Source organism: Perca fluviatilis, chromosome 19 (assembly GCF_010015445.1).
Source record: "Perca fluviatilis chromosome 19, GENO_Pfluv_1.0, whole genome shotgun sequence".
Taxonomy (NCBI): Eukaryota; Metazoa; Chordata; class Actinopteri; order Perciformes; family Percidae; genus Perca; species Perca fluviatilis.
In genome coordinates this window covers 14,125,676-14,233,967 of record NC_053130.1, presented here as the reverse complement: position 1 = coordinate 14,233,967, position 108,292 = coordinate 14,125,676, and the positions used below count along the sequence as shown (strand labels likewise).

The window sequence follows — 108,292 nt, the reverse complement described above, 5'->3', positions numbered from 1 at the left end:
GGATTTTTGCTAATTAGTAGTCAATAAATGCATTAATTTACAATATTTACATAGCACACTGACCTTTGTATGTAATGTATATAATATACTTAAAGGGAGGGGAGGATAAGGAATGTTTTAAAAAAAATGTCATAAATGTTTAGTCGGGTTTCCCTATACATTTGTGACGTTAAATCCAGAAACCCCAATTTCAAATATTGTTTTAATACTGTTGCCAAAGGACTTTTTTTTTCTTTTGTATTTTCTGAGATATCCATCCATCCATCCATCTTCATCCGCTTATCCAGTGTCGGGTCGCGGGGGGAGCAGCTCCAGCAGTGGACCCCAAACTTCCCTTTCCCGAGCCACATTAACTGAGATATGATTCTAAAATTTAAAAACTGCAGGCTTTTGAAAGTGTAGTAACACGCTGTAGAGGCTGAAAGTAGAGCAGACATTTGTGCTAACCTCTTCATTTTACAGGCCTTCATTTTCTGCCACAACCATTATCTTAGTTTGTCAACCACTGGGATAATTAATTTCTTAATTACTAAATTAAACCGCAGTTGAATAATGCATCTTACTTTATGTATAGCTTGTGGCCTTTGCACGTGAGCCAATTCTCATTGACAAACAGTCAGACCCCTCTGAGTCTCTGCCCATTTATCTGTGTGTGTGTGTGTGTGTGTGTGTGTGTGTGTGTGTGTGTGTGTGTGTGTGTGTGTGTGTGTGTGTGTGTGTGTGTGTGTGTGTGTGTGTGTGTGTGTGTGTGTGTGTGTGTCATCTGTTGATGACCACACTTCTATGGGATTAGTGGCCACATGACTACACTGGGCTGGCCGCCTAGTGATCCTTTCATTTGGCTTCACTTGCAGAAGGCGGTCTGTGTGCTGTCCAACAGTTTACTGAGAGCGGGAGATTTCCAAACTTCATTTCTTTGGATCTGTAAATGAAGTCTTAACCAGACAGACTGGGAGCTCACTTGGGATGGCGCAGGACATTACCAGTTTAACTGGAGAGGACTGTTTTGAGGCGAATTCACCCTGTTGTTCAGTCACAGGAGCTTTGAGTCAAGGAGACAAGGGATATGATGATATTTTGGAGCTTAATCAGTTTGATGGACTGCCTTATTCCTCCAGGTTTTACAAATTGCTGAGTGAAAGGAAAGAACTGCCAGTGTGGAAAGCAAAATGTGAATTCATGGACACTTTGGCCAAAGGACGGTTTGTCATTGTCAGTGGCTCTGCCAAAACTGGGAGAAGTTCTCAAGTGAGTACTGTAGCTTTGACACTTTAGATTGCACTGCTATGTAAAATATTGTCCATTTTATTCATGCAACAACTTTGTTCCAGGGAGATCCCACATTCAATCCCACTTTACTATCAATTTATAGTGGGGAAGCATCTGTGATGTAAACAGCATATCTTTTGTAACAGATTCCCCAGTGGTGTGCTGAATTCTGCCTGTCAGTCCAGTTCCAGCATGGCATGGTGGTTTGTACCCAGATTCACTCACAGCAGGCAGTAGATCTCGCCTTAAGAGTGGCTGATGAGATGGATGTCAACATCGGTCATGAGGTCGGGTACAGCATCCCTTTGGAAACATGTTCTACTAACGACACAGTCCTCAGGTATGGTGAAGCAGCACTTCCTACTTTTAAACGCAGATGTATCCAATGTTTCTCTATCTGATTCTTTCTCTCCTGTTGCCGGGTTACTACAATAAAGCACCGTCATGACAACACCCCCACCACTCCTTTTCTTATTCACAAGAGAAAAGTGAACAAAAGGCCTGAGGGGGCTCTTTTCAGGGGCTCCTGCACAGCTGCCCCGGCTCCCTGTCTGCCCATATGTCACGCTCCCTCATGTGGTTTGCTCATAAGTCAGCTGGGGAACAAAGAAACCCAGCACATTTGGGGGGAGAAAGATCAGATAAACAGGCAGCCGGCATGGACAAAAAGATCCACTCCTCAGAGTAATTATCAGAGTAAATTACACTAATAGGAGAGTTGAAGTGCAGACAAAGTGCCTTTCATTAAGATGCCATTCTGAGGTTCCTCCCTTTCAGCCTAGAGGCTAACAATTAAAGAAACCTGAGGATTTATTTCAGGCTATTATGAATTTAAATACAGTGTGCGCCAAGTGCAACGTATTTGCTCCCTCCTAATGTCAAGCATCATTTTATTACCCACCGCAGGTACTGCACAGATGACATGCTCCTGAGAGAGATGATGTCAGACCCTTTGCTTGAGCGCTACGGTGTGGTCATCGTGGACCAGGCCCACCAGAGGACCGTAGCCACCGATGTACTCCAGGGTCTGCTGAAGGACATCGCCCTGCAGAGGCCAGAGCTCCGTGTGGTCCTCCTTACAGCCGTTGAACCCGTCCCCAAGCAGCTGGCCCACTTTACCGGGTCAGCAGCGCCTCTGATTGGCCTGGAGAGCCCGGGTGCGGGGGAGGTGGTGCACAGCAGCACAGGTGACAGCTACTTCTGCTCTGCCCTCCGTCTGGTGCTGGAGATCCACCGCTCTGAAGAGGAAGGAGATGTGGTTGTGTTTCTGGTGACGGCGCAGGTAAAAAAAAAATAAAGAAGCACTGCATGATGTAAGCAGCAGTCTGAAAATATGTCTTCCTCTGACTCTCTCTTCTTTGTTTACTCTCCACCAGGAGATAGATCTGGCCCATGAGATCCTGTGTCATGAGGGACACAGCTTATCCCCTGATCTGGGTGAGCTCCTGCCCGTTGCTGTGCACCCTGGCCAGCCTGGGAATCTACCAATCCTGGGGGAGGAGGAGACAGGCCGGCCCCGCAGAGTATTCCTCACATCCAGCCCAAACGAGGACTTCTTCTGGGCTGTTAGCTCAATACGTTTTGTCATTGATCCCGGGCTTGAGAAAAGATATGTAAGTTAAGTAGCATTGTAATTTAGCTAGTCGAGGTGGCATTAGCTTTTTCTACTTGATATACTGTTGGGTTGTTTAATCTAAATCTAAAAAGATAATAATATGTTGAAAATGTAAAATCTCCATCTCCAAAGTAACTAGTAACTGTAGCTGTCACGTGAATGTAGTGTAAGGAAAAAGTTCAACATTTGCCTCTAAAACGTAGCATAGATAAAGTAGTTGAGTAAATGTACTTGGTTACATTCCAACACTGTATATAATCAAGGTCACCACGCTGTGATGCTGTTGCAGGTTTACAACCCCAGGATCAGAACAAACTCAGTCATCATTCAGCCAATCAGCGCGGGTCAAGCCAAGAGTCGCAAACAGCTGGCAGGTCCAACAGGTGAGAAGTTCAACTTTTACAAAACATGTGGGATGTAAATCTCTGGCTGCTTTCCTGTCTAAAAAGGATCTTTCTATTCTGTAGGCAAGTGTTTTTGTCTGTACCCAGAAGACAGACAGCTTCCTATCGAGATACGCCCACATGTTGTGGAGTCTGACATCTCTTCCACTGTGCTCTTCTTGAAGAGGATGGAGATCGCTGGACTGGGCCACTGTGACTTCATCGACAGGCCAGGTAAGATTTAGGCTACATGAAGCAAGTTAGACAGTGTTTCTGTGGCCATTTGTATTGGCTCCTGGTGTTCCACTGAATTTCACATCATCCTCAGTGATAATGAGATGGTTTTTGGGTTCAGTCAGTCCGTTCCCTTTTGTTCCAACCCACGGGAACTTTTTTTTTATTGGGAGGCAGTGAGCCGTGCCTCAGCTGAACTGACAGCTCCTGTTCTGCTAGCATCCTTTTAGAGCTGACCTGCTTCGGTGTGCTTTTGTTTGCCCGGATTAATTCACCCCCACTAACACACACACACACACACACACACACACACACACTGAGCCTCCCATTAGTTGATTAGTGCATACACATAGCGTTGGTCTGTGGATGATAATAGAGAGAATCTAAGGTGGATTTAATTCCTTCCTCTCATTCTTTCTCTGTCTCTGAGTCCACATAAAAAAACAGTTTGTTGCAAAGACGGAATAGAAAATCTCATTTGTACCATGAAAGACTTTTCATTTTTTTCATGGCAGATGTTGGTGAGGATTATAAAATCCTAATCTTCTGCTGCCTTTTTATTCTGAGCGTGCCCACCAGGGTGCCAGAATACTGCAGGGGGATTGTCCCAGTGGGTCACCACTTTGGATTACATATCATGAAAACTGAAAAATAATCCATAACCGTTTTAGTCAAAGTGTATTTGTATGTAATTAATAATCTCTTTAAATTGTAGATGGTCATAAAGACATGAACTGGTTCTCTGCACGATTTGGTTCCCAGTTTAACCAAAGGTTTAATTTAGTAAAATCAAACAAACAATGTATGATCTAAAAACCTTTCCAACCCAGATCCTGAAGGCCTAATGCAGGCTTTGGAGGAGCTAGACTACCTTGCAGCTCTGGATAATGATGGCAACCTGTCTGAGATGGGCATCATCATGTCTGAATTCCCCTTGGAGCCCCAAATGGCCAAAACTCTGCTCGCCTCCTGTGAGTTTGACTGTGTCAGCGAGGTGGTCATCATCGCTGCCATGCTAACAGGTACCATGTGCTGGCCCTGCCATTTGAACAAAAATTATGCTAGTATCTAGTAAACAGTAAGTTCTAAACATTACATGGATTTTTTTAGTACCAACTTGCTTCACGGTTCCCTCTGCGGACCTGAAGCCAGAGGCGACTCAGTGCCACATGAAGTTCCAGAACCCAGAGGGAGACCACTTCACCCTTATCAATATCTACAAGGCCTTCAAAAAGTGCCAGCAGGATCCATGTAAGTTTAAACAGCATCACCACACACACACACACACACACACACACACACACACACACACACACACACACACACACCCACAACAACACACATATGCACACATGCACACATGCTAGATCAGTGAATGAAGAAAAATCATTGTAATTGTTCGCAAAAAAAGTTTATTGACATTAAACAGTAATATCAAAGGGCATATTTGCACGAAATTGTAATGAGAATGATACTTTTTTTTTATATAGTTACATCAATCTAAAGAATTGGGGAAAATATACTTTACGAGTTAGTGGACAGTAGAGCAAAAAAAAAAAACTAAATCAAAACAATTTTTTCACATATAGTTGTGTTGATTATTGTCCCATCCCTATGTCTCCATCACTGACTGTGCCTTCCTGTAATCATCTCCTCGGCTCTGTCCTCTTCCCTTGTTAGACTGTAATGTGGAGAAATGGTGTCAGGATTTCTACCTGAACCACGCTGCTCTGCTGATGGCTGACGCTTTTCGTACTGAACTCACCGACACCCTGAAGAGGATCGAGCTGCCCATCTCAGTGCCGGCCTTTGGTTCCCGAAGCAACACCCTCAACATTAAAAGAGCTCTGTTGGCAGGTTTTTTCATGCAGGTCAGAAAACATAACTTTATTAAACCACTCAACAAAAACATAATGGAATTACAGAAGGGCACTTTTTATGATTATTCCGACAGCACACGACTGCATCACAGAAACACCCAAAGTCATCCTAAAGACTCTTAAAGTGATGGTTCGGAGTAATTCACCCTAGGGTCCTTTGCACCATGACCTCGAGCCAAACACCCCCCCAGAAGCTTTTTTCACCTGGGTCTAACATTGGGCGAGTTAGCGTAGAGTAGCGTTAGCCGCTGAATAGCTTAGCGCGGGGCTAATGGACCCACGTTTGTATCTCTTAAATGACCCCACTAATAATGCCCGAAATGATACCAAACGTCTACACTAGTATATATAGGTTATGCACTCATAAAACGATGGATTGGAAAGTTTGTAAGTACACCAGAAGTTTATGTAAATAACACTTGCCTGCTGGCTTCTGCTCTCTGCTGTTGTTGTTGCTGCTGTGAGACGAGTGCTTAGGGACATCTACAAATTACAACACCGAAAAGAGATGCAACAAAAATATTTTTTTATTTAACTTATTTTTTAAAGTAAGTGCTGTAATATAACTAGCAGGAGACAAGTAATGATTGAGGTAAGTTTGGAGACATTACCTTATTTAATCATTAAATTAATACATATTTTTGTTGTATCTCTTTTCGGTGTAGTAATTTATAGACGGCCCTAAGCACTCGTCTAAGTAAGGGTTAATGCCCGACGAGGTGTCCATTGTCAGGTATTAATGGACGACGGTGAGGCGTGAACTGTCCTCCGCCGAAGTCCACTAATACCTGACAATGGACACCTCGAAGGGCATTAACCCGCTTATACCATGGTCACTTGCCAAATAACACATTTTTAAAACATTAGTTCATATTTTAATTAGTTTTACAATCGAAATCTAAAGTTTATCCAAACAATAACTCCGTTTCCCTGGTTACGCCTGACGGTTTGACTAATACCTGGAACAATCATTCCCATCCATCAGGTTCTTATGCAATGCAAATGTTGTTCTCTCCACCAGGAATTAGGAAGAACCTTAGATACGACTTGCCTCCCTTAGCAACCGGAGATAGTCCACTCAGCTGATAGAACCCTTCAGTTTAGCTACGAGCCAGAAAGCTAACGCTATGCTAGCAAGATCCAAAGTCAATAACATTGTGTACAGTTGGCAATCAGTAAAAATAATTTGACAGTATGTTGAACAACAAGACAAGCTAGCTATCAGCCATGTCATTGTCCCCAAAACAATATAACGACTTTTACGAAGAATTTGATCCGCGATGTGTAACGTTACTGTCGGCTGCAGCGGCGCAGCCTGAAGCAGCGACCTGAACAGTGAACGGGATGTGAGATAACGTTATTCTCTGTGAAACAAAGTCAGTCCAGAGGGCCAGTAGAACTTACTTCTTTCAGCCTGTGTGTTTTAGCGCCATCCTGTGGTGTTCAGAGGACGAGTTGGAAATAATAAATCCACATTTCCTTATTGATTTAATGTAGCGCATTAATTTAGAACAGTAAACAGTCAGTTTCACCGAACTCCTTTAGTAGGTGTCCTCTATCACTTTTTAATGGACACCCTGCAGCCAATCAGAATCGAGTATTCACCCAGACCATGGTATAACTGCAGGTAGCAGCAGCAGCAGCAACAGCAACAGAGAGCAGAAGCCAGCAGGCAAGTGTTCATAAACTTCTGGTGTACTTACAAACTTTCCAATCCATCGTTTTATGAGAGCATAACCTATATATACTAGTGTAGACCTTTGGTATCATTTCGGGCGTTATTAGTGGGGTCATTTAAGAGATACAAACGTGGGTCCATTAGCCCCGCGCTAAGCTACTCAGCGGCTAACGCTACTCTACGCTAACTGGCCCAGTGTTAGACCCAGGTGAAAAAAGCTTCTGGGGGGGTGTTTGGCTCGAGGTCATGGTGCAAAGGACCCTAGGGTAAATTACTCCGAACCATCACTTTAAGGCCATTACGCCCGGGCCACACTGCCTACCTCTACCTGTGTGTGCGGCTACCTCGCTAAACTCTATCTTTCTGCATTATATATAATAGTGAACCTTTTTTTGGAAATCCATCTGACTCTGCCTGGCTGTGATTTCCCTCAGGTGGCACGGGATGTGGATGGATCGGGGAACTACTTCATTCTGACCCACAGGCATGTGGCACAGATCCATCCTCTGTCTGGCTATGGCGCCAAGAGCCCCAAGCTGGGCCTGCCTGAGTGGGTGCTGTTCCACGATCACTCCTTCTCTGAGGACAACTGCCTCCGCACCGCGACCCACATAACACCGGAGGAGTAAGCCTCAGACTTGTTAACATTTGATTTTTTGTATATTTTAAACTGTGCACTTGTTTTGCAATTACATAACTGACCATATACAGTTCTGCTCATGAGTATTGGAACCCCTGCTACAGTTGACTTAAAAAGAGGAATACAAAAAATCATCTTTTGGAAATTTATCTTAATGCCTTCCAAATCCAGCCTTTGAGAACACCAATTTTCTTTTTGAATGAACAATGTATCGTAAATAAATAAATGTTCTTCGATCATCACATAGCCTTCACCATACCTAGATATTGGCATGGGGTACTTTCCATAAGATCATCTCTCAATGCAAATCAAACCAGCTATTAGGCTAACTGAAATAAAACCATGCCAATCTCTAGGTATGGTGAAGGGTATGTGATGATGTGGGGCTATTTTAATTCCAAAGGCCAAGGGAACTTTATCAGGATGCATAGTATCCTGGATCCATGAAATAACTGGCCTTTAAAAATAAAAATCTGCCTGCCTCTATGGGAATTTAACATAGGGTTGTCTATACTTGTGCCCCCTGTATTTTAAGGAAGAACATTTATTTATTTACGATACATTATTCATTCACAAAGAAAACTGGTGTTCTCAAAGGTTGGAGTTTTCCAATTTTTTTCAATTAAGGTATTAAGATCAATTTCCAAAAGATGATTTTTTTATTCCTCTTTTTAGTCAACTGTAGCAGGGGTTCCAATACTCATGAGCAGCACTGTACAGACTGCAGTCTCTTGTTGCTTTAAAAGAACTTAGTAGACACCCCTCGTAGCTTCACATTTAAAGAAGCTTAAAAGTAATCAGACGGACACGTTCTCTTCCCCTTTTTGGTCCAGACATAAAGCCCCAGTTCAGCAGAGACTAGTCATGCTGGTTGTGAGAGGAGGTATCCTAATCCTGTTCTCAAGTATCAGCTGGTTGGAGAGGGGATTATAGATAGCACAGATCCCTGGGAATGTGGAACTGCAGCTTAATTGAGGAAGAGAAAGCTCTGCAGCCTTTGTCATGCTCTATTAGGTTTCCATATCTTAAAATGTGTCAATCCAAATAATGCGAGGAGCAGATATCGTAAGCATCTGTAAGTACTGTAAGTCTTCTCTCTAACAAAAATGAGTCATTCAAACCTAACCCAAATTGAAAGTGTTGAATCAGTACATTCAACACAAAAAATTTTTTTTTGACTGTGCTTTTTTACCAACAATATTGTCCTCTCTCCTACTAGGTTCATTCAGATGGCACCACAGTATTTTTTCTACAATCTACCGCCTAGTGAGAGCAAAGATATCCTCCAAAACATTTTGAACCATGGAGCTTCTCAGTACCGAGATCGGAAACCTCCAACCTCCCAAGAGGAACCCCAGACTTCTGACCGCTGTGTCATACAATGACTGACTAACCCACTGCTCTCAGTAGAACTTAATGCACTATATTGCACAGAAGCACATTGTCTGGATAGTTGAGAAATCGATCATATTATTTGCTTTTTTTTTTTTTGGAGTAATTTCCCTTCATCTGTGCTCCTCATCCCTCATTTTTGTCACAAGATCATGTTCTGTATTGAACAGTTTTACAAAGTGCACTAATATATGATATGAAAACAATAATTGCTGTTGTTATCTTGATTTTCAGTGCCCACTTATATTTGTACTTAATCCTCATATTCAACAGAAACATCTATTTACTTTAGGATATTTTTTTCATACTTTAAAATGTCTAATTTTGTTCTAATCTTGCAAGGTTTATGATGTAGGTTCACAGTCCCCGCTGGCATTTTGAATGAGTCTGTGGCTCCTTTTCACATCTTACCTTCAGTCACTGTCCAGCAGTCAGTCAGTCACCCACAGCACTGAGGGTCCAGCCTGATTAATGAGGTGCAGGGACAGTTTGGCTCCCACCTGCAGCTCCATCTGGTGTTGATACCGTTCAGTAACAGTGGGGTGACCCAGTTCACTGACACAGTATTGAAAACATCATGTCCCCTCTTCAGTGACCCGGGCTGAGCGGTGCAGCCAGGACCAATGCCAGAACCCACACGGTACACTGTCATCTGACCCACTTAAAATCTTTTATGAACTTATCTACGAATGTCTTTTCAAGGTTTTGAGATCATTTAGTAAATGTTTAAATGTCAGGATAAAAAAAAACTCAAATAATAGTCCAGTATGTTAGATCATAATGTATATTTGTTATCCAAAAATATGTTTAACTAAACTAAAAGTTAATTAGATGTGTCCTATTAGCCCAAGAGTACATTAGCATTTTGTGATGCTTTAGGAGTAACATACAGTAGAATATCATGAGGGGGATGGAGCATTTACAGAAATACAGCACATAAAATTGAAAAACCTTTTTTATTTTCACGTCACAGCAAACCAAGCTGATATAAACTCACATGTATACATACATCCATGTGGACAAGAATAGCCTCTGAGTTTGCATTGAATGTTGCCAAACTATTGCACACTGTTGTTTTGGAAAGCAAATAACACTTTTGATCTTATTTTAACTTGTCAGCCTTCAGTCACACTTCAATCTATTTTATTCACAGCATTATTGGTATTGTTGAATATCAAAAATACCAATTGTATCCAGATGAATCACCACTTTTGTGAGCATGTGCTAAATCATTTCTCTCTTTTTAAGCCCCTGTGTGTAGAAGTTATACACGATTATACCATTTTGAAATCTTTCTTATGCCATAGGTTTTTGTTTGTAGAAAAATGAGGCAATCCAGGTGATGTTTGGTACATTCAACAACAAATCCTACACATAGGAGCTTCACATGTGACCCATAACTGCTTAAGCAATAAGAAAATTTAAATAATATCTTCTGAATTTACAACTCTTTTTCACATAAATGTACAATTCAAAACCCGTGATGCAAATGTTAGAAAAAGATGAAATTTGTTTTTAAAAAGGCGCAAGAGGTGAAATTAGCTTTGAAACTGTAATTCAGAGTGGGACGGTGTTGCCTGAGCATGTGCCTATTAATAATGGTGTCTATAAATCATCGTATTCTGTCACAGCATTTTTGAGAAGACAGTTGTTGAGTCTTCCAAGTCTTCCCCAGAGTGGGGCTTGGAGAAGAGTTAAGGTCTTGAGTTTCTTCCTTGCTATGGTTTTTATCATTATCATGAAGGCGTACCCGTGTCGTCACTTCCTGTTTGCGGGGTCAGCTGCTGCAGAAGCTCTATGTGGAGCTCGACACGGCTGTGGAGAGGTGCGCTTTTCTCAGCTCGCAGCAGCTTGGAGTACACATTCTTATAGGTTTTCAACAGATCCTCGTCCTTATTGCTGTAATAAACACAAACAAGTTTGTCAGGAGTGAGCATTGTGAAATGAGATACATAAATAGCTAAACAAACTGTAAAGGGTTTTCAGATCCTTGCTCACCTTGGTTTCCGTTTCATCGTCGTCATCAGTTTGATCAGCTGCAGCAGCAGGAAGGAGAAACTCGGCTCAAACACGGCAATTAACTTCATCACTTCCTGGAGGTTCAGTCCTGAGGAGGGACCAGCAGCCACATCAGGAGACTCTGCTGATTTAGCGGGGTCTGGTTCACTCAACTACAGCACAAGAGGTGAAATGAAAAGATGTTGTAGGATAAGGCGGATTTATGCTTCTGTGTCGAATCGACGGCGTACCCCCGCAGACCCCTCTGCGTCTACGCCGGACCCCACGCCGAAGCCTGATGTGCACCTCTCGAAAAATGTAACTACAAGTCGCGGCGACGCACGTCTCTCAGCCGTTGCTTGGTAGCGTTGCATTTCCCCGACTCATTTCCTGGTTCTCCTTCTCCACAAACAACATGAAATCAAGGAGAGGGTTAACTTTTCCTGCTACAGATGTCTCACCGTGGTCAGAAAGAACAGGGGAGACACTTTGTTTCTCTCACTATGACTCTAGAGTCGCTACTCGCTGCAAAGCTAATCGCCTTCACTCTAGGGCTTTGACTTTTGCCCAAAAATCATATTCGAAGTTTGTTTGTTTATTAATATTCGAATATTTATTTATAATATTTTAACCATTATATGCCTTCAGTAAGACCTATATTGGGATCAACCTTTAGTTGTATATGTTCTGTCCACCAGAGGGCAGTGTATCAGTCAATGTCAATAGGCAGACGATTTTAGAAGAAAAACACACTGCCACGACTGTCAGACCCTGGATTCAACACAAACGGTATGCTTTCGACAGGAAGTTCAGGGCTTTCACTGTAGCCTACATAAGTGGCCTGAAGTTTATACTTGTGCGCTGGTGTGTGCGTCGAGCCGGCGTGTGTGTGTAGTGTGTGTAGAGTGTGTAGAGTGACGGTGATTACCGGTAGCTTCAGAGCGAGTAGCGACTCTAGAGTCATAGTGAGAGGAACAAAGCGTCTCCCCTGTTCTTTCTGACCACGGTGAGACATCTGGAGCAGGAAAAGTTAACCCTCTCCTTGATTTCACGTTGTTTATGGAGAAGGAGAACCAGGAAATGAGTCGGGCCGTGTGACGTGCGTTGCCGCGACGTGTAGTTACAGTTTGAAATGCGTGAAAAAGCCTCGGAATCTTTATTGAAAACGTTTACAAGCAAACACATTTACAAAAAATAATGCCCATAACAGGTTTGAATATTAAGGGCTGCCTAATATTTGTTCGAATGTCATTTTTTTTTTAAATATTCGAATTATATTCAAATAACGAAGTTTGGAGTCAAAGCCCTACTTCACTTTCTCCCTCGCTCTATCACCCACTCCCCACACACACACACACACACATACACGCAAGTATAAACATCAGGCCACTTACGTTGGCTACGGCGAAAGCTCTGCGTGGAGCCTCCGCAGAACCATAAATCAGCCTTTACATCGTGTGATCCAGAAAGCAACTGAACAAAGCTTTGCAAAGATGCATGAGAGAGCATTCCCATCTCCTACTCTGAAACGTACCTCTGTCTGCTCCTCCAGCAGCTCTTTCTGAATCAGCTGGAAAGCATGGCGTGTTTCAGTCATGATCTCTACTGCTCCGGTCAGGCTCTTCAGCTTAGCCGCGTTGCTGCTCTGACCTGTGGAAACACAATATATGAAAACGTTACTCTCAAGAGGCTAATGATTCAAATGCTATTATGTTCTCTTGGCAAAACCAAACACTACCGACAGCAGTTACTCACCTGCCATGGTAAACTCAGCAAAGGCCACCCTCTCCAGGAGCGTGCGGAGCAGCTCACAGGGTGCATCTTTGAGGCTGAGAAACAAACCGACAGCCTTGCTGTAGTGAAGCTCTGCCAAGCTGCGATGCTGCTTCCTCAAGTGTTCATCCCCCACCTGTCACACAATTAGAGCCAGAAACACAGACATCCTTTAGTGTGTATTATACTGCTGTAAGTATGAAACAGACATCCCATCACCAGTGATTCTATTCTAGTGTGTGTGTGTGTGTGTGTGTGTGTGTGTGTGTGTGTGTAGTTCTTTTTTCTTTGTAGGAAATAACCATTTGTCTTTTGGCATAAACTAAAATGGTGAGCTAAGACTATGAATTATTAGCACAAAAACATATTGGAGGGTGATAGCAAAGGTGCAACTCTTATTTGTTTTTGAATTTTGCATATCATGACTTTGCTAGAGGTACCATTGTTCTGTGCATATGATACTGTCATGTAATTTGCTTTCCGGGTTGTTTGTTGTTGTTGTTTTGCTCTTATAGTATAACAGATGTTAGGAGAGAAACTTTAAGAATTTTTTTTTATATATTTTATATTATTGTATAATTTTACATGGTTTCCCACCTGGTTGCGGAAGCAGCTGTGGTACATAGAGGCCAGGCGGTGGTGGATGGTGGCAGCTCTGTACTGGTAGAGCGGCTGACGAGCCGACTCAGTCTGCAGGTCGCAGTACTTCAGGGACTTCATCATCGCCTCGGTCACCTCCCGCTCAATCTGGGAAAACGCACACAGGGATGGATGGTTTCAAGTTTGATCCCATGTCGAGGCATTACTGGTGCAAAACAACTAATCACGCACCCATATATATTCACCATGAATATATTCACCATGATTGCCTTTTGGCATCAATGATCTTAGACATTTTTTTCTCGACATTTGTAAAAAAGTGGATTTTTTGAGGACATAAAGGTTGCCACACAGCACATGGAAATATGCCGTTCAGCAAGATAATCAAAATGTGTGTACGTTTTTTTTCTTCTAAAAAACACTTAATTTAGAATATTTGTGAAACACTCCTACCTGCTCCTGGGCCTTCCTGGACAGTGGGGCGTAGTCCTGTAGCAGTGTAGCCAGGGTAAAATAGGTAGTGGACAGCTCCCAGATTACACTGTCCCACACTGCTGAATGGTTCTCTCGGCTTGCCAGAGACTTCATAGCCCGCAAGTAGTAATCTATGGCCTAGGGTAAAAAATGTATTATGAAGAGCATGCTAGTGAAGGGTTAATATGTAGTGACATATATATATATTAAAAAAAAGACAGAGATTGTTGCTTCAGTGTGAATGCTCAATGCAGAGTTTAAGACAAAGGGTTTGACATTGCACCTTGTTGTAGTAGAGGGCCTCTTCAGGTGAGAACTCCCCTCTGCTCTGGTCGGAAGACAGGGCACAGTGGGCTTGAGCACAGATTCTCATCAGCCTGCCAGTATTACACAGCAGCAAGGCTGTGTTGGTGCTGTCCCCAATGTCCCCAAAGTCCTTCATGCCTTTCTCAAAGAAGGCAAAACTCTTTTTCCACATCTCCTGCTCTACTACGGACACCGACTTCTTCACTAGAAGGTGTGTGGGAGGCCAGTTAGATACAGCAACATGGACAATGGAGCACTACATTTTTATGAATTGTTTATTGGCTGATCCAGGTGCGAAAAGATTGTTTTCTGGACATTATAATTTCCAGTGCGAAGTATCTAAATTTCAACTGACTCATGCATGTTCAAAGGAATAACTGTTATTGTACTCTTTTATGTCCACTTAGTATATTGGTTCCATCTGTTTTTATTCAACATACCTTCTTTCTCAGTCTGCATGGCTGCAGCCTGGTTCATATAGTAGACTCCCATCTCGTTGCGGATGTTTCCCAGCCTTTTGAGCACCTGAGCCAGCTGATCTGAGGCGTGATCTTTTAGAGCCTCAGAGACAAGCAGTTCATATGCTGCCTCATAGCACTTACTGCTAACAAACAGCTGGTACTCCGGGTCCATGGCCAGGTCTGCTGCCATGTTGAAGGCTAGTGGGGTAGAGAGCAGAAGCATTGACAAATGGAATGAACAATAACTGAACAGAACAACAATGGTGGGTAAAGCAAGCGCTGAAATGTTATTATGAATGATGTTGGTGGAACTGATACGGACAAGAAGACGCTGTACACCAGTTATGGATCTGGTGTTTGCAAACACCCCTAATTTCAATACATCAGGCAAGAAAGCCAAACACTGTGTGCTGTAATGATTGTATGATTGTCTGTCTTTAGTGACCGACCCTGGCAGCTGCTCTCTCTGTGCAGGCTGTGCAGGATCTCCTGGTCCTCTTTGGTCTGGTAGCTGTATTCCTCCAGGTAAGCTGCTCTGTTGTTGGCATTCTGTGCCAACATCAGCTGGATGTCCCCACACAGAGACAGGCACTGGCTGTGAAACAGCAGCACCTGCGGGTGCAGTGTACCGCTCACTGAACAATAGGCATCTGAAGGCAACGATAGAAGAAGGGGAAAGAGATATAAATGTTAAGTTATTATATTGCCTCATGAAATATCGAAGGAGCTGTTTGTAATCAGGACTATACGAGCAGTCAAATGTGAATGTTTAATGGAAGTTTTAAAACCGTTTCACTGTTGGGTACTGTTGCATAATTTGCTGTTATATTTGACATGGTATTATGCAATGGGGCAGTGTGCAATATAGAAGTTATTCACCACAGCATGAGTTAACGGGAAATGTGCAATCATTATCTAAACATTTGTGTAATTCAAGGGGGAGGCTGTGTTGTTGGGGGTTGTTTGTTCGTGTGTTATTCGTTGTTTATTGAAGCATGAGGAAATGTGTGACTATGTTGTAAGTTGGTTAACTGTATGTTTATTGTGTGTTATGCGTGATGTGTCGCCATCTTGTTCTCTCGAGTGCCCAAGACAAATTTCTCCTATGGGAGACAATAAAGGCTTATCTTATCTTATCTTATCTCTTCAGACTCAATCAGATGTAAGGACCTAAAGTTTTTTTAAACACAAAATGTAGGCTGGTATAAATTACAAAACTACAAATTTTCAGCAACTTATGAACAAAAAACATGAAAATACTGAAAATCCATAACTATCATAACAACATTTCCAATTGTTTCTGGTGTATTACAGAGTTAAATAAACTTACCGTAACACTGCAGCGATAGCTTGATGTAGCGCAGGGCTCGGCCGTACTTCAGCAAGTTAGTGGCAGCATCAGACAGGACGTAGTAGGCCTTGGAGGCTTTGAGGAAGAGCTGCAGCTTCATGCGGTGCTGCCACGAGCCGGGGATCATCCCTGAGCGTGTCGGGTGGTCTGCCTGCAACAGCCTCGCTGGTGACACACACACACACACACACACACACACACACACACACACACACACACACACACACACACACACACACACACACACACACACACACACACACACACACACACACACACACACACACACACACACACACACACACACACACACACACACGTTGGAAGACCAGGAGAAAGACAGGGTTGAGAGATGAAGAATGTCCTGGCAGTCATTTAGCAACAGTGTGTGTACTTGCAACTAAATAGATTTGACCCACCGTGTAATGCCATATGCTTACCAATTTCCTGTTTTATTATGCAGTATCATATCTTTGAAGTAAGGACTGTAGACTGACCTCTTTCAAGAAGAAGAGAGATGCCTTGCTCAGCAGCGCAGGCCCCGATTGCACTTCTGTCCTCATATTTAAGAGGAATGGGTGTATTAGGGTCTGCAGCTGGGAGATCACTCTCCCTCTTGATGGTGCCATCCACTGCCTTCAGCCCCTTTGTAGTGTATTACAGCGATTATTAACCCAGCAGAGGACACATCACATTATTAGCATTGTATGCACACTAAATAAAAAACTAAATATCACGCAGAGACTCACCTTTAGCACGTAGCTCAGGACGTGTCTGCATCTCTCCTCCTTGTCTTGAGAAACAGGGAACGCACTGCTCGGCTGCAGGAATCACAAAAGGGAAGAGTATGCCTTGGTGTTTACATACAACATGTTTATCTGTATATTCCACACTCTTCCCTTAGGTCTTAGGTGTAGAGAGAAAAGACTTTAGAGAGTCACTCACTCTGATCTGGTGAGTGGATTTGTATTTCTCGGGGACCGACAGCTCCCAAACAGAGCGGATCACAGCCACAGCTTTACTATCATCATGTGGGCTGCAGCAAGAGCTGTAGGAGCCGTTCTCGTCACTGTCCTCCGTCAGCTCCTCCTCCTCCCTGTCCTCGTCGCTGTAGCTGTCCTCTGAGCCGCCGCCCCGAGGGGACTCCCCTCCATCTTCTCCTGGGGGCTCGTCGAGCTGGAACAGCTCTGACAGCATGTAGTGGGCGGAGGCGATGATCTGTACAGACAGGGACAGGAGATGGAGGAGATCACGACTGGAGCCAGGTTTCTATCTATGGCATTCTCAGATTTGTCAAGTGGTTTCACTTTTTACTTTCCCGCTGTCTAAATATGTATTCAAAATACTGCTCTCATCTAATCAGGACGCGTGATGACTAAAGAAGGACTCTGCATGTGAGTTTTCTACCCATCTAACATTTAACCTGGCAGCTCATCCTTTAATTAAATATAGGGTCTGGGTTTGAAACCGGTCCAGGACTTTTCTTGCACATCATCTCCTCCACCGAGTCTGTCCTACTTCCATCAAACTGTAACTCTGAAATAAGGGTGGAATTTCTTTTTAGATTCAAGCTTACCTGGGGGTGCCTTTCCTGATCCAGAAGTCTGACGCAGTTTAAAAGCAGAGTTCTGATTGTGCCATAGTGCTTTCGGTTTTGCCTTGCCTTCAGCATCAAGTTGCTGGCAACTCTGCACCACAAAACAAAAAATAGACAGAACTCATTACAGTTTGCACACTTGCATTGTTAATTGGGTCTGTTTTTAAGGCATAACTGACTGAATATTTTATATAAACAAGGCTGAGTGTAATTTAATCTCTTACTATTTAAATGATTAGAAATGTTGTTAACTTATCTGACTACAATTTATAGATTTGGACAGCTTAACCTTATACTGTAAGCTAATAAAAATACACATAGGTAAAATATTGAATACATTTGCCATGACATGTCAAAAGCTCTTTTTGAATATGAAGTCTTTTCAGCCCTGGAATCTAATCCTTCAAACTTATTGACTTTCTCAGTTTTGCACAAATCCTGACGCACAAAGTCGCTATCCTGGGACTTACCTGTATAGTAACACAGCCACAGGAAGAGTGAAGGGATTCTGACATTTCTCTTCTTCCGCCTCCTCACACAGAGTAGTAAGATCATAAAGCTTCACAATGTCACTCCCACTCGCTGTGGATTCAAGAAATAACATTAAAAAAAAAAACACACAAAATAGACAAGTGCATAGCACGCACAGAACAGTACAGACTTAATACAAAGACTTAACACTTCCTGTTCACTTATATCCCACCTTTGAAAAGCCAGTAGGTGTGACCCTCTTTGGTGCAGTTGGACTTGAGGAAGGAGAGGATATTTTGGGCGATGTCTTTCACCACCCTCGTGGAGAAAGTCGAGTTCTCCAAATGAGGGATTTCCTCTGTCTTTATCATCTCATATTTCTGCAAAAACAATGTTGACATTTATTACCACTTTTTCAAAAGGCTGAAAATCAGTGATGTTAAAAACAATGTTACTGCCATTAAAAGACTAACATAACATCACAACATCTGTGAACATCAACTATGGCAATCATCAAACGGATAATAATAATACTTAATACTTAGTAATAATAAAATACTGGACAAACCTGAACGATGCCATTGACGTGAAAGCACATGACAAGCTCTGGGACATTACACATCAGATTGTCGAGCCAGTAGTCAATACCTGTCAGAATGTTGATTGGTTTATTGTTGTCCCTGATAAACACAGTAAAACAGTTACAGGTTAGATGTTAGATTAATGCCTGGTGCACACCAGAGGATTTTTCAAATCTTAACCGATTTAAAAAAAAAAAAAAAACGTGAGAGACAACAGACCTAACGACAGATTTAAATTTTTTTTAATAATTTAATCATAAGAATGCAGACACCAGACAATTTGGTCAAGACGCAGCACCACACACTAAACTGAAAGAATCTAATCTGACAGAAACTGCCGTGATTGAACATTACTTTAGAAAACAAACAAACGTAAAGGCAGACTGTCCTCGTCAGATGGTTGTCCAAAATGACATTACTGGTTCACCTTCTGAGGTCAGATAAACTAATTTAAAAACTGTGCCACTATGTGTATAGGTTCATTTGCATTATCTTGCTGATACAGACATCTAACAGAAGGCCCCAACAGAAGGTAACACAAATAAAATACAATTAAAATGACATCATAACATTAGCATTTTCCCTCTGAATGAGTTTTAATTGCAGATCCTTAATGAGAGCATAAGGTTTAAAATTCCAACCTGAGTCTCAGACTGACGGCAGGATAGCGACCACCTCCGAAAATAGGCATGTTGGACCCAACCAACATGTGGATATCCTCAAATGTCCACATAATGTTCCGCACAAAGTCGTTTCTTAAACCCTGTCAAACAAGTGACATCAAAGAGTATGCAGACATTAGACGTAAGCTACCAGCTGTAGTAACATACAACTAAGGAAGGGTAAGAGGTTGTATTACCTGACTGTTCTCCCCTTCGTTGAAGAGCATAGGGAGGTTTTGCTCTTTGTGTACCGACGTCACCTGGCCCAGAGCAAACTTGCTGTCCATAGAAACACTTTCCTGCACATTTAAGAGTAGCTATACTGTCAGTGCAAACCAAAACCCTCACGCACATAAGCTTAGCAGTCACCCAAGAGCCAATCTGATAAAAAAAAAACTTATTTATACCCATATACATTTATTCTGGATAAATAATGAACGTTTTGAATGGCTATGGCACACAGCATTGACTCCTAATCAAGAAGAAATTCACCTAATTTCAAAGTAACACTTCCCCATTGGAGACTCATAAAAAAACTGTCCAACAGCTAAGATGCTGTACCTGCTTGGGAGCATCTGATTCTTCTGTATCAGACGCTGTGCTGGTGAAAGCGGTGGGCCATGAAGAACTGAACTCCTCTCCTTCATTCTCCTCCTCCTCCTCCTCCCTTTCATTTGGGTTGTTTGGTACAGGCTCTGCAGCCCCATCACCATTTATACTGGAGGAAACACAGCAGTTGTTATCAAATAAGACTGGAAAAGATGCACCTAACTCCCATAATAAACCCATCCCATAATTTGAGTAACGCCAAGCACTCACCTGTAGTAGAGAAACTTGGACAAGATTGCTTTCTGATACCAGTGCTCTTTACTCTTCTTTTTCCTCTGCCACTTCTGATCTATTAGCCGCTGATAAAACTCTTTTAGCCAGGTCCAATCTCCTGTCTACAACACACACATAACAGGGAGGATACAATCACTTAAACCAAAAACTTAAAAGATACAGTCATAGTATTTATGTCGTATCTATGTCATAATATCTATATCTAACTTTGACTTGAAAAAGTCTGGAATAAGTCCCTGCTGTACCTGAGAGGATCGCATGAAGAGCTCCTGAATGTCCAGCTCATCCAAAAGCAACGTTCTCCCAACGCGGTGAACGGCCATACTGACGTGGGACTTGCTGTAGGGAATTTTCAAAAGCTTCTTGATGTTCTAAATGTGACAGAAAACAAAGTTAACATCAGCTGTATGTGCATGTTTCAGAAACTAAGAAAGATATGTAAGCTTTGCAACAGCTTCACGAACCTCAGAGTCTGATACCACGTCGACATCATCCCCGATGCAATCAATGAATTCATAAGCCATCCCAAAACTACAAAGAATGAAAAGAAACTCAATCACTACAGAGGGTTTGTGAATGGTGATATGGAGTAGGGTCAGACTATCAATCAATGTTTCACATGAAATTGTACGAGGTACAATTCCAGTAAAATGTTACCCTATAACTTGTGCATGATTCATCATGTACTAATTAATGACTTAAGACATTTGCTGATGAATCATGAGCCGTTATTTATCCACTGACAAACCCAGGCAAGAAGTTATCCACTGCTTCTGTATTATGTATACTTCTGTTTCAAATATAGTTTTGTAACATCAATGACAAAAGGGCAGAATTCATTACAGAAGTCCATTATGCGCCTAAGATGGATAAACCAGTGAGTACTAATCAGTCTTTATGAGTGCAATCAGAGCAACAACAGAGGCCATCTGCCCAGCAGGTTTCCGCAGTTAAGCAGAGCATAGAGTATGATGCTTTTTAGCCTCTAATACAAACTAAAGAGTTGCATCTTCTATCTCAGCAAAACATATTCACAAGATCTTAAACTGGCATCACACACTGTCATTTATCCCACACAAACAATAACAGATAAGTGTGTTTCAAATCATTTCAAACATTACTCAATGCATGATCATTTACAGTCTCATCTTAAAATACTAACCTACCAAGAAGTATTTATAATATTTAGTTTACCCTTCCTAACATAAATAAATGGGGTGGACAAATACCTCTCAGTATAATGCAATACCATTCAACAGCATCACAATCTCTAAAATTGCTATTTGGTTGAATTAAAGCATATCTGAAACTATTTTAACACTGCTCTGCAATAAATATGATGACTATATGTTCAGTTTTTGTTGCATTAGACTCACTTATTAAGCAAAAACTACATTTTTCCACAGAGACCGGCACAGTTTCATAATAGGACAATAAACATCAGTTGAAGTAAAAGTATTTCTCATGACGTTATACCTAGAAAAAGGCTTGCTCTTGCTGCTGGATCCTAATACAGTGGTGCCAGCACTGCCCAGCTGGGGGTTTTCTCTGAGCCAGTTGGCAGGAGGCAGCTTCAGGTCTGTCTGCTCCTGCAGCAGGGCATAGCTGGTAGGAGGCGGGGCGGCAGAGTACTTGACAACGGCACGGCTCTTTATTTCACTGTTGCCTGCGCATACTGCAGAGTCCTTCAGGATAACAAAGTAAAACATCATATATTAAGTTACTATCATCATCAACTTTTTATTCCAGACTCAAGGTCCATTCAAAAGACACAGACATGACATAACATACCTTAAAAAGAAATAGAAACATATACAAAGAAATAAAAACCAGAAGAAAGAACAATACTACATTTCTATAAAAGACACTTCCATAGTGATGATTGGTATGGCACTAAACCTAGGATTTACTAATAGCATAACAATGCTATTTTGGGAGACGTTCAGGCGACAAATGAATTTGTAGATGAGACTCCTCAACAATGCCTGGAAGGTGCTGACCGTTGCATTACAGAACAGGACTCACTGATTGATGGTGGAGTTGGCTTCAGAGTCTTCTACATAAAACCTTTCTAGTCTAGATACTTACATGTTTGCTGCTCTCTCCTGTGCAGGTAGGGCCACTGACTTCTTCCTTTGCATTATCCAGGGGGATCCCAGGCTCTCTGTCCCCAGCTGATGCGCTCATACTGGACACACGACAGATCAACCCAGCCAACACTGGCAACTTTTTTGTTTTAACAATGAGACAACCTATCCATGGCCTGGACAAAACATCTATGCATTGGCTAGATAACGAGCGAGATACGTCAATTATTTCAATAAAGTTGTTTCTAGTTTGCTAGCTTGACAGGCTAGCTCCGCGAAAGAGTAACGCTGACTCAATAAGTTGTAACAAATAAGCGTAGTTACACAACAAGGTTGTTAAATTAAAGCCAAATGAAACTCACACGAGAGGCTGCTGTTACTTTGTTAACCTTAGTAATGTTTAGCCCTTACTTAACTAGCTAGGTCAATAAGCCTGAAGCTTATTCTCCTTCCAACAGCAGCCAGTCACTCTGTTGTTGTCAGAGCACACGTTCATGCGAGAAGAAACAACTTCCGGTTTCACGGTAAGACAAACTCCAAAAATCAATCTTTTTCTTATTTCGACAATAGGAATTACTCCGAATAAAAAAAAGCATTAACAGTTTGTAACGTATATATTATCTCATATCACGGAACATATTTCAGTTACCGTAAATTATTGAGAAAAATGAATGAACCGGAAGTACTTCCAGAGCCTCTTTCTAGAAAAGTTGAGCACGTTCCACATTCTATTTTATTTTATTCAGAAATGTACTCACTTGCCTTAACTGTTTAGTTTAATATGTTGTGTTTATGTTAATAAGTTCTATATTACAGCCAAATGGTATAAATAAAAACGATTGTGCTATTTCTGCTCTGTTGTTCTGGGGCTTATTAATTTACAGAGTTTTATTATTTGGAAAATTGTATAAATTAAATCAAATGATTTAGTAGTGCCTACCTACAGATTTAATTAATTGAAATTAATTGAATTGAAATGAATTTGATGTAATGTTCTATGTCATATTATATGATATCATATATTACACAATGATATTACATAATAATTTATTTAATGTAATAGGCTATGTATTACATTATAACAATTTATATTATATTATATTACATTACATTCAGTGGTGTGTCTTTCATTCAGGTAGAGTATGTAAAAATACTCTTTAATCTGCTTTCATGGTTGTACTCACATTTTCTCTAGTGAAACATTAGCTGCATAAAGTAAAGAATAAAAATACTCTCTATAGGTGGCAGAGTGTTCTTCGTTATAAAGTTTTTGTTGTTTTGTATACATACAAATCATACAAAGTATTAAGATTTAATAAAATCTTAAGTTACAAAGTCAGTAGCCTGGTATATTTCAAATACATTTGTTGGAGTGCTAAAGTAAAGTGCAGCTACCTCAACATTGTTCAATTACTGTATTTGAGTAATGTAGGACCTACTTTGAGTTAGGCTACTTTCCACATATAGTCTATTATATCATATTATATTAGGCCCATACGATAAATGATAGGCTATGGCAAGGGGCAGGATCATGTCAGAAGTTATAGGCCAAATGCAGAGCTCAGCTGACTGACTGAACAGGGAGGAGCCGTGAAACTTTGCTTCAGGCAGTTCATTCCTGTGCTGACGGCTACGTTTTAATAATAATTTCGTCTTCGACAAACATCAAGTGGGAGCGGAAGGACATTTTGGGGGCAGTGTGAAAAAATAGTTTTTGTTACAATGGGAAGCTGGAAGAATCACGCGCGAGCTCGACTACAACACAGAGACCAAACTGAGAAACTCCCATTTGTTGGCGTCTTCACAAGCTGTAAGATTAATATTTTTTCTAAAGCAGCCTAAATTGTAGTGATGATGTTCTCACTGTCTTAGCCTGAGGATATCTGTTTTCTTTTAGTGTCTCAGCTGGAGGAACGTTTTGAAATTCGCAAACAAATTTTGGATGATGTTCAGTATAAGAGGTCAGAAATGTGGAATTTCACTAGCCTTTCTGATGCCCAATTCTTTTTTTTCTTTTCTTTTTTAAATCTGTACACTGCTTTTTGTTTTCAGTTTAGAACGAGGCGGACTTGAAGTTGGGGAAAACACCAGACTTCTTCAACTCCAACTGAGAGAGAGTGAACACCTGAAAGAAAAGGTGGGTTAAATAAGGAGAACCCCAGTGATAAACGTCATATTATCAGCCCCCGACTATAGCACAGGAAAGACATTTCAGCTATCAATCTATACTATGCTATAGGCAGGAGCAGTTTGCACAAATATTTGTTAAATGCTAAACCACAGGCATGCAGCTGATGATCAGAAAATACATAAATACTTTAGGTGTAAAAGTATCATTACATAATTTCATCCTTTGTTTTTTGTCTCCCCAGCTGTCTCAGACTGTCTCCGACCTGACCACTGTTCTGTATCTGAAAGAGGCTGAACTGCAGTACTGGCAGTCACGGTAATTTCAAGTTTTAACTACAGCCATCACAGTCTACTCCCTGCTTTCTCTTAACAAAACTGAGGATCCTATAATCCGAAGAGACAAATGAACACTGTGCTAGGCCTATTGGTTGTTTGGTCACATTAAGGCACTGTATGAAAGTTGTTGGGGATTTATTATTTAGCAGCTCTTTTCTCAAAACATTGCTATTTTCTTTTCAATTATAGTGCCTTGAGAAATGATAGGGAGAGTACTGCAGTTTTCTATAAGATTCAACCTCCCTTCCCAACCCAATCATTTTCATTCAGTCCCTTATATTACATCCACCTATTAAACATTGTGGGACAAGTTGAAGAAATGCTGAATTCCCAGTAGATTTTGTGATCTAGCAAAAAAGAAAACCTTCCCATAATCACTATGTATGTTACAAAGTAAATAAAAATATGATTATTTTGGGCCTATTGAAGGAACGACAGGACTTTATAAAGTGACACACCCATGGTGCAGCTGTATTTCACCTTGATAAAGAAGCAGAAATCCAGTTTATGCCACATGTCGTTCTTCACTAGCAGATAAACTTGTGACCTACAATCCAACATCTAAATGTTTGAAGTAACAGTGCCACAAGGTGATCAAAAGTACAGTAAATTATTTACTTGGCTCTTTCAGTGTGTCCCACTACCATCAAGAGGCACTTACTCTGGCTAAAGGGAGTAACACCCTGAAGGCGACGCTTACAGAATTTGAGTTCACCATAGAGTGTCAATCCAAAGAGTTGACAGCCCTTCGTACAGAGCAGAAAGGACTAAATGAGGCGTTGGCACAGGCCTGGAGAGAGAAAGAAGAACTTGTGCAACGATGGATGGAGGAGAAGAGGGGGGATGCAGACAGGTTAAATAAGTACAATGACACACAGGAAAGGTAAGAGGGTGTGATCTCTGTGTGACTTTAAAAGCTCAAATATAAGAATTTACTCCCTCTGACTGATAACATAACCACAGTTTTGGAGATTTTCAGTTGTTGCCTGATTACTGCTTTTCACCAGGTGGCAACGTTTGGCCAAACAGCTAAAGAAGCACCTCCATAGGGAGATGAGAAAAGAGTATGTTCCCATAGTGACGAGCTCTCGGAGTAGTGAAACAGAAGCGCCTACATCAGTCATTCTGAGTAAGCATCAGCGTTCTCTTTAAAATATTAATGCATAATGTAGTGGGTGCAAACAAATGGCTGCCTCTTCATTTGAAACCATTATTTCACCTCAGTGCTGCACACACACAAACCCTCGTAGGAACCAAGAGCCTTCATCAAGAGCATCCTTATGACCTTTTTAATTAAGGAGGTCTAGTTGATGAGCTCTAGACAATGCTATGGCGATAAAGAAAGCAATGATAAGGGCCCATTTAGCCTTCATCAAATAACTCATTGAGCTTGTAGGGAATAATACCATTAAGTGCCTCATATTGACACAGTATACTCACATTCAAGTACCTTAAGTTTATCGTGACGTTTATATTGGTACTGGACCTGGACACAGACTATAAAACCCTGTCACTTCAAGAGGCGGCCATTTTTATGCATCTTGTGTGCTTCAACCTGATTGTCAGGATCAGGCCTGTAGCTACCTTTTTGATGTCAGGACACATTGATGTTGTCATGTCTTTGGTATTTTCTCTGAGAATTTGACAGTTGCCACCCTGGAGAGGAGGGTACTGTTAGTTCTACAATTAGAAACTTAGACATGGTTGTTTTACAGGTGGATTTACAGGCGGATTCCAGTATGTTTAGACTTGATATACTTACATTTTATACAAATATAATAAATAAAGAACTAGGGTTGGATATCAATGTGGGTGCCTACACAATTGCTTACTTAGAAGAATATGGACCCTGGATGGTAACCTAAAACAACAACTTTTTTGTTTTGCTCATTTGTTGTCAGGGATCAATAATACAACAGATATGCACCAGGGACAATCAAACCACAGCCATGTCTCAGCGGTGGCAAAAGTCTAATTTCCCATGGGATCCTGGAGACGACAGATCTCAGCATGAGGATTAGGTCATTTCCCCATTTCTCCATTCTACATTTACCTGTAGTTGGAAAAAAAAATTAGTCATACGTATATGTACATGTATGTGACGCCAGAACGATGACCAAGGAGTGTTTGTATTTTTGTTTAATTTACCTACTTAAAAAATCCTTCTAGTTTCACCATTTGAGTGGATAAACCATTGAAACAACCTCTGCTCATCTAGTTCACATAATTTAAATCACAGGAGCGGGTGTTGTACAGTCAGGGCTTGGTATTTAGTGACGATGTGTCTATTTTAACTTTTAACTATTTTTTATTTGCAAAGAAAATCATGTAAATGTTTTACTTCCTAGGTCAAAAAGTGTATTTGAAAATAATTGATTAAAGTTTACTTTTATTACTTATTTTAAAATTAACTGAATAATTAACATTTCTTACTAAAATGAAGGGGAAAAAATCTATCCCAGATAAATATGTTATTGTGTATTGTTGTTTTCCTAAATCCAGTGTTGTGTAAAATAAAGCCACATATGTTATCCATCAGAGAAACCTTTCCTTTGTCCTTAGTTGCTGAATTGTAGAGTTCCTCAACAAAGACGGTCTGTCTAGTTTCTCCACATTTTAAAAGAAGACAGGATAATTCCACATACATTTAATTACTTAATTGGCTATAATTTAATATTCCACAAAACATGCTTTTTTTTGTATTCTCTTTTACGACCAGAATTCCAGTTCCACATCTCCATGGCAAATTGAGATCACATTTCAGTTTGTGCATGCAGCAGCATGTTTCCATAGTCACCAGTGTGTTTGCATTAGTTGTTAAGTTAAACAGTGTGTGTGTGTGTGTGTGTGGGGGTGTATTTTTGAAACTGCTCAGTGGACTCTCAAACTGTGTTAAAATGGTAAAAGGTGGAAAGCGATATTCTTCAATGAGCAATGATGGCAAATGGGTAAGAAATTCTTCATTTCAACACATATAATCAGATCATTACAAATCACAACATTCAAACCTGGCTGTGTAATTAGCCTTCCTTTCATTTTATTCTCAGTTTGCTCATCCAGTTTCACCAGAAAATGAAACGAGGAGTCGTGAGGGTTGTACAAGCACTGGGATCATGCTGACTAAGGTTAAATCGTTGTTGCCTCAGGCTTTGAACTTGGAGCGCTATCCTAAATGGAAAACTCAGCAGGTGTGTATGCACAGTAGATAATAAAGTGTATGGCATAACTGTTCTTTTTTTTCACAGTAGCCTACAGTCATGGCCCAGGGCTTTAAAATTGTTCATTGCACTGCCTATCCAAAGCACTTTAGCCTCCTCATTTATCCCAATTCCACTGTATTCAGTTGTATAGACTATAACCTGTCCTCTCAATATGAGTGTCTTCATGAGTTTCTTTACAGAAATCCAGAGAATATCCATTCTCAGACCACGACAACAAGCACGCCTTAAAAGACAACATATCTGTCTTCACTCGTGTGAGTATAACGAAAAATTCAGGCCATTATGAAATGTAAGAAAGGAAACCATATATTTTCCATGTTGGTATACTTCAGGGTGTAGGACGCAGAAAGTGTCTTGATGATCACAGACAGCACAACTCCCATTTCTGCCTGTGCAAAGATGGAGCTTACAGCAGCCCTGAAGAGACCGGGGGGAACATCACGGTCCAGCAGACTGACTTGACGGTGAAGCAGGCTGTAAATGTTCCAACCAGCACCAGGCGGTTTCCCCGCAACCACAAGCAGAAGTCGGCAGAGGCAGCTTTTGCGCAGGCAGGAGAGCAAGTCATGTGGTTCGGACGACACAACTCCGACCTCTCAGAGACCCTGCAAGTGCTGGCAGCTACTAACTGCTCAGCACAATCCAAGTTCTAAGATACATACTGTACATACATACATTGAGGGGACAGCATAGAGGGGGCCAGGGGAACTTTCTAGGCGGGGTCCAGCTGTCAAATAAAAAAACGGAATTATAAACATCAGATTTTCTTGTTTCAAGAGCTCTAAGGTATTTTGAAAGCTGTATTGCAGACAAGACAAATAGGAAAGCTTACAAACGTAAAGTTTTATTCCACCCATCCCAATTAGACTGGAAAGTAAATAGTTAATCATTTTGATGTACTAACAATATTAATGCATCTTATCATATTCCTGACTATATTTAAGTACACTTGACAAAGCTATTTTGAGACATCAAGTTGTATTTGATTATATTTAAATGTTCTTTTTTACGCACAGAATTTATACATACTTGAAATAAATATAAAATCTGTTTACTGAAATAACTCTTTCATGTATGTTTAAGGTCCCATGACATGGTGCTCTTTGGATGCTTTTATATAGACCTTAGTGGTCCCCTAATACTGTATCTGAAGTCTCTTTCCCGAAATTCAGCCTTGGTGCAGAATTACAGCCACTATAGCCAGTTCCACAATGAGCTTTCCTTAGTATGTGCCATTTCTGTGTCTGTAGCTATTGAGGAGGAGAGTGGGAGTGGCAAGGTGGAGGGTGGGGGTGTGGCCTTGACCAACTGCCACTTTGCTCGTTTGAAAGCCATGATGTCTCTCTCTCATGGGTGGGCCAAATTCTCTGGGCGGGCAAAGCAGAGAAAAGGGGAGGTAACCTTCCAAGATTCCAGATCGGCCCATCAGAGCTTTCATTTTCTCAAAGGCAGAGCAGGATACCCAGGGCTCGGTTTACACCTATCACCATTTCTGGCCACTGGGGGACCATAGGCAGGCTGGGGGAACTCATATTAATGTTAAAAAACCTCAAAGTGAAATTTTCATGCTTTAACATATTTGAAGGTGCAATCCAGTAATTTGGCATAACACATTTATTAAATTGGGGGATTTACAAAAAACAGATTAAAAAAGTGATAAAAAATGAAGCAGCAGAGGCCGAGATATCCTGACTTTCTGTCACTAGTGTGGGTTGAGCTCCAAAAATACTTACATTTCTCATAATGCAACTTAATAGCGTCTTTTGTTAGACCTTTCCTGTCTGGTAACTCCATGTCCAAAATTAATAACACAGCCTTCTGTTGAAAAATTTAACCCTCAAACTAAATCTGAGATGACCCCAATGACATAGTCTTCGAAAACTTCAAAATTATATATATATATATATATATATATATATATATATATATATATATATATATATAGACTTTCACACCTGTGAAGTGAAAACCATTTTAGGTGACTATCTCATGAAGCTCAGTGAGAGAACACCAAGGGTTTGCAGTGCTATCAAAAAAGCAAAGGGTGGCTACTTTGAGGAATCTAAAATATAAGACATGTTTTCAGTTATTTCACACTTTTTTGTTAAGTACATAATTCCATATGTGTTCATTCATAGTTTTGATGCCTTCAGTGAGAATCTACAATGTAAATAGTCATGAAAATAAAGAAAACGCATTGAATGAGAAGGCGTGTCCAAACTTTTGGCCTGTACTGTATATATATATATATATATATATAGTAAAAGTATATTAATAGTTGTCCTAAAAGGATTCCATTATACACAAAGTACATAACTAAAAGACTAGCATTAGTGCAAAATAGGTAACTTGAATACACTTAATTATTACTTAAAGAGCGATCCACCGAATTAGCATTGCACTTGTATAAAATTATCAGAGTCACAATAAACAATTAAAAAAATCTGAATTGATGCAGCAAAACCAGAGATATCATCTTTTTTATTCCACAATTTCTTTCTTATTTATTAAAACCTGGTGTCAACATTACCCGCAATGCAGCTCGACTACGTCAGCTCAGTCAGAGATTTGGGTGAGTCGTGCTAGTATAGCAGCTAATGCAACCTGGAGCTGCTAGCCTCAAGCACACTTCTTATTTAACCCCACACCCCCAGATTTCTTTGTTTCATGTTTAGTACATGCTAATCATGAGTGCATATGGAAGCACACTTAGTACTAAGTACTTAGTACTGCTTAGTATACTAACTAGTATAATTTAGTCATTCATTTACATGGTTCACCTACATGGAACTTTTCTTAAGCAAGAAAATAGAAGCATGATTTCATTTATATCAGGGGCCACTGTAGAGCCATGTGAAGACTGTTAGTAGTTCAGAGTTTTGCCAGCAGAGGGCACCATGTCTGCATGAGTCAGTTGGCTTGATGATCCACTAAGTTGTTGAACAGCCAGTTGTGTGAGAAATATAATAACCAAAAACCCTGTGCAATGTACATGCTCTGGATACAATGTGGTGGGGAAATAATTAAAAAAATAATCCAGCTATTTTTATTCTATGCATATCAACATTAAGAATAAATAAATGTTGCTTGATTTGGGTCGTATAATGCATGAGTTTGTTTCACCCCTGGGGATAAAAGGGATGGATATGTGTGTGTCACCCCTACAAGAGAGGAGAAAGCGTGGGAGAATAACAGAACACTGCTCAGAGAAAGGCAATTAAGTGAAGAGTATCCCAAACCACTTTCTCGATGATGTTTTCTCCAGAGTATGTTCTGACCAGCTGCTTTCTTTCATTAAGTACCCACCGGGGATATGGGTTTTTCTCACAACCTTTCTTTTAGCTGTCATTAACTGATCCACATACAGCGCCGACCTTAGGAGTTTGTTTCACTTTTAAAAGGGGACACATCTCACCCTTTTTTATATAGCAAGACAAGAAAGCTCTGAGACACCCATCTGGAGCTGCTACTCTTTGTGATTTCACTTTGAGATTATCTCACATGTTGCTGCCAAAGAACTGATTCCGTGATGCAGGTGCACAACTGACACAGAGCTGCAGGGCGAGGGGTTTGTAAAGACCCCCCATCTTTGATGAAACAGGAAAAGAAAACAGGTGCACAGATGGAAAAAAAAGGGTTACCAGCTCAATTTTAACCCTATCTTTGCCATGTCACTGACACAGAAACCTACAGTATATAGCTGTTAAACAGTTTTGGGTATCAGATCATACTTAAATTAATCTAAAAAAGAGGTGCTGATGAGAGGGAAATGTTTATTATGTGTTTGACAGCTGGTACCTTCTGGTCTCAAATGGTTGTCTGCCACCTCTGTCCCTGTGGGTGCAGTTTGCAGACTTCACTTTGCTTTGGACTTGCCGCAACTTGAACAACTCCTCCGCACGGAAGCCACCAACACTTCATAATCAGAAACTCTCATTAGCTCTGTCAGAACAGCGGTAAGGCTTTTGATATTTCACAGTGGAGAGGAGAGCAAACTGAAATTGTGTCAATCATTAGTCAGTATTTGGTTGTGTGTAATGTATGTGCTACGTTAGGCAAGATATATATATATATATATATATATATATATATATATATATATATATATATATATATATGTAGAGGCAAAACCGCAAGTAGGCCTATATGTAAATACAGCTGCTTGGTGGAATATCAAACCTTCTCCCAAGGACAAAAGACACATCTCAGTAAACAAGCATTCAACCACCAAAGCCTTGCACTTCATGAATATTAAATCAGACACTTTGAATCCTACCTCTTTGGTGTTAGGAGGCCCTAGTCTGGATTCTTACCATTCGCTGTGATTTATTTGCAGGTGCATGTGTCTCTTTGATGTGTTGAGTTGAGAGGTTTTGCACCTGTTAGAGAAAAAAATGCTTTGAAAACAAGAGGTGGATTTGCCAGACAGTCAAAATGACAGCAACAGAAGGAAGATTTGTGTTGCTCTGGTATATATATATATATATATATCTATATATATATATATAGATATATATATTGTGTGTGTGTGTTTTCTATTCAAAAAAGGCTGCTGTGCTGTTTTGACAGCTCTGTTGTGCGCACCGCAAAATCGCTTTTTGTCAAACATTATCTACCTCTATTTTTTTTCTCGTGTCAGTTTTGGCATCTGTTCTGACACTATGAAGTTGTGTTTTGCATTTTGTCCATTATCTATTCATTAAAGATGTGACTTGAAAATAGAGTTGCCGTAGAGATGTTTCGGTTAAATCTCATATCTCAAATGTTTGTTTTTTTCTGGTTTATTCTTTTGCCAATTATAACTAAACTCTAGCTTTCCCTATTTCTTTAGATTTTTTTCTTCTCTTCTTATATTCTTCTAATAACATGTCAAAACTCACAGTATGACTCTTCCTTAACATTTCATCTTGTGTAGCAAGAACCAACCGTTAAATCCAAAACTGCCTCCAAGACTTAGTTGACTCCCTTGGCTGGGCTAAACTACCTAACCCTAAGAGTCCTTCCAATCTCCGGTCAGTCATTACACTTGCGGTACTTACAATTCCCTGGCAGTCTCTTTTTTCAGGCAGCCAGTTGGTTAGTGTCCCTTGACAGCCTAGTGGTCCTTCTTCCAGTAATGGTCAGGGGCCCTCCAGAGTCTGAGGGTGGTGATAAAGGTGGCTAGCTATCTTATTTCTACAGAGGACGAGATAACATCCTGAGAACATTCCCATCACTCGAGGAGTTTGTTCAGTAGAGATAAGAGCTCCCCAACTAAGGAGCTCTGTGGGTGTGTATTTGTGTGTGTCTGCACTGTACATGTGTGTTTAAATGGAGTAATTTGGAGCTTGTTAGCTGCAGTCCTGCTTCCCATGTTGCAGCTGGGAGGTCTGCCGACCTGACATCATAGCATCGAGCAGTGCTGCAGAAACACTGCCTTAGAAGATCAGACCTCTCCTTGCACTAAATCACAGTCCTCCATGTATTTTTCAAACCTCCGACACAGTTTGCATGCTAATTTGTGTGTAGGTGGTGAGCATAATTACATTAGGCTGGTTGTAAACAAAGACCTACAAGCAGCAGTCTGTTCAAGTACCCCACCCACAAGAGAACAAGAAAATAGTTTATACAAGCATGGATTAATTTATCATGCTTATATGAAGGAAATTGCATTCAAGACTGTGTCAGTTTCTAAGCATAGCTGTCATAGCCGTAACAGCAAAATTGTGCTACATAAGAGTGAAAAAGATTAATTGGTTTCATTTAAGTGCTATGTGAAATTAGACATTTGCTAAATGTTTTTTATTAAACCCGAATCAGTCTTTTGGATTCCTGATCTTGTGTTATGTTATATATTTAGATTAAGGGGCAACAATGCAGGGACAGGCGACAGGAATGGACACTTCTATGCTCCACTCGGGAAAAACACATTTTTAGCTCAACTAAACAGTGGTTTGGTTTTGCTTGCCACATTTGTACAATATTACCAAGTATTTCATCACTACTTAAGAGGCTCCACCTCTTAGTTTAAGCTAGTCTGCTCTTTCATAACCTCAGCATTACAGTATTTTATTATCATTAGGTAAAATGGATAAATCGGACCACACACACCCCACAGAATCCGCTTCTTTACACTGTCTTTCATACTTGACCAAAAGGAGGTTGATGAAAAATATGGCAACATATGAAGTTAGTCACATTTGACATGGTCTTGTAATTGGAGGCAAGCTTAAATTCTGTTTCCTTCAGTTCTCACAGTATATAGACTGCTGTTGTTTTCATGACTGTATAACTTCCTGCATTCAGCTTCATTACATACCCATCTAGTTTATATAGTCAGCCTTGGAAACTGCTGTAGGAGGAAGCAAAAACATCCATAGACCTCACAACAAGTCTAATTAACTGCTTTCACACTTATTCTCCAGTCAAAGAGGGTAAATCTGCTTCATTTGCATTCTATTGGAGGCATAAATATAAGCCAATGACATCATCCCTGTGTCTTTTAAAGGCTGCTATGAATGTGTCAGAGGCATTAATGTGGTGAAATATAATTAGATGTGAGTGCGGTCAGAGTGGTATTGTGCGGCTTTGTTTAAATCATATTATGCCATCCTCAAAAGTGGTGTTAAAAGACTGATGCACTGTATGCACACTTAGTGGAGGAGGTACATGCAGTACAATGGAACACTCTTAACAATCTGACATCATTATCAAATGTAAATTACACTCCTGTGAGCTTCTTATTACAATATCCCATATGTAGCATGTGTCATAAATTGTTAAATTCTCAATTTAACATGATCTCCACTTTTTATCATCATAAGTGCTCTGGTAGTGATGTTGAAGTTCAATTAGCTGCCCTTCCCTTTCTCAAGAAAGAGGAAAACTGTGAAATTATGTGAAATGTTTATCTAAAATTATAAGTAAGTGTGAGGGTGATTGTTATTCACAGTGGCATATACAAGGTTTTTTGAGTAGTAACAGATTATTTGATATAATAAAAGATGGGTGAATGGTTGGACTGAATAAATAAAGATCTTCATTGTTTATTTTGATATTAAAGACCAAAGCAAAAGACAAACGTTACAGTACTGTACACATGCAGGACCACGTAAAAGGAAATGCTATGCAATAAGGTGATTTAAGCATGAGACTGATTCAAGGTTGCAGTGAAATATTCATTCAAATGAGGTAAAGAGTAGAGCAGCATAAGAATAACCCGTCTTTAAAGATTAACATAACCCTTGGAGGTGTTATTGTATCCCTGTAACCAAGTCAAGACTTCAGCAGGTGCAGAACAGCTCTCCCTCTCTGTGAGTTACTGCATTAAGTCCCTCAAATTTAGTAGCACAATCATGAGCCTCCCGTTCACTCTCTGGAGTAGAAGAATCGCTTTGCATTTTAAAAAGGTCAAACACTCAGATCTCTGCCAGGAGAAATTGAGGGAAGAAATAATGTCTTTCTGCAGAAATATGCAGTCACACACTACTGATCCTCTCAAATACCCACTGTACAGTGAAGAGATTAGAGAGGTGTGTGTGTGTGTGTGTGTGTGTGTGTGTGTGTGTGTGTGTGTGTGTGTGTGTGTGTGTGTGTGTGTGTGTGTGTGACAAATCATAATATCAAAATGCTTGTGTAGGGACCCTTTTGTGGTGCACATTTTTATAATTTTCTAACTTATTGTTATTTAGTACATCAGACAAACAGATTATTATGCTAGTGACTGGAGTATAATAAAAAGGGGAACATAAGTCATTACTATTTGAAATTTGCAGTGAGAAATAAAGCACAAGAAGGTGATTCACGAAGTGACCTATAGTAAACACAACAGAGGATAAGCTTATAATTAGCAAACACAGCCTTTGTAGGATTAAAGCAGATTTTGAAACAACTCATATTCAAAATGTCAACAAGAGGGGAAATCTGCCACATATGGCTATGAGTTTAGGATACCAACATACAGTATATGAAAAAAACCCAAAACTGTTGGGTTTTTTTTATTTTTTTTTTTTTTTTTTTTTTTTTTTTTATATATTTTTTTTTTTTTTTTTTTTTTTTTTTTGGTTTTGGGAAAAGGGAAGCCTTCATCTAAATCAAATGTTGACTTACAAATAAAACCAAACTGTTTCCTCGGTCTCTTTCTCCTCCTGTCATCCATCCCCTCTGCTGCCATTGCAAACATATGCTTCAGTTGGTGTCCCACGTTGGCTGATGTTGGTCTTTGGAGTGTTTGGGTTCATGCCCAGTAGTTACATTGTGCTGGAGACAAAATGACCACAGGGAAAGATGCACTCAGGACAGGGCCAAGAGCCCCCAGGCCTGGGACCACACACACAGGGCACATGGTACAGAAGCTACAACAAGATACAGAATAGAAGGTATGTTAATGATTCATCCATTGCTAACGCTGATTTTCTTTGCCTTTGTGGAAAGCTCCATTCAAAGACTATGAGTTGCTGGAAGTGTTGGAAAAGTAGGCAGAGACTTAAGTGACCAGGAAATCAAAAAATGCTCTCTGCCATCTGTGTCGTTGTTAATATGGCCGGCACTGCTGTTTGAATAAATGGAGGGTCCACAATGATTCTACTGCTGAGACTGTAGCTAAAAAAAAAGAAAAGGGGGACAATTGGGAGAGAAACAGATTGCATGTTTTAAGCATGACATGAAGGCACAGCTGCAGTTGCTGCTATCTGCACCTGTAGCATGAAGAGGAGGAGTGAACAGAGTAAACATGAGAGCGCCAAATCTATCTACAGTATGTACTTACAATCTGTCTGTCCATCTGTACAACAGATATAATTCCAGCCAGGCAGGATTTTAGACATACAGAGGTCGACCAAAACAGCCATACCCCACTTCAGAAAATATTAACCAGAAGATTGATTTACACATTGCAAAGTTAAAAATGGATTGCACCACTAGCTAGTTTAGCAGATTGTTTTTATGCAGAGATTAGTTATTGTTACATATTTGCCCTGAGTAGACCTAACTGCCAGGTGTGTAATGTTAGCTAACTGAACCAATTGATGAAACGTTAGCTTGCCAATATATGACCAGTTTAGATTAAAGAGTAAAATAAGTTATTATGGAATATGGTCAACACATCGACCTGACGCTTGATCAAAATGTTGTTTGATCAAAATGTGTTTAATTTAGCTATAATTACAAAATATCATGCTAATAACGTTAGCCAAATTACCAAATAGCATCTTAAATTTAGGTTAACGTAGCTAGCTAGCGGAATTCTAGCTAGCGACATTTCTCCTTCGCTCTAAACTGCTTTAATACTAGCTAGCTAACTCTGAAATACAAATATTTCTCCTTGTAAGCAGACAGTATATAAATAAATACAAAGTCATACTTCCATTAAGCAAAAGTGACCGCATGTTTAGGATTAAAGTTACCTTAGCTAGCTAGTTGACCTTTTTTGATTCAAGTGCATAGCTATGTTTTGTGGCCACCAATTTTCACATTATTAAAACCTTAACTAACTGGCTAAAAACGGTGACTTAGCTAGCTTTAAGTTTTAAAGGTGCAGCTCATTTTAGTAATTTAGAATTTGGTTAATAAGTCTAAACAAATATAGCAACTGCAAATTAAACAAAATAATAAAATAGCCTACAAAAACTCAACTCAGCAGCTAAAGTTATGTTTCTATAGCAACCAATAACAACAAATTGAACAAATATGTGTATGAGTATTGCATTAGATATCAATCAAAAATCGCTTTTCCCGAAATTCCCCTCTGTTCCATCTCCATCAACTGCAACTGTCTTATATATGTGCTGTCTGTGTGCGCGCGCGAGTTCGCGCGTGTGTATGTCAGGGAGAAGTGGGCAAAGGCTCCGCCTCACTAAAAAAGCGACAGAAAAAAAGGAAAAGCAAACTGATACACACCTCTCAATTCTGGCAGGAGGAAAAGAATAGGAGTGTTTATGAACCGTATAAGTAAACAGCAGGATAACCAGACACACCGAGAGCCGACGCTACTTCCCCCCGTAAAAACCGACACAGGCACCGTTTCCCAGCGCCGGAGATTGTCCCGTTGCGGTCAGGATTAAGTTTTTATGTCATCTAAAGGTGGATCATTATCTAAATCCGAGATAACAAGCGAATTTGAAATGCGTAGCCTGCGATTCTATTTCTGGAGCCCCCAAAGCCGACGTTTGAACTCTCAGTAAACATCCAGTCGAGGTAGGATTCAAGATTATTGCTAAAGGTGGTGTAAAATATTTCAGTGTGTGCTCCACCGGGGTATAGTTTTGAAAGCGACACTCGCGTCGCTGTCCATGTGTCCCTGCGCCATCAGCAAGGAGGGACATGAGAGGGTGGGAGTAGACATTATAGCCGATACACTTCATAGTGATGTGGGAATAGGCTTTATTAAGTTTGTATGAGCTGGGCCGTTACAAGGTAATGGTGAACATATAAAAGATCCAATTAGGCTTACGTTTTTTGTAAATATCCTTTTCAAAAATACATTAAAGACTTAAAGAGTTTGATGAAAAGTTTGGTACAAGTGTATTTTGGTGCAACATTTTTTGCTAGCATGTGCATAATCAAACAAATCCAGTTTAAACTTCACTTGTCATCCGTGGACTACTAATCAATGAGGGCTTAATTAGTGACCCAATCAGGCATCCATATATGAGCACCTGCACATTTTGAAACAGGAGGTTAATCCTTCCATTTCACAGTTTTGACAGGCAGAGTGCATTGGTTCTCAACTCTCCCCACTCTCCCAATCTTCTTTTTTCTTTTTTTTTTACTGCATTTGGAGGCTCCAGTGGAAGAAAGATTCAAGTGGAGGAGGAGGAGGAGGGCGGCTCCATTGTCTGGCCAGTGAAGGGGTGGGGATTGAGGCTGTATGCAGATGTGCTGCTGGCAACGGACATCTGCTCCCACCCTGTGGGCATTGTCACAACAGACACGGGAACTTAGAGTGGAGCCTTATGACCACAGAGAAAAAAAGGCCTTTGTTAATGATATGCAGGCCGTGGCCTGCACCCTTCCAAAGGCATTGAAAACCTTTATTTGAACATTTGATCAACTCAAGACATTATGGAGTGTCTTTGCATCAAAGGTATATCAGTTGCTGATGATGCAACAGATACAGTACTAATAAGACTGTCAGTACGTACTGGGATTTCCTTTTTCATACCTGCAACACCACCCTCCCTGTTCGCCTCTCCCTATCCCTCCTCTCATCCGCAGCCTTCAACTCCTCTGGGGGTTGAACTTCCCCTCTCGTCTTTGTGGCCTGCATGTGTTAAGATATGAAAGCTGGCCTCCAAAGGCAAACGCATCACAAGCAGCATCGCAATGTACATGGCAGCTCCTATCAGGCCTTTTGATTTATCGCAGAGGAGGAAAATGTCAAGAAAATGCAAAACCTACTCTTTAATATTTATGATATCATGCATACAGATTGTGCTTGATGGTAGCTGTGTGTGTGTGTGTGTGTGTGTGTGTGTGTGTGTGTGTGTGTGTGTGTGTGTGTGTGTGTGTGTGTGTGTACACACGTGCGCGCGTGCATGAGTGCATGTGCAAATGTTTGTATTGAAAATCAGGAGTCTCATTTGCCTCAACAGATATTCCCTGGTGGCTGGTGGAGTTGGTGTACTGTGATTACGAACATGATTTGTGCTGTTGTACATGGCTGATCTGCTGTACAACATGCTTACAGGGACTCATTTGTGTTTCTCTGCCGTATTATAACACGCTGGAAAGTGAAGAGGCAAGCTGGGGGAGCAAGTGCACCGATGCAGGAATAGATGATGGTTTTTTGAAAGCACAGGTGCTGTCTCTCACTTCCGCTCACCACTTGCTCATTTGGCATGTGGTTTTTTCTTTGGACAGAGAATGCATGTTATGTTCATTTTGTGAGACTGTCTTGCATTGCTGCAATGCCCTATTGTTTGTTGACATTATTACTTTATAGAGAGGAAGAGCACAGCAACAGAATAAAATGTGAATCATGCATTGACTGCCTGTTTTGAAGTCACAGAAGCAAAGCAATTACATTTGGTTAATCATATTCTCAGAGCCTAATACTCCATTTAACATAGTAATTTGGACGCTGCTGAAATAGCTCTTGTGAACTCTTCGGAGAATTCCCATAATGGCCAGGCCACTAACGGCTTCTAAAAGTTCCCATAGGAGTTGGTTTGAGAGGATGTTACTGTCATGGGATTGTTCTATGCATTGTGGAGAGGAGGTAATGGGTGTGAAATTACACTGTGCCATCTGCAAGGGGCCACAAATGCACAGCCTGATGTCACTCAGACAAACTGCTTTGAAAAATCACAGAGCAAGGAGGATTTGGGATTTATACCACAGGTTTGGACATGACTGCGATTAATCTGTCCTTAAGTGATTCTTAGTTTTAGCTTTTCTTCATTTCAAGAGTTTTGTTACATGCATTTACCTATAACCAATTACCCAGTTTAGCTTTTTTCATAGTTTCACGATATAATATTTGAATGTGAAACATTCTTTGTTGTTTCCTGCTGAATTTCTGTCACACAGATCTTTAGACATCTTAAAGTGTTATTATCAGATAGCCTTAAGGCCTTGATGTTAAAAACAAAGATTGTTCTGTGAAGAAGTGCTTTTTGCAAATTGAGAACTGTGTGCTTCAGAGGCATTTACAATAAGGGAAGTTGTACTTCAGTTATTTTTTTAGCAAAAATCTACTGTGTATGAAGTGTAAGTGGTGCACTCTACACATTTTCAACACCTGTTCTTTGCTTGTTATAACGTGCTTTGTTGTCTCTCAGTTGCTTCTGATTCAGTTTTAGTTTGTGGTTATGAAGGATAGTTTTGGGACTGCACCAAACGCCAACATGATGTCTGAATCTATTTACTGATACCAGTGTGCTTAAAAAATAGTGTGCATGCACTCTTGTCTGCCCATCACAGTATGAATAAATAGAAATATCTTTGGTAGTTTTCTCTTAAGTGCAGCTTAAATCATTTTTCATTTTCTCACAGCCTCCCTGTAGCTTTCTCCTGCCACATTGGCATCGTAAAAGCTTGTTTGTAACCTTTGCCAATCCAAAATGATGTATTTAATAGTCTTTCCCAGTTCACCTGGCATAGTGGCCAGAAAACAAGCAAATTGTAGTCCACTTCTTGTATTTGAAAGCATTAAGGTTTCTAATCGAGACAATCAAACAAAACTGCAAAATCATATCCACACATTGTGGCCAAATCTTAAATCTTGAATCCCAAGTGAATAACTGAATAAGTTTCACTGTTGCTTGTATTAGATTTTCATTATTGTGTCTGATCGCTGCTGCATCATTGTCTTGCACATCGTGTCTCTGAGTGTTTACATGCAAATGAGTCTTGTAGTAGTCTATATCGACGACGTGTCATTTACGAGATTGTTCCGTTGCAGCCGGATGTCCCTCATTTCGGCCGGATGTCCCTCACCTTCCGCTTTCTTTGTGTTGGCATTTTAAACTCTGGTGGATTTATGAGGACCATGGTTAACTGCTCCTCAGATCTCTGCAGGGTAAAGCTAGCAGACTATCTGTACAATCTGAGTTTTCTGTTGCACGACTAAAACAACTTTTGAACGTACACGTTTCACCAAAACAAGTTCCTTCCCGAGGCTATTTTGCAGAGGGACCGTTGCTCCGTCCGGGCTTAGTGCCGCCCAAGACGATTGTGATTGGTTTAAAGAAATGCCAATAAACCACAGCAACCACAGTTTTTCTCCTATCCCAGAATGTTGTGTGGACTAGCCAGACCTTCCTCCGCACTGCTGTGGAGATGCAGTAGGTCTGTCAATGCGAGACTAGTCTTTTAGTGTTGTAGCTTGCGTGGAAAATTAATATCAAGCTTTGATCATAATTTCTTTAGGATCTTTGATCTTTGAAGATTTTTCTCTTTGAGTTAAACCTCACATTTGCGTGTCATTAAAGAATGCAAATAATGATTTTTTTCTCTATAATTGATTCAGTATGTTTTGATTAATCAATTAGTCTTTTAACCAGAATCAGAAGTTCCAAGAGCATAGGGTGACATCTGCAAATTGCTTGTTTTGTCTACCCAGTTATCCAAAACCAAAAGATATTCACTTTACAATTATTTATATAACAGAGTAAAGCAGAGAACATTTGAAATTGTGAAACCAGTGAATGTTTCACATGTTTGATTATCAAATCGATTAATCAAATAATCGTATCAGCTATATAATGTCATTGTTCAGATGAAACAATAAAAAGTACAGTAAAAGTTGTGTTTTTGTATGTAAAGAAATTTTAACATGGTAGAGTAGGAAATGCATGTGTAAATAATAAAATTGATGATGGATGAATATTTTACATGCTGGCTTACATCATGGCTTACTGAGACACTCAAATAGAGGAGAGCCATCTTTAGTGTTACTAGTAACACCTGTGCTAAAAGGGCTGTTGTGAAAAGGGTCAGTCTTTAAATGATTGTAGCCTACAGTAAAGTGAGATTGTGGGTACAGTGTTTTTGAATGCATATATGAGCATTTCTCTAAATTATCATCTCATTATGTTATTGGAGGAAAGCGCTCGTCGGCAGTGGACAATGTTTACTGTTTCCTTCCTGTATTTATGACCATGGGAGTTTGCTCACACCACTTGGCTGTTGAATCGCCTCCCACCTGGCGTAAACCATCACACTGTGGAGTCCCTGCTCCTCCTTAATGACTGGCTATTTTCCTCCAAAGAAGTCCTAATTGCTCTCAACTGCATGCATGGACGTTATGCCAGAGATAGATGGAGCACGGAGGGGGAGGATGAGGATGGGGGTGGGTGTTGCAGATCTAATAGGCTTCTAATACACTGTCTTTCCAACATGGAAAAGCGTGTGTGTGTTTGCCAGCAGGGGGAAAAAAAGAGTTGGTCTTCTCCCACTCAACTCCCCTTCCTTCTCTTGGCATAGCCATTGCTTTAAACACCTGCCATTAACTTTCATGCAAACCACAGAGGATTAGGAATGAATAGTGGTACCGTCTTCCAACTATGTGTGCATGTACATGTGTGCTTCGATTTGTGTCTGCATTTCACTTTTGCAGGAACTAGCAGAGACAAAGCACCATCTGCACGCAGCAGGCTGTCCTGACTGCCTGCTCTTCTCGCTGGGGCAGAGAAGAGGCTTTCTGTGAGCATTGTTATGAAACCGACTCTGCTGCTGCTGCTGCTGTTGCTGTTACGCTGGTTGTTAATGCTGACAGCTAATAATGTCCTCCTGGATGACTGTGCCTTGCTGGAGCCAGAGAAGGGAGCCAGAGACTAATGAAGAGAGGCAGGAAGTGAAGGAGAGAGAAAGACAGAAACCGATAGAGAGGAAGATACCAGTGGGGCGTGCAGTTCTCTCCCTGTCCAAGCTGGTGAAGTTTCCTGAAGAGGATTACACACAAACTGAAAGTACAGGCATATGTATTGTGTTTTAGTTCCTCTTTTTTTTTTTCTTCCTTCCTACTGTACTTGCTCACTCCTGTCTCAGCGTCTCAGGAGGGAGGTGGGCATGAGGAGGAGGAAGAGGGGGAGGAAGGGGTCCATTGTGGCTCAGCACAGCCCCTATTCCAGTCCAGCTGACATAGACTTGTGTCAGGAGGATCCATCCTGCTGATGTGAGGCAAGCTGTAAACTGAAAGAGATGAATAAAATGCTGAAGTGGGCCCTGGCTAGTGGAGAGATAGCTCTGTTTGTTTGCCATTCTGCTGAGCACCACTTCACAGAGAAAACTTTTCTGCCTAAATTTGCTGACTGGGAGAAAGGGGGGTAGGGGGGAGTGGGTGGAGAGTTGGGGTTTTGGGAGTCACTTGTGGGCACACAGAGCTTTGCCCATTGTGGGTCTTTGACATTGACATTTGGACATGGTGAGGGGGAGAAAAGATTTAAAAGCTTACTTTTTTTTTCAGCTGTCTCTTACCACACAAACTATTTGCCACTCCTCACAATTCTCAGAGACAGCAGTCATTGAACCTTCCAACCACATGAATATGCATGATAGTCCGCTTTTCTTCTCTGCCCTCTGAGCTGTGTTTTTTTTTCTGCCCAGAGACCTGTCGTGTTGTGTTTGATTGGCCCTGACATTTGAAAAGGTCCTTGAATAATAATAAAAAAGTTGTTTATGACAACAGGAGAATTCTCCTTGCAGCAGAGAAAAAAAATGCATTTTGAAAGCAGCACAGCTCCTGCATATTTAAATGTTAATGGATCTGTAAATGTGCAGGCTAATAGGATGTTTCAATCTGGAGTAGTGCAGTGTACACTTTCAGTATGCACGCACACTGCCGGAGTGCTACTTCTAATAGCTCTGGAAGGTGCATCAGCTCATTTCATTAACTGATTATGTGGAGTCTGAAGTTTTTTAAAATAAATGATCGCTTTCTTTTTTATGGCAGCATGGAGATTATCTTAACACAGAGGCACAAATAATAGATTTATATCCAGAATAACCCTCAGGGAAATCTTTTTTGATTTTTTTATTCTGGCATCTGTGGTGTATTATCGCAATGGTTATGATGCAGATAAAGTTTAACAGCTTGTTTTACAAGCTTGCTGATGCTGTGTAGCAGAGTTAGGCTGCTAGTCTTAGACATGGCCCCTGGGGTTCTGGCTGGGCAGCCCTGTAGTGAGGCGTCGAGTCCTTGGGTCTTTATGAGCTGTTTTGTTAGCAGTAGCCAGCCACAAGCGCCATGGATCTCCCTGGACTTTGACCTGCTTGTGGAGTATTTGGTCTCATAGTCCTGCTTGCTCTGTAGCTTTTACATTGTATGGACACAGGACAATTGATGATTGTGCTTGATGCTTGTTATCCCACATTTGACTTAAAACATAGATGTGTTAGGCTCTGTATCAAAATTATCACTATTATTATTGTTATAGGCCAACCCCAACATTTATTTTTTAATGTCATGTGCTTATCCTTTGCAGTCCAGGTTAAAACAGTACCACACTTTCATGTATCGAACAGCCTCTTTGCTTGCATAAATACTGGTTGGAGTCCAAAAAGGGGAAATCTGGCATATGTCCATGAAACCATTTGACTCCTAAACCACACTGTCAAGTGAGAGTCTGCACTTCCCATTGATTTAAATAAGCAGTGGACATCAGCATGGTAGCTGCTACAGAGCATCATGCACACTAACACATGCTTACACAATGTCACACAAAAACAGTCATCTACTTGTTGTTGTATAGAAAGCTAAACAGGATGAGCTGCCATCCTGCTTCTCATCACTCATCAGTGATGGCATATTATCTATTCGTTGGTAGCAGTTATGGAAGTGTTGACAAAGTGAGTGACGGAGCTGAGCGATGCAGTCTTTATCGCCTCAGCTATCTCCACTATGAATATGAATATTACCAATGTTTGGCGAGCCCGAGGCTAATTCTTTGATTCTTGGCTGCTGAGAAGCTCAATAGGATGGTTGGCTTTTCAACTCGTCAGCTTGTTCGCACAAAGACATGTTTGATTTTCACCCGTATAGAGATGTTTGATTCCTGATCCTGAACAAAAAGGATTTACTGTGGGTTAATGTTTTACTCAGCCAGAGAGAAGCCCCACACTCTCAGTCCCTCCTACTCAGTCCTCTGTGAATACTCCCCTCGGGACTCTTTGTGAGGTTAGAAATAGGTGTCCCTGAGGTTTTCAGACAGCTTTAGTAAATGCTATTTTAAGGCATTATACATGTGTATGCTGCAATTTTTCCATATATTTTTATAAGGCTACTGCATATCTGACATATCAAGCAGAGACATAACCCTATAATAAATATATAACATTTTACTGAACAGGGTTTTGTTCCCAGTCTGAAAGTACATGCTACTTTTTATTTATAGCTCCCAAAATCTTTTGACCTAAGGTAAACATTTTTCCAATAATGAAGTTTTGTGCCATCAGGAGATAGGGGAGTGCATTAGTACGATAACAGACCTACAGTTCATTGGTATTGCCTTGATTTTTGCTGATACATGAGGTCTATGTTTTACCTACAGCCATACTGAACTCACTGTTTAAAAAAGCAGCATAGCCAAATGTGAACATGAAGAAAGAAAGAAGTCCTCTTATCCCATTCAGACATGCAGTCAATGCAGCAATGCTGGTAAGATTTATTTTATTTATTTTTTTTGTTGTAAAATTGATGTACCACTGGAAATGCATAAATGAATTGCACCACTCACTTTATGCTGCCGTTATTAATATTCCACATTTCTTCTCTTGTTATGGGGTTTGTTTTTGTTTTAATCTTGTCTAGAAAGTGCCCTGAGAAAAGTTTTTCATTTCACTGCACACTGCAAGCTGAAATGATGATAATATTGAACAGAGGTTATATGTCTTGCGGTCTTTTGAGCCTCAGGGGAAGTTCAGACTACTAAAATATATCAAGTAATTCAAAGAACATAGCTTTTCGTTCCACATTTCACTCACTTGTCTGTGTCTTTTCTCCCTTGGTTAAGCCTCATCCCTGACCTTTCTCTTCTCTCCTTTTTTGTCTACTGCTAAGCTCTCTTTCCCTTATTTTCCTCTGAATATCAGTTGTGCATACTAATCCGTCTTTGCCCTTATCTTATCTCCTTTTTCCTCAGTTTCATCTCTGTGTGCTCACAGGTGGCTGAGGGGTGTGCTGACTGTCTATGTTTCTTCTATTTGGTATCCATTGAACACCAACTGCTGTCCTTGGTCAAGGAAGCATGCCAGTGTAATAAACCTACCTAATACACGCGTACATATACGTAAAAGCAGACAAACACACACATACCTGCACAAAGACATAGACAGAAACACATGCATGTATGCAGTGATATATTTGCCTGATTTTAAGCAAGCTAGTAACCTAATAAGGAGTCTGAAAAAAAGACTACCACAAGTACGGTACTCATTAAAGGTGGAGTAGAGAGACAAAACCTGCTGTCATTGAAAACTGACGTTTCATACTTTCGCTTCATATGATGGTTTGCCGTGCACCATCAAGACCACAGTCACTATCTAATGTCTCGCTCCCTATCCTCGAGCCTTTCATGCTGGGCAGAGTTTTTCAGAGCCCTCCCTCCCTTGAGGCTGGATGCAGCCAGACACCCACCTTGGCCCCGGTTCCCAGCCGACACGTCTGTGTTTTTTGGTTATATATGTGTCTGTGTGTACGTGTGTGTGGGCAGCAGCGTTCAGTGGTGTTCTCACAGCCCAGCTGAGACTGACAGATGGAATCATTTCACACACAGACAGAAAGACAGGATACAGGAAACCGGGGTGTGTTTAATAGTCCTGGCGCTGCTGTGGTTGGTATTAATCTAGGTCAGAGTCGTTTAGTTCACGGCGAGTCGGCCTCTCCGGCAAGCTTGGCCTTTCCGTAACCCCATTTACTCAACTAACTTACAGTCTACTTACCTTATACGTAGTTTGCTGTCAATCTGACAAGATGTTTACGCTGTGTCGTGTTGGGCAAATTATTACTGTACCTGGTTCAGCTGCTATCGGAGCACAGACGATCCTTCTAGCAGCCCAGATGGCTCACACCATTGAAGCCCCTGGACCTTCATAACACACTTCAAGATGTTCAGCTCACAGCTTACTAAGCTAAAATGTTTCATTTTGTGGTAGTAATTGCCATATATGTAAGAAAGGTTAGAAATGGGCTAGCTGAGCTAGGCTAACCTGACTAGCACAGTTTAACTGTTTAGTTTACCACAGACACACTACCAGTAGGGCTAGGTATCGAACATCAAAACCTTGAGAATTGAAAGCTGTCATGTAATTCAAAGTTTTCTTAACATGCTTTGCAAGATTCCTAGTGTTGTTTACTTATTCTTTCATCAAATATTACCTTTTCTGAGTTTAGAATGTTTTATTGAGACTAAGTTCTTGTTTGGCTGCTAAGGTGTGGGTGTGTGTGTGTGTGTGTATATATATATATATATATATATATATATATATATAGTCAGAAATACCATTGGTATCAGTACTGAAACAAAGTTGTAATGGAACCAGTGTTATATATTTTTTAAATGTTACAAAGAGTCATCCAGGTAGACCTCACACTTTCATTCTGACTTCTCATTAGACAGTTTAAGATGAAACGGACAGATTCATAGTGTCGCAAACCGAAAGAAGCCGTGTAACAAACCATTAATTTATGCCTGAACCAAAATGGGACAGTTCATAAGTCAAATACCTTCAAGTTTTCGTGAGGGAGGACCCCCAAGTTAGCCTCCACAAACATGAAAAAGCTTAATATTGAGCCAGCTATGTGTGGTGCTAGAGAAGTAGAATGAAAGCTTCTTGCCCGTTTCACCACTTAAACACACAAGAAGCAATATAATATATGATGGTGGTATATGCTCAGGTCTTGGTGGTATTTTGTGCGTGGCTGAGTAAATGCATACACTCTACTGTATATTTCCTACTTTTTGGACCTTTGCCAGTCACTTGCCTGACTGTTACACCCCTACACAACTAACTACTAATTGCGTTGTTTGAAATGCTTGCCACAGCAAAATTAGTTTTTGCTTTGTGTAAGCTACAGTGTTCTTTATGAAAAGTGAAAACCAATTTAATAATCCATTATTCCATGTCACAAATATAAGCTACATGTCTAAAATTGGATTTTAATTGATTTAAATTATGGTTAGGCTTAATATGACTAAGGGTTCAGTAAGGCAAGGCAAGGCAGCTTTATTTGTATAGCACATTTCAGCAACAGGGCAATTCAAAGTGCTTTACATAAAACATTAAAGAGCAGTAAGAAAACAATTAAAAACAATTTAAAAACATTAATAAACAAATTCAAAACATTAAAAGACAAGAATAAAATAATAATGTGCAGTAAGCATTCTTGTAGTGAGGGTTACATTTCTTTATCATAATTTACCTCCTCTAGAAATATGAAATTGGGAACCAAAGCTCATTCAAAATATGGTTGTTGCACTCACATCGTGAACTCATCTCTACAGTTAATTTGCAGTTTAATTGTTTTTACAGTTGTTGCATATGCATCAGGTACTCAGTCGTTAATTGGTAGGAAAAGACAGATCATCAAGTTCAACAATTACAACTTGCACTTGGCTTGCCAACCTCAATTCACAAAAATGTGTGTGTATGTAATTAGGCTTAAACTATTCTGAGGAGATTTCATGTAAATGATTTATAGTTATGTATTACGTGGAGACTACATTTTCTAAGTAATGTCGTACCTGATGAGCAGTATTCAATAACTGTTGACAGTTATCATGAAACAGAAGGTATTTGTGGTTATCTGTCTTCCTTCTTCTTATGTTTGCCTTAGCAAACCCTCACTTTGCTCTTTTGACCCAGAAGCAGTTTTAATAGTCTCTCTCTCTTAACTCATGCTCTGCATTTGTTAGAAAATCCTAAATTTACTCCTTAAATGGGACTCTGGCATCTTCATTCTTCAATCATCCATTGGTTGAGGGTTTTTTTAAGACATTGGCTCTATTACAACACATATTCTTTATTTAATTTCTGTTTTTTTTTTAAGGAATAATTTGAAGGTCAATTTCCCAGAGGCATAATTATTCCATAGCCCTAAAATATATTTGCATTTTTGTCGCTTGTCTTTGCTCTTTCCTTGGGGTTTCTAGCATGTTGCAGCTAAATGGTTTTAAACATTTCACTCTGGAGGGGTGTAAGAAATCAGTGAGCATAAGGTTAGATTTTTTTAGTAAATGGAGTAAGATTTTTTGACTTGTGCTAAATGATAAGGTGTCTGTCTTTTGCTCTGGCCTTGTGTTAATGAGCTGTGAGCTGAGGAATGGGGAAGTGCTGAGAAAGACAAGGTGAGATGGCGAGGACACCAGCTGATTACAGTTTCACACAGGCTGTAGACTACAATGTGTCGCTGGCAAGACTTGAATTCATCTCCCCTTCAATTGTTTTTTGCTGGCTGATACATTGTTTACCTTTTGGAGGAAGTCGTGCCACTGACCTCAGAATTTTCTCAGTGACAGGTCGCCACAGATGGATTCAATAGTATTGGAGCTGCAACCATTATTTTCATTATCAATTGATATGCTAATTATTTTATTTATCAAACAATAATTTTGTCTATAAAGAAAATTGTGAAAAGTGGCCATTAGATTGTGCCTCAAATGTCTTTTTTTTGTTTGACCAACTGTCCATAACTCAAACATATTCAGTTTACAATTATATAAAACCTTATAAAGAGAAGCTGGGACCAGAGAATATTTGGTATTTTTGCCTCAACTACAACTATTAATTCTCAAAATAGTTGATTAATTTTCTAGCAATTTAATAATTTATTGGTCGACTCATTGTTTTAGATCTAATTAAAGGTTTAGCTGTTGAATTCCTTCTAAACTCACATATCTACTATCATAACATTTCCAAACCAATCAAACAAGTGCATCTGTAAGTGTGCTGAGACCCTTCTTTTGAATCTTTAGTCCCCACAAGAGCTTGATTTTACAGCTTTCACATGATCCTAAACGAACAAAACCTACCGGGAAAACGCACCCGTGAAAGCACCCTGAGTTTCTAGAACATGGTAAAATGTTAAGGTAAGAATCAAATGGGCCCTCAGTTTTAAAGATTAGTTCGGGGGAAGAGACAACTGTTGTCGCCTCATGTCTGCGCTATTTTTGCTGTATCCATGACACATATCAGTTAACCATCCTAGCGTACCAAAGTGTCTGAGGTAATTTTCTTTTTTTCTTCTTTTTTCTTTCTTTATTACCACAGCAAAGCATCTTGGACACAGCCCTACTTTTACCTGTCAGGTTAAGGTGTGTGTGTGTGTGTGTGTGTGTGTGTGTGTGTGTGTGTGTGTGTGTGTGTGTGTGTGTGTGTGTGTGTGTGTGTGTGTGTGTGTGTGTGTGTGTGTGTGTGTGTGTGTGTGTGTGTGGGGGGGGGGGGGGGTGGGGGGGTTGTGTGTGTGTGTTTAAATGCATGTGTGAGTTGAGATGGGTAAATTCAGTATTTAGTCGATCCATAAAGGATAAAAAAGTACCAGCATAATATTTAAAGACATGCTTTTAATTTAATTCAAATGTGGACTCTGTATTGTTCTAAGTCTTCTGTGGCCTTTGTTGTGAAAAAATAAATAGCCAATTATTCCAGTGGAGATTTTATGCCAGACTTTGTTTTACTTCATTGGATGTCGGGAGCTGGAGAGACGAGGAATGCAGGCCATGCCGAAAGCCATGCTGGGTTAGGCTAACAGGCTGCAGTGCACAATAATGTCACCATTATGCGTTTCCTGGGTGACTTAAACGAATAGGCATTATTACAAAATTGTGCATTAGCCCAAGTCAGCAGTTAGTGCTGCTGCAGTCTCATTTCATTTGGAGTTGAGAGGAGAGAAAGATGGCGAGAATGTGAGAGGAGGAGGAGGGAGGGAGAGGGAAGGGGGAGGATGGGAAAATGGTTCAGAGAAAAGGCGAAATGGGGAATGAAAAGGACACTATGTGCCACAAGGCTGACAGGACATGCAAAAGGAGGTAAAATTGATACATGAAGAGGCACAGATGGACTGACAGACTCTGGGGATAGTGATGATGATGGAGAGGTAGAAAGAGGAAAGCTGTAATTGTCAGTAACTGGGGTATTTAGACAGGGAGGGTTGGAGGAAGAAAGAGGCTGGCAGGGAGAAGGAAAGTGTAAATCAGCGGTCTGAGCGACAGCTTTACGTGCACCTCGGAGCCCCAACTATCCGATTAATGAGAGAAGAGAAACCTTAACCACCTTCCCCTCTCTGCCTCTTCTTTTTCTGCTGTCTTGCACTTTCAAGGACATAAATCATAGACTCTTAAGCAGTCACTTTGGGTAGCTGCTACACAATTCTTCCTCAAAATGTTGACTGTAAGGTACCCCCGTGCTATGACAAGCTGCATTAATGAGATTTTACTGTAGCTAGTTGAACCATTGAACCACATTCATTCCAGTTGTTAAAGGAATAAGTCGACTTTATGGGAAATGCGCTTATTGGCTTTCTTGCCAAGAGTTAGATGAGATGATTGATACCACTCTCATGTTTGTTCAGTAACTACAAAGCTGGGGCTAGCAGCTGGTTAGCTCAGCATTAAAACTGGAAACAACTAGCCTGGCTCTGTCCAAAGTAAAACAGCCACATTTCAGAACCTAAGCTTATTAACAGAAGACAGAAGTGCAAAACAACAATATGCAGTTTTACAGGAAGTTAACTGCCAGCCTATTCATTGGCCAGGCTTTCCAAAACTTCAATTTATTTTCCTTTTTTTTTACAAATTAAAACAAATAATTAATTGTCTGTTTCCCCCGTTTCCAGGCTTTACGCTAAGCTAAGCTAAGCTAAGCTAAGCTAAGCTAAACCAACCGACTGCTGGTTTGAGCTTCATATTGATTGTACAAACGTGAGAGTGGTATCAATCATCTAAGTCTAAGCAAAAAATGGAATAATTGTATAATATAGTAGTAGTAATAGTTTGTCAAACTATTCCCAAAGGGGCAATGTGTAAAACGCATGGTGGTCACATGTAAAGACATGACTGCAGTTAAAGGTGCAGTAATGATAGTAATGAACATAAATTACATCAGAGATATTACTCTGCCAACTTGGTATAAACCTATGTATTTGTTTGGGTGTTGAGTTCAAATATCAACAACCTTTCTCCAGAATCGCTGACTGAAACAAAGAGATGCATTAATAAAAGATGGAAAAGAGTAAAAAGGTTATTTCCAGTTGATCTAAAGGGAGCCAGGTTTCCCTTCAGTTTGATTTGTTGACCACAAACCCATAGTTGCTTGGTCTCTTGTGTGTGTATGGGCTGGTGGTCATTAAGTTCACATAGTTAAACTAGTTCACTGAGGTCAAGGGTTGGAAGCTTGGCTTATCTAAAAATAGATAGAGCAAGATGTTCTTTATTCAAAATAAAATCTCCCCCTTGTAGTGAACGCCTCCACAGATATTTCAATCAAACACATTTTATGACCAAGTCAAAGCTGGAGCTTTACTTCATTCTGTGCCTTTTCCCCTTAGCCAAACCCACAGGTTTCTTAATCTGGCGAGAGGGCTCCTCTGAGAGATGGCCTTAGTCAGAAAAAGACCTCTTTCACTTTTTCTTCCCTCCCTCTGTGTCTTCTGTGCTATTACCAACCTAAACAAGATTTCCTGGGCTGCCTGCCTTGTTATGTGCTTTTCACAGAAGGAGTAGAAAAGAATGAGTGTGAGTGAAAGAGATGTAACACAAAGAGCTGAAAGAGAGATATGTTTCTGAAGTGTAAAACTGGCTTTTTCTGCTTGTGAAATTTCTTGATGTGCACGGTGTCAGATGGAGAAGCACTATGAATTCATAACCTCTTGGAGTGATGCAACAGCTGCAACAATGCAATGTAACGCCTGGTGCTGGCACTCAGAATTTCTTTGTGGCATTTTGATGAAAATTGTACTTCTGTTTGTAAGACACATTGGAGAAGCTGTGGTAGCACATCTGCGGTGGACATCTGCCATAGTATTAAAAGCTCTTAACTTACAAACACCACTCAACTCTGTAGCAATAAGCTAACCACTGTTAAAGTGCATTAAAATGCCTATTTTTTAGGTATATCATGTGAGCAATTAAATCATTTGTTAAGTTTTTCAGGGCAACTTCTGCAGCCGAAACATGCTGTGTGAAAACAGTGTGAATTTCTATTAAATGTCAAAATGTCAAATGTCTTGTTTTGACCAACAGTACACAACCCAAAGATATTCAGTTTACAATGATATAAAACAGCTAGAATAGCTGCAAATTGATTATCAAAATGTTAATTAATAATTTGCCACTTAATCGAGTAATTGTTTCAGCTCTAGACGTCTGTAGTTAATTTGAGTAAATAGGATTTTATAGTGGATATAATCTTTTTTTTCTACATAATGGGTGTTAAGATAGTGATAAGTACATTTTTAATTGTTACTCTTAAGAAGAGAAGGGAAATTTGTTTAAGTGAAATTGAAATAGTTAAAAATACAGGCATTAAGAACTTAACTGGTGTATGTAGTGCAAGAACAACTGGTACTGCAGGACAAACTGATAAACATGTACTGTAGTACATTACTCTACATACACAGTATATACTGTATAATGGTCTCATTGTGGCATTACGGCACGCTGCAGGTTGCGGTCACGGAGGAGAGTCCCAACAGTGCATGAAATGCATCAAAGCAAAATAACAATTGCAGATTGGCTATATTGTAGAAATGGTGTGAACTGATTTTCAGATGTCTTGTATAGCATGAAAAAGTCAGACTTTTATTTATTGTTATGATACATGTTTTTCTCAGCCCACAAAGTAAAAAATCTGGTTAATCAAAGACAAGACAAAAACTTTTATTACCAAGAATATTGTGAGGTTTGCAACATCCATCAGTTTCTGACTTGGTAACATTCACAGACTTGTCAGTGAACCTGTGAACACGACTTTCCCCAGATACATGTAACATAGTGCTGTGTGTGTGTTGAGCAGAGGGCATGCCCTCTCTCTACACTTAGGCGTGTGTGTGTGTGTGTGTGTGTGTGTGTGTGTGTGTGTGTGTGTGTGTGTGTGTGTGTGTGTGTGTGTGTGTGTGTGTGTGTGTGTGTGTGTGTGTGTGTGTGTGTGTGTGTGTGTGTGTGTGTGTGTGTGTGTGTGTGTGTGTGTGTGTGTGTGTGTGTGTGTGTGTCACACTTTCTCTTCATCTCCTCTAGCACTGAGCACGTATTTTCTCTCAGGTCAATCCCCTTATTGTTAAGTTACATAACAGCACTTAGTCAAGAAACAATCCAGCAGCGATGGTGCTAAGGGCTGCAGGATAACTGTACTTCCTCTCTGGCACTCCTCCGCCTAAGAGCTCTTCTCCAAGTTGCTGTTGACTTTTCAATCCGCTTAGTGGAGTCAACTTTTTTTTTTTTCTTTTGGAAATGGAGTGAATCTCCTTTATTGCACGAGTCAAATATCTGGAATTAATTCATGGAAATAAAGTCATGTATACCACAGATTTGGGTTTTTGGTCAAATGTAGCTTTCAAACAGCTGAGCAGGCCATTCTTCTAGGCCGGCGGGTTTGGCCATCCCTTCAGTTGAGACCACCAGTGAGAACAGAAGTTATGGAATGTCATGTTCTAAATTATCCCAGGTGTAGCTGAGCATAGATCTGATCCTCTACATTTGTACTGATATATTCACTATGCTTAATCAGTTAATGAATCAATACTAAACACATAGACCTAGATTATATGTGGCCGACAAAAAGTGTGCACTCCGTAATAGGGCTCGGTGATAAGGTCAAAATCCTCATCCTAATATTAACCACACTATATATCCTAATATGTCAAATGAAATATAAATTATCAAATTGATGTGCATTGGAATTAATTAGTGTTTTCTGCATGATACCATATGGTAAACAAACACTTTGCAATAAATCATGTTAATTTTGAACACCAGATAACATGTTATGATCCTGTCATCACAATAAAGCTCCACAAAGTGTTCATAAAAAGATAAATGAATTAGAGACTGAATTATTGCCTAGCCCTGCCGTATAATAACTTATTATTACATTAGGATTAACTTAACTTGTAAAAATGACCAGAGAGCTGATCTTAGATGCAGTTTCTACAAACAGTGATGACTTAAGAAATCTAGTTTTACTGGATTGCACATGTGTTGTGATAGCATTATTTTATTCCCATCTTGATATTGTATATCCACCACGTTATTGCACATTATGATTTTAAATCCCTGTTCGCTCAAGCAGCCTATACCACTGTTACTCCACTGAGGTAGCTGTCGGTGAAGTGAAGTCTATATCAGAAGAGTTCATAGTGTCTAAATGGGCAGATGCACCCATGACGTGTAGTGCCGCCGCTCATGCAGCACAGAGTAGGAAATGCCCATGCATGTCTCCTCCAGTCTATTCATAGCCAAGGCGGTGTGACTCCCCCGCCTCTGACTGACTGTTTCCTGCTTTCCCTCTTGCTCAATTACTTCTCCTCTGACTCCCACATGTGGGTCTTCAGCTCTTTGGCAGGAAGGCTTACCTTGTGGAGGAGGCAAGCTGAAGCACAGCTGACTGGTGAAGCGAGCTGAAATGTGTTTGGTTAAAGAAAGACGTGTGTTTGTCATTGTCAAGAAAAAGACAGGAGCTCATACAGCAGTGTGTGTTGAATGCAGGAGATATTTTAACACCTACATCTATAAACTTTTAAATTCACTCAGCTGTAATTGTACACTGCAAATATCAATACATCATCATATAAATACTCAAGTGAGAGCTGTTCTCAAAGTGCAGCACTCCAGGATTTGGCCCAGAGGCGAATATGGAAATAAACAGAGGTAGGGTTATAAATGCGAAAGTGCTGAAAAAGATACAGTTAAAATGTAGGAGGAGGATAGTGTCACACTGTACTCATCCTGTTAGTCGATGTTTTTCTAGTACTTTCCTCTCCCTCCCACCAACCCCCTTTTATGTCTTTATTCTGCTGATACAACCTCCTCCCGTCTGCTGACTAACTGACCCACATTCCTCTGTGTGACTAGCTGCCCTTAGAGTGTGTGTGTGTGTGTGTGTGTGTGTGTGTGTGTGTGTGTGTGTGTGTGTGTGTGTGTGTGTGTGTGTGTGTGTGTGTGTGTGTGTGTGTGTGTGTGTGTGTGTGTGTGTGTGTTCGCGTGCGGCGGATTCTTGCACACACAAAAAATATAAATAAACTGTGCCGTGTCCCTCAGGCTTCAGCAGGAACCAATTAGAAAATTGCTCTTTAGAGAAGCATCAGTCACTGAACATAAATGATTGGTAAAACGCCTCATTTACTCACTCACTCTGTGTTTGTCTGCTTTTTCGCTGTGTTCCACTCAGTTTGGGGACTCTGGTTGCAGAAGTGACATTTCTTCATTAAATTAGATAAATAGTGCTCGCTGAGATGAGACTCCCTCTAGTGGAGGGTCAAGTTTTTGCAAGGTATTTTTGCAAGGCATGTCAGGGATTCTACTGAGGTTTTTCAGACAAGACAACTCTGCGTCATCACTGTCAGCTGACAATTCTTTGTTTTTCTTGTGATGCACTTTCAGGAAGCGATCGAAGTCCTGATTAGTATGTGTTAGGTGACTGAACGTTATCAAACTAACCTCAGCTTTGTAATGAGCAAGTTAAAGCCAAAACCTATTGGACTATTCTACCACATGAGAAAAACTGTTCTATCAGTAGCTTTAAAGCCACATTAAAATGTAGCTAAATGTTACCAAACCCAGTAACCAATGACTGCATTATTTTGTTTTTGCATTGCACACACTTTCCCTTGATTTTAATTTGCAGAACGTGCACTTCTTTATATGATCTACTGCTCTGCATACTTAAGTATAATGGGTGGTGATGGCGCACTGGATATGACCCATGCCTTTGGTGTGGGAGATCCAGGTTCGATGCCCACTGCGATACATCAACCAATGTGTCTGATATACAGTACATAGCAATTGTAAGTCGCTTTGGATAAAAGCGTCAGCTAAATGACATGTAATGTAATGTGTCTTGTCCTGTTTGTTGTATGTTGTAAGACATTATGTGTACAGTGTATTTTAATTGTACCTTCCCAAGGTGACTGCAGGTGTAAATTAGCTTCTGATTCATACAATAAATCAAATGGCAAAATTTACTGTATGTTAAATACTGTACAGTACAGAGTCCCTTACGAAAGTATGAATAAGTAAATAAATAACCTAAAATCTAAAAGGCTAAACATGAAATTCAAAGTTGTCAGACTGGTTTTCAAGAATAATCTTTGTCCCTGCTTTCTTGAATTTCAGGTTTAAAACATCAGCTAGCTAACCTCTGGAGGATTGGAGCATTTGAAACTTTAAGGAGGAGAGGGGTGGAAACAAAAATCCAGAGAGGAGAAAGAAGTTGAAACTGTGACGGGATGGCTCTGGTCGACAAACATAAAGTGAAACGCCAGCGGCTGGACAAGATCTGTGAGGGTGAGACAGATTCCTTTATTTCTATCTTTTTGCTTTTTTTTATGTACATGTGGATTTGAGACGCTGGCTACACATTCACAGGTCACTGGAAGTTGATTGTTTAGATTGTGGGATACTTATGTCTTTGTGTGTGAGTACTTGTAACTTTGAGTATTAGCTCCACAGGTTTATGTTGAAGCTATAAAAAAGATTCCCTCCACTGTTATATGGAAATTAAGTCCAGTATTTAAGCCTTTCAGCCTGCTGCTACAAATTCAGTGAAAAACCAGTGGGATCGTTTGCATAAGTGTGTTTGTGTGTGTCAAAAGGGAGCCTTGGGACCAGCTGAGGCTCCAAACTTCAGCTTTAAAGGCTGTCTAGAATTTTGTGTGTGTGTGTGTGGGGGGTAAAACAGGTCAGGTTGATGGCTGAATGAGACTTGAGTTTGATGTTTCCAGATTGCTGGAGAGATGAAGTAGGGAGAGTTTGTAATAGAGTGAAGCACTCCTCAGAGCCCTGGGATTGATTATAGGGGGTAGTGGGATGTGTGTGTGTGTGTGTGTGTGTGTGTGTGTGTGTGTGTGTGTGTGTGTGTGTGTGTGTGTGTGTGTGTGTGTGTGTGTGTGTGTGTGTGTGTGTGTGTGTGTGTGTGTGTGTGTGTGTGTGTGAGAGAGAAAGGAAAATCTCTTAGCTTTGCCTTTCGTTTTTCTTCTCTCATTTTTTTTCACTTAACCACCGACTAGAGCCTCTGAATGTTTATTTAGTGTATGTATCCATGTCCAAACTCATACTCACCCTACTGTACTGTAAAGTGCAAGATTATTGTTTTGAATTCTCCTTTTTGTAGTGTAGGGATAACCACTAGCCGCTAGCTGCTGTTACACTAGCTTCTATAACTCTCAAACTCTCATTGAGGGTTTCTTTCATCGGTCTTTATGAAAAAGTACAACACGTTCCTGAGGTTTACTATAATTATCATTATTAATTTGTTAACTCTCATAAAGTTTCACCTGTCAGATAAAGTGTTTGCTGGATGGTCAAACAGCATCTGAAATCCCCTCCCACATCTTTCCAATATTGGAATTGGAGGCGCTGCATCCAAAAACTACTTTTGTCAGATTTTGTGTGTACAAACGAGTTAATGCCTTCTAGCAGAGACTGCCCAAAAGTGACCTGTCCAGCAACTTGGGGTTTGACATGTGGACAGAAGGGGTCAAGGATCAAACCGCCAACCCTGTGATTATTGAACGACAGCTCTTCCTCCTGAGCCACAGCTGCCGCAAAATAATATATAGCTATAAACACTTCTGCCTGCCTTCAGACATCGCCGGATGACACGTTGTATAAACTAGTTTGGTTCAAGCATACCCTGACCCCTTATCTGTTCCCCCCCTAGTCTATGATATCTACCCACGCTCTCTTCTAATGTGATCTTTTCTACCAACGTCTCTGCTATCTAAAAGATGTTTACACTGTTTGTCCCTTTCCAACGATTCTTAATGCCTGTCACTCGACTGGCCTCAGTTTGTCAAACTAGTAATGGAAAATGTTTGTTAAAGACTGCTCCAAACAGAACTATTAAATAAACAATGATGTAATATTTAAGAAAAAAATAACTTTAACATCCGAAATGGAGTGAATCGTGTGAGCAAGGTTTATTACTTTGAATTAGGTCTTCTTACTTATGTAAAAGAACATAGACGTTCCAGGTTTACTTCAGCTCTCTATAAGCGAAACCGAAGGATTTTCTTAGTAACAACTAAGACTACTACAACTACAGAGTATTAAGTGTCAACATTCCTCTTTGTTCATGTCAAAGGAAAATCCCATTGAGATTGAGAAACACAATATAATAGATTCCTAAATGAAGCAGTGATGCCATCTGTTTCCACCCTCAGAATGAGAGCCACATGTAGCATCTCAAACCTCTCCAAACCACCAATCCTGCATGATTGGAAACCCTTTTTCCTTCTTTTTTTGAATACTAAAGAATGACTGTGTCCTGTCTGAGAAGGCAATATGTTAAGCATCATATAACAATATTTTATATTTTCAGTAGTGTCTATGTCTCCTCTGCCTATCAACAATGAAGTCATTCTATACCAAAGACGGGGGGGATTTTTTTTCTTCTGGTGCAGTTAGTCACCACAGCTGCTCTTAGAAATGTGTAGAGGACGGTGATTCACATCGAGGAAGTTAAAAGATCAGAGGGTGGTGAATCACACTGTTTTCACAGTAGCGTTAAATCTGCTCAACCATATAAAAATGGTATTTTAAAACCAGAGGCATGGGGTGTTCTGCACCATATTGTCAAAGCCACCCACTATTATCTATAAAGAGAGTGTTGGGACTGAAGCGTGAAATAGAAATCAAAGTTTGCATCATATGTATTGACAAAACAAGAACGTTATGGAGTGATTGTGATTGCATTGCCGTCATGGGTTGCACATGGTGAGACGGCGAGAGAAGCTTCCTTAATCTCCATTTATCTTAGGATAAGTGTGTCAATCCAATACTTGTTTCACACAGCAGAGTGCATTGATTACATCTTTACTCATTGTGATGAGTGGCTAACTGAGCAGCGCCTGTGGCCTAAATGAAATTCGAAATGGCTGATCAAGTGTAGCTGTTTATTCCCATCAAAAGTAGTCACGGTGCAGGAATCTAGATTTTACCGGAACGGTGGATGTTTTACCATTGAGGATATCTGATGTGATTCACTGTCCTTTGCTTTCATGTTGGATTTTTGTGGTTTTCAAATTAGACATGCAAGGTCAAAACTAGGGCAGTCATTTTTTGGTAATCATTTAGGCTGTAAACCCAAGGTGACATCCTGACGTCTTTGTCCAACCAACATATATTATAGGTATTTATATTACAATGATATAAAACAGAGAAACCACCTAGTTCTGGACACATCATGTCTTGTGATCACTTTAAGGGCTACCTAAACAGCAGCCACTCCTATACTCTTTTTCCATAAAGGTCAATGTTTTACTTTATAAAAACATGGAGCTGAAAAGATGTGTCGGTCGACATAAAATTTATCAGCAACTATTTAATTATCAGTTAATTGTGGTAAGCAAAAATGTCAAACATTAGCTGGTTCCAGCTTCTCACATGTGATTATTTGCTGCCTTTCTCTGTTTCGTATCTTTGAAATTTAAATACCTTTTTGACTGTTGGTTAGACAAAGAACATCAGGATGTCAACTTGGATTTACAGGCTAAACGATTAATAGATTAATAAAATAAATAACTGACAGAGATGAGTTGTAGACCTAGTTTTGACCTTACGTGTCAAACCACAAAAATCCAACATGAAAGCAAAGGACGGTGAATCACATCCACTCTTCCGGTTAAATCTACATTTCATTATAGTTAATCTGATTATTTTTGGGTTTTGGATTTATGACTCTGAATAAAAGAAGCATTTTGAATGGATCACTTTGGACTCTGGGAATTAATAATGGGCATTTTTCACTAGTTACCAACTATTAACGAACATTCGATCAATCTAGAAATAAATTGGCAGATTAATCAATAATGAAAACTATCGTTAGTCCGAGTGAATACATTTTTTTTATGAAGTTAGCAGAGGCAGCTCACCCCTGCTGTATTTTTGTAGTTTATTTGTGTCAACTAATTGATGAATCAACTAATTGTTTCAACACTTGTCAAAACACAGCATGATTTAGTTTGAGTCATCAGTAGAGTCAGTTTTAACTGATTATACAAATTACTACTATTACTACTTTCTCTATGAAGGCAAACAGCATTGTTTGGTTTAGATATCAGCTTTAAAAATATATATGGTTCAACTGCTCCTTCTGTTGTGTGTTTGATAAAGTGCCAAAAAGAGTGTAACTGCAATAAGGGAACCGTGGCAAACATCTGCTGTGAGCATCAGTTCCCATACTCTCTCTCATTCCCCCTTTTTCTCTCGCTCACTCTCTCTTTCTCTCTGTGCCTCCTTCTGTCCGCTCCATCTGTGTACCCAGCATGCATTGGCTTGGGCAGCAGTAAAAGTCGCTGCCATTGCCGTTTAGCCAGGGCTAACTGACTGATCTGGGCAGAGATGGTATGTGAGCGGCGCTGCGACATGAACTAGGTCGCAGTAACAGCATGTTCCTGAATGTTGATTTACAAGTTGTAGATCTGTGCTTGGACACATCACCACAAGGTGGGGTAGTGGAATTTGTCATGGCGAGTCCAAGTGTTGTAGTTGGCAGTTAAGTAAATATTTTAATCCTTGATAATGCCTCTTGTTTTGTCATGTGTACAGCAGGAGGAGATGTTTAAACAGTGAACGGTAAATAATGTAGCCAGTCAAGCTAAAATACCATAAAACGTAGCCTGTGAATTATTCATATTGTCACATTCTTGCAAGCTTATTTTACGCTTCAAATTAAAACGGAGAGGACAACCAGGGAGGCTGTGGAAGAAAAGGGAGGGGGGTGTCCTGATGTCATCCCTTCTTGCGGGGTGTGTGGGGTGTGTGGGGGAGCTTTTGAGCACAAACTCAGGGCTCTGCTGCATTCACCTCTCTGCTTTCATCCCTCCCTCTCACTCGTCCACACTCTGGCATCCAGCTCTGGTATGAAGTCATCGGAGCGGTCTCTGGGTCTGACCCCCCCCCCTTGGGCTTGTTACAGGCTCCACACCAAAACCCACGACCCCTTTATAGGCTTTGTGGAGAGGCAGGGAGGGGCATAGAGAACTGGGGGAAGGAGAAGGAAATAGAGCAGATGAAAAATAGTAGAAAGTGTTGTTTTTGGAATGAAATTCTTGTAATAATTTGTAGCAAACCGGCATGTGCGATCATGTTATTATTCTCAGTAAAGTGCGTCTGTCTCTCTGCACATCTGAGTAAAAAAATTCTGGTACGTTTTTCCTTTTCTTACGTCTAGTGTCTGCATTTCCCTCTGTTTGAGCTGGCATGTAGCTTAGCGGTTATTGATAGTTTGAATCGAGTTCCTGGAAAAAAATCTAGTTTCAAAATGAACTCTTCAGCTATGATACTAAGTATTTTAACGACCTGTACCTTCTCCGGATTGGGCTTGAGATTGGATGAAAAATGGGTCGGAAAGGATGTGCCCAAAAGAGATGGATTATGGGTAGAGGGATCTTTCCATAACATTGGAGAATTTCTAAATAATTTGTTGGCTTTTGCTGCTGTTTTTATGTAGTGCATGTATACTAGCAAAATGGAAAATACTGTAAACTTCAGTCAATTCAGAATTACACTAACCGAGTATGTGATTGTCATTTAGATAAATACTAGCTTCATTGCCATCAACCTCCAATTACAGTCCATTTAGTCCCTATGGAGATGCTTTCAGAGACAAATAATCCCACTGGAATCACATACAAGGCAGCCATGTACATAATGTCTGTTAAGTGTGCATTACAATTCATCTGACAGATTCATTCTTTGCAGCCGTACTGGCATTGTAATTCCATTTCCAGTTAGTGCCTTCTGCCCCACGCTCATGCATAAGTCAATGTGTGTTTAACATTCAAATCATGCCTTCAATATGTGACGTGTCACACTGTAGGAGACAGTGTTTTTATTTCTGTTGCAGTGCAGCATTCACTCTGAGTTGGTGTGTGATTTTTATTCATGTATGCACGTCAGACCAAGGCCAAGGCTTTAGCGGCGCTTTGCATGTGTGAATGAAAAGGGACATTAACGAAGCACCGCGGCCACTGCTGTCTCTGCTGCACGGCAGAAGACAGGGTCAAAAGGCTGAGTGGGGATCCAGGATCATGCAAGCCAAATTTGTTTGTGTTCCATGTGTGTGTCTGAGGATAGATGGATGGCTGATTGACAGCAAATCTTTAAATGGGCTTGTTGCATGTGAACCCTCAGATTGCAACATTTGGTAAAGCATGCAAACATTTTACATGGTTAAAACATGCACCAACAAGCGTGCACATAGTAATCCTCCTCTGGTTCTCCTGCTGGATTAGCTGTAATATTAATTTGGAGGTAGAGACTGAGAGGGCTGAGTGACAGGGAGATGTTTATTAAACAAGCATCTTGTGTGACAGATTAGCCACAGATCTCACTGTTGTACATCATGTCTGTCTTTTTACTTAATGCTGCTTAATGCAATGTTCTCTCATACTTCTAAGATTTAAAAGAAAAAGTAATACCAGGCTAAAGTAGAGTTTTCTGAAATCTATTACCAGTTAAAAGAGCCCTGAACTGCATAATTGCATCCTCACTTGAGGTTCATTTACTCAAGGTTTCTGTAAGTTTTACTCACATTTTTCACCAGTCAAGTCTTATTCAATGTAAGGTCTTTATAAGCTTCTGCTGGGGTGGTATTATATTTGTTCTAAAATCCCTGGCTTAATTCCTAAATCCCTCTGTTACAGTGAATCTGGCATTGTGTGCACAGTCTGGAAAGTATGGCAAATGGAGGAACATTAGAATTTAAAAGTCAAACATTGTTTAGTTTGAGGCAAACAGAACTCTGATTTACTTTTCCTGTCAGGATTAGATTGGCAAACCCTGAGTACACACCTCTGCCCCTGTCTCTCTGTTTGAGGTTGACTTTATGGGGATGAGTGATCTGCTGCACTGAAAGCCAGAGTCTCCTTAGAGCTGGGCTAGCAGAATTAATGAGAGGAGTGTATGAGGTTGGGGAAAGAAGCCAGGGGATCAGATATATTCTATAGGCTATTGCCCTTTACGTGGTTGTGTGCGTGTGTGCGTGTGTGTGTGTGTGTCTGTGTGTTTGTCTGTGTGTGTGTGCGTGCGTATTGGCTCTGAACATTTATTCAATATTGTAAGCAGCTACTTTCATGTCTCAAAATCTGACCTTGCAATGATATTTGTCGATAAGCTTTTAAATTACGAATATGAAGTGTATAAGCTCAGAATAAATAACATGACAGACTGTGTGCCTTTAGGTGATGAATGACACGCGTACTTGAAATGACTGAAAAATGTGATTGACTTTATAACAGCAAAACCCTAATGAATCGAAATGGGCTTCAAAAATGACTCATCTTTGATTTGATAATTTATCTTAACCGTCGGTTTTAGATCTCTGTGAGGGCTCACTCTCGCTTCCTCTCTTTCCCATTTTAATTACCTTTTTACATCAAGCTGACTAATGTTCCTCTGACCTTACCAAAAGAAGAAAAAAATTCTCAGTCATCTGCGCAGTTGGTTTTGGAGCCACTGTCATCAGCTTTTCCTGTCATCTTGTGAAAACAGCAGAATACTCCCATCCCCCTCTGATCTCTTCCTAATCTAATTACACAACTGTGATTAAACTAAATATTAGTGCCGATGATGGACATGCCTACACAGTTTCCACAGGCCCTCTGTAAGATATTCAGGAACTTTTCTCAATATGCTGAGACGGTATTAACAAGACTTTCTTCTCAGTCTAAAATATGTATTACTACCCCACGCTGTGGTTAGCTCTGAGATTAGATTTGGATGGAAATGGAGACTCCCTCACCTTACATCTGTTTTCATGCATTAATAAACAAGGATCCTCTGCAGAAGGGATCAGGTTTCAGCCACAGTGACATGAAGTGAGACATGCAGGTAGCTAGGTAGGCAGGTGCACCCCCAGAGTCAAATGTTGAACACCACCTTGGTTAAACAAAATAATGAATGTATACTGTATAATGTATATATTAATTACATCTTTATGTATGGCTCATGGCCAAGGCATAATATATAATGCCGCAGCATTACAGCAAATAGATTTGTTATGTTGCAACTCAACAACCATAGTGTTTTTTGTTTTTGTAAGGCAAAGAGTGTAGGTGCTTGGGATTAACTGCTGTTACAAAAACCTCCCCCCCTGGCTTTTACACACACACACACACACACACACACACACACACACACACACACACACACACACACACACACACACACACACACACACACACACAGGCACAAACACACACACAGGCACAAACACCACACTCCCCCAGTATTTTACTTGTCTGTGCAAAGGGGCAAATCCAGATTACAGAGCTTCTTTAAGTGAAGGAGATCAGAGGAGCTTTAGGAAAGAGGGGGAAGGTGCTGTATTTTAGTGACAGTAAGATGCATATGGTTTAAAATCATGTAGTAATATAAATGGCCAAATAAAACTATTTTGAGATTCAAACTTACTCTACAATTTAACACTCTGTACTCTACAAGACAGACAGTAATATTGATAATTTAGGGGATCATTGCTTGAAATGACAATCATTGTGAGGGCAAATAGGACAAACATTGCAGGGGGATTTTGTTATGCATTCTACAATCTATGTGCAATCCTTGGTTAGAATTTTCAATGTCCTCCAGTTAACATACAAACAGCAGGTCTGAGTTATCTCAAATCGAGCAGAGTGGGGCAGTGACAGTGAGGCATCAAGGACATTTCAGAGTGAGTTGGGCAGCAGTTGCGTGGTGGCTGTGCCGCAAGCATGGGGCCTGGAGGAAGATTAGTGTCCAATCAGAGTGGATTTGATGTTTACTGACAGCACATGGGACTTAGCTGAGAGAACTGTATTTCATTTGCCTTCAATAAGGCCGTGCGCCCTGCCTGGCCTCCCCTCCCCGCGCTGTGAATCTGGCAAACTGAAACCTGTTGAAGACCGTGCATCATCAACAGCTTCAGGTAGGTGACTCTTCAGGAGAGGGTGAGGGGTTTGTGGGTGGATTCTAAATCGCTGGCATTATCATCATCATCAACATCACCAGATACGCTTGTATCTGGTTCACATGACGTCACAGTGGGAAATGGAATTAAACAGGCTTTATTTAGTTGTAATCCCTCATAGCAATCGGCAGAGCGAGTAAAATGTCCCAGAGAAGGGAGAGATAAACCCTATTGGATTAGTACAAGACCCTGCCCATTCCAACCTATAACCCAACCTATCGACTCCTTTCATTTTTTGTATTTTTTATCAACGTTTCATCAGCCCTGCTACTGTGTCTTTCATGGAGTAGCTGTGCTACCTCTGCAGTGTACTGTGTTTGTGCGGTTTGGTGTGATGTGATGTGTTTGTGTGGTGTCCTCTTTCCTTGCGCACAACAAGCCAGCATGACCAGAGATTAATTATTCAAGGACTGCCAACCAAAGGGGGAGTCATCTGATAGTACGGACTTACAATATTACAACCTGATATCCGGTGAAACGGTAGACCCTGCTTCATCTTCTTTTCTGCTTGTTCTCCTCCTCCCACTCTCCATTTCATTTTTGGTGCTACAGTACATGAAGACTTGAAAGACTGCTTTCACAAACTCAGCTATAAGCGGAGCATTTTTTTCTGTTTTTTCTTTTTCTTCCATTAACATTTTCTCTTGCTTTTCCTTTTTTGCCAATGCTTGTCCCTAACAAACAGTTGAGTCTTGGTCGCTCCCACAGTTGGGACACATTAGGGGGGAATGAGGGTCAGTGGGACCGGGCTGAGAGTGTCTACGAGCAGCAGGCAAGAGTAGCAAGCCGGCGGAGCTCTCTGTCATACGGAGAGGGAGGAGGGTGGTACGAGCCTCCGTCAGGCGTGTGTCCCCCTGACCTGGATTTGAAACGTGACCCGTATCGCCACCAAGACTCTCTGTACGGACAGCTTTACACAGAGCGTCAGGACCCACGGGGGCTGAGGAAGGGCTCTGTGCCTGATCTAAACCACTACGAACGAGCACCCATGGCTCACCGAGGATCCATTCCACATCAGGATTACTATTCCCATGACCCGGCCATTACACCTCGGCCACCTGAGGGCTTTTACCGGCCAGAACACCATCCTCCGCCGCCTCACCCTCATCCACTCAGTAGGTCAGGCTCTCATTTTGGGATGACACCTGGGGCTCGTGCTGTGTGGGATCAGGGTCAGGGAGGGAGAGTAGGACCTCAAGCCCCTTCATCACCTCTACCTCCTCCTCCCCATCATCCAACAGCTGGCCAACAGCGCGTACCCTCCCGAGAGCCATCTCCTGCTCACTATGGTATGGAGCAGGCATCTCCTCGGTATGCCAGTGAGCCTCCACCTCTGACTGGTCAGTCGGTCTATACTGATGTTAATGGCCGCCCATTAGATCCACAGCAGCAGGCTGCTACCTGCCTAGTAGTAGATCCTGCCAATCAAAGTGTGATTATGAGGCAAGACACTGCCTCACCCTACACCATCCAGCAACAACAGCAATTACAACAGCAACAAGTACAGCAGCAACAAATACAACAGCAGCAGTTACAGCAACAGCAACTTCAGCAACAACAAATACAGCAGCAACAACTTCAACAGCAACAACTTCAACAGCAACAACTTCAACAGCAACAATTACAACAGCAACAGCTTCAACAACATCAGTTACAACAACAGCAACTTCAGCAAGAACAGTTGCAGCAGCATCTGCAACAGCCCCTGCCACCTCCCCCTACCATGCCCATCTCTGACCCTAACCTTTCTATGATGTCTCCACTTCCCGCTCCACCTACCCCAGTCCATTCAGTTGCTCCAGCTGCACCTCCCCTTGTGCAGGCTGCCCAATGTCCAGCCCCACCTCCTCCAGTCACTCCACTTCCTGCTCCTCTTCCCCCCACAGCCCCCCAGACACCTTTGCCTGTGGACCCCAAGAAGACAGTTGATCCTGAGTTTCTTGCTCTGTTGCGAAATGAGGGCCTCTCAGAGAGCACCATCTCCTCACTTATACAGCAGGGATTTGACTCCACTAGCATGCTGGCTGTTATGGAGGAGAATGATGTCCGCACCGTCGCCCCCAACCTTGGTCAGGCTCGTGTACTGTCTCGCTTGGTCCACTGCAAGCGGCCCGTTGAGGCTCCGCCAGCCCCCTCCCAACCTCAGACACCCATGCGAGGCCGCTCCAATAGCTTTAGCCATCGCTCAGACATCTACCACCAGCAGCAGCACCACCATCCAGTGCACCCCCCACAGAGTTTAACCGTGGACCCCCAAATGATGCACCCACAGACTCCTGCGACTATGCAGACCATCTCCCCAAGGATGGGAGAAGTAATGGGTAGGAGGCCCAACAGTGCCCCCTCTCAGCAACTCCTGGAAACCTCTGGAGGTTACCCAGGCCAACCACCTCGCACCCCAGGGCCATACGCTGGAGCACTTATGCCTGTTCAATCAAGACCCATGTCGGCCTACTCTTCTGGGGGGACAATGTCAGGGATGCCCATGCATGGTATGCAGATAATGCCACAACAAATGACTGGGTCAATGCCTGCCATACCAGGGTCTATGCACTCCATGCCAGGTATGCCACAGCAGATGCCTATATCCATGCCAGCTTTACAACAGCCACCACAACAGGTACCAAAAGCATACTCTACCAATTACACAGTGCCCATGGAGCTGATGAAGAGGGACAGGAACGTAATGCCATTGTCACCCATGCACAGCCCTCACCCCAGTCCTCAGATGATGCGTAAGGGTGGGGGACCTGCACCAGACAATGCTCTCGTTCCTATGGGAGGCCAAGGCCAAGGTGCCCTTGCTGCTAACCAGAAGCTAAGTCGACGCACGGGTCCACCAGTTATTGTGTCCACGATGGCGTCTCCAGATTCCAGTAAAACCATTTTTTTTCTCCTTTCATCCTCATCATCTGCTGTTTGTCTGATTTCTTGATACATTGTGTCTTGCTTTCTCTTGGCCGTTTTAAATAGATAAGAAAATTGATTTGTGCTAGAGCTCTTCATTTTTTGCATGCTTTATCCAAGACAATATTTCCCATTCCTCTGTGTGTGAGATTCATTTAGCTGAAAGTTATTGCTGGTGTGTGATACATGATGCTTGTATCCAACAATGTTAATAGAACATTTTTTGAAATTGTTATATCTTTCTGGTCAGTGCTATCATTTGTTTGCTTTCCCGTGTTTGTTGTCATTACATCAACAATAGATAAATGGTGTGTCTTTTCTTCTTATCTAGTCCAGTGGAGCGAAATCTAAATTGCTTGCCGCCTATCTCTTTTCCAAAACTGTCAGGATTATGATTAATAATTACAATTTAATAATAATTATGATTAAGGATAACTTTTGCTTAGACAATCTGGCTACCCATTCCCTGTCCTACTTTTGGTTTCTGCATTTGCCACGTTTCTAAAATGATAGTTGAATCCCGCTTTCTTGTCTGCTTATCTCTGTGAGAGCCAGATTTGTCAGACTTCCATATACTTTGTGTAAAGTCCTTTTTATTATTTCAGTAATCACATGCAGTTCTTTGTTAGAATGACATATCGCAACACAAAATGGCATTGATGAGGCACAATATCGAGGATTTGGGAGGAACAGCTGTCAGCACCCTTTTTCTGATACCTTTTTTAATTTTAACAACTGCACAATGTCTTTATGTTACAGTCTGCTACTTGCTGCATTCATGTGTGATTAGTTTACATCAAGACTTCTCTGAACAGAAAATTCAGATATTGTGTTCAGTGGTGTTAACTGTCTCCTGGTGTGCATGTGTGTTAATTTGCAATGGTGTGCATGTGTGAACAATATGTGTTATTGCATTTGCCAAAGTCTTCTTGCGAAGATTTTCTCATTTAGCTCTTATTGACTATATAATGCTTTTGTTGAGAAATTGGAGCAAAAGCTCAGGCCACTTTTTAAAATTATGTATCAACTATACAGTATTCATAAAGTTGCATAATGGTGATTGCAGCATTAGTTGTATGTAGCTCTTTAGCTGTGGTATCATTGTAACTGCTACTGTTTTTGATGAAGTCCTTTCTGCTCTGCCACGCACCATCTCCCCACAGCCCCCAAGGCCCTGTTGTTGTAAACATGGATGTCTTATTGCATTATGATAATAAGGATGCATCAGAGTAGCCTGGAAAAGCTTTACAGCCACTTGGGCTACACAGTCTTCCTTCAGTTCTGCTGCTTTCAAGGTGTACCACTGACCTGCATGAAATAGCAAACAGCTCCGTCTAGTTCTTCTTGATCAGCTTTCCTCTCAGGGATCAGAGTTTACTTTTGAACTGGTGAGGTAAAGGCATACGTTTAATATATGGATGATCTTTTGTTTTTTAGCTGAATTTATAAAATGTTTAATTTTGTCCCAAATTCATGTTTCAATTACAGTTTAAAATGAAATTAATTCAGTCAATGCATTCTCGTGTAATCACATGAATAATTTACCCATATCAGATTAAAGCTTTAATTTGGCATAATAAAAGCTGCTACAGTAATTTATCACATTCACACCCATGGCCTGATAAAAGTATATTTCAGACATTTTGGACAAGAAGGGCTGATTTCTCCACCTACACCCGCACACCAGAGGCTGACTACCAGCATCACTGGACAGATCAAATCGAATTACAGTGCTGATGGCCAATGTGTGATTGTGTCATTTTCTCTGTGCAGGTTGTAATGAGAGAGAGAGGTGGGGGGTGGGAGTTTAATCCAGATGCTCCATTTCCACTGCTGCACTAATCCACAGATATTCTCATTTTGTTGAAACCAGCCTCCTGGCTTTCTGTGAGACTTTCACTGTACTTAGTCAGTATGTTAAAATGGACTGCAGACTGGGAACAAATGATTTAACTGAGGCAGTTTTGTTGTACTCTCAGATTTTTCGGCCCAAGAGAGCAGATATATAAAAGATTCCCATTTCTTGGCTGTCAAAACAGACTGACACATGATTTGAAAAGGATTCCTTCAAGTCTTCCACATACACATAAATCACATTGTTAGTACACACATACAGTCAGCAGAGTAGACCTCATTTGCATGTGGCTGACATTTGTTGCTTTGGTAATTTCATCTGTTAATGGACACAGCCGCAAAGCTGCTCTGAAAGCATATTCCTTAATTGTATGTTGCTAGGCAACGTGGGTTTTGGTGGTAATCGTAGGCAGATTTGCTTCTGGTTAAAGGGTCGGTCCATTGTCAGAAAACACAAATTTACATGTTACTACATCTTTTTTTTTACAAAATGGATGGCTGAGCTAATGCATCTGGAAGAAAGTATTAATCATATTCATTCACTTCTTTTCATGTGGCATACACAAAAATTAAAAGGCTACTCTTGCCTATTTTCAATGGAATTATATGCATTTTAGATCCAACAAAATATTTATTTAGTTAAAACTTCATTTATGATATTTTGTCAGGTAGACACATTATATTGTGAAAGCAGCAATAACACATTTTGCATTCCTTAAAATCCAATTAGCTATGAGCTCCTGATATTGTGACAACCTCAGACAATTCATTAGTTACAGCAGTGAGTTGCACCCACAACCAAAAATTATTTCTCTCTGAACTAATAGCCCTTACAATACAGATGGCATGCCCCCGCCCACTTCAGTATATGATGCTTTTTGGAATACCCTTGAGCAAGACCATGCCTTTTATATGACTAACAGGCCTCCCCATCCCCCACCCCGGCATAATCACTGTGTATGATACTGTGGGACTTCCACACCTCCACCCTTAGTGTGTTGGCTTCCTTCTGTGCCATTCTAGCCAGGCGAGCTGATGCCAGCTCAGGTCAGTTTGCTCTGCGTGACACACTAGCCACAATGTTTCCTCATTGCTTAGGCCTAGCATGATGATGGGGGAGGGTCTGGTTCTGGAGATGGCAGATTATGTATTAATGGGGTCCAGGTCAAAGCTTCAGGCAGTTGTTACACTGAGTGAGGGATTAAGGGAGAGAGAGAGAAGAGAGGGAGAGGGAGAGGGAGGGAGGGAGAGGGAGAGAGAGAGAGAGAGAGAGAGAGAGAGAGAGAAGAGGGAGGGAGAGGGAGAGAGGGAGGGAGAGAGATGCCACTGATAGATATGATTGCTGCTTGCTGGGTGGGGGAGGGGAAATGAAGTGTGACAGCTGTCCGTCAACCTTGGACTCTCCATGGAGATGAGGCTAGCTGTCAATGTTGCATTTAGACTCTGAGGGTCAAACTTTGGCCTTAATCAGGGATGACAGTCAAAGGTTATTTTTGTTATACTGCTGGTCACTCAGTGATCAGTGATTTTTATATTTTTTTCTTCCTTCTGCTTTGAGAGGTTAGGTTTACCAGTGCCACAACCTTGAGTAATGCAGCCATTGGATTCAACTGGGATTTTTTCAGAGAAACAAGAAATAGACATAGACATCTTAATTGTGCCTTTCAACCTGTAAAGACTTGGTTGTTTCTATCTGTGAAAAGTTAAAAAGTAATTAAAAGTACTGTTGATTTTGTGCGGATACAATAATAACTGGCAGTTGGAGTACTTCCGAGACTTGGATGAATATAACCATGTGAGCATGTCCTTTGGTTGAATCATTTGTACAAAAGATGAGCAACTGTGTTAGAACATATCTGGTTGTTTGATTAAAAAATCAAAGGTACGCTTGTGTACAGAAATGTAAGGAGAAAAAGGGTTTTCTAAACCCGAAAATGCATTCAGCTGTATTTAATTAACTCATTCTCGGATTTTGGATGAATTGTGGGACAATGGTGCAGGATTTTGTTCACAATTGCAATGAAAAAACAGTTTTTATTTGCCACAGCTCTGATCGGTGCCTATGAGAAGCTCCTTTCCTATAGCAATGGCGGCAGAGGCTCATTGGTACCAAATTGGCGGTAAAAGCGTGATTTCTCGAAAAAGAAGTTGAAATAATTAAAGCTGTCGTTTAATACTGCTGTGTTTCTATGTTGAAGAACATTGGGGATATCATTACCAGAAAATTTCCAAAACCAGCTATGCAGCCTGTGTGTGGGATGATGTGTGTGTTGTTTGTATGTGTGTGTAAGCATGAGCAAACTGCTGTTGGCAGGTGTGTTGTGGCACAGTACAGTGTTCCTCTCCCCACCAGATGTTCCACTTAATATCAGGCAGTGATTTCCTTTTCCCTCATGAGTGAATAAAGTCTCACGTCACACTCTGCCAGGATTAGATCCATGCAAATCTTGAGTGCTTATTTTCTCTTCTTCTCTTTCTCTTTGTATAAATTGATCCAAGTTTGTCTTTGTTTCCCCCAGCTCCCTTTTGTAAATTAATCTTTGTAGGAAATGATTTGGCCAAAACACTCCCCTAACTCAAGAGAGTAGAGAGAGGGGGGAAATAAGTTTGAGGTAATGGGAGAAATATGTTTCTAAACAAACGTCATACCCAGCTCAGCACATTCATTCAAGACTGTGGTTGTGGGTTGCAGAGCCCTTCTGCAGGGAAATGAGGAAAGTGAAGATGGGAGGTGATTGAACCCGACCAAAGACAGCAGGACAAAGGAGAAGATTGAGCAAGAAAGACCAAGGAATGGAGTTAAATGCACAGAGGGCTGCTTTAGATTAGATACTGAAGGATCGACGGCTTTAGTGGCAGCGATAGATTCTTAGAAATCAGCAGAGGAGTGCAGACGGGAGATTACATAAATGGAAACTCGGTCATGCCATCTTTGAGCAAGTGAAAGAAAGGAGAAAAGCAGGAGGACATCCTATCTCTTGGTTTGTTTTGTTTTATTTTAAGAAAAATAAACACTTTGTAAACTTGAACCATTAGTTTTCTTGTTAATTTTTTATCTGGTCTATGACTGCAACTGATAATTATTTGTATTTATATTTAGGAGAAAAATTCCCCTCACAATGTTTTTCCCCCCTACAACAGTCCCCACATACTGTATACACTGATACAATAGATACCGGCAGACGATAAAATGGTCAGGGTCAAGTAGTGTGTGTGTGTGTGTGTGTGTGTGTGTGTGTGTGTGTGTGTGTGTGTGTGTGTGTGTGTGTGTGTGTGTGTGTGTGTGTGTGTGTGTGTGTGTGTGTGTGTGTGTGTGTGTGTGTGTTGGTGTGTGTATAGATACACATAATATTCTGTATGGGTGTCATCAAAAGAAGCTGGACCTTAAAAGTTAAAGTCTGACCATGGAGGCTAAAAGCTCTTTCTGTTTTCTCATCTTTTCAGGTAGACTTGAAGTGATTAACTGCAGGTTGTGTGAGCAGAGGCGGAGGAAGGAAAGCTAGAGACAAGACACAAGAGACCACATGCTCAAACATTTGTAGCTCAAAAGAAAAAGAAAAAAAGCAATGAAATGAGAATCCTGAGACCCTGACTCCTTCCTGTTCCTTTCCTTTCCTCTCCTTACCCATCCTCTTATTAATTATCTCTCCTCTCCTCTCCTCTCCTCTCCTCTCAGTGCCAACTGGGGAGTCACCCTGAATTATTCATTTTGAGAAAATGAAATCTTGACGGGTGTTAAACCAGAGTGAAGAAGAGACAGAGCTGACCGGTGTGTGTGTGTGTGTGTGTGTGTGTGTGTGTGTGTGTGTGTGACTGACCAGGCGTTGCAGAACTTGACACTCTGCTTGGCTGTGTTGTAACAAAAGCGAGGGGGAGATATGTTTAGAAGTGCAGATGAATCTCATTTGCACCCGAGGAAAATATTATACATTTCTCAGTAGGCATGTCAGTCGTGTTCAGGATCACACAGGACTGTAAATGGGATTGTGTTTCACAGTGTTTTTAGTCTCACACAGGGAGGGTGATATTATGTGTGTGAGCAAGGACTGCATATTTGATCCTAAATTTATATATTTTTTGTTCAGATATTTGGCTAAAAAAACACACATTTCTGAGAAAGCTCAACTTAAAGCGTAACTCTTGCCAAAATGCAACCTAGGGTCTTTTTGTGAATGTACCTGAGTCAAACTTTCGTTTAAAAGCATAATTAGGATGGAAGCGCCACCGTATTTTCGTTCTTCGGTCAAGTGGCCTTTTGAATGGGAGTGGTAGGGGCACTTTTATGCTAGCCTCAAAATCGCTATTTTTAAAACACTAAGAAGGCTCGACACAACATGAAACTTTGCTCGAAGTATCACCGGGGGCTCTACACCTTAACGAAAGCATTAACAACATTGTTTGTGTACCCAGAGTTTACTAAAAAGAGAGGTTTTTGAACAACTCACCGTAGCTCTTGTTGTTTCCGGCCGCAGCCATTTTATCAGTCAAAAACAATCGATTTCCGAATGCAACGTAACAGGGAGGAGAGTAAAGATGGAAAGCTCCTAAAGCTTAGTTCCATATAAATGCACGGATTATTTCTTGTTTTGTCGTTATTGAAAAACAATATTGACCTTGTAGATGAAAAAGGATCCTCATATGGAGTCCGTTCATTCGCATTCGGATATCGACTCGTTTTGACTAACAAGGTAGTAGCAGCCGGAAACAACAAGAGCTACGGTGAGTTGTTCAAAAACCTCTCTTTTTAGTAAACTCTGGGTACACAAACAATGTTGTCAATGCTTTCGTTAAGGTGTAGAGCCCCTGGTGATACTTCGAGCAAAGTTTCATGTTGTGTTGAGCCTTCGTAGTGTTTTAAAAATAGCTATTTTGAGGCTAGGATAAAAGTGCCCCTACCGCTCCCAGTCAAAAGGCCATTTGACCGAAGAACAAAAATACGGTCAATCTTAAAAGTGGCGATTCCGTCCTAAATATGCTTTTAAACGAAGGTTTGGCTCAGGTACATTCACAAAAAGACCCTAGGTTGCATTTTGGTGAGAGTTGCGCTTTAAAGCTGTGTGTGTGTGTGTGTGTGTGTGTGTGTGTGTGTGTGTGTGTGTGTGTGTGTGTGTGTGTGTGTGTGTGTGTGTGTGTGTGTGTGTGTGTGTGTGTGTGTGTGTGTGTGTGTGTTTTTATTTTATTTGACAAGGACAATGCACAGCTCCGTAGCAGTACCAGAGTTGGCTATAAGCAAATTTTCATCTGTAGTCCATGTATTTGTTCACTGTTACATTTTTCATGGATGCCTGTTCACTCTATTTGTCTAAGCCGGCAGCATACATCAGGGATAAGCAACGCCCCCCCCTCTCTCTAACTCTCTCTCTCACACACACACACACACACACACACACACACACACACCACTACACGCACACACCAACACAGCCAGTTGGCTCAAGTCACAGAGAGAGAAAGAAAAAGGTGGAGGAGCGTGATGGTGTTGGAGAGGTGTAGCGATGCACAGACGGGGTATGAATGGGGAACAAGAATTTATTGCTGCGAACGCCTCCCTGATAAAAACAAAAAAACCTCAACATCTGTTGTCCACCTGCAGCTGTGCCATCTCTCTTTTTCCCTCGTTTTTTTTTCACTGCCCCCTCTTCTCCTCCTACTCTCATCTGTGCTTCCATCATTTGGCAACATCACATCATGTAGATCACAAGAGGCAGATGGGATGGTACATTTTACCGTAGACCCCTTCTCCCTCCATTGCTCTCTTTTCATGAATGAGGTTTGTTTACTCCAGGCCTGGTTTGTGGGCTCCGGTTACATGTTGTAACCAAACCTGCTCAATGGAGCAATTTACAGAATTTACAGTAAACACATGCAGTACCCTACAATACACACAATATGTAAAGTACTGCAGAATTCTACAAGTGTAGTCCGTCGGTTTTGTTCTTTGTTAGATAATTTAACTTTTCTTGTGGAAAAACCATAACTTATATTCACACTGCATGCATTTTTACAATTTTTAAACATGCTTGGATAGAATCTTTAAACTTGAATTAAAAAAAGGAGTCAAATCTGCTACTAAATGCAGCCTATAAAACATTTATGCACTGTAATATCTTACATACAGTATATCTGCCAGTTTTGTTAATATCTCTGTCATGCTCTAATGCGAACAATTTTAAGGCTGCCGCTAACGATTTTCATTATTGATTAATCTATTGATTATTTTCTAGATTACTTGATTGGTCTATAAAAGCACTACTGAACTGTAATGGATGGCAGATTTACAGAATGCATGTTCCCTCTGCAAAAGCACTGTTGTGTCTACATATGATGACTTGGACGCCCTTCTTAACCTTCATTATCAAAATCCTTTTTAAGGTGTCTGTGAGAGACAAAGTGTTGGGCTGCCCTCTCAGACTAGAGTCGTAGTAAACATGTTAATCTGTTACTCCTGTGCTTGGGGTTTAAATCAATTAGACTCCGGGAAGGATTTTCCTACAGTAAGTGTAACCATAAGTTCACTTGGTGAACTTGGTGGATGTGCTTGTGTCTGAAACTACACACACATAATCCCCACTCTGACAAACACTTGTTGTGCATGTTCTGATCCACAGCGAGCTCAGTAGCAGGTGTGTTGAGACTTGTAGATACATACACTTGTTTTACATATGGGAATTAATTTAGCAAAAAAGACTGTTGACAGATGTCTGTGCTTTAGTCTTTGCATGGCATTCCTCCAGCATGTTTTCATGCACTTGTGAGTGCTCATCTCAGCTTCTACATTCGTCCTGTCATCACATGTGTGTCTCTGGCTTTGCATGTACGTCTTGGTCCTTTGTGCAAGCATGACAAGTATTGACGTGAATGTTGTGTTAAAGCCTAGAAATTAGACACTCAATGGCTCATTGAACGGCAAAACCAATCAACATGCGTTAAAGAGCGAGGATAACATTTGCAGACTGAGATAGGAAGAGTAAAGGAGAGTTTGAGCAAGAGGGAGTGAGACTGAAAAAAGGGGGAAAGGGGCTGGCACTCTTAAAGCTGTGAAGGCCAGATCACAAATAATAAAACAGAAAGGCAGGGAGGGAGGGAGGAGAGGAAAAAAAAGAGAGAAGGAAATATGTTGAGCGAAGGGGAAGGTCGGAGAGAATGGAAGGAGTCGTACGTGTGCCAGGAGCGCTGCACCTCTCGCTGTGACTGGTGCTCTTCAAGGATTTTTTTCCCTCTCTCTTTCGTCTCTTTTATTTACCTCCCTCTTTTCTTCTGCATAGCTGTGCCACCGGCTTGTTTTCTCTGTCTTTTTTTCGGTTTTTACCATTTTTCTCCCCCCACCCCTTCCTCTCTCTCTCTCTCTCTCTCTCTCTCTCTCTCTCTCTCTCTCTCTCTCTGTCTTTCTGTGACTTGCAACAAAAGGCTGACGGAGTGAGCCTGGCGTCTGAATGAATAGCCCAAACCTGCCGTGAAGGGAGAGAGGAGGGAGACGGAGCAGGAAAGAGGAGGCTGAAGAGAAAAGATACAAGTGATCTGGCTGAAGAGGCGTAAAGAGGAGAACGCTCAGAAGTGCCGATTGCTGGCTGAAGACGAATAGAGATCCAATTTTTTTTCCTCCCCCTCTCTTCGGAGATTAAAGGAGTTGACGGCGCCGCTTTAACCACATGGGGAGTGAGTGATCGTAGTTCTCGCTCTCCCGTCCCCCCTCTCGCCCACCGCCCTCCTGTGCCACCTTCCATTTCTTTCCCCCGCTCAAGAGTACCAGTCGTCTGAGACAGAGAAATGAAGCTTCTGGGGGTGAGGTGACGAAGGAGGACAGATTTGGAAACAAGCAGAGGGAGACCAATAGAAGACAGTGAGAGGGAAGGAGGGAGGCTGGAGGAGGAGGTAGAGAGGAGAGGATAACCCCAGGGCATACTGTGTGAGAATACTCCCCCAACCCCATTTTTTTTTTTGTCGCTCTCCACCACATTTCCTCTGCCATGTGCAGCTCCTGATTTGAAGAATGTGGCGACAGCATTTCCCAGGCAAGGAGCATGTTTCAAACTGTCGTGTGTGTATGTGTGCACGTACTCATCAAGGGTAATAATAAAAAGCTGTTTATGCTGTGTGTGTGTGTGTGTGTGTGTGTGTGTGTGTGTGTGTGTGTGTGTGTGTGTGTGTGTGTGTGTGTGTGTGTGTGTGTGTGTGTGTGTGTGTGTGTGTGTGTGTGTGTGTGTGTGTGTGTGTGTGATGGCGAGAGGTGGGGGAGGAGGGATTTGGTTTTAAGGCTAATGAGCCTCTTATTCTTTTGCAATGAAGTGTGTGTGTGTGTGTGTGTGTGTGTGTGTGTGTGTGTGTGTGTGTGTGTGTGTGTGTGTGGTTTGACACCACAGAACTAGAACAGCGAGAGGAGAGTGAGATTAGATGGGCTGTCATTTGAAGGGTCAAAGGTTTCAGAAGAATGGGCACATGAGTGGCTCTATGTGAGAGTGTTAATAGTTGGTCCTGTGTGTGAATGCGCTCTGTCACAGGGTGTGTATTTAGGCGTGTACTGTGGATATAAAGACGTATGTGGAGCTCTTTGTTTTTTAAATGTGGATTTATTAGTGTTCACTTTGATGCTTAAATACAAATGAAAATAATGTTAAAAGAATCACTACTATCCAGTTAAAAATATAAAAAATATAATTTTGACCACAAAACACTATTTTAATCATAGGGGGACTTCTGGGTCTCACAATAATAATTCCCAATTTTCTCAGCATTGAAAAAATACCTTGTTCACTGTTTACTAATAATTATCAGTGTTGTTAGCATAACTTTTAGGTGTATTAGGACAATCAATCTTGCTAAAAATATCGTTACATTTTTACAGGAAAATGTATGGAATTTTTAGATTCTGCAGATTAATATGTGAATTTGTTTCATACTTCTTGATGTTGTCTCCTCCTTGGTTGGTGGTCAGTGTTTGCCTGTGGGTAGGTAACAGAGATTATTCAAAGTTTATATTGTGTGTGTGTGTGTGTGTGTGTGTGTGTGTGTGTGTGTGTGTGTGTGTGTGTGTGTGTGTGTGTTGTGTGTTAGTAAGGCTTGAGTGCACTGTCCGCTGTTCATCAGCACTGACAGCTGCTTTTGTCTCAGGACCCCGGTTGTTTTCAGGCCTTGCTAGCGAGGCACAAAAGACAACATTTAAAGAGGAGACGGTGATGGATGGATGCTCGCCTTTCTCACATTGGGTTGTATTTACCACTGACACCACCTGTGATATCTTTATGTCAGCGTATGTTTCCCTTTTCTTCCTGAGCTCTCTTGCACTTTTACATGTAATTTCGCCCTGCCCTTCTCTCTCATCTTTTTATCTCTCCCCTCCCTCGCCCCTCTTGGCTGGGCGTTTGGGTGGTGATAAGTTTGGAGGAGGGCAGGCAGAGGGAGGACAAACAAGGTCTTTGTGTGTCCACATAGTGGAACAAGAAACAGGCTGGGGTTGCGGCGGTGTAGCCGGGTGCTGATAGGGTCGGGTGGGGGCCTGGAGGAGGCAAGTCTGCCAAAAAAAAGATTACACCTCCATTCTTTTTCTACGGATGCCAGGGGATCGTAAACACACTCAAGAAATTAGACACTCCCAAGAATACAGGCGCTGGTTTCTTGTATGCGTGGTTATAGAGTGTAACATTGCTGTTTTTATATTGTAAGTAGCATGCAGGTGCACATACACAACCAGCACTATGAGAACAGAAGTATAAGAGAGCATTGGCATTGAGAGCTGTGAATGCCCTTAAACATTTTATTCAACAAAATTTGTGACATCCCAGAAAACCTCTGATCATTAATGGTTATCATCTGTGTTTGTGAAGCTAATTGCAGCCAAACTCTGTGTGTGTGTGTGTGTGTGTGTGTGTGTGTGTGTGTGTGTGTGTGTTACCACTGTGAACATGTTTGTGTTTGTGCCACAGAGAAATACCGATTGTGCCACTTGTGCAAACCTCACGCTCCATGTTTGGGTTGCCAGGTTGGGTGGCCTGTGGCACGTTGCCTTTTGGGGGCAATATTTTACATCATAATATCAAGCTTTTCCTGTCTCACTGCTGCACTTGCCACAAAGACAGCCTGCTGAGTTATCGGCTTGGACCCCCTCCTCCTCTAACTCTCTGACTATCCCATCACTGAGGCCCCCAGCTTGGGAGTTGCTAGGTAACCAGAACCAGCTGTTGGTCCTAAGCCTGTTGAGCCCGTTTTGGCGCTGCCTCAACTGCAGAGTAGTTTTCTCTGAAAGCTTGCTGTGAACTCAGCGACCGCTCCTGTGGCCCTGACATCATTGTGCCATGGAAAATCTTCCTCACTTCCTTTTGTTTTTGCAGTTTTATTGTTCCATTGATGCGGGGACTGGTGTGGGAGCGTCCGTGGCATGTATCACACCAGTTTGAGGCATTTCATCACCTTTCACACACAACTACAGGGGAAGGAAATGGGAAATAGAGCGAGAAAGAGGCAAGAGGAGAGTGAAAAGGAGCTGGTTTCCTGGAAAAAGTCACCTGTTATATAGAGTCAGTTAAAATAAGAGTCTCTAAGGTGAGGATACTAAACTGTCTTAGAAGGCTTTTAACAGAGATTTGAGATGGCAGAGTACACAGTAATTATTCAGGAAATCACAACATTGCAGGTAAGTTAATACGACTGCAGTACCCAAAGTGGACAATTTACCTTTCAAAGTGTGGGACAACCTCACAAACAAGCCACAAGTAAATCTATAGGGAGTGTCTAAATGAAATCGTCTTTGTAAACCAGCTGAGGCATGTTAGACCCATGAAACCACAAAACCAGAGAACACGATCTGTCAGAAAATAGAGCTTTAGAAATGGAGATAACTGATGTAGTGTAATGTGCAAAAATAAAGTGCAGTTTAAAGATTGGTTTCAAAACTCTAGGGGGAAAACGCAGGTTTAAGTTGGGGTTTGTTTTCTTTCATTGATTGTTTGCACTTGATTCAGGAAATGATCCTTCTCCCTCTGAAAACTCTGAAGCTTTCTGAGCTGCTTTTCCATATCACCCCTTCCAAACGAGAGAATTACAAACTATATCGTATTCACTAAGGAGAGACATATTTCTATGAGTTCTGCTTTTTTAGCTCTCTCTAACATTTAAAAAGATGACTTCTATTTCTGTTGTCAGAATCCAAAAAGGCTTTTTAGTTTGGAACATCTGTAATCCATTTGTGGTTTGAAGTACGCTCTTGCCCGCTTTGCCAAATGTTTTCATACTTCCTGGAGAATCATCCAGTTTGTGATTAGCGTTGGCTAAAGGATGATATCAGTCTTAGTCTATTCAAGCTTCCCTTGAGGGATGTAACAAGACATGACCTCCACTGGACAAGACTATCTGCTGTCACACTGAACACGGTTTAGATTTAGTTAGCGAAGCTGTTGGCTTTGTTTCTTTATTACTTGCTGGCTTACAGACAATGCTGGCTGTTGTGCTATGATAAATACTTTGGGTACAATAACAGGAAATTGACACAAGCACTTTGCATTTTTATGCGAATAACTACCAGCCAAAATATCCTTGCGCATAATGTAAACCATCTTTAGTCATGTTGGTTTCCCCAGCTCACAGGAGTTACGTAACAGCAAATATGCACTTGATAAATGGCTCTGTGGTGCATTTTTACCCCTCTTAAAAGTGAGTCTGGTGTTTTGTGTGTTGGGTGGGACTCTGTGTTTGGTCAAGGAGAATTCTGGCTGCCGGGTGGGGCGGCTGGCAAGCGGCTGGAGGGAGAAAGAGTGATAGAGGGAGAGAGATGAATATAAACAGAGAGAAAGTGGCAAGACACGAGTAAAGTGAAGTAAATAAAAAGAGTCAGATGCGATCAGCTTTTTTGATTCTTTAGTAGCTAGACCTCTGGCCTACAAGTGCTGCCATTAGACCAGCTGCTGTGTGATCAGTGGGGATGTTAGGAGCCACCCTAGGGTGATTATTAGTAATACTGCTTCTCTAGCTAGAATAGTGGCATAGACAGAACATTCTGTTTAGTTGCTGTGAAATGTGCATCTTGAAAGTGTTTGAAATACATCCTCTGAAAAACTCTCTAAGCTGCGGCACAGTCAGTATATTTGAATCAGTGAGGTATTAGCACACTTGTGGATACATTTTAGAAAATTTCACTTTAGAAAAGTAAACTCTGTGGATTATTTGAAATGGCAGCCCAAGGTGTACCTGTTTGAGAATGGCATCCCATATGTCGACAACTCTGCCTTTTTTCTAAATAACATTTCCCTCTGACACTGTTGTTGCTGTTAAAGCCTGTCACTGATTGGTTTAAGAACTTCAAATGATGATGAATTCTGCTCAACCTGCACTAGCAGGAGGAAATGCAGTTTAGTGTACTTCTGACGGCATGAGACTAGAGACTAAAGCCCCAAACTCATTAACTTTGATGTGACAGACAATCCCTGGAGGCATGGTGATAAGAGGCCATTACAGAGCTTTCGCACAGAATGTGTGCTTATTTGTTTGTGAATACACATTATGAGTGTGGATTTATTATTGTTCAAACCTGTCCTCTTGTATGATAAACATACTGTCATTTTCAGTTTTTCTCTTTGGCTGAGTGACTGAGGGAAGATTCAGTTTTTTCGATCCAAACTAAAGAGATCCTTCAAATCTCTGGCCAGGTATCTGAGTCATTAAGACCCTCATTAACAGCCTTGTTAGGCGTTAATTATCCGCAGATTCATCATGTGTTAAATGCGGTGCCACGTTCTGCCTTATTAGGCTGGAGAAAGGCTATTAGCCACTAGGAAATAATAATAAACAGCAGTTTGACCTACATATGAAGCTGCATTTTTTCCACCAGCGGCGTCTCCTTTACGTGTGTATAAAATATAAGCAAGTGATCCTTTGTTTGCTGCTTTTCTGTCCTTTCATCTCAGAGTGTGTGTGTTTCCATGTTTTCATGTGTGCACATGTTTGAGCTGCGTACGTCCTTGTGTGTGACTGTTAGATGATAGAAGTATTTTCTTGCTTAGCCCCCCCCTCACACACACCACGAGTCCCTCCGGTGAGAATAATGCATGCTTTCAGCTTGTACTAGAAAGATGGATGTCAATTCTTCCACATATTTAATTTAACCTTTTCTTTTTTTATGCACCTTTCTTCTTTTCTCACCATTCTTCTCTTTTGATATGCTATGTAGGCTTTTATGAAGCACTGCTTTTATTAGGAGCGCTGCACAATAATAATAATGTTTAAAGGCTATAATATAATGAGATATAATAAAAGACAATCTCTTTATCTCTACAGCATTTTATTAAGTGGCTCACAAAGCAGTTATAAAACCCTCAACTCATAAAAGCAACACAAAGTAAGCAAAACATAAAAGCAAAGCAATAAGACAAAAGTAAAAAGGTCAGCAATAACTAACAGAACATTATTTCATTAAGATAAGTTTCAACAGGTGATTAAACTGATAATAATCTATCTGCTTGTTTAAACTGCTCAAAGGAGGATAGAGGAAGTATTGCACTTTCATAAAGTTGGGAAACTTATAAGAGAATGCTATAAAATAGAATAATCAAACATGAAACAACAGAGGTAAAGATATCCTGACTTTTAGTATTTAGAATGGGTGAAGCTCCAAAAACACTGTATACTACATTTCCCACAATTCAATCGCTTTTTATTAGGCCCACATTGCCCCCTAAATACCCACACATCCAGTTGGCAGGCTTTTTGTTTCCTTCTTCATCTTTAAGTGGTGTACTCTTCCTCTACATGTCATCTCTGTTTGTAGAGAGTTTTTGCTGCACACCTCAATTTCTTGCCTCTGAGATGTCTGAATGTGGTTCATCTTCCTCTGTGGTTAGATAGAAACAGACTGAAAAAGAGAGAGAGAGAGAGAACACCACCAGTTATTAGAGGAATAAACCCTAAAAGAAAATGCAGATTGAATGTAGGTTTGTCAAAGCTGTGATATTAATGACACGTTGCTAAGCTCTTTTTTAAATGAATCCTCTGTTTCCATTTCTCTCTGATAGGTCTAGCTCAGGTCGTCTGTTATTCCTAATGTTGTGTGTGTGTGTGTGTGTGTGTGTGTGTGTGTGTGTGTGTGTGTGTGTGTGTGTGTGTGTGTGTGTGTGTGTGTGTGTGTGTGTGTGTGTGTGTGTGTGTGTGTGTGTGTGTGTGTGTGTGTGCAAAGGTGTCAAACTCTGCATAATTTACAGCCTATGTTTTTTCAGCATCCTCTTAGTGCTGCATAACTTCAGAAGATGTGGCACCACAGAGGTGTACTGTTTATAGCGTGTTCAAAGGTACAATGTGAAGCTACAATTTGTATAACGTTGCTTCCAGAATCTTTTCCAAAATGAACACTTTCCCACATACGCTAGTCTGTTAATCTGAGGCCTACGGGATATTGACTGGGACTGACTATTTGCTATACTGAATTAGGATGTTAATGTTAAATATAGCCTGGTTGGATATTATTTTAACACTTTCTCTTAACTTTAAGCCCCTGAAAGCTTGATTTGAAATGTAAGTATTTCTCTATAAAATCAAGTACTCATGACTAAATAAGCAAGTTAATAAGTTAAAGGTGCTCTAAGTGATGTGACCCGTTTTTTAGGCTACTGTATGTGACGAAAAATGTTGTAGCCTAAAAACCACGTCACATCACTTAGAGCACCTTTTTAAAGACAAAGTTTAGAAAATTAACGTTGGTTATTATTTATTAAGCACTCAAAATCTCTGCTAATCTGCTTCATCAGGACTGTGTGGGTGTGGTGTGATCAGATTTTGTTGACAGTGGCCTGGCAACATAAAGCAACAATCCAACAACTGGCATGAAATTTAGATTAAAATGTTTACTCTTTTTCACAACTGAGCCCATTTCAAACCAGTGAGACTTGCACAGAAAAACACACACAAATACAGAAACAGGATCCCGTCACTCATAGTATCAAGCTGATTGAGAAAATAGGTTTTTAGGGCCTTTTAAATTGTAGACCAATACCAGAAAATAAAATTTTAGAGGGCCATCTTCTTAAGCCTACTCGTGCAGAATTAAAGCACAGTTAACTGAAACACTGCTACATTTACATGCACCCTTTGTTTTTTTGTATTATTTTGTTTTCTATTATACACATCTGATCTGTTTAAAGTACATATGTTAGCATGTTGTAGTCGTGTAGGTCACAAACACCGTCCTTGCTTCCCAGAACTGGAGGAGTTAGAGAGACATAGAGCGAGCAGGCTTGGATGTCCTCTCCAGCAGCGCAGATGTCACTAAATAAAATATTTCATAATCCTGCCGAAATCCTCTAATCACCATGACAACAGGCAGCAGGGAGCCAGAGAGTGGTGGTGTGTGGACCCCCTTCTCTTTTTTCTTTTCCCTCTTTTTAGTGGAATTTGGGTCCACACACTATCACATTTTCTCCTCAATTTTACATTATCACCTAAAGAATACTTTAGGTAGTGTAAGTTAATTGGCACATTCTGGCAGAGTCAACTCAGTCCGTCAACTCAATCCATCAGTCAATCAGACAAGTAAGACACACAGAATTCATCAATACTGGCACAGTTCTAGTTTCCTGCAATTTTTTTGCCACTTTTCTCCCTGAAGGGAAACCATATCATAACTCCACAGCAAGGCAAGGACAAAGATAGAAAGCCAAAAAGCTCACTCTTGAGAGGTCAAACCTGGAGACGACCACAAGTTCGAATTTAATTATTGAATACCTGGTGATTTTCTTCAGTGTCAGAACGAGTGTGTAATGGATGTAAACTGTACAGAAGGTGCAGAGACGCACATACCGAAGGCCTGCTGGCTTCTGTACGGTGATAGGATAATGGAGGTGATGACCTCATGGGGTGAAAGGACCTGTTGCTTGGTAACAGTGTGGATAACAGCGAGAGAGGGTATTCATATCACCAGCGTATGTGTGTGAGAGACTGTGTTTATGTGTGTTATATCGACCAGCGTTGCCAGGTTTAAAGTAGAGAACACACTCAGGTGTGTGTGTGTGTGTGTGTGTGTGTGTGTGTGTATGTCACTGATAGGGCTGTGCAATTAATCGACATTTAATCATGATTATGATTTCGGCTCCCAATGATCACAAAAACAGAATAATCAAGAAAAACAATTATTTAGCTCATTACGTTTTGCAAGTAAACTCTTATTTTCTCGTGTTCTGAATGAAAAAATAAAGTTTAAATAGGAAAAGTATTAAGGCGCATTTCACAGTTGTGTTTTTTTACTGTTGATTTATTTAACTTTTTCCACTGTTTTTTTAAGTTCAGTAATTGCAACATCTTTCCAGAACTCAACGACTAATAACTCAACGAGCAGCTCTAGTCACTGATTTAGCCTATCACAAAGGCAAACCTCACAGTCCCAGCCTGTGTAAAGACTTCCTGCTGCGGGATGCATTTCCTACATTTTACTGCTTCTTCTGCAGCTCACTTGACTGTGTGTGCCACACATAAATAATGAACTCCCTCTCTTCTCTCTCTGTCTCTCTGCAGGTATTCGGCCGCAGATTATGAATGGGCCTATGCACCCACGCCCCCTGGTGGCGCTGCTGGATGGGCGCGACTGCACTGTGGAGATGCCCATCCTTAAAGATCTGGCCACTGTGGCTTTCTGTGATGCCCAGTCCACACAGGAGATACATGAAAAGGTATAATCTTTCCCTCTGTAATTTTTTGGGTCTTCAAGTCAGGATTTCCTTATCACCAAATTCTTTTTATATCTTTACATTAGTTAAACTGTTACCTGCACTGAAACACACCTGTAGCACTGAACTTTTAACTAACCCCTTGTAAAACGAACCGCCGTCCTAGGATAGCTCTTTAAAGCCTTGTCCAAATTCTTAAGTGTTTTCCATGAAGGTTCCTTATTTATAAGCTCATTTAGCAGCCTTTGTTTATGTATGTAATTAACTTTAATTAATTCTAGTTGATTTTCTGTCAATTAACTTTTTGTTGTTGCTTTTTGTTGTTACTCTGTAGCCTGTAGATGTCCTTACTCGGCTAGGAAAACAATTAAAAGGGAGGGAATAAGCAGAATTAAAACAATTATGTGTCAGATAGTGTAGCAGTAACAATCAACTTCAGGTATTGGGGAATTTATTTGATAATCATATCATGTTTCCTAAGATTCCTACAGTCATAAAATGTTGTCATTTCCGTTTTGATATATTGTAGTTTTAATACATAAAATTAATAAAATGCATAAATTGAAATGAGAAATGAAAGAAACACTAACATTTTATCAAATTAAACGTATAAATGTGATTAAAACACAGAGATACAGAATAATAAAACAAAAAAACTAACAATTTAAGTTTAAATTAATTGCCACATTTTCTTTTCTTCTTCTTTCTTCTTAAGAGTTGTCTTTTCCTCCACATAGTTTATATATAGCTTATGCAGACCTTTACATTACAACTTTAGCATTAAATTCCTGAAAGCTTTGCATATGACAGACATTGGATATGTGCAAACAGGAAGTGAGGCATTGTTTGTAAGTTTAATATACAGTACATGTTTGGCATAGGTTAGACCAGAGATCTTCAACAGGGGGTCCGGGACCTATAGGGGGTCCTCAGAGTCCTGTAGGGGGGGGGCCTCCAAATTATTGTTAATTTTTGAAATTATTTTCAAAAATTTAAATGTCTTAAAATGAATCCAACACATTATTAGCAAATATAAATCCCCACTGAGATAGGCTTACTGGCCTGTAAGGTAACCACTATGTAGCCATCCACAGATACAGTATATCCTAAGGATTCAATGTGCCACATGTACAGTATGTGTAACATTAAGAGATGATTTATAAAATCGTGCCGAGAATTATTTAATTAGCTTAGTATTCTATGTACTAAAAAGGTATTTATAAAGGCGTTAAGCTGCCCTACACGTTATTGTAGGCCCAGTTAAATATGCAACTTAATGTTATACAATATTAGTAGTAGGGGGAACCTGCTCTGTCTCTCTTTCAGTTAAGGGGTCCTTGGTTTAAAAAACGTTAAAGACCCCTGGGTTAGACCACATAATGTTGTACTCTGTAGCAACACAGTGAGTCTGTGTTGCTTGCTGTAACAGTAGTAGTAGTAGTAGTAGTAGTAGTAGTAGTAGTGGCAGTATTTGCAGGAACACACACATACACACACACACACACATACTGTGATATGGACATAATATACACTTTGAATGTGAGTGATTTGTCTTTAGTTGAGTGCTGAAGAATCATCTCTTTCTTCCTTCTGCATCTCCTCCTCTGTAATGTTTTAATAATATTTCAGCCCACTGGCTTGTTCCACTCTCCCAGTTCAACTATAATGGTTTCATCACTGACTCTAATCCCACTGGGTGCTGAAGTGCTGCTTTGTTAAATAAGGAGGAGGCTGGTAATAGAAATGCAGTATAATTGTTCTCAGTCAAAGTGGGTGAAACATTTGTCTTATTTTACTGCCTATACACTGGAGCCAGTCAGTAGTCATTTTACAATACAAGCTGGAGGGTTTGTGTCTTTACACTCAAAAAGAGAATAGGAAGGGTTCCATGTCATGGTTATATTCATTTCAGTGAAAATGCTACCTTGCACTAAATTCTCAAAACCGTCAATGTTTTTAATCCACAATTAAAAGGCAGTCAGGTATACTTTTATGCCTATCGAAAGATGTGAATTTAGAGTTTAAAAGGAAGAAATGCAAAATAAATAATAGATTTTTCTTCATATTACTTTTTTAGTTCACATACACATATAAACGCACACACACACACACGCAAGCAATCTCTATCGAGCAAGATGCTCTCATAGTGAATACATTACACATACTGAGGACCCATCTGGGAGAATAGATGTTGGCAGCGTTCCCATAACTATAACTGCACAGCAGAGGGTACAGATGGGGCACTACACACATGCGCACACACACACACACACACACACACACACACACACACACACACACACACACACACACACACACACACACACACACACACACACACACACACACACACACACACTTGCCAAGAACCTCACTGCAAGTTTCAGTAGTGAAGTGCTGTTCACACACAAGTATTTAAACAGACTCACACACCAAGCAAGCAAACCAATCTTTTTTTGCATTCACTGCCTGGAAGAGAGCAGATGCAGCGATTAAGGAATCTGTCACTCAAAGAATCAGTGTACACTGTTGTACTTGTGTTCTTTCATTGTAACATTGTAATTTCCCCTTGCGGGATTAATAAAGTATAAATTATTATTATTATTTCAAAGTGCAACTGCAAGCCAGTGGTGACCTGTAAAAGTGTTGTGGCCCCTGCTACAAGTTTTTGAGTACAAGTTTTTAAAAAATTATTAAAAAACACTTATGGTATGTTAACTAATTAACTAATACAACACTGTCCTTGGAAAGACACTAAAGACTTGCAGAAAAATTTGTCTTTCAAATCACTGTAACCGTAACAACTGTTTTTATGAAGCACTGCTGTTGAAGTGCAAACTAAAATTTTACTGAAAACCTCAACCACAGCACAGTTGAAGATGTAATTGAGAAAATTATGTGTGTCTCGCTCGTGCAGAAAACAAGAAATGGAGAATATCAGTACTTTGTCATACATCAATGGCAGTTTTCTTTGGGCTTTTTTTTAACAGTTGAAAGTGTAGTGAATACACAGGAAAAGTTGGGAGAGAGAGAGGAGGGGCATGACAACAACGGTCCTTAGCTGTAAGTGAAGCAGAGACGTTGTGGTTATGTTATGTTTGTGCCTTAACTGTGCTCTATGTTTTGAATATTCTAAAATGTAGGCGTAATAAAAAAAGAAATATGAATGTATAAAATGATGGTTCTGGACTTTTATGTCTGCATTGTTTTCCTCAAGTGTCTAAACATCCAATGCAGGCTCCCCCAAAATGGACCTTTTAATCGCTAAGACTTTTGAGAACCATACACAGAGGAAGGAGAACAGGAGTGTGAATGTGAAACATAGTGGTTATGTTTTCAAAAAGAATTTATCAAAATAATGTATTGAATTAGTTAGTCTTTGTTGCAGCATTTTGGGCATAATCTTTATGGAATAGTTTGATATTTTGGAAAATTAGATGACAAAAGAGTTAGCCTAGATGACAAGAATGATAGAACTTTTTACGGCAAGTACAAAGCTAGAGCAAGCAGGCGATGACCGAAAGCATGGGGGAACTACTGCACTCCAAAGCTCAAGAATATACCTACAAACACTTAGGATAATAAAGCCCACCATTTAATAGTTTATAGTTATTTTTACATATTCACGCTACACAACTCCCTCTTAAACCACAAATAAATCTCAAAAGCTCAAGTTTCTTTAAAGCTTTGTAAATATTCCATTACACTGGTGTAGAATGTGTAGTGTGTTGTCAAGTGCTTTGCAATATTCATGATCCCTTGCTGTAGGTATAGCCCTGTACAAAACATGATGCACATACACTGTGGCATGCCATCTCAAACTGCAGAAGAGTTCTTTAACTAATAAACACAACACAAAACACATTTGCTCACTTTTTCCACTTCATGTAAACTTGCTCTCAGCTCGTATTCCTGTTGCTTAACAGTCGGCTGTGATTCTGTGTAGTTCTCCAGCATCGTTCGTCTCCAGCCAAGCCTGCTGCTGGTCCTGCTTTGCTCAAGTAATGAGATTAATGCATGAGGAGAGCTTTAACCTTCAATTTTGCATCCAGCTTTCACTACAGATCCAATAAAAATGTTGTATGGAAATTCATGGCTATGCCAATCTGGCTGGGTTAATTCAAGCGAGTTGTGAATTTAAACCAGTTATTTAACGGCCGTGGCTTACAGCAGCTACTTGCTCATGCTTTCTGGGTTCTTCAGCAGCTGTCATTCTACTTTATGGTCCTGCCCACATTAACTTCAACCTTGTTTGACAAAAAACAGCTATGGCAATCACTCATTATAAACACACAGACTACCACTTATGTTTTAGGGCACACATAAATAATCAGTTTGCATTTAGATGAAGAAAATCGGACATAAACTTAGGTCCAGGAAAATGGGAGTTAGTGAAAGCACTTTTATTCAAATTGCTCATACATAATGTTGCGGAAAAAACATCTGACTTTGAATGTAGAGATGATGTTGATTAAGAACAATAATGACACTGTGGTCATAATATAAATGCAGATTTCCAGTTTACTTCCATCTCTAATGCCACTAAGGATTTTTAAGGGAATACTGGTTTAATAAGACCGCGATGATGATGCCTTCTCTTCTCTTATGTCCCTCAGGTGCTGAATGAGGCAGTAGGGGCCATGATGTACCACACCATCACCCTGACCAGAGAGGACTTGGAGAAGTTCAAGGCACTGCGCATCATCATCCGCATCGGCAGCGGCTACGACAACATCGACATCAAGGCTGCCGGCGATCTCGGTAAGACTGAGGGACAGATGCAGGCAAAAGAGAAGAAAGATAGATATGAAAAGTGAGGTTGTTCAGAAGCAGACGGTAATCATATGCTTAGAATAATGAACAGGGCGGGGTCATATCTGCCCATAAGGCTAATTCATTCACTACCACATGAGAAAAAAACAAAAACAATTATGCATTATGGATAAGGAAAGTGCATTTTTGGATGGGGGCCAAACCAAACTCTGCTTGCTATATTGACTTACATAAATAACATATGTAACAGGAATTATTACATACTGTAAATGGAATATGTAATGCTGATTGCATATGCAGAGCAGATGCTCCAACTGATATGAAACTCTCTCCGATTCCCATTTGGCCCCTTTGGCATATGTTTGGTATGAGAGCAGGATTTTTGGGGTACTACATCTTAATACGCTGACATGGATTTTTTTGAGAAATGTTCTTTTCATGGGCATAATTAGCAGTTATAATTATCCTCTTATCCTTCCAAGTTCAGTGCGTTTTTATTTTGTAGAGTGCCGTAAAGAAAATTTATTTCCTACCCATTCTTTTGTGAAAAAAAAACTACAGATAAATCTCCCTTCAAAACAGCTACAGTAATTATAACCAGCTATTATAACTATTAAATCTGTCAAGCAATTATTTTACTAGTCATTTGAAGTATCTATGTTATTGTCATCTCTAGAGCTTCATTGTTTCTTCATTTTCTCTCCCTTCTGACCTTTTCCAGGCATCGCGGTGTGTAATATTCCCTCAGCGGCTGTAGAAGAGACAGCCGACTCAACACTCTGTCACATCCTCAACCTGTACCGGCGAAACACCTGGCTGTACCAGGCTCTCCGGGAGGGCACGCGGGTCCAGAGCGTGGAGCAGATCCGGGAGGTGGCGTCGGGGGCGGCCAGGATCCGAGGAGAGACTCTTGGCCTCATCGGATTTGGTGAGATCCTTCTTTCTTTTAAGCCTTGGATTGTTTATTTTGGTTGACAGCAACTGTACTGTATGTAGCCAGTAACTTTATGGCTACTATTATGGCCAGCAGGGACAGCCATTTTGAAATGTATCCTATGTCTGCCTTATTCACATTGTGAAATGAAATGTAGGCCTACTTTAATGGAGCTTCATTTCTGATATCAGTTAGGGGTGCTAATTATCCCTTTATTGAGTTTTACTGTGTTTCCAGATTGTCAGTTTGCTTAACCCAGTTTACTTAATTGTTTGGAACTCATTATGGGCTGCAACAAATATTAAATTTCATTATTGACTACTTCAGTATAATTTTCATAGTTCAGTCTGTCAAACGCCAAGTAAAGCTGCTGGACGTAGGCACTGTGATGTTTTGAGCTCATTGCTAACGTCAGCATGCGAACAAACTCACAATGACAGTGCTAACATTATGTTTAGCAGGTACAGGCTAATGTTTACTATGTTAAAACCAAGTTAGTGTAGTGGGTTAGCATGCTAACCTTTGTTAATTAGCATGAAACACAAAGTACAGCAAAAAAGTTATTTTTTGTGTGTATTTGTGTGTGTGGTCATAAACCAAAGTATAATCTGATGATGAATGTTTTGAACTAGCGATCAGATTTGCTGTAACACATTTTCTGTCAAATAACTAATAGATTTAATCAATCCTTTCAGTGCTAGCGCTCATATACCCCTTTTCCACCAAGACAGAGCTTGTGCTGGTTCGGAGCCAGAGCCTAGTTTCAAATTGGTTCTTTGTTTTTTCGACCACCAAAGCACCAGCTCCGAACCAATAAAAGTGGTTCTTAAGTAGCACCAAATCATTGCTGGGCCAGAAGTAAGAACCGATTACGTCAGCGGCTGGGGGCGGGGTTACCGTGACCAACAAGACGAACAGAACCTTGTGACCGCCAACACGTTGGATCCGCCGCGTTTGGATGCCCAAGTAGGTCCACAAAGCCATGAACATCAATAGCAAAGCAACGTCCGCCGTTGTTAATGGTGTGTTTGGCGCCACCGCGCTAAAATTGCTGGGAAAGATGAGACGTATACAGTGATGTAAGACCTGGCTCTGTGCTGGCTCCTTAGCCTGTGGAAAAACAAACCGGTTCTTTGGAGGCTCGTCAGTCGAACCAACTCCGAACCGGCACTAGCTCTAGCTCTGAACCAGCACCTGGTTGTTGTTGTTGGAAAAGGGGTATTAGACACATGCATTTTTGCAATTGTTACTGTTAAGGGATGGATGCACTGTCCGTAGACTGAGCGTTAAAATTAAGCTGCTCAAAGGTGAATCATCTCTTAGTCTGTGCTTTCTTTCCATCTCATGCCCCCCATCAGGTCGCTCAGGTCAGGCGGTAGCGATAAGGGCCAAAGCGTTCGGCTTCAACGTGATCTTCTACGACCCCTACCTCCAGGACGGCTTGGAGCGCTCTCTGGGCGTTCAGCGAGTCTACACCCTCCAGGACTTGCTTTACCAGAGCGACTGTGTTTCCCTACACTGCAACCTGAATGAACACAACCACCACCTCATCAACGACTTCACCATCAAACAGGTAGGGGGTCTTTTAGTGCGGAGGAAAGAATGGAATTGTTTCTGTCTAATATGAGCCTCAAGTGATAAAGGATAAAGGAAACAGATTTTACTATCTCTATTAAAACCTGCAACTTATTAAAAACTGATAAACCTCGATCGGCAGAAGCTCTTTCTCATTACCCTCCAATGCACATTCTCATCACTAGGCTAATGATTCCCAGAGATTGGTAGCACAGCTTTAACCCAGTGGACTGGCAGCTGACTTGCCACAGCCACTAGCATTCCCTGGCTGCCAGCGCTCCTTTGTTGGACTTCCAATTATAGGCTGTTTAAACAACCTTTTAATGAGTGCTAAGATTCTCTTGGAGAACAAGCTCAAACAAAGAAACCCAGGCGTTTGGAGAATCTCTATGAATAAGAGGGATGAACATATGGGGGTGGATCGTGCGGACATGTTTTTGTGTAATTGTGTTTGTAATGTGGTGGGAAGATTCACTGTAATAAGTCTGTTCTACCTCACAGTTTTAGAACTCTCAGGTCAGTGTGACCCAAACATGCACGCGTGTGTGCATGTGTTGGGTGTAGGAGTCAGTGTGTTGTTTTTCACCAAAAAAATGAGCCAAGCATACAGACTTTCAGGTTGACAAGAATATGAATTGTGTCCTTTTTCTTTTAGTAAAAAATGTCAATACATCATTGGGACCCAAACCGAACACAGTAATCTAAAATTCTTATATTACAAACCAGTAAACATGCGCTTATCTCAGCATTTAGACTATAGTTATAGTATAAATGTATATGTTTTCCCTTCAGTGTAATCCAGTATACTGTATTTTCCAAGTCCATGATATATTTATGCAGCACACCACACCTATTGTGAGTTGCCAACAATGCAGTCCGAGGAATGCTACTGACCAGCCAAGTGGGCTGCCAGGCATGCAAGGCATGCATGTTTGCAGCCTTTGTAAATCAGCAACTAAACTAACCACAGCATGCACTTTAACCCCCAAATGTAATGTTTTTTTGTTGTTGTTGTTTTTTTTCGCTTTGGGGATCAGTCTCCCGAACATGATAAAGACAAGAAACACTCTTGAGTTATCTTCTTAGTCTTCTCTTGATCACTGCTGCCACCTGGAGGACATAAATTGGACTGCCGGTTGGGTTTAATTCAATGGTTTAATAACTATTTGAAACATGGACAACTGCTTTAAACCTGAATATGTTTTTACTAATTGTGTTATTTGCTGTTGCAAGAGAATCAAGTTAAATACAATGTATGTTCTTCTGCATCATGACTTATATGCTACTTTCTTGTATACTGTGAATAAGAGCTTTTGTGAAGCTTCTGTGAAGATGAAGGGATTAGTGTCATTTAAATGCCCCCTTTCTTTGAAAAGCCTTTTGTTATACTGTCGTTCTTTATATGAAAAGTGTTTGTCTCCCACCATGTTTGGATTTTAGAAAACGTCTTCCCACGCAGCATTGAGCCAATGACAGCACCTCTGGGTGTGCAATCTCAAAGCTACACAAATGTTATAGAGATAATAAAGTTTGTGTCTGTGCGTCTGTGTGTAGATGCGTCAAGGTGCATTCCTGGTCAACTCGGCACGGGGAGGTCTGGTGGATGAGAAAGCTTTGGCTCAGGCCCTGAAAGAAGGCAGGATACGGGGAGCCGCCTTGGACGTCCACGAGTCGGAGCCTTTCAGGTGTTTATGATCACACCATCCTTTTATTCAGTGATTCAATTCACAGAGTAAACGTTAGACTTGTAGTGATTATGTCAAGAATTGCGAGGGAAATGGATGGCTCCAAATGATATCAAGAAAATCAGTTGGAATAAATTCATCCTCTTGCATCTCTTAATCACTCAGTTTTGTCTTTAATCTACCGTTGAACAGTTTTTCCCAAGGTCCTCTGAAAGACGCGCCCAACTTGATCTGCACACCCCACACCGCCTGGTACAGCGAGCAGGCATCACTGGAGATGAGAGAGGCTGCCGCCACAGAAATACGCAGAGCCATCACTGGTACGGAGACATCTTTGAACGCATTCCCACGCTCATAGATTTTGGTTTCTCAGCTCACCGATGTTCAATCTTGCCCCGTAACAGGCCGTATACCTGACAGCCTCCGGAACTGCGTCAACAAAGAGTTCTTTGTTACCACGGCACCCTGGGGAATGATGGAGCAGCAGCAGCAGCAGCAGCCTCAAGTTCACCCTGAGATGAATGGTGCTGCCTACAGGTAGGAGGGGGATTTATGTGAATGAACCCAGCAGGCTCCTCACATCGCACAGAGATCACCTGTGTCACATCAACACCTGCAGTAGATGAGGCTTAACACAGGGGGGAGGGGTTGTCTAGAGGTTTATATGTATGTTTGACACAATTCTGACTATCTTTTCCTGAATATTAGGCTGGGTCCTAGTCTTTGTGGCGTATTTATACATAGAAGTTGGCCCAAATGAATGAATCCGTTGTTCAGTTTAGGCTCTTCGTTTCTCAGTTTCTATATTGTCTCAACCAGAATGAACTGCTTCTCTCACACAGCCGAGTGAACCAAACCATGGTACAGGCCATAGCAACGGGGGGAATGCAGGACAAATTATATACCTAATTCTCAACCAGGTAAATGAATACTACCACTGCTGGCCCACAGGCCAGAGCAAATGAATAACGTCATTAATAATAATAAAAAAAATAATTCTGAAATCCTGTAGTCCTTTTTCTGCTTCACACTCTTAACACACATGTCCTGTAACTGTACCCATTCTACCCAGCATCGCATCAATTCCCCAAACCCCCCCCCCACCACCACCACCAACAGAAACCCAGGATCACTCTCATATTGGACATTTACATACATTTACAGCTGCATATGACAAACTGGAAAATCAAGAGTAGAATACGTAAGAAGTATAATCAAAATAATGCAATGACTGTATTTCTTTTTTGGAGTATGTGATAGTGAAGTGACGGGTAAAGACAGAAAGCAGGAAGGTTTCAGTTGTTAGTTTCTCAGTGAAAGTAGAGGAAGAGGACATGGAGTTAGGTCATTGCGACGAAGAAAGTAAAGGATTAAAAAAATCTTAAACTTCTGTAAAACCCTCTGCAAAAAAAAAAAAAAAGGGATATTATCAGTTGTTTTATTTGAATAATAAGAGCCCCTGACACACTTTTCCTTTCAGCTCCCTATAATAAAGGATTTGTTCACCCAAATTATGAAGAAAAAGGACAAAAAAAGAGAAAAAGTTCTTACTTACTGGGTACACTATTTCTTGGACGAGATGTCACTGATTAATTGTTTTAATGTATTTTCTCAATACCACAAAACAGACACAAATTCAGTTGACCTCTGTTGTATTGAGCAGCAGAAATCTTAAAAGCTGAACAAATAAAACCCAAACTATCTGTCAGCCTAAACTCTATAAGGAGAAGTGAGAAATAATATTTTGTAATTTGGGTGAATGACCCTTTTAAGTCCCCCCCCCAACACCAAATTAGGACCTCTAACATTCTCATGTATTGACTCCATGCTGCAGTGTTGCTTGCCAAGTTTAACTTAAATATTTTGTTTCAAAGAGATGATAATGCTCAGTGATTCCACTAAATCTAAGATGTTTTGATTCTCTTTAATGTTTATTTGTATCCCCAAAAGTACATAATTATCTGTAATTTATTTAAATTACACAATTTTTCAGATTGAATGTGTTGATTCGGTTTTTCTTAATTAGCAGTTACTAATAGTGTAAATCCCACTTAAGACAGTAAAGATCAGGAGCAACAAATATTCAAATATTCAGCTTTGTAGGGGGAAAAAAGTGTAATTGATGAATGATCAGCCAATAAGCAGCAGCAGCCTTTTTTTTTTTTTCCAGGACTTGTCTTTGCCAGTTTGCAAAATAGAAATGGTTACTTTGAGTTAAACAGCTTTCCGTTGCTCTTTATCATGCCTGTTGATCATCTCCTGTCCTTCTCCAGATTCCCTCCTGGTGTGGTGGGCGTCGCCCCCGGCGGGATTCCTGGACCTATGGAGGGGTTGGTGCCTGGGGGAGTGCCCATCACCCACACCCTGCCCCCCGGTACCCATCCGTCACAGGCCACCTCCCCCAACCAACCCTCCAAACATGGCGATCCCATGAGAGAGCACATGACTGAGCAGTAGGGCTGCTGCTCTTAACTGAACGGGGGGGGGCTACAACCGGCATAAACAAAAACTAAAAAAAAAAACTACCAACTCAACCATCCAACTGTACGCTTGACTTCAGCCATCTGAACCTACCAGCAGACTGCCTGCCGGGCAGCGTTTCACACGTTTTCTTTTTGTATGAAACCACTACGCCCAAGTGAGGACAGCGGATGTTGTTACACACACGAGCTGCCACACGGAGATGGGACTGACCGTCAAACTCATGCGCCGAAGATCTGAAAAGTTTCCTCCCACATATCCGTTTTTGTTCTCCATTGATGAAAGTGATATTTTTTGTTTTTATCTTTATTTTTGAGTATATTTTAGGGGAGATTCCTCCTGACTTCTGGGACACGTTGACATTTCCACGTGCGGGACGGAATTCTGACCCACCCTCCCTGGTTTAAAGGAAGAGCTTGAAAGGACAGTGACTTGATGAACCATCCGTCAAGCCTCCGCTCCACCCTCCTTGCTCGTCAATTTCACTCATTTCAGCGCAAATGTCATTTATTTTGTTTTTTGTTTTTCTACTTTCCTTTGTTTGTTTTTTCCCTATATTATGTGTTTCTGTTGCAAGTGAATATCTGTTTTTCTGTTCTTCAGTGTGTGTGAAAAAAAAATATGAATGGATTTACAGTTACACGTACAGTATGCTTAGCAGACAAGAAACAGCATCTGCCGTCTCCATCACAGATCTGGACTCCATCTTTGCTCTTTTCTAATTGTCGTGGCTGGTGGCCCTTGAATGTAGAGACGAGATGTGGGGCAGTAGAGGTGGTTTCCAGTTCCAGGAAGAATATTTTGGGCTTATGAGGTACAAAAATCATCCTTTTAAACCCCCCCAAAAAAAAGGAGAAAAAAAACTGACTGCCATTTGTAGTTAGCCTATTGTACGTTGAGTGTGTCACATCGATTAAATATTGTTGTTGTAACTTTTCCAACTCTGCTGAACTGAGGTACCTACAATATTCGGCTATTGCCATGACCAGTGTCCCAAATCCAATCTGTTTGCATTCAAAGGACCTACAGTACATTGCATCACCAGCTAGCAACGTAGGAAAAACAAACCCAGTAAATATTACTAATATACTTACTGACTCAGGAAAAAAGGAACCCTCAAATATGTCCAAATATGAACAGAAGAGAAAAGAAAAAAAACTGGATTTTGTTGCTATTCATGTCTCCACTTCTTTCTCCATTGTGGTATTTTTTTTTTTAATATATATATATATCAAATGTAAGTTTTTTTTGATGTTCAAGGTTTTCAGTCCTGTTAGATTTGTATTGCCTTGTTAAATGTTCTTATAATCATAGTCTTATGTGAACGACCCCACCCTCTATAGTTTCTTCCGTTTAGTTTTTCTGCTCTGATAAAAGCCAGCTGTGGCTCTCGGAGGCATCGTGCCCTCTAAGAACAACAGCAGCCACATCCATCCCTTTTAGCCCCATGACGTTAGCAAGAGACGGCTGCTAGCAGATTGTTTGGTTTTTAGTGTGAGTATTTGTATTTGTTTCTTGTACAAGGTGAACATATAGCATACAGTGCAGCTGGAAACAATAAATAAAACATACTGTTCTGATTGATGATTGTCTCCGTGGAACATTTGTGCGATATTGGTTTTTCTGGACAGGTTTTACAGTTATTTAAAAGATGCTTAAAAATCCTCTAAAAGGGTTTTTAAAGTCTGACTTTAGTAATGTCAAAACAATATTTATTGTGCAACAAACAAAAAATTTAATATGAATGGATTTTGCCCCTCCTAGTATTATTTCTTACTTCTATTTGGTAGATAATTATGCTCTAACATTTGGAAAATACAGTTCCCATAATTCTTAGCAGTAAGTGTATTCTGTGAGTTACCTTAGCACCGTTTTTTGCCTATATTACTTAACATTATTGCAAATTGGCATAATTAAAAGTATGCTGAAATAACTAAAAGCAGTTCATGTTTGCAATATACCCATGGATGTAAAGACAAGTATTACTAGATTACTTACTTTGATATAGTTAAGAAGTCTAATAAACTCAGGAAAGCTCTGGAGTTATAAAACCCGTCTTATTTTCTGTTTTGTAAACGGATGTATGGACGTTTATTTGCGATAGATGTCGAAGATAATGATATTCTAATACTTCCATCAGTCCAGATCTGTCTGTGTCTGTCTGTGTGTGTGTCTGTATGTTTGTCTAATGTAATTTATCTGGCCATTGTTCACTATTTTATTAACATTTTATGGACCAAACACTTAGTTGAAACAAATCAGTTATAAACCTGTGAAAAGTTGTACATGTGTATAAACAGTTAACATATGTTTTATAACACATACTATTTGTGTGTAATTAAATATATAAAAATATGATCACAGCCAAATATACTGTGTTATCAATCATTTACACCACCTTTGGATGCTTCATTGAAGTTATAATTGACAAAACATTACTAAACGCTTCAAAATGTCCTTATATCTGGTTAAAACGACATTATAGTGTGTTTAAACCATTTATTAGTTGTCCGTATACAACTTACACATACTACATAGGTTAAAAAAAAAAAGTGTTTAATTAATTAATGCATGACCTTCAATTGACCTGCTTGTATTATTGTCACAAAATGTGAATCCACTAGAGGGCACTACAAGCCTAGACACGTGTGGAGTTAGAAACGTGCTTCAAAAACACTATAAACTGGAAGGGCAGACCTCTGCCAAGGCATGCCCTATCTCACAATGTTAATGCAGTGTGAAATTTCCCAGCCAGGAAGTCTTTTTTTATTATTATTCCAACACCACATGAATGTAGCACAAATGGCCTATCTCGCAATGTTAGCAGAAGTAAAAAAATAATTTGTGTATCTGCCCTGTGATTCGGATCCGCTCCAAAATGTAATCCGTTCTTCCTTGGACCATGTTACACCCTTCCATCAAGTTTTGTGATAATCCTTGGTGGAGGTAATTATAATTGACTTATAAAACATATATTATATACATTCATATTTATAGACACAAATCTAGTGACGTGACAGGATGTTAAGAGAGTCCTTTATCACTAAAACACAGAATTAACAGATACATGAAATAACATACTTGATAACTAAGAATATCAAACAGGAAACGGTTTAGCTGGACATTCAAAAAGGTTTTCCTTTATTTTTTTTCCTTATTTTGCCTGTTCATTGCGTTACACTCTGTATAGTGAAGTCAGGCCAAAGTCCACAAACCATCATAGTCACAACTGCAACTATTGCATAAATACAAAGCAACATACAGGTGATGCTCAAAACGTGAATGACTTGAATAAAACACGAAAGAGGTTACAGTACGCAATGGCAAGAAAAAACTAAATGCAAAACATTCACAGCAAAAAAAAGTAACAACTCGTGTTTTTTTTCTTCTTTTCGTTCAGCTTTGGTTTCATATGTTGCAGTCTCACAACAACCTTAATCAAAAACTTAAAACATGGTTTCACATAATGACAACAAACGGGCGTTACGGAGGGGAACTGACATGTACCATGAGGGTGACGTTGACAAAAAATGCTTAAGCAAAAAAATTAAAATTAAAAAGGACGAAAAGGAAGGAGACAACGATGAGACAAGTGTGACCCCGGGGTTTATGTTGACACTGAATGTGTCTCACACTCGCCTGACCAAAAGAAAAGCACCAGATTTTAGGCATCCAGATGAGGTACTTAATGTTCAACAATGCAAGTAAACTTTTCACTGATGGGTCATGATTGGTTCTTTCCTCACAGCAACAATGTTTCTGTGCAACGTGTCTTCATCAAGATTGAGAATAATTAACAAAACCACAAAAAGGAGTAAAAATATACAGTAAGCTCTTATTAGCTCATATAAGTTTTTCTAACAATAAATATGTAAAGTAAGTTCAGAGAAGAATAACCACACGCGCACACACAACTTCAATCAGTCTGAAAAAAGGTAAACCAAAAAGGTCCGACATGAATGTTTGTGTGCTAAAACTTAACGAGTGTAGATTTGACTTGTAAAGGGAAAATCTCCCTTTCCAAGAGCTTCATATATGACCTTTATTCAAGCAATGATACTGTATTTATATAGAAATGTTTTAATAAATGTGCAGTGCTAAGTAATAAGGATTAAAGTCATTTATTATAACACAACCTCTGGTTTTCTATAGATAGTATTTATTGGCTTTGTCCCTGCCCATTCAAAAACAAAATGCTAAATAAGCCAACTCTTAAACTGGGAAAACAAGTTTGAGAAGAAGTGTGCTTTTGTCAGTGCCCACACTGAATAGATATAAAGTGTTGATTTGAATCATTGCTGGTATATTTCCTTATACTCTTTTTTTTTTTTTTTTTTTTTTTTTAAACAACCACATGCATTTACATCTATGTATTAAAGATAACTTTTTTCCTTTATATTTGAAAATCAAAACAAATCCAAAGGGCATTTGCATTCGTAAACCTTTATTCTCTCCCCGAATCGGTGTTTCGCAGCAGTTGAGTTTGTCAGTGTCGGTATGTCCGAGTGAAGTGTTGAGTGGGTTTTAAGTTAATGTCCGAGTGCCTGTGGGAGCGTCTTCTGTCGGAGGTGGTGGGTGGGTGGGTGGGTGGGTGGGTGGGGGCTTGTGGGTTCCCTGTTCTCTCCCGCAGGCTTTCACAGTTTGTCCGTGTCGGGAAAGGAAAACAGAATTAAAAGAGAACTGTAAGAGGGAGGAGTCCTGCCCCCCCGCAGACAGCCTCCCGCCCCGCTTCGGTTTTGTCACTCGTCGTCGTCATCTTCCTCCTCTTCGCCGTCGGACAAAGAGGCGCAGGGGCGGATCTGCCGGTAGCCGTCTAGCCACTTCTCCACCATCTGGGTGACGAGTGGGTGGTTGCGGCGGCGGGAGCTTTTCTGAAGAGAAACCAAAACCCCGCCCTCCGTTACACAGCAGTCCAACCACTCCCGCAGCAGCTTCTCCTGTTGCTCTTCGTTACCCATCTGAGGGACAAGGGGAAACAGACATGGCCATTAGGGGGGGGGGGGTGTGTTATCACTACTCTAAACACAGGAAATCATGTTCTCCCGCTGAAGCTCGGCCTGCTCACACAGACGAGACAAACCTCCTGCAAGTAATGGGATTTCATGCCCGTAACAAAAACGCATCAATCGTAAGAGAAATCAAAAGAATAAACAAGGAATGGTGTAGACACAGTGGGGGGGGGAGGGGGTCCTTACTTCCTGTGCTGACAGGAAGTGAATGTGAAGCAGCTTCCGCTCGCTGTCCACTAGCGGCAGGAACGTGACGGTCACGTCGTCGTCTGTGTTGAGGTTGGCGCCCGCGCCACGATTGTCGAACCCGTCGTTCTCCATGGCCACCAGTGCTGAGAAGTGGCCCCGCGTGTAGCCCAGAGCGATGGGGCTCTTCCAGCAGAAACTCTGCTCCCACAAAAGGGGCAAGTACACCCCTGGAGAGAGGAGAAGGAAGGAGAAATAGTGTTTAATGGTTTTCAAAGAAATACATTATGTCTTTATGAAAATCTAAATTTACAGAGGGGGGTAAAGGTAAGAGAGGTTATAATATGGGATGTGATTATCATATTTTTGAGTGCCATTACTTTTTTAAACCAATTTTACGGTTGTTATTACACAGTCTTGAGCTTAACTACCTACAGTAATCCAGTATGTATGTATTGGACAAAGAACAAGTGACTGCAGTTATATCAAGTGTGATAAATCACTTTACTGTCGAGCAAATATATATATATTTTTTTTATTGTTTTCTCACTTTTCTGTGATCAGACAGGTGCACTGCAAGTTGCGTCTTTTTGTGATTCTTGCTAGGTAACCATCGAATCACCCATCTTAAGCAAACCGTTATTTTGCTGTGAAGTTAAATGAAGAGGCGCTGAGCAATGCAAACCCAGTGAGCAAAACGCTTCACTGTCATTGAAAACCCTTTTAAAAAGGCCGCCCGGGGCTGCTAAAATGCCCTCTGTCTGATCGGGGCCTAAGATATATTGATACAAACATGCCACCACTGAAAATGTTGAAACACTTTGTCAACTACAGAATGGCGCACTGGTTATGCACAAAACAAAGCAGAAAACATCTGCTCATATTTCACATATTTCTTCAGTTCCATAAGACACAAAGCAGCTCTCTCAACACATGGCTACTCCTGTTACCGACACCCCAAATAAGAAGCCTGTCTGTTTAGCTACTCTTTTCTTCCAGTAACCACTGTGCTTTTACTGGGTTCACTTGGTCAACACTTTAACTAAGTTCCCCTCCCCTCCCTATAGGCGCCCATATAAACACGCCTCCCTCTGTGTGTTTTACATCGGCTCCTGGCAACTGTAAATCACGGCTCCATCAGGCAGGCTTTACAGCTATAGCAGTTGGCCATTACAGAGCACTTTCATCGTCCCATGTGCAGCATCACTCAGCAGACAAACTGAAAGGCTGTTTTTACTGCGAGCCATAAACGTAGATCTGCTCTCCACGCTCACAGGATTGTTTCTGATGGTTTACACATGTTCGTGTTCATGTGTGTGTGTGTGTGTGTGTGTGTGTGTGTGTGTGTGAGACACTTCACAGCATCTATGTGTGTGCCTATGCAGTGTTAGAATGTAACTCTGTATATTTACATTTAAGTACTGTACTTGAGTACAAATTGGAGGTACTTGTATTTTATGCAACTTTATACTCCACTATACAGTATCTCTGAGAAAAATATTGTACTTTTTACTCACAGCTATAGGTGCTAGTTAATTTCTCATACCCTTCCTGTCCAGTGAAAACAGTGCATCTCTACATGTGGTAATTTTCAATTGAGTTTGCAATAAACTGAGGGATAAAGTGTTCCTTTATGGATTGAGAAACTTCTACGACTTCTTCAGCTAAATTAACCATTTAAAAACCCTCTTGCATCAGCTGGAAATTGCATCGTCACACAGCTGAAAACAGGGCTCTTTTTCTGACACCATGAACAGTTGACTTTTAGAGCTACGTGGTTCTCACAGGACAGCATACAGTATAAAGTAGTTAAAATAAGCACACCTTACAGCAGTAAAATGCAACGTACACATTGATGCAGCATACATAGGAATCAAAAATCATCATATTTAATAGCAAAACACAGATACTTTAAGTACATTTTGCCCATCACATATACTCCACACAGAGTGTGAGTTCTTGCCCTCTGACAGACAATCCAGAGTCCCTCGCTGTAAACTCACTCGTTTTAAAAACTCATTTGTTCCTACCTGTCAAACAATGCTACTTGAGGCTGTAGAGATTGTGCAATAGTTTCATGATGTTTTACTGGGGGGTTAGGTGTACGTGCAATATGTTTTTACCACAGAATGTGTGCAATTTATTGTTGTGACTGGTACAATTGGTGCTGTATTGTTTTGTTAATAACAGGGCTGAAACGATTCCTCGAGTAATTCAAATAATTTGATTACAAAAAAAACCTCGATGCAAAATGATTTGCCTCGAAGCTTTGTTTAATCAACGTTACCAACGTTGTATTACTGTCGCACACCGGGCTGACACTGCTGGCGACACATGCCATGAAGACTGACGGTGCAGATTACAAAATGAAGAAAGGGAGCGTAAACAGAGAGGGGCTAAGAGACAGGCTGGAGAAAACTACAGAAAGTGTCCAAAGTTTGGAATCAGTTCAAACGTAATTAAAACTAAAACTCTGTACAGTGTGTCTACTGTGAAATTGAACTAGCTTACCACGATAATAGCACGACGTCAGTGCTTCAGCATCTCAACAGAAAACATGGAGTCTAACTTAATCCTCCATTCCACGAAGCGGACCCGACAAAAGTAAATCAGAGTCGTATGGACGATGAAACTACACCAAACACAACAACTACCAAAATCAAAGACAAGAAAATACGTAGCGGTGACCACGATCTGATCTAAAAGAGCCGACTTGTTGACTATCCCTTTGGAAAAACGCACCATTTTCTCTCACTCTCTCTCTCTCTTCACGGAAAAACAGCTGATCAACGATCTACTAGCATAAGTGTAACAGAGCTGTGTGACATTGTAATCAAATATATAAATTAAAATAGGTTGAGTATAACTTATATATACTTATAAGCCTATATACAGATCAGTCTCAGGTTGAAACTTGTAGTTTTGAAAGTTAAGTTGCACAACTTAAGGTAATGTTTATGTATGTTTAATGTATGCCTTAGTTTGAGGTTGTTATTGCATTTCATAATTTTTTTTTCTTTATAGTGTAATACGCACTTAACTGCACTTAATGTTTAGTTTTTTGAGAGATATTGTAAGAAATGTAGGCAATACAAATTTAGCTTTTTCTGAAAATTAAACCAAACTATTTGTACATTATTGCTCTTCAATTAAACAAACGTATTTCTTATCTGATTACTCGATTAATCAATGTAATAATTGGTAGAATACTCGATTACTAAAATAATCGATAGATGCAGCCCTAGTTTAGAACTGTCAAGGCATTATTTATGTGGACAGCTTGGAGTCCAAAACTAATTTCCTTAAAAGGGACAATAAAGTATATTGTATCATACTTCCATGATTTTACTTAAAGGTTCTGTACTCGACATTTAGAACAAATAATACAGCAGCAAACAAATATTTGCCGTATAAAGATATAGTGGAGTAATGTTGCCTGAGCAGAGAATGAAGTCACAATCCCTCTGTGTGTGTTGTAAACTGAACTTCTTTGTTGTTTGTAATGATCCGGCCACCGTGCATTTTAGTGCATGTGGCCGTGAAAAAAAAGTAGGTGTTTCACGTATTTGGGAACGGTCTGTGAGAGCCATGTGGAGGCAATCCCAGCACGCTGTTGTGTCAGTATTTCGAGTACAGCCCCTTTAAGGTTTTGAATGCAGGACTTTTACTTGTAGTGGAGTATATAACACTCC

General features: G+C 40.7%; 6 protein-coding genes across 8 annotated transcripts in view; 4 read left to right on the top strand and 2 right to left on the bottom strand.

Annotated features, from left to right (window-relative positions):
- The first annotated feature begins 966 nt into the window (after positions 1-966).
- On the top strand, positions 967-9,300 carry dhx32b (DEAH (Asp-Glu-Ala-His) box polypeptide 32b). Its single transcript, XM_039783612.1, has 11 exons — positions 967-1,248; positions 1,416-1,609; positions 2,176-2,551; positions 2,646-2,882; positions 3,174-3,267; positions 3,352-3,501; positions 4,332-4,523; positions 4,612-4,752; positions 5,182-5,372; positions 7,494-7,684; positions 8,919-9,300. The coding sequence occupies exons 1-11, from the start codon at positions 967-969 to the stop codon at positions 9,082-9,084; spliced, it is 2,214 nt and encodes a 737-aa protein (XP_039639546.1). The 3' UTR covers positions 9,085-9,300.
- A 728-nt stretch (positions 9,301-10,028) lies between these two features.
- On the bottom strand, positions 10,029-22,791 carry edrf1 (erythroid differentiation regulatory factor 1). The gene is made up of 25 exons (XM_039783611.1): positions 22,297-22,791; positions 21,685-21,893; positions 20,673-20,739; positions 20,454-20,579; positions 20,185-20,309; positions 19,927-20,083; positions 19,563-19,664; positions 19,345-19,466; positions 18,691-18,802; positions 18,355-18,502; positions 18,122-18,233; positions 17,631-17,742; positions 17,000-17,272; positions 16,804-16,875; positions 16,552-16,699; positions 16,034-16,219; positions 15,153-15,353; positions 14,683-14,901; positions 14,220-14,446; positions 13,916-14,074; positions 13,460-13,609; positions 12,845-12,998; positions 12,624-12,739; positions 11,090-11,262; positions 10,029-10,990 (listed from the first exon to the last, which is right to left on the bottom strand). Exons 1-25 carry the CDS (start codon positions 22,393-22,395, stop codon positions 10,828-10,830), a joined length of 3,732 nt encoding a protein of 1,243 aa, XP_039639545.1. The 5' UTR covers positions 22,396-22,791; the 3' UTR covers positions 10,029-10,827.
- A 1,065-nt stretch (positions 22,792-23,856) lies between these two features.
- si:ch1073-143l10.2 (uncharacterized protein LOC565165 homolog) lies at positions 23,857-27,148 on the top strand. The gene is made up of 7 exons (XM_039783613.1): positions 23,857-24,105; positions 24,193-24,256; positions 24,348-24,432; positions 24,668-24,741; positions 25,393-25,644; positions 25,769-25,890; positions 26,663-27,148. Exons 1-7 carry the CDS (start codon positions 24,018-24,020, stop codon positions 26,734-26,736), a joined length of 759 nt encoding a protein of 252 aa, XP_039639547.1. The 5' UTR covers positions 23,857-24,017; the 3' UTR covers positions 26,737-27,148.
- A 170-nt stretch (positions 27,149-27,318) lies between these two features.
- On the top strand, positions 27,319-28,981 carry tex36 (testis expressed 36). The gene is made up of 4 exons (XM_039784238.1): positions 27,319-27,709; positions 27,809-27,949; positions 28,162-28,236; positions 28,315-28,981. The coding sequence occupies exons 1-4, from the start codon at positions 27,449-27,451 to the stop codon at positions 28,633-28,635; spliced, it is 798 nt and encodes a 265-aa protein (XP_039640172.1). The 5' UTR covers positions 27,319-27,448; the 3' UTR covers positions 28,636-28,981.
- Positions 28,982-37,816: 8,835 nt separating this feature from the next.
- Positions 37,817-100,990, top strand: LOC120547837 (C-terminal-binding protein 2-like). Of its 3 annotated transcripts, XM_039783539.1 has the most exons (11): positions 37,818-38,155; positions 57,724-57,894; positions 87,806-87,960; positions 92,574-92,718; positions 93,452-93,658; positions 95,023-95,237; positions 96,794-96,924; positions 97,117-97,244; positions 97,329-97,461; positions 97,767-97,844; positions 99,198-100,990. In XM_039783539.1, exons 2-10 carry the CDS (start codon positions 57,837-57,839, stop codon positions 97,831-97,833), a joined length of 1,239 nt encoding a protein of 412 aa, XP_039639473.1. In that variant the 5' UTR covers positions 37,818-38,155; positions 57,724-57,836; the 3' UTR covers positions 97,834-97,844; positions 99,198-100,990. The 3 variants fall into 3 exon arrangements, with proteins under 3 accessions (XP_039639474.1, XP_039639473.1, XP_039639472.1); XM_039783538.1 differs by lacking the exons at positions 37,818-38,155; positions 57,724-57,894 and adding an exon at positions 66,699-69,435; XM_039783540.1 differs by lacking the exons at positions 97,767-97,844; positions 99,198-100,990 and having other exon boundaries at positions 37,817-38,155; positions 97,329-97,465.
- A 2,719-nt stretch (positions 100,991-103,709) lies between these two features.
- Positions 103,710-108,292, bottom strand: part of zranb1b (zinc finger, RAN-binding domain containing 1b) — a 22,728-nt gene continuing 18,145 nt past the window's right edge. The window contains exons 9-10 of the mRNA XM_039784622.1: positions 104,601-104,830; positions 103,710-104,363 (exon numbers count right to left, since the gene is read on the bottom strand). Coding sequence (XP_039640556.1) covers positions 104,145-104,363; positions 104,601-104,830 — 449 coding nt within the window. The 3' untranslated portion in view covers positions 103,710-104,144. The remainder of the gene's footprint in view (positions 104,364-104,600; positions 104,831-108,292) is intronic.

Bases quoted from the DNA above. Each gene is read 5' to 3' on its own strand.
- dhx32b (XM_039783612.1), top strand. From the start codon at position 967: ATGGCGCAGGACATTACCAGTTTAACTGGAGAGGACTGTTTTGAGGCG. The intron at 3,502-4,331 runs GTAAGATTTAGG...TTTCCAACCCAG, and splicing joins TGACTTCATCGACAGGCCAG to ATCCTGAAGGCCTAATGCAG. The intron at 5,373-7,493 runs GTCAGAAAACAT...GATTTCCCTCAG, and splicing joins TGGCAGGTTTTTTCATGCAG to GTGGCACGGGATGTGGATGG.
- edrf1 (XM_039783611.1), bottom strand. From the start codon at position 22,395: ATGAGCGCATCAGCTGGGGACAGAGAGCCTGGGATCCCCCTGGATAAT. The intron at 18,234-18,354 runs GTGGGATATAAG...TTGAATCCACAG, and splicing joins CACCTACTGGCTTTTCAAAG to CGAGTGGGAGTGACATTGTG. The intron at 16,220-16,551 runs GTCAGTCTACAG...GTGTGTCACCAG, and splicing joins CTCTCTTCTTCTTGAAAGAG to CGAGGCTGTTGCAGGCAGAC.
- tex36 (XM_039784238.1), top strand. From the start codon at position 27,449: ATGCTTTTTTTTGTATTCTCTTTTACGACCAGAATTCCAGTTCCACAT. The intron at 27,710-27,808 runs GTAAGAAATTCT...TTTTATTCTCAG, and splicing joins TGAGCAATGATGGCAAATGG to TTTGCTCATCCAGTTTCACC. The intron at 27,950-28,161 runs GTGTGTATGCAC...GTTTCTTTACAG, and splicing joins CTAAATGGAAAACTCAGCAG to AAATCCAGAGAATATCCATT.
- si:ch1073-143l10.2 (XM_039783613.1), top strand. From the start codon at position 24,018: ATGGGAAGCTGGAAGAATCACGCGCGAGCTCGACTACAACACAGAGAC. The intron at 24,257-24,347 runs GTCAGAAATGTG...TTTTGTTTTCAG, and splicing joins GATGATGTTCAGTATAAGAG to TTTAGAACGAGGCGGACTTG. The intron at 25,645-25,768 runs GTAAGAGGGTGT...GCTTTTCACCAG, and splicing joins TACAATGACACACAGGAAAG to GTGGCAACGTTTGGCCAAAC.
- LOC120547837 (XM_039783538.1), top strand. From the start codon at position 67,224: ATGCTTGTCCCTAACAAACAGTTGAGTCTTGGTCGCTCCCACAGTTGG. The intron at 87,961-92,573 runs GTATAATCTTTC...TATGTCCCTCAG, and splicing joins CACAGGAGATACATGAAAAG to GTGCTGAATGAGGCAGTAGG. The intron at 97,245-97,328 runs GTACGGAGACAT...GCCCCGTAACAG, and splicing joins AATACGCAGAGCCATCACTG to GCCGTATACCTGACAGCCTC.